The sequence below is a fragment of the Microtus oregoni genome, unplaced genomic scaffold (genome assembly GCF_018167655.1).
Source record: "Microtus oregoni isolate MIOR12 unplaced genomic scaffold, Mior012 000006F_ref0000085, whole genome shotgun sequence".
Lineage (NCBI taxonomy): Eukaryota > Metazoa > Chordata > Mammalia > Rodentia > Cricetidae > Microtus > Microtus oregoni.
In genome coordinates, this window is record NW_024543065.1 from 6712290 (window position 1) to 6855361 (window position 143072).

General features: G+C 41.4%; 1 protein-coding gene across 1 annotated transcript; it reads right to left on the minus strand.

Annotated features, from left to right (window-relative positions):
- Positions 1 to 31850: 31850 nt before the first annotated feature.
- On the minus strand, positions 31851 to 106157 carry Enpp3 (ectonucleotide pyrophosphatase/phosphodiesterase 3). The gene is made up of 25 exons (XM_041653899.1): positions 106034 to 106157; positions 101745 to 101820; positions 92931 to 93053; positions 91594 to 91719; positions 87423 to 87483; positions 82057 to 82154; positions 74587 to 74666; positions 72439 to 72558; positions 71869 to 71978; positions 69673 to 69738; positions 68092 to 68164; positions 60645 to 60753; positions 59481 to 59609; positions 59111 to 59142; positions 56241 to 56368; positions 53410 to 53476; positions 52297 to 52384; positions 47640 to 47818; positions 45731 to 45782; positions 44138 to 44292; positions 38509 to 38644; positions 37658 to 37735; positions 36507 to 36639; positions 33700 to 33856; positions 31851 to 32105 (listed from the first exon to the last, which is right to left on the minus strand). Exons 1-25 carry the CDS (start codon positions 106109 to 106111, stop codon positions 31935 to 31937), a joined length of 2625 nt encoding a protein of 874 aa, XP_041509833.1. The 5' UTR covers positions 106112 to 106157; the 3' UTR covers positions 31851 to 31934.
- Positions 106158 to 143072: the final 36915 nt, after the last annotated feature.

A 143072-nucleotide genomic window follows, 5' to 3' on the forward strand; every position in this document is an offset into this window, starting at 1 on the left:
TGCGGGCTGCTTTCCTGCCACCCAGCTTCTGGCCGCCTGGCTAGCTTATGCCTCAAAATAACGACACACAAACTGCATTCATATAAACACTGCTTGGCCCATGTCTATTAATGTGTGTAGCACTATGAGGTGCGCTTACCAGGAAGATTCTAGCCTACGTCCATTCTGGGTGGGAGCTTCATCGTGTCTGCCTCAGAGAGCAGAGCTATGGCGTCTGAGCTCACTTCCTCTTCCTCCCAACATTCTGTTCTGTTTACTCCACCCACCTATGTTCTAACCTATCAGGCCAAGCAGTTTCTTTATTAATTAACCAATAACCTTTCTCCATCAGTGGCCTCTATCACCAGCCTGGTTTTTATGCTTCTTTCCAACCATACACAAGACAGAGAGATAATAGAAGCCTCACATTAACAGACACTGGGAATGTTGCCTTGCAGTGACTCAAATAGAAAGAAGTCCCTGCACCATCGAGAGAGAAGAGGAAATGTGGGCAATAAGAAAACCAAAACACATCAAGTAACAAGTGAGAAATTATTTCAGAAATAGCCAGAGGATTCACTGTACACATCCAGATGATCTCCCCTATCTAGACCCTCTTCCCATTTAAGGAAACTTATTTCTTGGCTCCCCCTCTAGCAGTGACGTTAAGTTTTTACGAGTATTTTGTTATTTGTTCTCAGTTGCTATGGAGATAAAATAAGCTTATGAAGAAGTATTTGCCGTCGATTTTTCAGCCGGTTAATTCAAGGGCAGAAGAAGGGCATGGGAGGTTTTACAACTAGAGATAAGCATTTTTCTGACATGTCATTAAGAGTATCAGCATGAGAGAACAGGCCTGGGGACAAGAGGCTTCTGGAGATGGTTGAAGTGTTAGTCATGATAGTCGGAGGAGACTGAGAAGGTAAGGGAGGACCAATGGGGAAAGGTTACAGAAAGACACCCAGGGGACACACAACTGTAGGGAGGGAGCCAGCCTGGTCTTTCCAAGGGCTACACAAGTGACTGGTACATCTGGATAGTTAATAAGGAGTGTGGGTTGGAATGGCAGCAGTAGATAATAAGATCAAAGAGATATAGAAGGTGGCCTTGGAGTCCTGAGTGACAAGAGTAACAACCAAATCAGCCCCTTTCTCCTATTGAATCTCGAAAATACTTCTTCAGGACTCTGGTCTAAGAGGCCACTAGGACTTCCTGTCTTAACAACCAAGTTGCTACACATTCAAAACCAAACCTCACCATATTTTAAGTACAGTCAGACTCTGTATTAAGTGACACTCATTCTCAGCTGTAGGGTGCACATGCTTGCAAGAAGGAACCGTAGAATACTATGGATCACACATTGAACCTAGGAGACAGGCAGTAATAATTTATAAGCTCTGGCTTATAAACTTTCTTTACTTTCTTTATAATCACAAGAAGTTCATAAAATTTGCCCACACCAAGGGCTAGTGTGTAGAGTACTTTCTTCTGCTCCAGATGCTGTGTGAAGCATGCATTAACTCTTCATATGTGCTAACTTATTTAAACACCCTCTGAGGTACCATTGTGACACTTTCCAGATGAAAACAGTAATGTCTGGATGCTTAAGAAGTGTCCCCAGGGCTCCTAAGCTCTGTACCATATCTTTGCATACAGTTTAGAGCACACAATTTCACCTATTTTGTAAACACTAAGTAAACACAGGCAACCACTATGATGCATCAAGCATATGAATGTCATTTAAACTATTGATAGATCTTTATGGATTTCTCTGTTGGGTGAGGGATATGCTCTCCTCAGAGAGCCGGCCGTAACTGCAATGCTGTAGGAAACTCTGGCTTGTTTATAGGCTACCACTTGGCTTGAAAGCCTTGTAAAATTAGACACAGATGTATTATTTCAGTTTTTCCGTTGCTGAATCCAGTATCAACCAAGAAGTTCAGAAATTTGTACCTATGAAAGTAATCATGGAAATAAACTAAATGGACGGAGATACTCCCAAAAGCACAGCGGGAGTGTGCAGTGAGACTCCTCCACGGCGCGGCTTTCTCCCTCACTCAGGATGAGAAGGGTTCTCAGCTGTTCTTTCCTCAACTACAGTAGACATAGGAGACGTGATGGTGAGACTGCCGAAGCCCTTGGTGTGGGAGACACTTTCCGTCTGTGGCCTGCTTACTCAGGAGCACACAGAGGTTTCAGGCTGGACTGTCCAGAGGGACCACCATGTCTGCAGCTTCTCCATTTACAGACTCACCCAACCATGGGTTAAAATGACTCAGAAAAAGTGCTTAGTGCGGCCATTTATCCTTGCTTTATTGCCCAAACCGTAGTTTGCTTTGCATCCAGAAGGAGTTGCAGGTGACCTAGAGATGGTATTGCACCTGGAGGATGTTTACCATTTGTTTGCAAATATGACCCCCTTTTCCGTAAGGGCCTTGAACATCTTAGAATCCAAACTCGTGGAGATTTTGCCATAAGATCATCCACCCCCTTGCTCTGAAGATTTTCTTGCTCTTTTGTTTACTGAAATATACTTAAATTCATTACATTTACAGAAAACTGAATTTTCTATATATAGCTTTGTAGCTTTCTAGAACGTCCTGTATTACTTATTTGTGATTTTTATAAATTGAATAAATGTTTCTCCATTGGTATGCATTGCTATTTCAGAAACACCTATACTGAGGATACCTTATATATAATATATATATTTGTATATGTGTATATGCATGTAGCATACACATACTCTAACAACTTTTGTTCTTTTAATTTTTTTGATATTTCATGTTTCTTTTAATGTCCTTTCTTTAAAAAAATATATGCTTTTAAACCAGGCATGGTGGTGCACTCAGGAGGCAGAGTCAGGTGGATCTCCGAGTTTTAGGTCAGCCTGGTTTACAGAGTGAGTTCCCAGGTCAGCCAGGACTGTTACACAGAGAAGCCCTGTCTCAAAAAAGCAAAATAAATAAATAAATAAATATGTTTTTAATTGAAATAGAATTGTATCACTCCACCCCTTCCATTTCCTGTTTAGCCCTCTCCAACCTCCACCCGCCCCTGCCACATTCTCCACTGATTGTCTTTTTTCTCTGATCATTATTGTTACACACGTGTCTATGTGTGTCCTGTTGTATTTCATGAGGATTGCCTGCGTGAACATGGGCGGGCTGTTGTTTACTTACCCAGGGCAATGTACCTGTGGGCACAGCACTGAGGAATGACTCTCCTTCCAGGAGCACTGCCTGGAGCCACTCAGGGACAGCTGGGTCTTCATGAGCTCTCCAGTGTGTGACTTTATGTCTTTGTAGTTGATATTTAAGAAGAGTATAATTTCTGATAAAATTAATTTTCTGATTCTGAATTAAATTTGATGAACACTTCCGGTAAGATAACTTACTAATAAGTTATTGTCCCTCTGTTAATTAAGAAATTCTACCCTTATAATAAATATGTATGCCTTTAACAAAGAGTCATTGGGCAGTGGGCACGCGCTTCGAGCACCTGCCTCTTTCCGGGTATGATGCTGCATACTAGAAATATGTTGAATGAGCAGCGAAGTGGTTCCCTTACCTCATGGCGGTCCGATATTGTCACTTTGCCACATTCAGCTGCCATTCAGACCAGTAAAACTCATCAGCAGTATAGACTCTCCCAGCGATTAAGCGATCACAGTAGCACATATAAGCTAATAAAGGCTATTTGACAAATGATAGCGGGACGGCTGAGGTGGCTCACTGACAGCTAGGTGGATTCCCAGGACCCACATAAAGATAGAAGGAGAGAACCAGCTTCACAAAGCTGTCCTCTGACCTCCCTATGCTCACACACATCATGCCCATGCATGTGCACACATGCATACACGCACACTTTTTAAAAGGAATGATATCCAAATTTAACAGTAATTTTCTGTCTTTAGTTGGTCCAGACTTTACTCCATCAGTTGTCCGGGACAAAAACCTTGGTGTTGTCTTGACTTTTCTTGCTCCTTCATTCTTCTCACGAATTTCTGTGAATTCGGGGCATTTTCTTGGTGAAACATGCAGAGTGTGCCTTTCTTCTCTGGAGCCGACTGAGGTCTGGTGTTAAATCTGAGTGGCTTTGCCCCTTATGTCACCCACCTTTAATGTTCCCAGCGATGGCCGTCTGTTGTCAACACAACTGATGGACTGAACCTGCTGTAAGTTAAATCAGAGCGTCCCCTCTTCTCTCAAAAGTTCCACCTCTGGCCCCAGATTTAGTAGCCTGCACTGCAAGATGAGAGTCTCACTTCTCTGAGCTTATCTCCTGCTCCTCTGCTCCCGTTCTTTCTACACCACACTCTGCCTTCTCTGTTTACCTGGGAAGTGGCCAGGGACACACCGGCTTCAGTCTTTGCTCCGGCCATCTCCTGTGCGCGCAATGGCTGGAAATCAGCTTTACTCTTCTTTCACGCTGTTCCTCAAGTCTTCACTCAAAATAGTGAAGTCTTTATTTAGATTGAGTCTCTCCCTCTTCTGTTTCCACACTCACTGCCCAGTCCCTGGTTTCTGCCATGTTCCCATCTGCCCTCGTGGCACTTGGTACCCATCAATGCATATATTCTCGAATAAGATTATGTTTTGTGCTATGGTAGTAGCTCATTGGTTAGAATGCTTGCCTATCACATACAAAGCCATGGATTCTGTCTCTGTTACTACATAAAATGCGCACAGGTTGGTGCCTGCCTGTACACCCAGTACCTGGAATATGGAGGCAGGAGAATCAGAAGTTTAAGGTCATCACTGGCTACACAGAACAGTGCCAGGTGTATACTATGCAATCAAGTAAGTACTGGTTTTCAAATAGAATATAAACTTCTTTGGACTGAATAGTATAGTAGAAAACAGACTATGAGTTAGCAAACCTGAGTCCAACTACTGGCTCCGCCCTTTCCAATTGGATAAGCTGGGTACGTTGCTGCTTATTCTGAGGCTCTGATTTCCCCGACTGTGAGGAGATGAACAATGGCGCTACTCTGAGAACCACATGTGAAGCACCCAGTGCGATACATGTTTTGTAGTTGCAGATATTATACCTGCAGATATATATATAAACAAGATCTCATGATGACTCCTAGACCCTGCTAAACAAAAATGACCATCCCCCTGCCTTAGCCCTCTGAATGTTGAGATTGCAAGTGTGTTACATGCCTACTTGCAATAAAATATTTTTATGTGAGATGGTTTTGTAAAGCCTATATTGCTATACTCCTTTATCAGACAAGTTTCCACAACGCAATACAGTCTGAGTACGCAAAGTGACTCACACTCTGGCACGTTCAGCTGCCGTTCAGACCAGGAAAACCCAGCAACAGTACAGACTCTTCCGGAGCCTTCCAGATTTCCCAGAGAGCCTGGGAAACTACTTGAAAGCGACAACATCCTAAAGACACCACCGTCTGATCGTCGGGTTACTCAAGTCATGAACACCTGCGGCAGCAAACTGGTGTCGTTGACAGTGCCTGGAGTCTGAGTCACAGAGGAAAGAGGGCCATTTCTGGGAAGCAAGTTGTGGGATGTTGGCAGATAACAGAGAAAGTGGGGAGGGGGGAGTTTGTTCAGCTGTGCTTTTCACCTCTTTAATGCTCACATGGGCTTCTAAGCACAACCAGTCTTCGCAAAACTCATCACATCTACCGCAAGACACCCACTCTTCCCGTCAAGCAGTGGTTCTCAACCTGTGGCTCCAGGTCAGGTATCCTGCATATCACATATGTATACTATGATTCATACTAACAGCAAAAGGACAATTAGGAAGTAGCGACAAAATATTTTATGATTAGGGGTCACCACAGCTTGAGGAACTGTATTAATGGGTCGCAGCAATGGGCTTAAAGCATCCCTGTGTCCTGTGAATACCATCTCTTTCATGTAGCCAGACGCATCTCTGGACAACTGCTTTGCTCTTGGTTGATTCTCACTGTTTGTGGAAGTTGAGAGCCCTTCAGCCCCTGGGTTGGTGGGGGATGAGGCTGTGTGGGTAGAGTACCTGCCTAGCATTCATGAAGCTTTGGGATAGATCCCTAGTACAGCATAGAACAGGGCCTGGAGGTGCAAACCTTTCTTTGCAGCACTGGGGAGGTGGAGACAGGAAGATCAGGAGTTCAAGGTCAACCTTTGCTATGTAGGAGGAAGTTTGAGCCAGTCTTCAATACCTGTGAGACCCTGTCACAGAAGAGAGAAGAGAAGGAAAGAAACTGTCCCCAGAGGAAAGTAATCTACCCAATGGAGATGCAGAACCCACTTCCTGTGATCACAAGTTTCTTTATAAACTGAAGGACATCAGGGTTGGGAGCTCAGTGGTAGAGCACCTACCCTGCCCGGGGTTCAATCCCTAGCAGGCGAGCAACAGAATAAGGGAAGGCAAGGGAAAGAAGGGAAGGAGAAAGGAGGTACCAGGAGCAGAAAAGGGGAAAAGAATGGACACAGAGTGAAGCCTATAAATGTCACTTGTGGACCTGTGGTGGCCTGGCCTCATAAATCTATAAGACGATGCAACTCAAACTTCGCACACAATGTGAGAGCTGTTTGATGATTTGTTTTGTAAATGGGATACCAGAACATTCCCATCCCTATTGCACTTTGGAAACGAGAAATCTGCTATAACTGGATGAGAGAGTCAATCCGATTACAACAGTTCAATAAACGTGTTTGAATTGGGCCCCTGTCCCTTTAGAAAGCACGCTTCCCCTCAGATTCGTTTTGGTTTATAGAGGCCTCGGAAGGAGCGCTTGGGAAGAAAAGAATCCTTTCATACAGACCTTGCGAAATATATGAAAAGATTCTTTGAAAGCTACAGCATTGGAAACTGCCTTCCAATGAGCTGTTGCTGGCCGCAGTGATCAGTCTGAATGAATAGGATGGCTTAGCTTTATTTTTAGTTTTTTCATAGTTCACTTTTTCCTAGTATTATCAAATAAACCAAATATCCTAATCTTCCTGGTGTTCCCTTTACAAGGAAACTAATAGCGTAAGAAGCAGCGTTCTTTTTCTCTGGCCACCTTTCAAGCAGACTCCGCACGTCACAGAGTCTGTGGCTAAAGATAAGCAACCCATAGGCACTCATTTAAGGAAACAGACATCTAAACCATCACCTTTGTTAAATGGCAGTGCTGTTCAACTACTGAGCCTTGGGGGCAGGGAATGAGAAGGCCTCCTGTTTGCTAAAGAAGTAACTGCCTGGATGACTTTGTTTAGAACGAGGTGGAGGAAAGGAATGGCATTTTCCAACTGTCTGTGAGAATCTCAATAACAGAAGTGTGCGAAAAGGCACAGTAAAGAAACTGCCGGCATGATCGCTCCATGGTATAGTTAAAGGGAAGATTTATATTGTAGGTAAAAGAGAAAGAAACATTCAGAGGCTCCTGGAAGTAAGTGTTCAGAGCAGAGAGAAAAGAAAACTGACTGATATGGCCCGGGCTATCTGTGAGAGAAGGGAAAATAGCAGGGGCAGAGGGGGAAAGCCTTGCCCTATAAAAAGAGCAAATGGGTATCTGGGAGGACAAAGTGTACGGAGGTGAGAAGGGCCAAGAGATGGAGCAGGGTCTTTAAAATGTGTAGCAAATAATTGTGAGTAGGGACTGAGGGAGCCTGGTGACTGGAATGGGCTTTGATAAACAACCTCAGTAATACGTTGATGGTTCGTATGTCATTTCTGCCAAGGATAAAAGAAATGACTCCTATTGGCAGATGGGAACAGGTTTCACAAGTTCCTAAGGAATGCTGGATTTTGCCTAACTGCCAGAAATCCTTCCAGAGTTCAGTGTGAGCTTGTTCTGGATATTTGGGCTGCCTGAGACCCGACACCAACAAGGTGGAGTCTAGGCATAGATCATCTGACTCATCCTTCTGCAAGGTTTCTCACCAAACTCCCATCAGTTCCTCAGTTCTCCAAGGTTGCTCGTTGCTGATGTTGACTCCTGATAAATAGACATTATGCGAAGTACCTTACGTTCACACGAAAATCCAGCCCTCACAGCAACCTCCTGAAATGGGTACCATTTTCCCCTCATTTCTACAAGGGCAGAGACTGAGGTTAAAAGTTTTGCTTAGCTAATGATTGGCCAGTGATGATGCAAGCTGAGAGCCTGGCACTGTTATACCTGTCCAAGCAAAAATACAGCTCTCATTTCAAAGGGAATAAGAGATCATTAATTTTGGAGCCAAATACGAATGACTATGCCCAGAACCCAGACTCAGATTTTCCCAAATGTCATGTTTCAATACAGCAACTGTTTCATGAATTTTTATACTAGCAGAATAATAAAAGCCGTAAATTAAGGCATTTTTAAAAATTACATTGGTAAAAAAAATAAAAAAAAATTACATTGGTGGGAAGCCAGTGTGGCTCCATAGACTCGTATGTTGGTCCCCAGTTTGTGCAACTATTTGGGAAGGATTAAGAGGTTTGTATGAGGTGTGATACTAGGGCTAGGCTTTGGGGATTCAAAAGCTTGCAGCAATCCCAGCATCCTCTCTCATCGTCCTGTTTGCAGATCAAGATGTGAGCTCTCAGCTATTCCTGCCACCATGCCTTTCTCTGCCATCACGGACTCTTGGCCCCTGAAACAGTAAGCTTAATCAAATGCTTTCATTTGAAAGCTGCATTAGTCATGGGGCTTTGTCACAGCAATAAAAAAGTAACTAGAAGAATTGGGTAGGTGGATTACAAGCAAGCCAGGAAGTCTCTGCTGTGGGTTCCAGATGTTACCCTGATGGCATTCTTAACGTTTGCGTTGGGAGAAGCTAAGGGGTCTGTTTACATATCACGTTAGAATTTCCCTGAGAGGTACCAGGATGTTAAATCACAGCACACCAGCACCACAGGTGGTGGGCAATAAGTATGAAAGGCTCTAAAACCAGCCTAAGATAGAATATCCTAGAAGAGGGTGCAGAAAGAAGGCCAGAGCTAGACAGCAAGAAAGGGTGCTGTGAAACACTGTCTTCCCGGCATGACCTCTGTTCTGCACATGAGCTCAGCACCAATGGCTGCCCACATAGGATCTGCACAAAACTAGGCCCAGCCATATCTCAGGATGAATGGTGGAGGATCTTACAACGCCCCTCCCTTCTCTAGGGAGCCATGGACCGTAAACGATTGACCAAAAAGTGGGCGTTGAGTCCTCATTGATGTGGTCACTTGCTCAAGTAAATAACCTCCCACTCATGCCTATGCGGGCAACCCTTTACGTGACGGCTATAATAACAGCAACCAAAAGAAACCAAGATACAAAAAGGAAGTGGGTCAGTGGTAAGAGGGAAGGGATGAAGGGAAGATAACTGGGGCACACTCAAATACGTTTTATATACATACATATATATATATGAAATTGCTAAAAATAAATTTAAGATCAAGATAATTTGATTCTAAGCCTGCAACAGCTCTCCACCAGTACCGTTTTTATCAGACCTGCAGAATGCTTTGAGGGTTTGTTTGTTTGTTTTTGTTTGTTTTATCTGGAAACTTCAGCTCACACACCCACATGCTTCTCTCAGCTGAGGTTCCTCCGCCTAAGCCGGATCCTCGGGCTGGAAGTCAGTCTGTGGAATGTTGAGGAAAGAGAAAACCCCAGGTGGGAAATGTGTGACTGGAACCTGGGATGTCTAGCCGCTGGAAACGAAGGGAAACCATGTTGGAAATCTTACATAATAAGCCACAGATGTGACATCAGGTCTCCTGGATGATTCATTGGCAGCCACGGCTGGAAACTCAGCCCAGAAGAACTCAGGCTGCGTCGATATGCTGAAAAGAGGACAGCATCCTTCCTGTTCGCTTTCTCTTCTCAAGGGTTTGGAAATCTGCCAGAAATGCCCGAGACTAGCCTTAGGAGGCATATTGGCAGCACCCCTAGGAGCCCTTAGCCAAAAGCTCCAAACACTGGTGGGAATCACTGAGACTCATCTGTTGTGCCCTGCTCAGAGGTAGTCTTTCCACCGAGATAATTGGCTTAGCACAAAGAGGCTGTTGTGGGTTAAAGCTCGCGATTGATTACTAGGTTGCGATAAGTGTTGTTCGCTCCTTCTCCCCCCTCTAGAGTCCTCAGATAGTGGAGTACTTTTGACCTTGTGCCACCGATATCCTTTTTCCCAATGGGAATGATAAGGGGAGAAAGAAGGGAGGGAGGAACATGTGAGCGCCCATTGTTCCACTTTTCAGCAAGTGTTTTCACCCCTCACCTTCACACAAGCCAAGACTTCTGTCCTTGCCGCCAGAGAGCTGAGGACACTATGATGATCAAGGCTCCTAAACAGTGGAAACTCTGTCCCTCAAAGAGTCTGAGGACCAAAGTTAGCAACCAACAACATTCCTAGTCAAAGTGATTTCTCCTTGCTTGTTCTTATGTATCCATTGATAATTATTACAGGAGATATAGAAAATAACTATCATCAAAAATAGGAAATGTAAAATCAGAAACAATTTTCATCAGTAACTTTGTTTATCTCTAAAGCTTTTATGGTTTTTATTAAATTTATCATTTTAATTTCATATATATGTAGTATATTACATGTCTCTCCTTTTCCCACTCCCTCTCAAATTCATAGCCACTTTTTCTTTAATTTTCTATATTTGCACACATATATATGCATAGACATATAAATATATAAATCCAGCCTGCTGAGTCCTTATACGTTTCTAGGGCCAACAACTTGGTATTAGATATTCAGATGGTACTGAATAACCAACCAGGGCTTCATTCCTGGGGAAGACTAATTTCCCTTCTCTCGGCAATTGTTCAATACCTGGAGCTCTTCGTCTACTATTCAAACACAAACATTTAAATACATCTTTTTGGAAAAAATGCATCAAATTCTATATATGTCTTTTACTTAAAACCAACACACTGTGGGGGAGTTTCCATAGAAAAAGCTACACATTTTCTTGAACTGCCACTCTATGGACTGCAGAACCTGGGCACCATCCCTTACCATCAGCTTCCTTATTACTTTTAGGCACATCCCAACAACTTCCACGCACACAGCCTTGAGCATCTGCCAACTGTTTCCTCAAGATAAATTGCCAAAGCTCAAAATAAACACTAATTAAGGCTTTGGGGATACCTTTCCCGAGAAAGATGGCATTCACCAATGGTTTCCCTAGCAATGCTCTAAGTGCCATGAAGACCTCCCAAAAGAACAGAACAGACTGAAGAGTCCTCATTAACTCCTAAGAGAGCCAGTGACCGGGGATTTCCATGTCTCACCAAAACCTGACCCCACTGTACAGACACTGGAATGCTTAATAATTCCCATCAGATGATATAAACAATTACCCCTCTGTTGTCTTGGTCTCCAGGTTATGAGATGAGACAGTGGTGAAGACAGTTATTATCCCGGAGTGGTGGTGAGCTCAGGGCTGGTCTGAACAACTGCTGCCGTGTGGACCATAAGCAGAAAGCATAGGAAAAGCCAGCATGTGCTGTCAAAGCTGACACATTTGAGGCCCAGACTTATATATGCATCTAATACTCATAAGTCTTCTCAAACGCCAGCCCCCTCCGATTGCTTTATAGATCTCAAACATTCTTCATTCTCATAATAATCCCACAATAAGGAAGATACTGTTCTGATCTTACTTCTTCCAGAAAACGCTTTGCTAGAGTTAGCGAGTCTCTATGTTTACCCAGAAAGCAGCTTTGCCCACTAGATGTCCCCGATCACACTAAAATTATACTCCACAATGTCCACATCCAGGGATACTGAATATTCCATTCTCCAGTGAGCAGGAAGCACCATCCCACTGGGAGGGCCACCGAAAACATGAAGAAAACAGAACGTTGCCCACAGAAAGCCAATTCATACCCAAAATAACTAAAATAACTTTAGATAACAATGCGTCCCCTGTATCCGGCTCACTCACTCCTGGTTTCATTTGCCATTCACCAGCTTTAGTTATTCCATTTCCTGCAAAAATGCATTTTTCCTTCAATAAATAGAATCGGGCAATTTAGAAATCTTACAGCTTCCAAGGCACTTTGGTGTATGTCATGCCCGTTAGTTTGCAAAACAACCAGTTTGAAGGTCCTGGGGCTCAGTAAATAGGATTCAGGACCTGAGTGCACACCCCTTATATGTCATTTCCTCTCTACTTTCAACTCCATCCTTATTCACGTTGTAATACTTGCAGCTGGCACGGAAGTCACGCAGAAGTTTCCAGGCACATACAGATGTGTCAAACACATAGGTATGTGGGGAGATTGATGGGATGGATTTGATAGAAATAGACTCACATATAATCAGGGAGGGGTCGGGTAAGATTAAATAGGGTCAGGGAGAATAAGGGTATTCTAATAAATAAATAAATAAATACAAGGAAAGAAAGAAAAAAGAAAAAAAACATGATCATGGGTTAGGTAAGGTCAGGTTCCAGGAAACAGGGCAACTCTACTCTCTCAGCAAATAGGAATAAATAATGAGTTTCAGTTTCTTATCCTGAGTTAGCAGTCTGGTCAGTGGTCCATTTGTATTCTCTGGCATCCCCTGCTGCCCCCTGAACTTATATTGTTTGGTTGGCAAAAGATCCCAGGGACTCCTGTAAATCTGAATGAGTAACCCCTGTGTTCCCCAGAAATTTTAGAGGTTGGTCCACTATGGTGAAAATTACTATAGGCTCCTGGGAGCCTATTTGAAAAGAGCCTCAGCGGTAAAGACTAATAAAAATAAATATGAAATTGTCCAGTTGCTAGAGGCCATCTGGCTACCAACTGAACAGGACACCAAAAAGACAAAAGCCCCCATACTTGTTGGGTGGTGGTGGTGCATGCTTTTAATACCAGCACTTAAGAGGCAGAGACAGGTAGGTCTCTGAGTTTGAGGCCATCCTGGTCTACAGAGCTAGTGACAGGACTCATTCTTTATTGTTATTCCTGAATGTCCCTACCATTTACTGGGATGAAATCGCTTGAACAAGTTCCAGGCAACAATATTGCTCTCAAGAGACTCTTCTAGGTTGTAATTGGGAGGCTCGACTAAGGTTTTTAAGAATAACCTGCCCAATAAGAGGAATATCCGCTCCTCTAACATCCAACCCATTCCCTGGAAGGTGATAGAAAACGTTGCTGATCCAGGCAATTCCTACAGTTTAGGTAGAAGACAATCCTCCTGGCTTGGTGAAACATGTACTACCCATTATGGTGCAACTAATATCAGGGACAATGCTCATTGAATCAAGCAGTACTCCATCAGTTCAGAAGCCAGGGACGGGACTAAGATTCACATCAGGCACCTTCTTGAAGCAGACATACTTATTTCTTGCCAGTCACTCTGGAGTACCTCCTTGCTGGTGTCCAAAAGCCTGGAACTTAGGACTGTAGACCAGTACAAGACTTGAGAGAAGTGAACAAGAGGGTAGAATCCATTTACTCAATTGCTTCAAATCCCTACACTTTACTTAGTTTATTACCACCAGAGCACAAAGTATTGAACTTAAAAAATGCATTCCTCTCCAACCCTCTGTCAAATTAAGTCATCTTTTCATTTAAATGAATTGACCCCGAACTTGGGACATCAGGACAACTAACCTGGACCAAACTGCCTCAAGGGGTCCAAAACTCTTCCTTCATCTTCAATGAAACACTCAACCAGGGTTCAAGTCTCTTCTGTATCAAATATCCTGAGGTAACCTTGATGGGAGAGAGTCTTCTGTTTTGTGTTAATTTCACTGGTTAAATAAAGAGACTGCCTTGGCCCTTTGATAGGACAGAAACTTAGGTAGGCAGAGAAGACTGAACAGAATGCTGGGAGAAAGAAGCCGAGTCAGTCAGTCACCATGATTCTCCCACTCCAGACAGACGCAGGTTAAGATCTTTCCTGGTACGCCAGTTCGTGGTGCTACACAGAATATTCGAAATGGGTTAGATCAATATGTAAGAGCTAGCCAATAAGAGGTTAGAACTAATGGGCCAGGCAGTGTTTAAAAGAATACAGTTTCCGTGTAATTATTTCGGATGTAAAGCTAGCCGGTGTTTCAGCCTCTTATTGGCTAATTCTCACATCTTGATTTAACCCATATTTAGTAATCTGTGGTGGCTTACTGGGAAGATTTTAACCTGTGTCCATCTCGGAGAGGAGAGCTATGACGTCTGTATGACTTTGCTTTCTTTCTCCCACAGTTCTGTTCTATCTTCTCTGCCTACCTATGTTCTGACCTATCAGGCCAAGCAGTTTTTTTTTATTAACCAATGAAAGTAACACATAGACAGATGACCCTCCTACATCAAGAAGTTGGGAGGACCATATGGGACTCCCTGGCAGGTGTGGGTAGGGGAAAAGATAGGGGAAGATAGGGAAAGGGGTGGTGGAGGAAGAAGAAGACAGGCAGAGGTAAGGAAAAACTAGATGGTGGGGTATAGATAGGAGCAGACAGTGGGCAGAGTGAGGCCTTAGTGGGGACTGAGGTGGCAAAGGTGGAGGTTGCAGTGAGGAGGGGAAAAGAGGGTAAAGGTAGTTATATGGAGGGAGAAGGGATTCTTTCTCCTGTGAGACCTGAAGAATGGTCTTCAGAAGAAGCTCATTGGTCTCTGTTACAGGCTCTGTAAAGGTCCATCTGTTGACTATGAGTACTTGGCCACCTTGTCTGTTATGATCATATACACCTTCACCGAGGGGTTTGGATTGGAACTTTCTTCAGCCATAGGCAAGATTCATTCAATCTATTCTGGGTTGCTGGGCTTACCCAGGGCAACATTCACCATTGGCTAGGCTATCTGCAAAGAAGACCCTGGGAGGGCCAGTCAACCCTGAATATGGGCGATTCAGAGTCACAGAATGTTTGGTGGTGACTCTTGGTGATAGAATAATCATAATCCTTATCTATAGGGGAGTAAAATTAATCAAAAAATTTTAGAACACAGGTTAGAGGGTTGTTAGGCTTGCTAGTCTTATTACTCATACTGTCTGCCAGTTCAGTTGCCCCAAGTCCAAAATAAACCAATTAACACAGAAAATACAAAGAGGACAGTAAAAACAAAGCCAAAGACAAGACGAGACATACAAAGGCAAGACAAATGGGACATAAAATCAACCAAGAACTTCAGGTGGGTGGTGTCGCATCTCATTTTTGCCCTGAATGGGAGAATATTGGGGTCCCATAGAACCCCCTCCGTGTCCCAGATAGGGAGCCCAAAAAAAAAGAACCAGACTATGACTCAGAAAGAGGCCTCCCTAGATGCTTGCTGCTTTTCTCAGCATGAAAGTTCACCCCATAGTCCAGGAACTGAAGGCAGCCTCAGAGCCATGGAATGTCTCAAGGCACATACCTCCCAAGGAAGCTCTCCCCACCCCACTCCCCAGAGTTCTGGAAAGGTCTGGACTTAGAATTTGAGTGAGTAATCTGAATATCGCTGGGGGGGACTCTCTAGAAAATAATCTCAAGGACAAAAATAAGACCACTATCACAAATCTGATCCAATTTTGAAACAAGTTTGAACTTCTTAATTGGGTCAAGAGCTGGCCAGTGACTGCCTCCTAATTCAGGTTAAGGAGAGCAGCCCCAAACCCATCTTCTGGGCCCCTTTCAAAGAGTAAAGTCATGAGTTATACAGAAGAGAGAAAAATGGGGCAATAAGGAAATACAAAAAAAATCTTTTAAAAACATCTGTGGTCACCATGTGATTAGGAGGGGTCAGGGAAGGTCAAGGAGGGTAAGGGTATTCTTAAAAACAAATCAAAGTCATGGGTTAGGAAAGGTAAGGTTCCAAAAAGCAGAGAGGAACTCAGCTCTCATGTGTGGGAACCGGGCAGGACAGAAAGCTCAATCAACAGAATGGTGCCCAACGTGTGGACAACTGCACCCACAGAAAACCTGAGAGAGCTTGGGAAGTAATTCTAGTCACAAAATAACAGTGTTAAGCATGGCTTCTTGGTAGCATTTTCTTATGTGGGCTCTATTTGCTAGAGACAATTGCATCTCACTTAGGAGAGGCTTCCTGACTCGGCTTTAGCTGCAAAAACTTTGAAGACTTTTTAAGAGGCTCTACCACAAAACACTTAAATGTTGTTTATGAATAACCTACAGCACACTTCTTGGTGGCAGCATGGACCTTGAAACTCCATAGAGTTGTGGCAATAAACATGACTCCAGCCAGTACCTCTGCCACGAGGCTAGACTCTCAAAAACCTAAGGAATGGGCTGAATCCAGCTGTTAAAACCACGGCTTTAAGCCTAGCGATATTGCTTAGCAAATCAAAGACTCATGTCATCAGAAAAAGAGAGATATACAGATTCAGATAAAATAAACCTCTAAATGGTTTACAGTGCATTTAAAAATATATGTAGGCTTGGGAGAGAAAAGAAAAAGGGTAAAGTCCTTAAAACAAAAGAGAGTAATTGGGTGTGGTGGCACACACCTTTAATCTCAGCACTTGGGAGGCAGAGGCAGGCAGGCCTCTGTGAGTTAAAAGACAGTGTGATCTACAGAGTGAGTTCCAGGAGAGCCAAAGATACACAGAGAAACCCTGTCTCTAAAATCCAAAATTAAAAATAAAAATAAAAATAAAAGAAATAGAGCTTAAAATAAAGCCATGTAAAGATGAAAAATACACAGAGAATCTGGATACTGTATGTTATTGCATTGTCTTTAAATTGTTTGATGTCAGAGGAAGGAGCAATGACTGCTAAAAGATATTTGATTATAAATGCTGCTGGATTATCCAACATACATATTTTATAAATGCCTTAACTTCAAAATTTAAGTCAAAAGATGTATTACTTTGGAGAAGAGGTTTTGTTTTTGTTTCTACAGGAAATGAGAGGCTGTGGACTTATTCTGGGCTAAGAAAAATCAGGTTTGACCAAGGAAGACTCCATGAAGAATTTCCAATGGGAGCAGATGGTCCAGGTGATCAAACATTTCAGAGAACCTCTGTTGGAGTCTCCTCTAAGTTCTGCATCCACAACAGTTTCAAGACTGCTGGCTGAAATGATCAAGCCTCACATAATATTCCTCTCAGGATTTGACCATAATTCAATATTTTCTTTAGGTTCGCATAAGATTATCAGCACCCCCAATTATCAGGAAATAGCATGGAAAACTACACCAACATTCCCCTAAAATGGATTATGGATGTTTGCCTTTGCTTAGAATATTGGGTACAAATTGTTATGGATAATGGTCAGGAGAAAAGCTAACCAAAGGAGATTTGATTCAGAGTTCTTGTTTAAAAGAAAAGGGGGGAGTGCTGTGAAACAATGACCTGTACACTGTCAATTGTATTTTAATAAAACACTGATTGGCCAGTAGCCAAGCAGGAAGTCTAGGAAGGGCCAGGAGAACAGGAGGATCCTGGGAAGAGGACAGATTCAGTGTGCAGTTGTCACCCAAACACAGAGGAAGCCAGGAAACAGAGCAAGCAAGATGTGACTGCCTCGCCAAAAAAGGTACCAAGCCTTGGCTAACATAGACAAGAATTATGGGCTAATAAAAATTGTAAGAGTTAAGCTGGGCAGTGGTGGCACACACCTTTAGTCCCAGCACTGGGGAGGCTGAGGCAGGTGGATCTCTGTGAGTTCGAGACCAGCCTGGACTATAAGAGCTAGTTCCAGGACAGGCTCCAAAGCTACAGAGAAACCCTGTCTCGAAAAAAAAAAAGAGAGAGTTAATAAGAAGCCTGAGATACTAAGTCAATCAGTTTATACTTAATGTAGACCTCTGTGCGATTTCTGTGGGACTTAATGACTGCAGGAACCAGGCAGGACAGAAATCTCAGTCAACACTCATGGTAAATAGAAACTTACTTTTAAAAATACAGCATAAGAGCTCCTGCCTTCAAAATGGAGTTAGACAGGCTCCTCAAAGACCTTCATTTTTTTCTTAACTTTAGTCAGCTTCTTATCCCATGAGCAATAGAACGTATTCTTAAATTTCACCATAACCCAAGCTATCTGGCTTTTTGTCTTTCTACAGCTGATAAGAGAAAGTAAACCATTGGTATGTTATTCATTTATACGCCCACTCCCATAAGTGGCATAAGTGAGCCTGTACAGGCTTCTTCTACTCTGCTTATGAAAACAGCCTTGGGTTCTCTCAGCTTAAAAACACACACGTGTACATGCACGCGCGCGCACACACACACACACTCCGACCTCCCCCACACACCTGTGCACCTACGTACATAACTACCACCTACAATTCTACATTCCTCTGGACTCCAGATGACACAATATTGCCACTCCTTTTTAATTCTTTAAGCTAATCACGTGACTGTGTTTTTAGGATCTGAATGTTGAATCCTCCCAAATTCAGTTGTTAAAATCCTAATTTCCGAGGTGATATTCACAGGTGGGGCCGTTAACATGATTAGGTCAGGAGGTGGAGGCCTCACACATGTGCGGTTAGTCCTTTTTGTAGACCACTCGTACGTAGCTTCTCACACTGTGTCTCATGTGCCTGAAGAGTGAGAAGGCTGTTTAAGAGGGTGTGGCCCTCACAGGTATCAGAAGTCCGGGAGCTCTTTGATCATGGACTTTCCAGTCCCCAGGAATCTCTTCTGTGTCTGTTCCCAGTCTGTTGTATTTTGTCCAAAAGGTATATTCTTCATGCTTACCCCAGAGCCTCCTATACTAACTCAGCTCTAATAAGTTTTATCACTAACCTCTTCATCAAGGTATATATAAATATCACAGGGACTTTCATATGCCACCTCTTGACCCCTTTTCTTTCTCTCTCCACCAGAACTGATGTTAATATCACACATGACTTATACCTTCTATTAGTTATATATGTATTAATATTATTTTATCTTCCATACTCTTAAACATTTCTTTAAATAACATCATTGTTAAAACTTTCAACATTACTTCCAAGATTTAATTTTATGAGACAGGTAAGTTCATATGGCCCCACTGAAGTAAGATGTCCCTACAGGTTCATGAACATGTTCATGTCACATTTTGTTAATACAAGTGCCTTAATTCTCTCTATTCTATTTAATCTCTGTCTCTGTCTCTATTCATTTCTAGGCCTTCAACTTTCCTGCCTGAACCATCACAGAAGTCTCTCAAAACTCACTGTGTGGATCAGGCAGGCCTTGATCTAACTCACAAAGATCTGCCTGCCTCTGCCTCCTAAACGCTGGGATTAAAGATATGTGCCACCATGCCTGGCCTACAAATGCATCTTTGGTATTATCATCGAGCAAACAAAACAGCTTCCCCTTCTCAGTATGTTAGAAGTTTCCCCACTGACACAAGGTCAAATTTAAGTTCTTTGAGATGGCATACAAAGTCCTCTGGACCTGGTTAGTCTTCCTTTGCAGCCTTCCACAATTTGCTAGATTCTAGCTGCACAACTGCTCTTGGTCCTGGAGAGCTTGGAGCTCATTCTGCCTTGGACCTTGCTGTTCTCATCAAATCTGACCACTCTCCTGAATGCATGAATGGCTGGGCATTTATCTCTTCATTTTTCAGGATTAACTGACTGTCTTCCTCTGGTAGACCTACCCTATGTATTCTCTCTATAGGACCCCAGAATCTTCACCTTGTCCCTGTTTCTGTTCTTCATATCACTTGTGTAATTTCCATGCACTTTGCTTATTTGCATACCAGTTTATTATCTAACTTCCCACTAAAATGTATATTGTATGAGAGCAAGGCCTGTTTATCTACTTACTGCCTTAACAGTTCCTATTAGAGTTGGTTGTTTTAAAATATTAGAACAAAAGAAAAGAAATGAACAAATACTGGAGCAATTGAATACGCAGCACAATGAGCAGTTGAACCAGTAGGCATGAGTTAGCACTTTTGCTTCCACACCTTCTTAACTCGGCTACCACCACAAAACCACACAGACCGGGCAGTGTCAGCAGCAGAAATTTATTAAGCCCCAAATTCTGATGGTTTAAAGTCCTACTTCAAAGTGCCAGGATAATCACTTTCTGATGAGGGCTCTTTGTTCTCAATGCCAGGAATTTATGGATTCGTATAAAGCTATTGAATGCTATGCCAAAGGCTCGACTCTCAGAATTTCGTCCAATCCTAGCTACCTATGAAGAGACTATCGACAAATACCATCACCTGAGGGTTGGGGCTTTAATATAAATTGGAAAATTACAATTCAGTTATCTCTATTCCCTCTGTGGGCTCAAGAGTGGTCATTTGCGTAAGTGGTTTCTGATAAAGTACTCACTTCTTCCTTTGGTCCTTGTACATTCTGTGTGCTTATAATCTCTCGCAGCAATCTTCTTACATGACTGTATCGACAGTCAATACCCTGAAGTCCCTGAGGACTGTGATATTACTTTGTGGTGTTACATCTGGTACCATGTCTGGCAGACAGAAAGGATTCGATAACTATACATTCATTAAATAAAACAAAAATCCTTGAATGAGCTCCAGCACCTAAGAAGACACTAAAATATGACCTGGGCAGCTAATATTCATATTGTAAAGCATATAAGAGGAGATTCATTCTTGAACTGTCCCATAAAAAAATCTGTTTATAGCTCACTACCATACATTAAGTTACCATATGACTTCTAAGACAATTGATATTGGTTATTTAGAGCTATGATATTAAATCATCATGGACTGAATTACCTGTATAGTAGAATTTTATTTCCTCAGAGTTCTAGGAGGCACTTTGAGATAAGCTGTTGATAGCATTGGTGTTTCCTGAGGCTATAAAACAAGCAACTTTCAGATCTGTCTCCTCAGATTATACATGGCCATCTAATGCTTTGTTGTCTATCATTTCCCACCCCCATAACCATCTATGTCCAACTTCTCCCTAGAAGACGGTAGTTGTCCTGACCTGGGACCATCATAATACCTCATGGTCACTCCTTATGCCTGCAAAGACCTTATATCTCAATACAGTCACAGACTGGCGTCGTGTGAATTAAGACTTTACCATAGGAAATCAGATGGAGATAGTATTCAACCCATAGCACACTGCTTCTTGTGAAAACGAGACAAGTGAAGGACAACAGATATAAGGAGTCGCACAAAAGCGAGGGGAGACGAAACATGCAAAAACCAGAAGTCAAGGACAGAGCATACTTGCAGGAGTGAAATAAAAAAAAAAAATGCAGGAGTGAAATTTAAAAAAAAAATGCACAGGGGAGGGAAAGAACAACAAAGTAGAAGAAGGAGACTAAACAAAGGGCAGAACAAACTCATGTTAATGAACAGGGGCTTTGGTAAATGCTTGGGTATATTTAGAACAGCCAATTTAAAGGAGCAGGAAAGGCTATAATACATTTTATAGAGCAGTCCTTCAATTGTGGCCACATGGTTTTCAAGATTGCTTCTTAGAAGTGAAGCCTCTAGGCACATGATAAACTTTAGCTACTTAAGAAGACTCAGCTTCCACTGGTTCTGACGACTTGTATTGCAGCTTGAGCCACTTCCCATCCCAGCAGAAAATGAGGATAATACACTGGGAAGTACAAAAAATGAATAAAATAGCAGGAATTCTTCTCCATTCAATTTCTGTACTTCTCTCTTTCTCCTCTTTGCCTCCTATCTTCCAGGGTATCTACACTTGACTCTCCAGGGAGAGTGAATCACCCTGTTTAAGGACACCAGGGGAAGGGGATGGAGGTTGCTTAGTGGGAGAGTAAGAGGAAAGACTTCAAAGGTGACTCACACTTCACAGACTGTGGCCAGTAATGATTTACTTGGCAAAAACTCTCATCAGACTTCCTGAATATGCTGGATGCCTGCTAAGATTTAGCTTAAGTCAATCCATTTTAAAATGATGCAGCACATAGCTTGTTGAAGCTGTGAGATTTACATCCCGCAGTGCTACAGTGCTCTTGGGTGTTCTAGTGACAAAGCAGGAAGATTGTTGCTCTTGCTGTTGGCAGTTACCTGCTGTGCTTTTGTGATAATCTAAGTGCATGTTTCTTTTATAATAACAATTAAAACAAACAATGCTAGTTCTAGATTTTAAGATGATATTTTAAGGGCATCTCGGTTGTTTCCAGGTTCTGGCTATTACAAACAATGCTGCTATGAACATAGTTGAGCATATACTTTTGTTGTAGCCAGACCTGGAAACAACCAAGATGCCCTTCAATGGAAGAATGGATGAAGAAAGTATGGAATATATACATATTAGAGTACTACTCAGCAGTAAAAAACAATGACTTCTTGAATTTTGCATACAAATGGACAGTAATAGAAAACACTATCCTGAGTGAGGTAAGTCAGACCCAAAAAGAGGAACATGGGATGTACTCACTCATATTTGGTTTCTAACCATAAATAAAGGACATTGAGCCTATAATTCATGATCCTAGAGAAGCTAAATAAGAAAGTGAACCCAAAGAAAAACATATAGGCATCCTCCTGAATATTAATCTCCATCAGGCGATGAAAGGAGACAGAGACAGAGACCCACATTGGAGCACCGGACTGAAATCTCAAGGTCCAAAGCAGGAGCAGATGGAAAGAGAGCATGAGCAAGGGACTCAGGACCGCAAGGGGTGCACCCACACACTGAGACAATGGGGATGTTCTGTCAGGAACTCACCAAGGCCAGCTGGCCCGGGTCTGAAAAATCATGGGATAAAACCGGACTCGCTGAACATAGCAGACAATGAGGACTACTGAGAACTCAAGAACAATGGCAATGGGTTTTTGATCCTACTGCATGTACTGGTTTTGTGGGAGCCTAGGCAGTTTGGATGCTCACCTTACTAGACCTGGATGAAGGTGGGTGGTCCTTGGACTTCCCACAGGGCAGGGAACCCTGATTGCTCTTTGGGTTGACCAGGAAGGGGGACTTGATTGGGGAGGGGGAGGGAAATGGGAGGCGGTGGTGGGGAGGAGGCAGAAATCTTTAATAAAAAAAAAAGATGATATTTTAAATTCAATCTAGGTGTCTAAATTCACACCTTTTAACTTAATTAATTCTGATTTTTAATTCTGTCCTTTTAATTCTGATTTTCCCCTGTTAGTTGCATTATCCAACACCCTTATTTGTAATGTGTATTATTTCTTCAAAAAAATTAACCATGTTTGAATTTCTGTTAATGACATGCATTTTTTTTTAAAAAAAAAAAGGCATGTGTGAGAAAGAATAAATAGGAAAGTAATCACCTCTCCTTAGTTTTACTCCTAAAAATACAGAGATAAAGTATGACTGGCAGATAGCCAGATAATTACAAGGTCATTTTTTAATTAATAAGAATTGAAATGCTATCTTAACATCTAAGAAACTCAGATGTGCTTGAATTTCCTTGGTTGTGTCTCTTCTCACCATGTGCCCATCCTAAAGTCAAACTCAGCATCTGGTTACATCTTTAGAACAACTCTGCCATTCTATGCAAAATTCTGTACCTAACACCAAAAACTCCTAGAGTCCTAAAAGAGATGAGGAGAGGCAGACAAATCACATTACCCAGGGGAATTTAAGAAAAGTTAAGCTTCCTGGTCACCCCTCAACCCCCTGTCTCTCTTCTGCCCATCAACAAAGAAAGTCTTTCCTGCCATGAAAAAATTAGATCTATCACATTGACTAACTCAAGTCCAACTCAAATAACTTGAGCTCCTCGGCTACCAGAAAGAAAGCCAAACAGAGCCAATAGTATCCTTGACAAATAAGTCCCATCAAAACTGCACCCGACACAGGCAGCAACAACTGATTAATGACTGTTGTTTTTGTCAGTCAAGTCTGACCCTGGAGTCTATGCAAAAATGAATAGGAAAGGCAACAAGATGAAGTAAAAAAATGATTGCTATAAAAATACATGTGTTTATGAAGGTGAGTGCATGTGTGTTTTTTGTGTATATGTATATAGTATGTATATGTATGTGATGTGTATGTGTCTGTTTGTCTGTGTGTGTGGTGTAATGGTGGTGGTGGTGAAATTCTTAAGAGAAAATTATTTTCATCAGCTGGATACAGATGTTCATATGCCCATAAACACATGTGGAGACAAGCCTAGGAGAAACAGGACAAGCACCCTTTCAACATGACCGTAGGCTACCCTGGCCCTGAACTTTGGAGCTGTCAATTCTGGAGCTCCAGGTGATGAGACCAGGGCCTCTGGGTGGGAATATTCTGCTGTACAGCTTCTCAACATGCAAGAGTTTTGTAAAGAAGGGAGATTTTAGATGCTTCTGCCATGAAGGATGGTGACAGTGTTTTCTGGAATGTATATATATATATATATATATATATATATATATATATATATGATATTTGATATGTATATGCACATCCAAATATGCCACAGAACTTAAAGATACACAATACAGTATAGTATTTTTAAAAGTACATTGCAATCCTGTTTCTTAGAACTTTAAAAAACAGTTATTTTTAAAGAAAACCTAAAAAAAAAAGACCCCTATACTGCTGTAAACTCATTTAGCTGGTCCAGCTGAATTTTGGCTCAAAAGACAGAGACAGCATCCTCTCATCTTTGACCACTCCAGGCCTCAGCAGCATCTAAAGCTATGCAGAGCAGGAGGGTGAAAAGCTTTACCTTGATGGCTCTCATGAATCCAAATTCGAGCTTTTTTTCCCAGGTATTTACACCATCACTCAGCAACCGTTTAGTAATGGCCCAGTTGCTGTTTCCAGGCATGGGGGCTGAGGCTTGTAAAGTCAGGGTGGCAGAGGAGGAAAACCCAGCCTGCAAAGTTTCCATCCAATATGTCTGAACTGCAGACGGAGAGTGAGTCACTCTGACTCTGCTTGGTTATTGAAGTTATATGGAAACTTTCTTTCTCACCTTGGCGCTGCCACCGGCCCTGACAACTGCTTCCAGTCTTCGGGTACTCTGTGCTGCCTCCCCTAGCTGGTCCTTGAAACACAAGACAGCTATATTCTTCTACCTTTGCCCTTGCTATTTTGAAGTTTCAAGGTATATGGTTACAGATGACCAACTCTGTTGTCCTTATTTTAAAATAAAGACCTGCTTTAGATCTTGATACTTAATCTCATTATTAGCCATTGCTTCTCAAAACCAGTTCAGCTATGTGGTGTGAGTTGCCTGCTTGGCTGCTCCATTCTTGATAAATACAGCCACCCTGCCATGGGCCCTAAATAACCCTTTCCTGTTCCTCCCCCAAGTATAGCATCTCATCCTCACAGACTTCTCTGTGACCCTCTGGCAGCTATCATCCATTCTGACCTGGGGTATGGGAGCAAGAACTGACGAAAATTGTTTCTTAAGAATATATGCATTTTAAAAAGGCCATAAAGAATTAAAATTAATGTAGCAAACCTTCAATTGAAACAGTTAAGAGCCCAGAGGAAAAAGCTTTCAGGACCGTGGAATTAAGCTGCTCATTTAGACATCCCCATACTCAGAGGGGCTGCACACTGAGCCATGGTCCCCTGTTTTCTAAGCATCACTTTGGTCAACTGTATTGTCTCTCACGGCTGTGTAAAAGAACTAGACTGTGCAAATGTTCAACACTAAAGCCTTGAGTGTGCATATAACAACCAAGGGCATCTGAACAAGGGCCATGGAAGTTAACAGCACTGTGTCATTTCTTGGGCATCATATTTTACTGTAGGAACATAAGATGTGAACATTGGGAAAGCTAAGCAAAGGACCACCTGGGCTCTTCGAAATACGTTTTTTTGACTACTTGTCAGCCTACAACAATTTTAATAATACATTTTGAAAGTTCTAGAAGACATTTAACAATCTTCCCAGAAGTGTACATCACACTAAAGAAATAATACTAAAATTTAATTTGTGCCATTTCCAGTATATTTTTATGTCCCTAAGTACTATGCCTGTCATACATAAATAAATGTTTTCATATATGTATTCTGATACGGTTATCTCTCCCCCAACACCTCCCGGATTCTCCCTACCTTCCCACTTTGGCTGATTAGATTCCCTAGGGGCCAGAATGCAAAAGATTTAATAAACACTAAAAAAAGCAATAAATGCAATGAAATCTTGAATAGGCTAGACATGGCCAGAAGAACTGAATGAGGAAGGAGACTCCAGATAGGAAGGGGCAGTAAGGAAGACAGTGTAGAGTCTTTGGATGGATTTCTTTACATCTAATGAAGATTTGAGTCTACATTGTTGCTCTTGAGTTATGGCAATTCACTTTAAAAGCTGAGAAAGACTGAAGACAAATCCCAAAGGGGCAGCTGATAAAATTCTTGCCAAACAAACTTGTTTTCTGAGCAGTGACCCAGATCACCTGAAGCATTTACCTGAATTGACTGCTGCATCCAGTTTGTCTGCACCACTGTGCCCAGTCCAGTGTAAATTTTTTATTTTGTTTTTAATATGTTCAAGTAACAGGATTAGTTGTACCATGATATTTTCTATCTCCGAATGTGGTAGATTAAATTGTCCTTAAAATTTAAGGATATACCAGTGAATAGGGATTGTCATTGACACTGGCCAAAGTTAAAACTCAAGGCAACCACAAACAGGATGGAGGATACTTTTAATGGGACTGACTCATCCTGCAGGAAATAAGGGAGTCAAACTTCCCTATCAGAGGCAACAAGAAACAGGCATGGTCCACAGATCTGCGGACACTGTGCCTAACTCAAGAAGAATTTCCTGGTTACTTCTGGGAGCTTCATATGCCATCAAGAGTACATACCTTGTGGTACCCAGTCTGTATCTAGTAACTTATTCCCTGTGAAGCAGGCACTGAGCAACCACCTTTTGTGGAAAAGAAAAACCTCAGTTGTAAACTATAAAGAGTCTGCATGGTTCACACCAGCCAGGAGACAAAATTTAACCCCATCCTACTGTCTACAATGTAAGGATGAAATCTTAGCCTCTATGGGTTAAATCAAGTTAAGACCCTTTCACAGGGGTCATCTAAGACCAACAAAAACACAGAGATTTATATTACGATTCATAACCGTAGCAAAACTATTGTTATTAAATAGCAATGAAAATAATTTTATGGTTGGGGAGGGTCACCACAACATGAGGAACTATGTTATAGGGCTTCAGCATTAGGAAGGTTGGGAACCACTGCTCTAGACAACGCTGTCTTTCAGTACTCAGGTGAAGATGCTGTAGAGATAAGTCTTTAGGAATAGAGCAGGTGCCATGCTAAAGAGACTGAACAGGATTCTTTGCAATAGTCAATAGGCGAACTTCCTTAACTTTAAGAAAAATAAAGTAATTGCTCTATAGTCCTTCCTTGCCTCTACAAATTATTGTTATTTACAGTTCAGCAATGCACTAACTGGCCTCCCCAGACTTCTAAACCTACGAACCTTAACTTGCACATTAAGAAATAAAACAAAAATGCCAGGATAAAGGAGGTCCTTTAACTCCACATCCCGTGGGCATACTTTTCTAGCTGTTGTTCCAGCTACATTCATCCTGTGGGTTTGGGATGAGTCTAAATTGCCCCGATTCTCTGTCATTGAAGGGCTGAGGTTTGCTGCTGTCTGGATGTTTACCCAAATCCTAGTCCCCTGATTAAGGGAGTGATTGTGGTCCACCAGGGACACAGTGCAAAAAGGAAGTCATTTCCTCCAAGAGCCTTATTTGTGTTTTTGACAACTGTTTCAGTTTATAACCCATTTCCATTCCCATACCCTGCCCTCCAAAAGTAAACAGACAACAAGTCATGGCAATGTGGGGGTGTGGATGGGAGAGGAGGAAGGACGATTTCCCCGGAGCAAGAGGCATTTTTAGCGAACCAAAATTTAATTTGGAAAGAAACTTAAGTGCCCAAACCAGATGGAGTTGACATGCAGATCAACCCAGTTCCTAAGCATAAACAGAGCCTCCAGAAACTCCACTTGCTGGTACAAAATGGTCAGGCACAAATGGGTACTCTTGTGTTGGATTCCTGCAACATTAGCGGCTGATGGTGAACTTCATCCTGTGAGCAGGCACACCTCTTTAGCCTGCATGTCCTTGTCTGTCTACTCAACCAACACAGCAGGGAAGGTGGTCTCTACTACACCAGAAAATGACAGTTTGTTCTGATTCTTTGTGGAAGAAGAGACTCTCTTTTTCTTGAACTAGGACGCTGGAAACCCTTCCTGGAAGATTTTTGGTTTTGTTTTTTGTTTTTGATATTTGTTTTAGGATACAATTGCACTAAGAAAATACATTTTCAAAACTTGAACTAAGCTTAGAAAATAAACCAACTTTCTAAGAGTTTCTCTTTCTTCTAGCTCTATTCCCAAAACATTAGCTGGCCTCTTTGTGCTAGGAAATGCCCTCTCTACAATGACAATTCATTGTCATTCTTGATCCAGTAAAGGAGGAGTTCACAGAAACAGCCCTCTTTCATATGCCCATTAATCAAACTACATATGATCCAAAATACCAACCACACACGGTCTGCCCACTCCATTGCAGGTGTCTCAGCTGCATTAAATGCCCACCTGTATAACAAGACTCCCAACCATCTTTAACTTCAGTTCCAAGAGACCTGATGCCTTCTTCTGACCACCACAGCTGCCAGGCATGCACCTGGTGCTCTGATGCATGCACATCCAGGCAAAAATCTATCCAAATAAAAAATAAGACTTTCGAAATTTGTTTGATACATATTTTACTGGCAACAGAAAAATAGGGAAAGTTACATTGCCTGAGATGGCAGAATTCTGTTAAATAAAAGTAAAATATCAGATTATAAAGACCGATGGATAATCACCATGGATACTCAAATTATTCTTTCTCACCACTCCCATGCCATTGACCATGAACTCCACCACACAGCTCCTCAGTACCAGACTGCAAAGCACATATCATTTACTGAAATGTCACACAGCAGTTGCCTTGCTTGCTTCAGTAATTTCTATTTTCTGATAGAATGGGCTTCCTTTTATTTTTCCATGTCTTAAATGAGCATATATTAATTAAACAACATTCTTCATTATGAAATTTTGTGCCTGTTTCCAATGTATTTCAAGCATATTTGCTCCGTTACCTTTTCTCATTCCCACCCCTCTGACTGCTCTCTTCCTCATCCCAACCATGTCTTTTTTACTTTCATGTCTTTCTTTCCTTCTTTTTTAAGAAAGCGACTCCTAAATATTGAAAACACATCTTCCTAAAATATAGAAATTATCTGGGAAGAAAACATTTACATCTGAGCCATAGTAACATGAAAAGACTTTTTCCCAATCTCAAAAGAGAGTCATGCCAAGGGTCATGGATCAATAGGCTTTAAACATTGTAAACATTGATTGTGAAGATTGCATACAAGTTGAATATTTATACATGTAAATGTATAATGAATGCGTTATTTAATACATAATGTACTTGTATATATTATTCTGGTAGTCTTACAGTAAATAGATACTACTTTTAAAATGAAAATTTCCATGTTGGGTTGGGTTGGAAACCATGCTTCACTGAACTCAGAACTAAGAAAAGTCCTGCTAGTAAGATCTGTACCAATATTCTCTACGTTTCTTAAAGATGTAGACCTACATATTAACCATTTTACAGAACTCACAAAGAAGATATACTTCCCAAAGCATAAAGCTTCATATTTGCAATGTTATCCATTGCTGTCTCTTAGTAACTATGTGGGAACAACCTAACGTAATATGTATAGGATATCAATAGTTTCTACACATAATGGCATATATTATAAATACTGTGTATACAGATCTCTGTTTACAGGTCTGTAAGCACCAGCCAAACCAAATGAGCAGTGTGGTCTCAGTAACAACCACATAAATCAACACCATGGAAATATAAAGTACTGAGGGCAAATGCTACCCGTGTAATGTCATTGCCCAAAGTAGAGAGCAGGAGACTAATCATGAGGAAATGTCACACAAATCCTCATGAATAGGAGGCAAGGGTTCTTCAAAATCATTAATGCTGCCGGGCGGTGGTGGCGCATGCCTTTAATCCCAGCACTCGGGAGGCAGAGGCAGGCGGATCTCTGTGAGTTCGAGACCAGCCTGGTCTACAAGAGCTAGTTCCAGGAGAGGCTCCAAAACCACAGAGAAACCCTGTCTCGAAAAACAAACAAAAAAAAATCATTAATGCTGTTCATTAAAATCCGAGACATGAATGCACATCCTTTTATTTTTTCCCTCGAGACAGGTAACCTCAAACAGAAGAGAATGCATAAGGCAGTTAATGAATCTGCTTCAGATCCTGGACCAGAAAAGAAAATATTATACAGACTATTATTCAAATGTGAAATTTCTTAGGTCAGTAAAGTATAAAGTTTTTGTCAGTACAGTATTGACATTAAATTTCCTGGTTGATTGTGTTAGTGCTCTTGATCTTAGGAAATATACACTGAAGTATTGAGAATAAAAGGGTCATATGACTGCAATGCACTTTTACAAAGCTCTTTTAAAATATTATGTAGCATATAATATGTATACATATATGTAACATATACACACATCTATAGTGTAAATGTTCACAATTGGCAAAAGTCAAAGGAGGGTTATACAAGCGTTCTATATGCTATTTTTGCAACTTTCCATGTATTTGTTAGTCTCTCTAACTAATAGTTTTATTGAAGCTAACTTTAGTGTTTCTAATTTTAGACTTAAAAGGTAAAATCTTATTTTAGAATAAAGACAGAATACTGAAATGTTGTGTGAGGTTTTCTGTCCTGCCCAGTTCCTACAATTGTTAAGTCTTAAAGAAATCACACAGAGGTTTACATTAGTTACAAACTCATTGGCCCATTAGCTCAGGCTTCTTATTAACTCTTATAACTTATATAGTCCATTATTAACCCATTATTCTTACCTGTGTTAGCCATGTGGCTCAGTACCTTATTCAGTGAGGCAGTCACATCTTGCTTCTTCTGTGATTGGGTCAGGATTGCAAAGGGAATAGGCTTTCCTCTTCCCAGAATTCTGTTCTCCTTGACCCGCCTCTACTTCCTGTCTGGTTGTCCCACCTGTACTTCCTGCCTGGCTACTGGCCAATCAGCGTTTATTTAAAATATAATTGACAGAATATAGACATTTGTCCCACACCACTGAAAATTATAGTTGGACTAGCAATTCCCGTTAAGTCCACGGTCCTCTAAGTCACAGTACTCATTCTTCCAGAACAGTGCTTCTCATACATTTCTCTTTTCTGGTTTCCTCATCTTCTTTTCTCTTTCTGGCAGCATTGGAGACTGAACCCAGAGCCTTGCACAGCTAGGAAAGTATGCTCCCATAGTGGAGCTACAGCCCAGCTTTACATATTTCTCAGGTTTTTGCTCTGTTCACTCATGAGACAATCTCGCTATGTAACCTTGGCCAGCCTGGAACTCAGAATACAGACCAGGATAGCCACAAAGTCACAGTGATTCTCTTCATCCCAAGGGCAAATTAAAAGTATTTATCACCATACTGGCCTACATATTTCTTTATTATGAAAAATGAGGTACAGAAGGGAGATACAACTTTACATAATCGCTAGAAGAAACAGAAACTGGCCTTTTTACTTCTAGGTCAAGCACTCAACCAGTGTGCCATTACCAGAGACTCTTGTAGGCAAACTGGGTTTCCAGGGTTCAGGGTTGCAATCATCCAGCACTCGTCTACAAATAGAGAGGGAACTAAAGCCCAGAATTTGCCATCTATATTGAAGCCCTGTTGGAACAGAAGAACATGGAAGGGATTCTATGCACAAAATACCATAACGCTGCTGGACATATGGAGGAGTTTCCAGCTTGAGTCTTGTCTCTCTGTAATTTATAGAAGGGCTGGGAAGATGGCTTAGTGTTAAGAGCACTCACTGCTCTTGAAAAGGACTCAGGATCCTTTTCCCAGCAACCACACCACCACCTGTAACTTCAGCTCTAGGAGATCCAACGCCCTCTTCTGGCCTCCTTGGGTATCAGTACACACGCATGTGCACAGGTCAGGGGTGTGCTGGGGATAAATAAAATTATTTCCAAAAAGATTTTTCTAACAGCTGTTTATAGAAATCAAAAGGATAGATTATAATGAAAATATGCAGTAACACTTTGAGGATTAAGAAAAAATAGAGAATTTTATTTTATGATGTTTTTGGCAGAAAATTTCTTCATTTTCTCCAATTGCTTTATAAATTCATTCAAATAATAGTTTCAAATACAGGTAAATATGTCTTCAGTTGCAAAATTTCAGAGACAGGCTGTGCTTTTTCCTGATAAAAGTCAAGGCCAGTAAGAAGTTCCACATCACGGACCCGAGCAACGTGTGCATTAAACCTCTCTTCCACCCAAAGGTCTTCTGTTTTGTCTTCCTGAAAAATGAAACACAGAACTGTTTCATTAGCATAAAGGTATTTTATTAATCTATTTTATTTGTATTACCATGGCTCTTCATTGATATGACTAAATTTTGTTTAACCAAAATTACTACAAGAATTATTAGCCACCATAAACTCAGACCCATGGTGTACTTGTTGCAGTCACGAGTGTGTGTGCATACATGTTCATGTGTGTGTGTTGCACACATGCATGTGGAGAACAGACGTTGATACTGTGATTCTTCATCAGCTGTTCTCCCCGTTATTTTTCAGGTCACACATTGAACCTGGAACTCACTGATTTGGTTATTCTGGCCGGCCAGCAAGCTCCAGGGACTTCTTGCCTCCACCTTCCCAGAGCAGCACACTCTCTAGTATTTTATACAAGTAGTGAGGATCTGAACTCAGGTCCCCAAGCTTGGCTGGAAATACTTTATCAGCTAATTGAGCTCTTTCCCTAGCCCCTAGATACAAATATCCTTAAAGAAATATATTTTAGGTACTGCTGTTTTGTTCCTAGGTTCAGAGCTAACACTGCTAACTTACATGAGTCTTTATTACTCTGACCTGTTTTTAACTGTTACTACATATCAGTATATGGTACATAGCATCAGTTTGTGTTTTCAAACTAACATCAAGGGCACCACCATACGTGCCATCTTCGAGTAATTTTTCAATCTCGTCAAAATTCACAATCCTTCTACAATGATGAATCCAGTTTTAAAAGACAATGATGAATCCAGTTTTAAAAGAATCATTTGTTTTTGCCTAAATGTCTGCTATTTCTCCATCATAATTTAATGCAGCTTTTCAAAACTACCAGACTGATAGGAATGGGTTTTTTCAGTTTACAAATAATATTATGATGAATAACTTGAAATGTTCTCCTTACATTTAAGAAGATGTCTTGAGGGTATATAAATGAAATTGTTAGATTATTGAACATATAATTATAACTCTACAAAATATTAAGCATAACATTCCTTAAAATGTTTATGCCAATTATACTCTTGTAGGCAATGGAAGATGATCCCCACGTCACCTTATCTTTATCCAGTGGTGAACATGAAATAGCAGCTAACTTGTTCAAGTATTTTTAACCTACCACATTAGTATCTCATAATTATCATTATAAACATATCATCCATATTGCTATATCACAAATTCTAATTCCCTCTCCTTCCCACCCCGTGTGTGTGTGTGTGTGTGTGTGTGTGTGTGTGTGTGTGTTTAATACTTCATGCTTCAAGGTGCTGTAATTTTTATTTCTATATTCATTCATGGAAACATTAAATTAATGTAAACCTTAGTATAAAATGTTAATGCTTGTGGAGTAAAAATCTAGTTCTATTACACACACACAGACACACACGGCACACAAAGACCTTCAGCTATGAACACTTGTTTACATGTCAGATTCAGGCTTGATAATAATTCTATAGATCGCACATCTATAGAGTTTGGACAAGCCAAACTCTAGACACAAAGCACTAAACCATGTGTTAGATAGAACTGCTTTTATGGCAGCCCAGATGAGATAGACGTGAGTATAATTTCCTGGGCCCCCGGTTCTCCCAGGCACACTCACAGGACAGCTCTCCACGTTGGTGGGTCGGTGTGGAATGATGAAAGGCAGGACGTCCAGTGACCCAGAGCAGTTGTCGGGTGTGTAGGCTTTGTTTTTACAACTTGTCAGCACCACGAAGTAGTGTGTTGGGATAGGAACGTCAGTGTCGGCTACATACCTGAAAACATCATTGAAATGAATTGACATCACTATAAATGGCTAGATAGATAGATGATAGATAGATAGATAGATAGATAGATAGATAATAGATAGATAGATAGATAGATAGATAGATAGATAGATAGATAATAGATAGATAGATAGATAGATAGATAGATGATTGATAGATGATAGATAGATAGATAGATAGATAGATAGATAGATAGATAGATAGATGATAGATGATAGATAGATAGATGATAGATAGGTAGATAGATAGATAGATAGATAGATAGATAGATAGATAGATAGATAATTGATAGATAAATAGATAGATGATAGATAGATAGATAGATAGATAGATAGATAGATAGATAGATGATAGATAGTAGAAGATAGATAGATAGATAGATAGATAGATAGATAGATAGATAGATAGATAGATAGTAGAAGATAGATAGAGAGATAGATAGATAGATAATTGATAGATAAATAGATAGATGATAGATAGATAGATAGATAGATAGATAGCGTTAAGAAAATGCTGAGGTAGATAGATAGATGGTAGATAGATAGATAGATAGATAGATAGATAGATAGATAGATAGCGTTAAGAAAATGCTGAGGTAGATAGATAGATGATAAATAGATAGATAGATAGATAGATAGATAGATAGATAGATAGATAGCGTTAAGAAAATGCTGAGGTAGATAGATAGATGATAAATAGATAGATAGATGATAGATAGATAGATAGATAGATAGATAGATAGATAGATAGATAGATAGCGTTAAGAAAATGCTGAGGTAGATAGATAGATGATAGATAGATAGATAGATAGATAGATAGATAGATAGATAGATAGATGATAGATAGATAGTAGAAGATAGATAGATAGATAGATAGATAGATAGATGATAGATAGATAGATAGATAGATAGATAGATAGATAGATAGATAGATAGCGTTAAGAAAATGCTGAGGTAGATAGATAGATGATAGATAGATAGATAGATAGATAGATAGATAGATAGATAGATAGATAGCGTTAAGAAAATGCCGAGGTGAACGACCTGCCAAAAGGAATAAGTGGAGAGCATGGATTGTATGGAAAACATAGTTTTAGCATCTATGTCTCCCACTTTAGTGAGCCAGAAACTCCTAATCGAATTCTTAGAGTGGTCATTCTATCATTATAATAAAATATTAGAATACAAGGAATTCTGCCTTCTGTGTTTCCCAAGTCTGTTGGCCTCACACTTCATAGAGGTATCTTCTAAAGGAGCAGATGCCAAGAGCAAAAGACCCCCGGCCCTGCTGCTGTGCTCCTCCCCTGCACGTGTGGAGTCATCTGCTCCTCTGAGACTCATTTAATCAGCTTTAACATGGCGGGTTCACCTGCGGGGTAAATCCAGGTAACTGATGGCGTACAAATATGAATGCACGTTTTAAAGTTGGAGTGAAAAGTCAGGGTGCACCAGAGGAAAAGTGTGAACTCGTAGGGGCAGCAACATTCCTGCCTCAGAGTCAGGCTGTCTGGATTCCCACTCGGCTTTTCCAGATTGTTGGATAAGAATCTATTAGACAAATTACTTATTCTCTAAGCCTGGTTCCTCATTTCTGACTAGGGGCTAAGGGAACCTAACCTCAAGTTGTTTTGTAGATGAAGCAATACCTGTGCAAATGCTTTTAAATTACCTTATATGTAGTAAAGAACTCTCAAAATATTTTTTGGCCTATTTCTATGAGAATATTTGATGTTACCAAATGATGAGAAACAGAATCAGCTAAACCATGAAATGCAGGTCAGGTATGGTGGCAAATACCTACGGCCTCAGCACTTGGGAGACAGAAGTAGGAGGATCAAGAGCTCAAGAACATGTCAGTGATATGGTGAGTTCAAGGCCAGCCTGGGTAACCTCTGACCTGGCCTCCAAACCAGACAAATGAAAAACACTTAAATGAAAGATCAGCAAGCAGCGTAGGGGCTGGCGCCATGCTCAGTCTGGGCTTCACTTTGTCGGAAGGCATACGCAGAAGCCAAGCTTTGCGTATCTGGGCTGGGTGCTGCAGGGGTCCAGTTTTCTCCTTCTGACATTTTGGTAATAAAAGAAGGAATGGGTAAGGCTTCATCCTGCAATGGCCAAGAGCTAAGGCACACCAAGTACAGCAGTCGTTCCTAACAGTCTGCTATAGTCAGGGTTAGTATTGAGGTGTGTAGTTCGGTTCAGCTGGTTTTCTACTGAAATCTACTTACACCCTCTATTGAAAAATAGGATTGCCCACTGCATCTGTGAAATAGACTAAGGTAAACTTAGTCTTTACTTCATTTTTTTTCCCAATTATAGTTGGTTCGGATCTATCTTTATTGCTATTACATTGATTTTCTACATCCCTTTCAGAAAATCTCATCTTGTCTTGGCCCACAGTTTATAACTTTTTCAATAATTTTCTTATAAACCTTTGCCTGAAAACTCTTGTAGTATCTGCTAGTTTAAATTTTGGCTATATGATTTTTTTTGCTAAATATTCAGGGTTTTTAAATTGAAAATTGGCAGCTATTAAGTATATTACTACACAATATAGAGATTACACAATTACCTAATTAAAGCATTAGGAGTTTCCCTTTCAATACTCTATTGCTAAACCAAAAAGTCAAGTTACTTACTGTGTAATTTCGTCTGGAGAATCGAAATGGCCATCATAGTTATAGTCGAATATCGGCCCGCTGACCACATTCACCCCGTTTCTCTCCACAGCGTGTTTTATAAGGAGAACCTCATGGAAGTAGTCCCACATTTCTAAGACGTGAAAGAACGGGCATTTTAAAGCAACTGCTTCTTCCAAGCAGCTCGAAGTGTTTTTCTATGTTGGTGCATTTAAATAGAATCGCATTCCACCTCGGTAGCTGTCAGTGGTGACCGATGGGCTACACAGTAGTTCATGTGGCAAAAATAAGCATCCATGTGGATGATAACTCTTTATTGCTTTAGTTTCAGACTCAAAATTAGAGCGAAATGTGTCTCCAAATTCCTTCAACCATGAGACAATAGTCAGAACACACATGGTGTCTTGTTAATCATTCTGGGGTATATTTACCCTACTTATGTGAATGTTAGTCAAATTTAGCTTTATGAATAGCTCTTAACAGTTAAGAAATAAAAACAAAATTTTAAAAGCTATCAATTTCTAACAGCAAGTCAAAATTGTAATTAGTCGAAAAGAAACTGCATCAAGAGCTAGACTGTGGTGGCTCATGCCTTTAATCCCAGCACTCGGGAGACAGAGGCAGGCGGATCTCTGTGAGTTCAAAGCCAGCCTGGTCTACAAGAGCTAGTTCCAGGACAGGCACCAAAGCTTCAGAGAAACCCTGTCTCAAAAAAAAAAATGAAAAAAAAAACCCAACAAAGAAACTACATCAAAAGTTTTGCACCTGTATTTAAACTAACAGAATAAAAGGATCCAAAATCAATAACATATTAAAGCAACAAAACATAGGTTCAGTTTGGCAGTCTAAGGAGTCAATTTATCAGTTTAAGATTAATACATATATATCACCGGGTCTGTAATCCCAACTACCCTGTTGGATTAGGAAAAAAAGATAACAAGTTCAAAGCCTGCCTGGTCTACAGTGTGAGTTCAAGGTCAGTCTGGTCAATTTATCCAGACCCTGTTTCAAAGTAAAGATAATAACAGGTTGACCATAGAAGTTTGGGCACAAAGGCTAGGGCAGAGCCATGGGTCGGAACAGAGTTCAGGTCCAGCATAGTCCAACTAAGTCGAATGGCCAGTGTGGGACCGGGGAGGCTAGGCACTTACTTTTGAATTCTTCGTACATTGGAACCAGATTGCTCGTAATTAAAGCATCATACTGACTGTTGGAAGTTCTATTGATTGCTGTAAAACAAAAGTACATGTACTTTAATATAAGATTTCCATTGACTAGTTCTTTGCTTTCATAAGCCTCTTTTGTATCTATAACTCCAAATCCCTGAAGCATGAATCTATTAGTCAACTATTTTTGTTCATGACTTAAAAACCAGAGTCACATACCAGGAGTAAACCCATTCCCAGAAGCTGAAATTGTTGAAATTCTCATGAAAATATAAAAATGACATTCCCTGACAAACAGGAAAAAAAGGTTTGAGTTTAAAAAAAAAATGCCACTGGTTTTCATGTGACCTCAAAAGAGATCATTTCTTTAAAAAAAAAAATCAAAACACTTTGAAATTCATTTACTCCTTAATCTACAGTTCAAAGCTCTCAGATACAGAGCCAAGCTGACAGACCAGGCTCCAGATCCTGTTCTCTGCACCGAGACGCAGCTGCGTTCTCTGCAAGGACCTGAGCCCAGGCGGTATGCCAGAGATAATGTTGTCTTAGATGCTTGCGTCACTTTCCCAATATCCTTCAGTTGTAAAATTAAACTTAAACCTACTGAACTCTCTAAACATCTGGGCCTCATTACAGCTAACGTGTGGTTCCCACAGAAAAAAATTTATTAATCTTTAACGAAACCGTTATACCACCCCTGGCCAGCCCGTGACCATCGAAGCCTCTTAGGCAGCCCAAGCAGGTCATTTGGCTGGGGAGTATATGTTTAACGCGCACGCCACATCCAGCTGATTGAGGGCTTTCTAGCTGTTGCTCTAAAAAAGTGTTTCACTAACCAGGAGGATAGAGGAAGCCATGGGTGATATTCTTGTCCGCTAAATAGAAGGAACATTTTTGGCTTTCAGAAGGAGCAACCCTGACATCAGCCCGCAGACAGTCTGGGACAGTGGGAGGAAGAGGTGATGTGTCTCCCTGTTGAAAGAGAGAGAAGGGCAAAAAAAATTACACCCACAGTTGTGGCTCGCCCACTGCCTTATTTGGTTTTTGACTTCCCTAGACTGGTTTTCATTTACCCTCTTCCTATTTTCTTAGTGAATCAGATCTACGCTAGCAACAGGGATGGATGTGTTCGGTTATGTTTTCTGGTGTGGTTCCCTTCTGGTTAGGGGGCGTTGGGAGGACAAATCAAATATACCTTGGAAGAGAACATTTGCAGAATAAAACCTGAGTTTTAGAACTGAGAGTAAAGAAAGAATGGGAACTGTTGCCAAAAAACAAAATATTTTTCAGGATTGAACTTCTCTGTAAGGCTATGTTTGTGCATGGAATTAGAGGGAGGTGGAAAGCGCTGGGCAGGACGGGTGGTTTAGTGGTTAACAGCACTGGCTGCCCCTTGGTTGAGTTCCCAGCATCCACACAGCAGCTCACAACTGTCTGCAACTTCATTTCCAGGGAATCCGACACTCTCTTCTGGCTCTGTAGGCACCATCCAGACAGTTGGTATGTGTGTGTGTGTGTGTGTGTGTGTGTGTGTGTGTGTGTGTGTAGATAAGAATTAGCTACATTGTTTCTAAACTGGGCGAGAAATTCTAATAAGCATACAAATAGCTGTGGTTATCTAAACATATGAAATAGAAATATATTTTATACATTGTATATAATAGATGCATTTTAACACAAATATTAGATATACGAATATGACAAAGGGTCTCAGGCATACCAGACTGGCCTTGAACTTGCTATATAGCCAAGGACGACTTTTAATTCTTGATCCTTCAGACCTCCACTTTCCAAGGGATTGCAGGCATGTTCCACTAAGTCTTATTTATATGGTGCTGGAGAATAAACTCAGAGATAATGCCTTCTGGGCAAGCAATCTACCAACTGAACTACATCCCCAGTCTCCAAACATCCTTATTTTTGAAGTAGAATAAGTTTGTAAGATAAATTATAAAATAGATTTAAAAGATATAATTTCATTTTTAATCACACTTAAAGACTAATACTGAACCTCATCCACAGAATTATTCTGCAGATGTTGACAGGACTCCACATGCATGATGAAAATGCATTCTGTGGTCACCACATTTGAGAACACATACTCATAAATAGGTAAAAAAAAATACTACTTGCTTCCATTTTTCAGGGGCTTTGATATTTTTATTCTATACTTGATGGATATTTTCCTGAAGAAATAATCTTGAAATAATACATTTAAAATGAAAACTATGCTAAGCTTGTCCTGTTTCTTATTCACTGTGCTGGGCTTACAGCAAATGTTAGCTACGGTGTCTATCTAATCCGTGAGGCTGACAGTTGATGATAAGGGAACTAGGGAAGCCAGGTGGGGACTGGAAATGTGGGCACACTACAATGCTTCAGTAGGAGAGCACTTCTCAGGAGCTTAGTACAGTTTTCATCTTGATATTAAATATGTACTGTTGTCTTTGCTTTCTTCTAAAGCTTGTGAAGAAACATTAATAATGAAGACCCAGAAGAAATTACAAGAAGCACTCAGAAGTTAGTTTGAAAACAGTATGGAACTTCCTTTAAAAGAGAAACAACTGAAAACTAGATCTACCATGTATATGACTCTGTTCCTAGGTGTTTGTTAAAGGGCTCCGAGCCAACACACCACTGAGATAGTTAAAATCTTGTTTACTGCAGGGATGATTCAGTACAGCTTTGCAGAGGCACAGAGAAAGAAAACATACTACATATGCACGATGGAATTTATTCTGTCATATAGAAGAATAAAGTTACGTTGTTGCAAGAAAAGCAGATGCAACAAGAGATAAATATATTAAGCAAATTTAGGCAGTCTCTGAAAAACAATTATATGTTTTCTATTATGTGTGGTTGTGTTATTTATATAGATACATAAAATCATGTATGTACATATGACATGAAAGTAGAAGTCAGGCCATCTAGGGCAGCAGTTCTATGCCGGTGGGCTGGATTAGAAATGTCCTTTCTAAGCTGGGCAGTGGTGGCACATGTCTTTAAATCCAGCACTCAGGAGGCAGAGGCAGGTAGATCTCTGTGAGTTCAAGGCCAGCCTGGTCTACAGAGCTAGTTCCAGTATAGACTCCAAAGCTACAGAGAAACCCTGTCTAAAAAAACCAAAAAAGAAGTAGAAAAAGATAAAAGCCCAGAGGCAAAAGTAAATAAAATAATTCAAGAATAATAAAAAAAAACGGCTAGAAATAAGCCAAGCTAAGACCAGACATCTGTAAATAAGAAAAAGACTCCATGTGTGTGATTATTTGAAAACTGGGAGGTGGAGGGGGGCTCAAAGAGCCAAAGAGCAACACAAATAACCAACTACACTATAGTGTGTCCTGCAGTAAAGTCAACAACTGTGCATAACTTTATTATTTACCTGATGGTACAATTTAAAATGACTTGTAGTTAAAAAAAGATGTCTGTGATATGTATTGTCCCTAGCTATTTAAAAACTTACAAACATGATTAGTTCATAATTTTCAGAACCCAAGAGGGCTTTGCAGTAATTCCCACTTGGTTCAGCAGCAGGGACTTGCAGTAAGTGTGAAGCCCTGAGTTCTGATCCCCAGCCCTGCCCTGTAGCACACGTCTGCAATCCTGAGGCTCCTTCAGCACGATGCAGTGGAGGCAGGAGAGACTCTGGAAGCTTGAGGTCCAGCTATCCTTGCTTACTCAGCCATGGACAACAATGGCTTTGTCTCAAATAAAACTAAAGATGGGACCCAGTACTTAAGGTTGTCCTCTGACCTGGTAGCCACATGTGCGTCCACAAACATACACACACACACACACACACACACACACACACATACACACACACACAGAGTTTCCAATGATGTGGGAGATGTCACACACACACACACACACACACACACACACACACACAGAGTTTCCAATGATGTGGGAGATGTCACACACACACACACAGAGTTTCCAATGATGTGGGAGATGTGTACATACATTATGTAGTGTGTGTGTGTGTGTGTGTGTAGTGCATATATATATATGAATATATGTGTATATTATATTATAAAATGATAGATATTTTTCAATATTAACTTTTTAATCAAAAAAGTTTCAGTTTCATACCACATTAATGAAGTATCTTCATTAAATAACCACCATAATTCTTGCTTTATTTTCATTATTTTTTTTTATCTAGTTAGACAAGTAACTCAAATCTTCCTACTGAGTAGACCCAGAAGCAACACCAAAACAAACCCTGACCAGATTTAATGTTTCCAGAAGTTGTTGTGGGAGGACCATGATTTCAAGTCACAATTCCTCCCCCAGAACTCTTCTGTGATAACAACCAAAATGACAACACCCACCCAAACCACAGAAAAACACAGACGCTGTAAAACTTAAAGACAAACCAATTGCGCCCCTGCTCCAAAAGTGCTTATTTAAAGCTTGATTTCTCAGACGCAGGGCTGATCTATGACATTATACATGAAGCTCCAAACATCCTCCTATGTAATTTTCTTCAACCACAACACACAGAGAGAGTAATTTTTGAATTAGAAAGCAGAAAATTGCTAGAATTCCATCCTGTCACATGGAGGGCAACAATACACAAACACCTCTGTGGGATCAGAGAATGGACAGGGTCTTTTGGTAACACAGATGTTGGTTTTACAATACAACGAAGGCCTTTACTGATCACCTAGCCTGAACCCAGATACAATCTCTGCCTTTGGCATCCTCCACTGCCCTAGTAAACTCAAGAATGCCAGGCGGCAAAGGGAAAGCATCAAAAACAAGTATCCCCCTTAACTCCAAGCAATCCCTGTCCCCTGGACTTTTCATAATCACGGACTGGACAAGGAAACTGACCTTGAACTTGCTGTCCCTCTCAAAAGCAAACACAAACTGGAGATTATTTTAAGGGAAGCTGAAAAAACAGCATAAACACCTGAATAGTGTGCCCATTAAAAGAGTAACGGGGCTACCAGCCTACGTAGGAACTCAGGTAACTGTATAATATTTACCCATATTGGGAAACAAACATTGGCACCCTGTTAGCATTGGTCACAACTGAATCACTGTTGGCTGTGAAGCTGGCTTTCAGGACCCAGACAGCTTTAACGGAGAGTAGAAAAATATGCTTATTTTTCTGCAATTTTTTTTAAATTGGACTAAAAAGAGTAAGAGTAGATAAACTAAATGAATGTAGCCAGTTACTTCCTTTCTATAAATGAAGTGATCCCCTTAGCAAGAGCAAGAATAGCTAGAGTTTGTCTTGAGTTTTTGGCTGTTAAATACTATGATTTTTCTACACACATGCAGATACATGTGTCACACACACACACACACACACACACACACACGACTTCTTGGCTATTTCTTCACTCTTCTGCTTGGTGGTACAGCTTTGTCCTTACAGCACGGAGACTATTCACCAAATCCACACCGTTCAGTGAGCAGTTCCCTTCCTGTAGACTTGAAGGAAACCCTTCCCCCTACTCAAAAAGTCCAAGGATGGATTTCATCCACAGTTCCCTGATTGCTAATGAGACTGAATGACTTGAATCACTTTTACTGTGCATTTTCTAAGCTGCCTCCCATCCTCTTGTTTTTGTACAGGGGTTGGCTATCTGTCTTAGACCCTAATTGCTAGTCATGCTATTCGTCCCTCGTTTCTATAACCAACGCAAATTCACTGTCCCTTCTATGATTTTCATTTCTACATATAATAGCATGAATAATTAAATTCCCTTGTAATTTTGTTAGTATTATTCCCCAAAGCCCCAAGGTCATAAAAATATAAATGAAAAAAATACAGATTTGCCTATCGTATGTAGGCCTATAGGTCAGTCAGCAAGCTAACTCTGTATATAGGATGAGGCAGAGATCTAATATTTTCTTCAGATGGGTACCCAACCATCTCGACACCATTTAGAGAACTAGGAGCTTGCCAAAGAGTAAATAGGGAAGGAGATTTACCTAGGCAAGTTCTCAACTTCAGGCTAAAGAAACCTGTGACACAGAACACATGTACAATGTTCTAGAGTGCTAGGTCCTTCCAGGGAGGGCTAGATAGCACTTACCCTGTGCCTCTCACAGCTCATGGCACACAGGAAAATGCTTATTAGATAATCTGAGGGACAAGAAGTTTTATATAAGTCACCATCACCTCCACACCTATCACCTACTCCAGGGAGAGCAGGAAGATAGTCCTTTTGCCTCTGTTTGAGTCAATTTTTCCTCCCTCCTTACCACTCAGCAAACTGGCCTAAATTGTTATTTCTAATTTCTCCAGGTACAACACAACGTCTTCCTTCTCTGTACCCATATGCCACCTATGAGGGCCTTTATATCAGAACTGTAGCATTTCCTTGTAAGTGATAGGGGTCTGTGCTCACTTTGTGAACTCTTCAGTAAACCGGGACCCAACCCTTACAGAGTTTAGAGTTCAAATCTTTCCACTGCCCACTGGTCACCGGGCTCCAAGCTTACCGGGGTGGGAACCGTGTATGAGCTCCACATAGCCATCTTCATATGTTTGTCAAATCCACTGATGTATCCCCTGTGGTAAAGGAGACAGTGCTCTTTGTTCTGCTGTATCACCCTGGGCCTCCCAAATGGCAAATTTGCTTTCGTTGTTGCTGTGACTGAAACAAAAAGGACATAAAACATTTGTGACATCAGCAAAACGGTACACAGTGACTTCCACTCTCCGAATAGGGGTTATATGTCAGGGAGATGGATTAATAGTTTGCAGCAACCCTATGAGATGGGTTATCATCTTGTGGTGCCCATTGCAAAGGGGAAGTTCGAACAAGTAACTGGGCCAACCCAGGGTCTAAGCAGAGACCTGAAACCTGCCTTCTTTAGCTCCTTGTTGTTGAAGAGCTTACAAAATACAGCTTAAAAGCAGCTTAAAAGGAGGCTCAAAGCTAAACGTACATATTTTGGAAGGCAGATGATTCACCTCAATAACTGTTATAGCCACACTGACATCCTGTGCCTCAGGGGATGGTGTTTGGAGGTGAAACTTTTAGGTGATACAAGCTGTGACATGTAACCCTTGTAAGTGGGATTTGACTCTCAGAGCTGAGACCCTGGAGAGAGTGACTATCCATTTCTTCCATGGGAGGTTCTGATGAGGAAGCAGGAGCCTCCTGCTGGAATCTACTGGCACCTTGACTTTGAACTTCATTTGCAGAACTTCGTGAAGCAAATTGCTGTTGTCAAAGTCACCTTGTTTAGAATGTGTTAACATCCTGGAGAGCTGAAGAGAGTTTATTTGTTTCTGTGTTTGTGCTTGGAAGTTGTTATATTTCTCATCCAAAACATCTGAACAATATCTAGAAAATTACATTTCAACTGTACATGGGCAAGTTTTTTCTTATCATTCACCTTCAGACAATATACCAATAGCTATTCTCATAGCATTTATATTGCTATTGGTTATTTTAGGTAATTAAAAAATGGTATAAAGTTTCTGCATGGATATGCAGAAGTCACATGTACATACTACACCATTTTCTATAAGAGCTTCAGCATCCTCAGACTCAGGGCATCCGCAAGGGGTCCAAGAACAATCTCTATAGATATTAGAAATGACTGTATCCCTAGTTTACCAAAGATGCAGCTGAGGAACCCTGACTTTAATACTTAGAAAATAATACATGATGGTAACAGTGATGTAAGAGATGCTTCTGAATTCTTTCCACAGACTTTTAAAAAACTTTACAACTACATGAGGAAGGTACAACTACTGTAGATGAAGATACAACAAAATTAGATGTCCCTGAGGTGAGACAGTAGGAAAGCTACAGAGATCAAGTTCAAACTCAGCATTGTGATCTGTTCATATCTTTGAAAGGGAAAAGAAGACATGGATGAGGCACAACCATTTCAAGGATGTTCCTGGGAACACTGTAGCTTCAAGCTAGCTACCCTGTTATTACAATTCTATATGTGTTTGCCTGTTCCTCTTGTATAGCATCCTTAAAATCTACATTCAAAAGTTTTTATGAGTTTAGTTTGAAAACCCTTCAAAGGGCAATGTTGTGTATTGTTAGCTCACAGTTTTTGTTGACTTACTGTCTCCGTCGGTGAGATTTAGCATTTGATTAACTTGCTCGACTTGATCATTCTGCAAGGTGAGAGAGAGAAGGGAAGAAATAAGTCAGTGTTTTAAACAATGACCAAGAATATTTCTGCAGCAATGGCACAAAGTGCTTTACCACTGAACAAAGAAACAAGACTAATTTGTCATTAAATTCCAATTATGTCAACACTCAGAAACACAGAAGTATTTCTGTCACTGTGCGTGTGCGCGCGCACGTGTGTGTGTGTGTGTGTGTGTGTGTGTGTGTGTGTGTTTGCAAAGATATTGTTAATTGGGAAAAGCATTGTGATAACAACTGGGATTAAGTTGGAATGGCTGCATCCTGATGCTTCTCAAACTTTCCTGTGAATACAGATGCCTGAAGGACTTGCTAAAGTTCAGATTCTGGGACTGAGCGGTGTTGGCACACGCCTTTAATCCCAGCACTCGGAAGGCAGATGTAGACAAATCTCTGTGAGTTCGAGGCCAGCCTGATCTACAAGAGCGAGTTCCAGGACAGGCCCCAGAGCTACACAGAGAAACCCTGTTTTTTTTAAAAAAAAAAAAAAAAAATTCTGATTCAGCAAGCCTGGAGGATGGCCTGAGATTCTGCATGTCTTTCCAACCTAGAAGAGACATATAGGCCAGTTCTGGGGCCACATTTTAAACAGCAAGAGGCATTCTTTACAGAAAGGGCCTCTGGGGTTACAGTCAGATAGGCTTGCTAGATCTTGAATAATAGTATACCTCACTTCTCTTGGGTCCCCTTTATCTCTAAAATATGGAACACATTGCCCATGTTATGTTATTAATGATTTTTATGGCAGTTCCATTGAAGTTATCTGGAACAGGAAGTAGGAAATCACCATCTGAAGATATACACACAGAAAAGGACTCCGCACCCCTACTAGGACCTTTTCCAATGGAATTACCATTTTTTGAAAATTTTTATTGGAATTCGATCCTTTAAAGTCTTCACCCACAACAATGGAGAACAATTTTTACCTTTGTCATTTACATTTTAAGTTATTCTTCTGATTCCTTGTTTTAGCAGTGAAAATTTCCCTTATCAACAATGTCCTGGTGTCTGAAGCCTTACTTCTGGACCTAGCGCAGAGCTTGCTATATTAAAAAAGACCCTCGCAGTATGTACTGCCAGTTTTCCAGTGTTCTGCGTCCTGGTAGATTCTGCACCACTGTTCAAACAATGCCACCCAGCACACACACTGCTGAGTGTGTCTAACCCTTACTCCCTCTGTTCTATGTATCTGAAGAGAGCACCTGATTCTTAAACTGTAAAGAAATGGCTGGAGAGATGGCTCAGCAGTTAGGAGCACTGACTGCCTTTCCAGAGCAACCATCTCAGAGTGATTTGATGCCCTCTTCTGGCATAAAAGTATATATGCCGATAGTGCACTTGTATATGAAACCAATATTTTTTTATTTTTTTTATTATTTTTGGTTTTTCGAGACAGGGTTTCTCTGTGGTTTTGGAGCCTGTCCTGGAACTAGCTCTTGTAGACCAGGATGGTCTCAAACTCACAGAGATCCGCCTGCCTCTGACTCCCAAGTGCTGGGATTAAAGGCGTGCGCCACCACCGCCCAGCTTGAAACCAATATTTTTTTAAAAAGAAAATGGTTTGAATGGGAACTCAAAGAGAATGTCGAGATTACTATTTTGAATGTCTAAGGTGAGTTAACACACAGGAAAATTAACCCTTCTCACAATGCTGTAAGGTTCCCAGAGCACACTCACATACCAAACCATAGAGCCGTGCACTGTACGCTCTCACTTCTTGAGGGTCAGAGAAACAACAGACAGTTACTCAGCAAGCGTCCAAGCCAAAATGCAAACTCGATGGCCCCCTTACATCCTTGTAAAGACATGAAGCTGTTACTTACAGTCTGCAGCTCAGAGCATGAGCAGTTCAGTGTGTCTGTAGGCAGTGGAGTAGAAAAGCCACAAACAGAAGGTGTTGACAGTTCTCCTGCATGAGACGGCTCATAAAACGGTGCCTTCAGAAGATGGTTTAGGCTCCCATGTGTGCCGTTGTTTGGTGCTGGCTGGATGTGTAGGAGATCTGTTTTTTTTTTTTTTTAAAGTAACAGTAATAAGTTCAAATTAATTTGGACGGCGAAGGGAACAACTCTTTTGTGGGATATGGGGACCGGGGAAAGCCACCCAGAGTTTAACATCTGTTATAAAGTCTGCTGCAATGTAGTTACATTAGGACTTAGTTCACTGACCTCCATTCCCCGGAAGTCACCAGCCTCTTGTCTGTCTACATGGGGGCACTCTGTATGATGAACCACGGTAACCTCCATAAACTTATTTCTCTAGGGACAAACTGTGTTACTTAAACAATCATTTTGCCCCTTAAGCTCACTCTGAGTGGTAAGTATCAAGAGCTATAGTCTTTGTTGTTTGTTTGTTAGTGTTGTTGCTGTCGAGACAGAATCCTATTGTGTAGCCCTGGCTGACTTGGAACTGGCTGGCCTGAAACTCCAGAGATCCACCTCCCTAGGCCTGTGATTAGAGGTGTGTGCCAAAATAATGTTCTGGGGCTGGAGAGATGGCTCAGTGATGTCACAGACCCTAATTTCCAGCATCTCTATGGCAGCTCCCATTTCCCTGTGATTCCACTTCCAGGTGGTCTAACACCCTCTGCCCTCTGCAGGTATCTGTACATACATGGTGCACAAAAATTCACGAAGGCACACATACATACACATAAAGAAAATTAATAAACTTCTTTAAAAAACTATACTGTTAGTAAAAATACATTTCTGGAAAATTAATTTAAAATCTTCCAGTCTATTTGTGTAATTACAAAAATTCTTTAAGGATAAATATTTTTTAACCTAAATTAGAGGCCAGTGAGATGGCTCAGTAGATAAAGGCACTTGCTGACAACTCTTATGACTTGAGTTTCATCCCCAGGACCCACGTGATTCCCATAAATTGTCCCCATGCAAACACACACTTAGCATAATTTTTTAAAAAAAACAACAAGTTTTGTTCTTTATTTAGAGAACTTTTTCTATTTTTCCTATAAAAACAATCATATCAAATATTTTACAGGCATCGTCACTTTTAGAAGCTCCGGATGATAACGGGGTCATTTGAAATTCGGCCAACCTAACCCTTTTTGCTGGAGAGGGTCTTCTTCAGGTCTAGTAAACTAGCTTTGGTGAGACAGATAAAAGCAAGCCACTTTTCCCAAGCATTAATACTTTCAAAGCTGTTAAAATCTACTAAAAATCACTATTAATGTTGGTAATAAATTCTTCGGTTTTCTCTAAATGAGCAAAGACATTGGGGGAGGGGCAATACGGCTCCCCGGTGAGCAGCTATTGATTGTCTCTTGCTGTCCTTGCTGTGCTGAGGGAAAGGACACTGTCTGACAGCCAACATGAATGTTTTTCTAACACCAGCTTATCTCAAACACTCCACAGGTGCCTTCCTGCCCAAGACTGCATGATGGAGGAAGGTCATTGGTTAAAAAATAAAGAAACTGCTTGGCCCTCATAGGTTAAAACATAGGTGGGTGGAGTAAACAGAACAGAATGCTGGGAGTAAGAGGAAGTGAGGTAAGACACCTCAGACAGACACTATGCTTCCCCTCTCTGGGCCACACACGATGAAGGGTGGATGTAGGCTAGAATCTTCCCAGTAAGCACACCTTGAGGTGCTACACACATTATTAGAAATGGGCTAGTCCAGATGTGAGAGTTAGCCGAGAAGAGGCTAGATATAATGGGCCAAGCAGTGTTTAAAAGAATACAGTTTGTGTGTTGTTATTTTGAGTAAAGCTAGCCGGTGGCGGGAGCTGGGTGGCAGAATGCAACCCGCAGCTCCTACAACAACTGCGGCTGGCGTGCTCGGCTCCTGAAGGCAGAGCTAAGTTTCAAATACTTCCTAATGAACGCTGTATTGTTGGAACCCACTGCGAAATGTAGTTGATCCTGCAGTCATTCCCACCTGCGTCAGAGAGGAGCCACTTCCCCTGCATCTAACCGTGTCTGCAATTGGTAAAAGAAGTACAAGTCTCGAAAAACCGGTAATTGGTTCTGGGAGGTGTGATTGGTCCAGACAAATGACTGTGATTGGCCCAAACACGCTGCAGGTCACTCAGTGAGTGGGCTGGAAGGTGGTCTCCTGCACCGCCTCCTCCCATGATACTACAGTATCAGCACCCTCGCCCCCAGTAAGGCTTGTCTTGCATGAGTGGTCCTTCTGGTCTATTGTCAGTATTGCAGGCTGAGTTTGTAGCACAAAGAAAGCGGCCACAGAGCCCATGGGAAGACAGCAGAATACTAGAGGCAATAGAATAGCAGTGGCAGCCAGTGCCCAGCAGGCCGCAAACCAGGCTGTGAAAGCCTCAAGGCAGGGGATTGCTTGGCAGCTGAAGAAGGCGGTAACAGTGGTACCCCAACCTCCGGAGTGACTTGTCTAGGTGACCCAAACAGTCCTGGCGGGGAGGCAGCCACACTAAGTAGTCTGGCAGCAACCAAGCTGAGAAAGCAGCCTGGGCACAAATAAGGGTAGTGGAAAGAGAAAAAGATGCACGTGGTGAGAGAGTGGACAGTCAACACTGACGAAGGATAAACAGCAATTGGGAGCCAGAAAAGAGAACATGTGGATCTTGGCCACCAAGGGAGCTGCAGAGGGCTGTCAAGTCTCAACCTAGGGTCTCAAAATCCAGCCTGAGTGTTGTACACTCCTACTGCCAATGGCCGGATACACATGACCTGCATAAGGACTGAACACTAGAGGGCGCTACCTGCGGCTGCTTTGACTACAGCGTTTGATGCTGCTCAGCAAACTCTGGTAGAACTAGACAGAAATAGAAGCTGCTAGAAGCTAGCGCTTGCAGAGCTCCTCCCTGCCTACCCGCGACTCCTATCCGGGTAGAGCAAAGGACCCTCAGACAACTGACTCAGGGCGACAGCAGAAACAAAGTCAGCTAGGGGACTTTCACTAGAACAAAAACTACACGTTTCCTGGAATGAGTAAGATCACACCATGCACAGAGATTTCTGACCATCATCACTCCGGCCTGCCTCTCTCCCTTCCTAAAAGCTCTTTGTACCCTAAAGTCCCTGAGATTCATGCAGAGGTATGAGGGAAGTTTCCTTTGTCTTTTTCAGGGCCAGTTTGAATGAACACTCTCCCTTGACCTAACTTCTTCAACTTGCTTTTTCTGTAGCACATTTAGGGCTATGAATCTTTGATTCCCGAGACAGCCTACCACTGAAGACCTCCCCAAGCCCTATCAAATTTCTTCTGATCACCCCAACAAGGCCAGAATCCCTGATCTAAGCCCAGTTTCTGGGACTAAGAACTTACGTTGCTAAGACTGTAATAAATAGTTTTTAAAGTCTTATTACCCTTATGCATGTATTTGGATGCTGTCTATTTAACGTATTTACTGTGATGGGGAAGGGCACGTGTGTAGGGATCCGAGGACAACTTGTGGGAATCTGTTCTCTTCTTCTCCCATGTGTATTCCAGAACTGGACTCAGAAAGCACCTCTACCTGCTGAGCCACCTGGCCAACCCCCACCCTGTGTTCAAACAGAGACTTTTTTTCCCTCTAAGTCACATTCAGTTATGACGAGCCAAGAGCAAGATTAAGAAAAACAATCATGAATCTGTCCGTATCCAACCAACAGTGAAATTGCAGCTCCTTCCTGTTCGGGCGGTCTAAGTGAACAATCTGCTGGTGTCATAGACCAAGGCAAGAGTGTAGAAGGAAGTATGGTTCCTGGACCACTAATTCTTCACAGTTTTATAACACTTAGTGTAATAACAAGTGTTGAGCAAAATGAAACTATATTACCCCATTTAGTTTCAGAAGACTTCTCTTGTAATATAGGAAGGCACGTTTTAGTTGAGTTTGTATATATATATATATATATATATATGTGTGTGTGTGTGTGTGTGTGTGTGTGTGTGTGTGTGTATACATGCATGCATGTGTGTATGTGTATGGGTGCAAGTGCATGTGTATGTGTGTGCATATAGAGACCAGAACTGATGTCAGGTTTCTTCTTCAACCTCTCTCAGCTTCCTTCTTTGAGACCTGGTCTCTCAGTGAAGCTGAACCAGCTGTTTAGACTGGCTGGCCAGTGAGCCCCAGGGATCTGCCTGAGTCTGTTCCATCAATGACCACAGGAGTGCTGAGGGTCTGAACTCCGGTCCCCATGCTTGTGCAGCAAGCACTTTCCTGACTGACATATCTCCTAGGACTTAGTTATGTTTATCTTTTTAAAAATTAGAATTGTTATTTTATTTTTCTAATTTTTTCGAATTATCATTTAATCACTAAACTATTTTTCAAAATCTTGGCTTCCTAAGATACAAATTTATCATTATTAGTAAAGCAAAAGGAGTCACTTATGTAACTGAAAAATTCTGAATGAGAAATCTTCCTTGTCTTTCTGCTTCCCATCTTCTTAATGTAGGGCAGGCAGCCTTCAATTTATCCCTAATTTCAAGTTAGAAATATATTACAAACTCCGTGTCTTTTTCACGAGCTGACTTAAACGTACTCACCACACAGTAGATTATAGACTTCAATATTTTCAAATGGTTCAGTTTCAATGCTGTCTTTAAAGCTGGGTCCATGTGCCAAAAAGATTGCCTACGTGGTAAGAGTTATTACGTTATTACTAGATGACATCAAATTCACAAAGTGCAGAAAGAAACATACATTTATGTTACAGAATATTCATTTACACTGTGAAGATATGTCTTTGCCAAGGCACCTTCAGATTGGTTTAATAAAGAGCTAGATGACCAATAGCTAGGCAGGAGGAATTTGGACAGGACTTCTGGGGACAGAGTGGACTCTGGGAAGGAGAAAAAGAAGAAACAAGCCAGATGCCGGATGAGTCTAACACACAGAATAAGATAGAGATAAAGTCACATGGTAGAACATCGTTTAATAAAAATGTGGGTTAATTAAAGTTATAAAAGCTAGTTGGCAACAAGCCTCAGCTAAAGGCCAAACTTCCATAATTAATGACACGCCTTCGTCTTCTGGACAGAGAAATACTCATTACACATTTCCTTCTGGGACAACCCCTCTTTGCTCCTCAAGCCTCTGTAAGAATCTCTTCTAGGGAGGAGAAATGATGTTTAAAGCAGTTTCCACCTGTTATCTGCACCAATCCCTCTCAGCCGTGATGCAAGCCTTATCTCCAGCATGACTCTCAACTGCTATTCAACATCTCTCATTGCACAATGACTATGCCCTTCAGACCAGAATGCCCAGCTATTCTCTTGCTTCCTCCTTCCCAACCAGCAGCATCCAGTGTCAACAGCTTCCAGTAGTTTGCCAAGGCTCCTTGTCCCTAACAAATGATGAGTGCCCCAAACTAAGGCCTCTGCACTGGTTATTTCTTTTGCATGGGATACTCACCGTTCCCCTTAATTTTAGAAAAGGTGTTTTATCATGGAGTCTCTGCTCAAATGTTACCCAAGCATCATTAACTCTTTCCCACTAGTTAAATCATCCTCAGAGACACCTACCCCAAGCCTGCTCCTGCTCTATGATTTCTCTGTACCACAGCACTTCACTCTCTATGCCAAACCACATATTCCCTCTGTGTTAGGTATTTCTTTTCTCACTGGTGCCTTGTGTCTATTTAAAAGCTGCCGGCTTACCTCCATGCTCTTAAATTCGTTGTTGTAGCCATGATTACCTCCTCCACAGCTTGTACTCGATGGGCTCCTGTGAAGATGTGACATTATTATCCACTGCTCGGGGTACTGATAGAAGATGCTATTCTAAGTCAAACTTTAAGGGCTATTTATTTAGCTTCTGTTTTCAAAATCACTTTTTTTTTTGCCAACCAAATATGTATGTTTTCATGGTCAAATTCACAGCCTTTGATAAACCAAAGAGTAAGACAGAAAGAACGAGACTTCTAGCTTTTACAAAGAGAACCCAAAAGTTTGCTAGCTCTTGGACATCGACAAGGAGAGATACTAATAGGTATGGATTCAAAGACTTTACCTTCAAAGGGGGTGGAGATGGATCAGCAGATAAAGGCACGTACCATCAACCCTGACTAAAATCTGATCAGTCTCCAGGACTAACGTGGTGGGAAGTGACTACCAACTCCTGAAAATGGTCCTCTACCTCTGCACACACACTGTGAAACATGTGCCCACACACAAATACATGCGCTTGCTCACGTACATACACAAGCAAAATAAGGAATGCAAAACAAAATTTTATAAGATTTTATGGTCAGACTCACTTTTGTATATCAAATTCAGTTTGACTAGGAAGTCAGTGATTTAGGAATAGAGTTTTGAAACTTGGGGAAATACTGATTCGTGTTTTAAGGGGGCAATGTCTAGGAATAATATGAAGCCATAAACAAGGAATACTTTGGAGAAGTTGCTAATAACAGGGTAAGACGTCTATAAATTCTGCAACTTCGATGTTTATTTTTAACTTCCTGGAATTTCTTCCATAAGCTGTTACTTCATTTGCTAAATGACTTTTCAAATTTAATTAATTTGTCAACTTTTTCACATTTTAACATTTGAAATTAGTGTTAAATTCACCTCAAGTCTCCCGGTACTTACCAAGGACTTTCTACTTTCTCCAAGATCTTAAGAAAGCGAATTCTTAAAATACAATTTTTTCCAGGAATTTCCAGGAAATGGTTTATTTGATGAAGGGCTTGCCATACAAACATGAGGAACTGAGGTCAGATCTCCAGCGCCCACATAAAAGCCTGGCATAATTGTACACATATGTAACCTGTGTCTTGGTGCTGTGTTGGGGCTTGGGAAGACATGCAGATCTCCAGAACTTCCTGACCAGCCAGTCTGGCCAACTGGAGAACTCCAGGTCAGTGAGAGCCTCGATTTCAAACCATGTTAGAAAGCAACAGTAGAAGCTATCCTCCAGCCTCCACCGGAACCTGTGCGCCCACATGCACACAAATGCACTACACCACACACACACACACACACACACGTATATACACACATACACATATTCACACATGCACATATACACACACGTATTTACACACACATACATATACACACACACACACATACACATACACACATGTATATGCACACATACACATACACACACACACACACACACACACACACACACATACACACACAGTTGCCAATAAAATTTATTCCACAAAAGAAAAACGCTTGGTAGGTATAAGATTAGTTTTTTTGAGTCCCATTAAGTAGCCACGTGGGCAGCCAAGCCTTGAACACACAGGCTGATACCGTAGGTCAGACCTCACTGCTAGTTTTTGAAAAGGATACAGAGCTCATCATTTGGAACTGGGCTTTGGCACATTGTGTCTACAGGCATCATGGTGGCCGGACCCACTCTAGGTCATGATGTACCAATGGCCTCCTAACTTCTTTGATTTCATACCCCAAACACTAAATATTTGGCGACTGCCTCTCCATTTATCTGTATTAAATTACTAACATATTATATTTAATAGTAGTTTAGTTTGGCTCACATATTTTAAGGACACATTTTTCGAAACTGTGGGCTTGAACACAAAGGGCTAAGAAACCAATTCTCAAGGAGAGGCTATTGCCCTCTAGTGACAAAATGAGGAACCGCAGTCAAACTGCATTTTCTGGTTATTTTTACAGAATAAATTCAGTCAAGTCCCCAGTTTCTCTTCCTTCACACACATATTGAGATGGATGACCCTGTCCTCTTTCAACTTGTCTTTTTTTGTCTAACATGTATTTTAACCGCTGTCCTCCCTTCAGTCCCTTCCCCACCAGCGTTGTGCTGCACGGATACCCATGAGACCAGAAAATACAGAACGACACTGATCCTGTTTATATTCACTCATACATATAGAAAAAAATGCTAAATTGCTATTTTAAAACTCAGAATCAGGTTGGGTGTGGTGGCACACACTTTTAATCCCAGGACTCAGGAGGCAGAGGCAGGCTGCCTCTATATTGAGTTTCGGGCCAGCCAGAACTACGTAGGGAAAACCTGTCTCAAAAAAATAAAACAAAACAAAAATCAGAATTACTTCGTGACAAGAAGGTAGATCTGTATTTGTTCTCTGCCTTCTTTACTCAGAAATAAGTGTCACTACTAATTAGTGATCCTGGCCATTAAAAGACCATTTTATGGAAGTCAGGGAGACTATAGTCTTAAAGAGCCAGCTAACCATTCCGATGTAACTCAGCCTGGATGACTACAAAGCCTTTACTCTGTCAGGATAGACATGCGCTGTCACTCGCATCTCCAGAGCACCTGGAAGCAGTTTCAACCTCCCTCCATCTTTTGATCTGGTTTGAAAATTAAGACACGAACGGCAACCATGTCACAAAAGTATCGGCAAAGAGGAAGTGGCGGGTAGCATGAAAAGGCCAAGGCATTGTGGGTGGTCAGAGACGTTGCTCCTAACGGGAGGGGAGAGCTAAATAGGCATACAGACAAAGATGTTTGGCTCCGAGAAGACACAAACCTGGCAGCCAGCCACTGCCGATCCACCATGAGATGCACTTTGTCGATTCTGACATGATTGGCATAGTGCAGTCGTTTCGGCAAGTCGGGAGTCAAGTAGGGTTTGAAATGTTGATCGGGTTTCCGGCACTGGAAAGAAAGGATAAGCTTTAACTTTTAAAACTGGGCGCTGGTGTCAGTGCACACCTTTAATCCCAGCACTTGGGAGGCAGAGGCAGGCGGAACTCTGTGAGTTTGAGGTCAGCCTGGTCTAGAGGGCTGTTAAACCGAGAAACCCTATCCTAAACAAACAAAAAATGCCTTAAAGCAAAAGATTTTTAACAATTTTTAGAAGTAGATTTATTGCTGGACGAACGGCTCAGCAGTGAGGGCACTTGCTGTGCCTGCGAAAGACCTGTTTGTGTATGGTTCCCAGCTCCCACATGGTGGCTCCCAATCACCTATAGCTCCAGTGCCAGCAACCCCCATACCTTCTGACTTCCTCAGGATCTTGCAAGCACATGGGCACATAAAGCCATTCAGTCAAACATACATATAAAATTTTCTTAAAAAAATATTTTCTAAGTAGTTTCAAGATTAGCTAATAAGCTAAGAATATTGACCCTGTTATCCACAAGACCAAATATTATATTTATTTTATAATCATATTATAATCATAATTACCAATTTAAATTATAATTATAAAGTTATAATCATAATTATTGTCATATTATTTATAATCATATTGTATTTATCATTACTGCAATCTTTATGTTGCGATTTAAATTTTGATTGAATGTTTGATGTCTTTCTTAAATTTGTATGCTTGGGTATTATCTAATCTACCACAAATTTCTCCTCCCTTTCTTGACAGAAAATTAAGTAGATTTATATAACAACTTCAACTTTTGAGGTTAAATTATTTATGTTAACAGATATGGACACAAATATACAAGTCAGTTTAATTGTACCAAAAAAATCCCATCAAAATTGACTCCTCTGACCTTATAAATAACTATTTCCTTAGCTTTCAAGTCACTTTAATAACTTTTGAAACTAAAGATACTCTATTTGTGAAAAGCTCATGGGTTCATCACAAATTAGTAAAATTTTATTTGAAAACTTGGTTGATAATTACTATTTTAAAACTTTAAAAATGAAAACCACATTAGTGTCTACTCATGCAAAGTAAGAATGGAGAGATGAGAAACAGAATTACAAAGAAACTTTCATATCCTCGATGAGAAAGAAAATGGGAAAAGATCAATATATAAGTAAGAATATGAGGAAATGAAATTTCCTTCTTTATTCTCAGGTATCTCATCTTAGCTATCAAGCTTGAGTGTCTGCTGTCTCTTAGGCAGTTTACAGAAGAAAATGAGGAATTATGAGATATGACATAAAAGCAAAATGTGAAAGAGATACAGGCAGCGGGAGAGTTAGAGAAAATTATCAAACGAGAGAGGAAAGTGATGAGTTTTTTTTTTTTTTAACAGGTCCAAGCATTTCAAACACGGCACCGGTAGGTTTTGCCCTCTCCCTTGCTAAACCATTAGATTACATCCCTATTCCTAAAGCCAGCTCCCAGGGGTGATTCTCTCATTTTTTGCCACCAACTCAATCCTGAGACCTAACACCAAGGTCCAGCGGCCCAAATCGACTATTTGGCTCTACTGGCTGGCCCGTCCAATCAGCACTTACCATCTCACCCTAGCACAGAATATTCCTTTACTCCCTAAGAAACACCTGATGTCTTTGTCCAATGCAGATGCACCCCCATCCCCCGCTCGCCCCTCCAGGGTAATAAATCTCCTTGGAGCCAAGCATTTGGTATCTGGGTGTGTTCTGTATCAACTCCGAGGCTGCCTTAGAGAAAGGAAGTACTCATTGTAGACTTTTGCCAGTTTGTTGTTGTGGTGGTTCTGTTGTTTGTTTGCCTATTTCAGAATCTTTTCTAGACTTCTTCTACCTCAGTATTTTTGTATTTTTGTCGCTTTCTGGCAGGCACATGGCAATGCTAAATACAGCTCCCCACGAGAGAACAGAGCGTGCCTCTGAGATCAGCAGGTGATTGGACTGGCCACAGGTTTTCTCTGGATGTGCAGTTGAGATGAGTCTAGAGAAGACAGGTTGGTACTCCAGCTTCTGACAAAGCACCTGGTTAGTCTTTGTGTTTGAGAACTAGGTGCATAGATATCGGATTTAAGGTTAAAGCGTGTCTCTCATCATCCTTAGCACAGAGTGGAGGTTGAAGTTCAGGTCTGCTTGAGACCACCCTACTACGTTTTCCCAGGAGTAAGAAATCACTTGGAAAAGCACACCCCAGTTCTTCCAGCCCGTGTAGCTCCACACCCAGCCTGAGTGTGTGATGCCATGGGAAAGGACCTCAAAGCCTGCCTTCCTCAACCCTTTGCGCCTCTCACATATTAGAGATGTGCTCCTTTTCCCCAACAGAACTTCCGCAGCATACAGATCATTAAATGATGAAATACAAAGGAAGCAAGTATTTAGAGAGGCCAGAAGAAACATTGAGGCCCAAGGCCATCCAGTATGCGCACAGCATGTATCCCAATTCTCAAGAATTTCTATGCTAGCGTGGCTTTGAATTTGCAAGAGGTTCCAGATGATGTTAACCCCTGCGTATTCAGTGTCTCTTTATCCTCAATAGTTCATATTCCATTTTCCTGTTTTTGTTCTGACTGCTTGCCACGCATGTTTAAAACAATTTTGTGTCATCCATAACAGTAGTGAATTAACAAAACCCATACAATAGGAATATATCTGTTGGCTGTATTTTAACAGCAACAACTACAACAATGATAACAATGATAATAATACACATTAATATATTCTAAGCATAAAATATTCATAAAATTTCTAAAAGGGACTTACACTGAGGTTCCTGACAATTTCTTCAGAATTAACTGTTTCAAAACAAAAAGATAAGTCACATTACATGTAAATCATTGCCAAAATACACACAACTTCAGCAAACTTGGCACACATATTTATTTATCAATAACTGTGACAACAAAAAAAAACCTGTGAAAATTTCTTAAATCAAAGAACTACTTTAGAATTAAAGACTGGACCCAACAGTGTGAGTTGGATTGTGTAGACTAACTACACTTGGGGGTGCCTCATGTGCTTCTGTGGGCTTTTCCCAAAAAGCTAAAAAGGAGCTTATGGTTGCCACAGGCTCTCAGAACTTGGTAACTATAGTTACTCTTTCAACACTTCCCTTCGTTTCCTTCATACTTACAGGTAAAAAAGTCCTGAGGGATATTGCGCGACCTGATGCGAGGGGCAGGGCCTTGATACATATAGAAGTTTATTTGAGAAAAGTAGTCTGTCATGTATTCCACCTTGTCACAGTAGGTCTGGTCCATTCCTAAAACAAAATAAAAAACTCATTGGACGTATATCAATGGTAAAAAAAAAATATTGTCTGTCTTTGGTAATGTGAAATATACGTTTCAAACACAAGTGAAGTGAGTATTTGTAGAATCTATTCAATTATTATCCTGTGAATGGCAGAACTTGAAAACTGTGGCAGTGGGTGAGGTGACTCATCTCCATAAAGCGAGACTCAGTAGGAAAAGAATAAGTTGATCATTTGTTTAATAAAGATGAATTAAACGATTCCAAAGGATTTGCTTTTGAAGGTACATTTGAAGTCCATTGAAACATCATGTTCTCCAGAACCAGTTGTTAATGATGTTTTTTTTTAATGGGCAGATTCTTAAGACTGCATTTAAAATTTTTAATTTTAACATTTTTCTTTAATAAAATGTTCATGTAAACTTCTTCCAATACTTTCAAAACAGCACAAGGATATAGGAAACTATTTTAAAAGCTTTAAATGTGCATTAGAGTGGGAGTCAGGGGGGGGCAGGGAGAAGGCTTAACAATGCAGGCATCGGTGTGCCAGAAGGGGGATCCGCTTCCTTTCCTACTGAGCACAAACAAACTCCAGAGTTAACCTTGAGCTGGGAAACAAAAGGAGACAGGGCTTTTGTAGACAAGAAGGATGCTTAAGCACACACCTGCCATGTAATTTAAGAAACACAAGAGCTCAGTAAGACTTCAATGCAGCCAATGCTGCAAAGAAACCATGGCTAAAAGGCAGCCTGAAGCTCTTCGTAGACTGCGTAACAACTGCCCACATCCCTGGTAACCATTAGTAACTCTATTTGACTCTACTTCTCAGGAAATAAAGCTTATAGACAGAAAATATGCAGAACTATTAAATAATTAAGGTAGAACTCTTTCCATGGTCGACCACAAAATGCATTCTTTACTTTTTCAATAGCATCTACATCTGGAAATCCAGACTTGAAATATCACCATCATTTTTTATTAACTTTAGAAGGATAAAATATAGCCAATGATGTAATAGGGTTTAAAAACAAACAAACCACCATACCATGATCAGCCAGCAGGATTATATTGACACAGTTGTGCAAATTCCTCTGTTTCAAACCTTCCATCAGCATTCCGAAAGCTGTATCCACTAACTGCAAGGCTTTAATTACCTGAAAAATAATTCAGAGTTCAAGTTGCTCTTTTAAGCCATTTCAGTAACTAAATAGTTACCCAGTCAAGGGAAAAACTTAAGTGTATTTTTTTCTTCTCTAGAATTAGTGCAATTTTAAATGTGGCATCAGAGACAGCACCTTTGTCACCACAACTGCCAAATATAAATTTTCTCACTCTCTATAAATAACAAGAAAGTTGAAGCACGCTTTCTGTAAAGAAAGTCTGACTAAAGGCTTATACTATATGAAGGAATATTGAATATCAACAAACACCATTCGGCTACAGATGTTTTTATAAGAATGCTTGATGGAGCTGAGCGGTTGTGGCGTATGCCTTTAAACCCAGCACTCAGGAGGCAGAAGCAGGAGGATCTCTGTGGGTTCGAGGTCAGTCTGGTCTACAAGAGCTAGTTCCAAGACAGCTAGGACTGTCACACAGAGAAACCCTGTCTCGAAGAACCAAACAAACAAACAAACAAAAAAACAAAAAACAAAAAAACAAAAAAACCTTAAAAAGAATTCCTGATGGTAGAGGTATAAATCTGCGTCCCTTCTAAAAGAGCTAAAGGGTTGCACACATTCTGAAAAGGTAGTGTGACAATGGGGGACCAGACTACTAAAAAGTAATATTTTCTTCAACCAAATAATTCAATTTCTAGGCAAGTATTACATGCAAAGAAACCTGTCATATTATGTGGAATATTCCTTTACACTGTGATTGATTTAATAAAAGAGCTGAATAGCCTATAGCTAGGCATGATGAGGTTAGGCGGGAGAGCCAAACGGAGAAGATGCTGAAAGAAAGAAAGGCAGAGTGAGAAAGTTTAAGTTATAAGTGCTGGCTGAAAACAAGCCTAAGCTATCAGTCAGGCAATTGTAATTAATATTAAGTCTCTGTGTGGTTATTGGGGAAGTGAGTGGTGGGACAGAACTGATCAGTGGTCTAGACAGAAAAGTCCACCTACAATGCTGTTGACTTGTAATTTTAATTCTAGGAAAAATAAATTACACCCAAATATTAAGCTGCATAGGCTATAGTCCTTACAAATTGTGTGTGTGTGTGTGTGTGTGTGTGTGTGTGTGTGTGTGCACGTTTGTGTGTGTTTTGCTGGAGCTCAGGTTCACAGATACAAACATGCTAGGCAAGCTGAACTATTCTCCCTGCCCATGAAAGAATTTTAGAGAAAATAAAGGCATAGGAAAAGATTCACAACACTATATATTAAACATTAACAAAAGAAAATTAGATTATAAACTCCAACATTCATGTTTCATAACCCTGGTTTTGAATGTAAGTATCTCACCCTTTCTAAGTAAAAACATATGAACAGAAAACTAACAGAAATATACCAAGCCATATAAACAATGCTTGCCTCTAACTAGCAAATTTTAGGGTTCATTTTCATTTAACTGTTGGTAGTCTTTGTGTTTTACAATTTCTCTTTATTTTATCAATAAAGTGCATTGAACTGACTTAAAGTTTAATGAATTGTCAAAGCTATCCTTTTCCAGCCCTCTTTAGTGAAAAGGGAAGTATCATAGTAAAGGACCAGGGATATGGGTCTTGTTTTTCTTATTATTACAACTATTGTCTTTGTTTCTTCTTTAGAAACAGTATCTTACAAACCAGACAAAACTAAAGACATTAGCTAATTCTCACATAAAATCCTCCCGGAAAGCACTCATGGATGTGGAATGTCCTGTTGTGAAGGCTTAACCTACTCACAGCCAACGGTTGCTAAGAGACAAAAAGACTGGAACCAACCCTAGTCTATCACCAAACCCAAGATGCTCATCTGACTCTTAGTGTCAGGATATTTCAGTCTAATTTGTCTGTCACTGTCCCAGATGCCAATGTCCCTTTCCACATCACCGTCCTACCCACATTTCCCAAGCGTGCTCAGAGCCAGTTCTCACACTCTGTCCTCTCCCAGCTCTTGACACACTGCTGCCACTGCACTTCCCAGTCTTGAAATCACCAGTGTGTGTAGCCTTCCCACCCCAAGGGCAAAATGAGCTCTTGTAAGGCAAGAGCCCTATACCCTAACTCATCCCATGTCTGCTAACTCATAGGAAAGGAACATGAAGCCCTGGTATAACAGGTTAACTGGTAAGACCAGAGTGAGTAATTGTGCTTTGGATCTGCCATTTCTTCCCTGTGAAACTGAATTCAAAGCTGCAGAGGATCCAGCTGGCTGGAAGTCCTATACAGCAATGCCTTCCCAAAGGCCCACCATCCTCCAAGATGTAACCTCTCTCAGTATGTTCCTCTACAGGGGCACTTGCCAGCACTCTAAAATCCTGCCATGTGTGTGAACATTATCAACACTGAAGTTAATCTGTCTCTAATTTTCTCTTCGGAACAACTCGTTCCTCCCAACTTTTCATCCTACTAAAGATGTAAAGATTCTTTACTGAGTAATGAGTAACAGGTGACTTTTACCGACTTATGAAAACCAGTCTGTAAGTATTTCAGCTTCCATACAAAACAACCATGACCACGGCACAGCACTGAGGAGGCTGAGGCAAGAGGACTAAGAGTTCAATGACAGCCTGCGTTACATCATAGGACTCAATGGGAAAAGGGAAGAAGGAAGGAGAGGGGGAGATGGGGGAAGGGGGCAGGAGGAAGGGAAAGAGAAAGAGGGATGAGAAGGGAAAGGAAGAAGAGGAGGAGAAGATGAAAGAAGAAGAGGAAGGAGAAGAAAAGGAGGAGAAGGGAAGAGTGAGGGAGGAGAGTGGAGGGAGCGAGAGAAAAGGAAAGAGAATAGAAGGCTGGAGGGGAATGAGCAGAGGAGAGAGAGAGAGAGCAGGATCAGGGAAGGAGGGGAAGAAAGGGGAGAAGAGGGAAGAAAGAGAAAAGAAGTTTCTGTACTTCTATGGCTTCCTCAATACCAAAACCCCAGCACCCTCTAAATCACCATTTCATTAGGCCCTCTCAAGTGTAATCTTCCCATTACATTATCATTTAAACTATCAAGTTTTTAGTAATTTAAAATATCTTTAACAGCAAAGACAAAGGCTTTCTTTAACAGCAAAAAATTATATGGTATTAACTTGTTACTTTCTTTATCCTTTCGAGATGGCTTTGTATACTAGGGTATTACCTTATGCTTAAATGAGCTTTCAACTTAGTACATGGGCTGAAGCACACTTAAAAAAAACAAAACAACAACAACAACAACACAACCTTGTGCTTTTTGTAGGAGTCAGCCATGATAAGCTAAATATGAACCAGATCACCCAAAGGAAGTTGTTCACCATTATCACCTGCCAGAGTAGGACTCAGCCGTGGATGAATTTAAATGGAGGCCTGAGTCTCAGCAGTTTACCCTAAAGCAATATCTGGCTGCAGGAAGAAACATGAACTGAGATTACCCGAGCACCACCCAAGAACAGACCATCCAAAGGAAATGCCCAATGTTCCAACAGCTGTAGATAGGACTACCTGTCAACACACACTCACCAGGACATCCCTAGACAAATGTCAGCCAATCAGCGGTCCTGAACCTCAGAAACCCCTCACCCCCACCTTTACTACTATAAAAACCCCACTCTAACTGAGCTTGGGGCTCTCTGATTATACCAATACGTTGGACACACAGAGAGACCAAGTTTGAAAACTTGCATAAAATAAAGGCTCTTTGCTTTTACATACGGGACTCAGTCTCCTTGTTGGCTTTTGGGGGACCTTGCGAATTGGGGTATAACACTTTTAATTCACAGGATTTAGGAACTTTAAATTAAAATGTGATTACAGATAGCAATAATGATGATAATACTAAAATTGCAAAGCTATCAAACTTCCTCCATCTGTTTCCCCCCATTTGTTGTGATCTTACGTAGGTTTTGTCTTCATCTCCATTTTGGTTGCCACTCTTCTCTCCCTCCTTATGACATTTCCACTTCTGTGTGTAGCTGTATGCTACCAGTTCCCAGCTCCTTATCCGCTTTCATCTTTCAATACATATTCAATTGCCATTTGGAAACTTACATTCATTTGGACATCATAGTTACTTCAATTAGATAAGCAAACATCTCCCCGCAACCATCTCTCTGTGGTAGGCTTATAAATGCCAGTGGAACCCCCATCACTCACCTGTTTGCATGTGACACAAAGCAGAAACACATCATTTCTCACCCGTCTCCCACCAAAAGTCACCATCTATCCTCTAACTGAATCTCAACCATTCCTTCTTCCAGCCTTGATGTTGGCCTCTTCCCTGGTCCAAGTCCTCTTTCTTCTAGACTTTTGCAGAGACTAACATGTTTCTCCCTCCTTCTCTTGCATCCCTCTTGCCCAATAAAAATGATGTCTAAATATGTATGGAACTAGCCATTCCCCTCTCCTAATAACAGTGCCACAATGTTTCTCATTGAACACTTCTCTGGACTGCATGACTGGGTGTTTGCCTCCTTCTCTCGGCTTCTCTATGGCCTCCTCTGATTCCCGGTGTTCTAGTCAGGGATGTGAGGTTCTAGCCATGCTGCACTTCAGACAGGACTGATTGCAGAAAAGGACCATAACGGTACCTACTACCACCATTCTTCACCATTATGGTGCTGTCTATTTGTGGAAGGGGGGCAGTGGTCTGCATGGCCCTTCTGTGTGGTCCTGTAGTACATAGTCAGCTCCTTCTACCAGGCCATCTGCAAATTCCATTTCCTTTTTGTTACTCAGGGGGAGACTCACTAATATGGTTGATTTTAACATCAACTTGTCACAAATTAGAACTGTTAAATAGGAAGCCTCACCTGAGGAATTGGCCTGGCTGATATGGAAAGTGGGCATCACATTCTGGTAGCAATTCAGATTTTTTTTTTTTAATAAAAGGGCATTGCAGAAGGAAGATCATCTGACCATTTGCTCGGTTGGCTCTCCCTCTTACAAGCTGATTTGCCCTGTTGTTGCTTCTGACTTTCTGGGCTCTCGATGCCAAACTAAGAACACTGAGGCATCTCACCTGATGGACTGAGTAGCTGTCTGTTGTGACTCCCCACCAAGAGACAGACATTCTGGGACTATTCCTATTAGTGAGGCACCAGCTTCAAGGACAGAATGATTCCTGAGTTCTCTGTGTCTCGGGTGTGATTTGGCTGTCATTACCATTTTAAAGCTCACTTAATAAGTTATTTTTGGATGTGTGTGTGTGTGTGTGTGTGTGTGTGTGTGTGTGTGTCCATCACCTTAGTTCTGTTTCTCTAGAAAACCCTGACTGGCATACTCTTCCAGCAAAGCACAATCCTACCTGCAACTACTAGAACAGGGCCTCTTCCTAGACACCTCTGAGCACTCAAGTTTTCTTCATTTGCAGCACTTTTCATAATTATTCTTAAAACTTAAAGATAGATGCTTTTAAAACTAGAGCATAGGAAAGAAAAGAAAAACCTAATGGCACCTAATCTCAGTCAGATGCAGAGGTGGAAAATACAGGACAGTGCTCCTTCTGGAATGATTAATCTTATCAAACATGTAGCAGCACACATAGACAACAGCTAAACAGAGAATAAGCAGAAGAAGAATTTTGGAGTTAGTAAGTTATTCTTTCTGAGATACACGGGAATAAGTGTGAGATGCTGCATCAAGTTCACTCCGAGATACACCAGAACAAGTGTGAGATGCTGCATTATGTTCTGAATGGTACCGGAAGACTGAAGAGGCCCACGGGTGGTGAGAACTGAGCAGGGCCTTGCATTAGGAACAATTTTTGCTTAGCAGGAAGAAGAAAAAAGACTTTACTGCTAACTAGTAAAGGAAGATGGCCCAAACAAACATGTTTACTTTCCAGTGGATGCAATTGTTAAATGAGTTTCCATAGGACATCTTACCCCTGGGAGCTTTTAAAACTTCACATTTTAAACAAAACAATGGAGGTTCAGTAGGGTTTAGAAAAGACAATGGCTTTGTTTGCTGGAAATAGTATTTAAGTACAATAGCCACGTGAAAAAGTTGTTTGAGAATGGTCTAGCTGCTGAAGAAATTGGTATTAGCAGTCACTCCAGTGATAAGGAGAGAAGTCAGTCCCTGGGGTGCTTGTGATGAGCTCTGAGTGACAGAGGGTAGGGTAGAGAGTGGAGAACACCACAAGAGTCGGGCAGTGACTTCACTTGAAATGTCCACACTACAATACTGAGTGCTCAGGCAGTATCTGGCCTTGAGTTCTCAGTATGTGAATTAAGAGTTCCACATCAAAGTCCTCATCAGATTGCCAATCAGAAGACCTAAAATTTGTGGTTAAAAAATAACCCAATTAAAAAAATGGGGTACAGACCTAAATAGAGACCTCTCAACAGACGGATCTCAAATAACTTCAGTGTCTTTCAAGACACCTAAGGAAATGCTCAACATCCTTAGCCATCAGAAAAATGCAAATCAAAACAATTCTGAGACTCCATATTATACCTGTCAGAATGGCCAAGATCAAAAACCCTGATGAGAGCTTATGCAGGAGAGGATGTGGGCTAAGAGGATCACTCCTTCATTACTGGTGTGAGTGAAAACTTGTACAGCCACTTTGGATATCAGTATGGCAAATTCTCAGAAAATTAGGAAACAGTCTATCTCAAAACCCAGCAATAACACTTTGGGTTATATACCCAATGGAATCTCATTTATACCGTAAAGGCATGTGCTCAATTATGTTCATAGCAACATTATTCATAATAGCTAGAACCTGGAAACAAACTAGATGACCCTCAACTGAAGAATGGATAAAGAAAATGTGGTAATTTACACAATGGAGTACTACTCAGCAGTGAAAAATGATGACATCTTGAAATTTGTGGGCAAATGGATAATTGAGAAAACATCATATTGAGTGAGGTTACCCAGACCCCAGAACGACAAATAAAATATGTACTCATTCATAAGTGGCTTTTAGACATAAAGCAAAGAAAAATCAACCTACAATTCACAACCCCAGAGAACCTAGACAACAAAGAGGACCCTAAGAAAGACATACATGGATTTCAATAGAAAGGAGAAAAATGCAAGATCTCCAGAGTAAATTGGGAGCGTAGGGGTCAAGGGAGAGGAAAGAAGGGGAGAGGGGAGGAGGGGAATGGAGCAGAGAAAAATGCAGAGTACAATAAAAACAATAGAAAAAATTTATGGTTAATTAGGCAGTTATCCTTCCCAGAACTTTTAACAATTTCACAGTTAAACTATTAACCCAAAATGTTGATTTTAGACTTTTGGTTGCTTGATATCAAGTATGTCTTAAGTATGAGTATTTGGTAAAAAAATTTTAGGAATCTGATCTTATTTTGTAGGTTAGGGCTGGATAATTCTCCATTTGCTTGAAAACAAACAAGCAAACAACGAAAAGAACTTACCCCAGCACTGACTGGTCCATTGCTATGCCCTGCAGAATCGGGTTCTTCTACATATAAGGTATAAAAACTGGGTCTAGGCACAAAATTGAAACAAAAGAAGATATGATATTAACAATTTGGGGCAACCACACAGATGGATTTGAGGGTCTTAAGGGTCTTGAGCATATTTGGCTGTTCCTGCCTCTTTCTCTCTTTAAGGCCCCCGCCCAGGCCAGTGGATGTTCTTGGCTTGAGTGGAGTTTAGTCTCCTAATGGGAAGCAATTAATACTTTCCCAGAACGGGCACTATTGTGGCTCATTTGTGAAAGCATCCCTTTTGCTCTTGTGGTAAGACCTCTCTCAAATGCGCCCAGCCCTTTCTACTTCCTTGTGCCTGGCCTTTGGCTGACTCTCTGTTCTCTGCCTAGCTCCTTTCCCAGCAGCTGCCTTCTAATGTGCTGGATTCTGTTTACCTGATGCTGTCTTTCGGTAGCCTCTGATTCTGGTCTGTGGTTCTGGCTTTGCGACAGCCCTTCTAGCTCCTGGAGTCTAGCCAAGGAAACAAGTGCAAGAGCCTCTGCTATGTCTGCCTCAGTTCTATATTTTTGTGTTCTCTGCCTCTCCTCTTGGGGACTGATGTTACCTCAGTTGTTAATGTCAACAAACCCCCTCACCCTGGAGTATTTGTCCACAAAAATACTTCTTGAAAAGAGTTCATTAAAAAGCAAAGCAATGCCAATAGCTAGTGTAAGTGGCACAGGCCTGTGTCAAATCAAAACACATCTCTCACCTCAAAGAGGACAAGAGCGTTTATTAGGTAGCCAATATGAGTGACCATGACCCCAGCACAGACTTAGTTTACCCCAAATTATACAGTCCAACACAGAAGCAGTAACAGAATAGAGAAAGCCACAGATCAAGACACTTTCAAATGCATTGGTAAGGGTGTTAGAGAGGAGAGCTGCAGCAAAAATGGAGACAACTCTGCTATTAGCCCTAGAAGCTACTGATCACATTCTTAGCCCTTCACTGGTGGAAATTAGAGTCTTGTTAAGTCAGTCTATTCCAAGAGGTATTTTTTACATGTTAGTCACAGGATGTTAGATCTGACATAGAGATGGACAAGGAGTAGGGCTATATATGGCTTAAAATAAATTATAATGTGGTTCTAGACAGTTCCAAACTTTCATAACCATTGAAGTGCTAATCAGTTAACCAGCTTGGAAAAGGTTTCATTTGGAAAGGGTGTGATCTCAGCACTCAGCAGGGAGAGGCAGGAGTATGGCAAGAAGTTCAAGGAAGCCTGGTCTATACAGTGAGTTTCAGGCCAGCATATGACCAAACATCTCAAAATACCAAAAGGGGTTGTAAGGAGGAGGAGGCAGAAGGAGGAAGAGGGGAAAAAGACAGACAGACAAAGAAAGAAGGAAGAATAAAAAAAAACAAAGGAAGGAAGGAAGGAAGGAAGGAAGGACAGAAAAACAGAAGGACAGACAGGGAATTAATTCCAAAATTTTGAAAAACCACCAACAATGGTACAGAACATTCTGGTTTCTCCCATTATGTACACCACAATGGAGCACTCGTCAACAGACGGGTTACCTTTCAGCTTTGGGCAGATCCAGCCATTTTAACAGCGTAGAGATCCTGGTTTCATATGGGACAGAACTGGAACGAAAAGTTTTGAAATTTTAATCAAATATATTTCAATGTATTCTTCTTTGCGGGGGGGGGGGGGGAGTTAACACCTTCAGGCATCCATTCTGTAGTGCAGAATGAGAACACTAAAAGGGATGCGGCATACTCCCCCATTGTCAGCACTTCAAAAAGACTTAAAACAAACTCTTTCTAATCAAGACAATTCTTTCTTTCCTCCTTACTCATTTCTCCTTTAATTTCCCACAGCCAAAATGAAAACCATCCATTATCAACTATTCATTCTATTCACTTTTATTCATTTATATATTCACGCTTATTAGCAAACAGTATTTATGTATTTGAAATAGAATTTAATCAGCGAGTGAGGGGCCTCAAAGTCTTTCTCTCTGGCTGGCATAGTGTGATGTTTGTTTTCTATGTCAGCTTGCCGCTTAGAATCACTTGAATGGGATCTCAGTGAAGGAATTGTCTATATCAAGTTGGCCTATAGTTATATCTGTAGGACACGGTTTTGATTATGAATTGAGGGCCCAGATGCTGTCGGTGGTACAATCCCGAGGCAGATGAAAAAGAAAGTGAGCTAAGCAAGAGCCTGTGAGAACACAGCACACAGCATCCGGCCATTGTTTCTGCTTCAAAGATCTTATTTGAGTGCATGCCCTGACTTCAATGGTGGACTGTGACCTAGAAATGTAAACAAAATACACCTTTCCCTCCTGTAGGCTGTCTTTGGTCATAGTGTTGGCCACAGTAGCAGAAAAGAAACTAGAACACATAGGAATCCATCGAAACTGGCTTAAAACAATCTCTGCGGCTACCTCTCTTCGATATTGCTCTTACCAGATTTCCTAGAATAGAGTAGCTCATGAGAAAGAATAAGCAGAGTGTGCTTAGAAAGAAGGGTCTGACTAGTCGAAAAATCCAAATGTTCTTTCTACGCATGTCACATTACTACTGGCTTTCTGGCTACAACCCTTTCAGAGCTGCCCTTGTATGTTCCCTTAGAACTGCACACATTCAGAGAGCTGGATATTGTGAAAGCCATTAAAATCTTGGGTGCAAACCAGTGCCATCATTGGACTTGTACTTAAAAGAAACTCTTTTGACTGATGAACAAGAATAGATCAGTGGGGATAAGAAGCAGAGGGCTGTTGACAGAGGGGCTCCCGGGCTCCAGGCAAGGGGGTGGAAATACAAAAACAGAGGTAACACAAGATTCTCAGATTGCATCATCTGTGGAGTCAAAAGCAAGGACTGACAAACTGGACAAGGGATATGAGAACAGAAGCAACAACTCTAAGATCTTGGGCCTCAACAACTGAAAGAATAGAACTGTGATCAAAATTAGACAAAATGGGCCTTGAGTGGAGCTCGGCGGTAAAGTGTAGGCTTGGTGTGCATGTGACCCAGGGTTCAGCTCTTAACACTGAAAAGAAAGGAAAGGGGTCAGTGTGGTGGCCCAGAGGCTACGATCATTACTTTTAATTTTCAACCTAGAGCCACCAAGAAAGAGAATATTAATGAAGGATTGACTGCATTGGCTTGGCTTCTGGGTATGTCTTAATTAAATTAGTTGATGGAGAAACCCAGTCCAGTGTGGTTAGCACCAGTCCCTAGGCACGGGCTCCCGAACTTTGTAAGCATGGAGAATAACTGAGCTCAGCACAAGCAGGCAGGTGAGCATGTGTGCACCCATTCCCTCTCAAGTCTTGCCTATGGATATGATGCCACCAATTGTCTCATGTTCCAGCCTCTGTGGCATCCCTCAGTGACAGATTTTAACCTGACCATGTGAGCTGAAATAAATCCCTTCCTCCCATAAGTTGCTTTGTGTCAGGGTAAGCAACAAAAGAGCAACAAATAGAAGCTACAACAGATAAGGTGCCTGACACTGAGCTAGGTGACCTGGGTTCAATCTCAAACCCCTATGAGAAAAGAAGAGAACTGACTCTCGAAATGAGGCCTCTGACTTGTACATATACTCCATGGCACACTTGAGTGCAGTGTACACACACACACACACACACACACACACACACACACACACACCAAACAAGTGGGAAAAGTCTTTAAGGCAAATAAATAAACAAGAAAATCGATCCTATAGATCTCCCCCTAGAGAGAGTCTTAGCTCAGTACTTGCTGTAATTCCTGTATATGGTAGGGAAGGAGCCGTTGACAGCCACATCTGATCCTGGCCAGTAGTAGGCAGCAGCTTTTAAACCTTGATACATTGCCGTTAGCCAAATCTATAGAGAGTGAAAGTCAATAGGATAACTGTTAGGTGCAAACACTGTGGCTTACTGCTAACAGCTCTTGACTGACAATTTGCTCACGACCATTCATGGTTGTTTTTACAGTAACTTAAAATTTGTAATCAGTCAATCTGCCTCAAAAATAAAACATGTAGTAACGTAGGAGCGGTTCATTGTTTCTTTCGCACTGATAACATCGCATAGTTCTTTACCTTTGAAGAAATTGCAAAACAGTGTGTGGGGAAATAGTTATCTTTTTGAGAAAGCTGAGGGTTGGTACATTGATGATACAATACCCAAATTTCAACATAAATGACAATAACTGTTTTTTTTTTAATTTCAAATGATAATAATAAATAAAGTAAAATTTTCAGCCATTAGAAACTACATGGGTGATGAGGAACTCGGGGTAAAATGAGAAAGGATTGGAGGCCAGGAGCAGAATGGTACATACCGGCTGCCCACCCCACCAGGCAGGATTATTTTTCTCCACTGAAGAAAGAGAAAAATTCTTGTTGAAGTGCACATCATACATGTTATTGTCAACGATGCCATGAGATTCTGGATACAAGCCCTATAATTTTTGTTACAAAAATAAGAATACTTTAGTAAAATGCAGGCATGTCGCAGTAGCAACAGATCCGTACTCATACCTAGGAAGGACGCCATCCTTTTGTTTATTTTCGAGACAGGATGTAGTGGTATATTATTTGTACTTTGAAAATAAATCTTGCCTGAAGGCCAAAGGCAAAGCTAAAGCCACTAAAGGTCAGGCAATAGTGACACACATCTTTGATCCCAGGATTTGGGAGACAGAGTCAGGTGGATCTCTGAGAGTTCAAGGCCACCCTGGGCTTGATCAAGATCAATACAGAAACAAATCCAGGTGGTGGTGACTCACACCTTTAATCCCAGTCCTAGAGAGTCACAGGCCTTTAATCCCAGCACTGGAGGGAATATAAAATGGGAGGACAGAGAGGCTTAGTTTGCTTAGTCTGTGTTAACCCAGCCTTGGTAGAGATTAAGACTTCTCTAGTGGATTGGCTGTTTTGCTTTTCTGATTTTTGGGTTGAACCCCAATTTCTGTCACTGGGTTTTTATTATTCGTGCTACAACAGGATTTCTCTGTGTAACAGTCCTGATTTCCTGGAACTCACTTTCAGGTTGGCCTAGAACTCACCGAGATCTGCCTGCCTCTGCCTTCTAAGTGCTGGGACTAAAGGCGTGCACCACCACCACCCTGCCAAAGTCTGACTTGTCATATATTCATTTTTGCAGACTGGGAACTGAACCTGGGACCTCACACATGGTCGGCAAACACTATCCCACTGAGCTACATCTCCAACCCCATATCTCTCAATATAAAAGTCTAGCCACAAACCTAAGTATCAGGAAGACAGACGTGCAGGTCTCTACCCTACAAGCCCATTTCTTGGCTTCAGCGGCAAATGACTGGCATCAAGCAAATGGTTTACATCGATGTCCGTTGGTGTGTCACTGTTAAATGTCCCACAGGGGCTCAGTTGTTTTAACACTTGGTTCCTGTTTGGTAGTGCTATTCTGGAAGGCTGTGGAGCCTTAAAGAGGTAAAGTCTTGATGGAAGAAGTGGTCAGTGGCTCACTGGGTACAGGTGCGAGTTTATATATTTATTATCTGTGCATGGATGTGTGTGCATTGTGGGGGATATAAGCATGCCACAGTAAGCGTGAAGAGGTGAGAGAGCAATTTCCAAGACTTAAGTTCTCTCCTTTCTCTGGGTGGACCCTGAGCACAGAACTCAAGCTGTCAGGCTTGGTGACAAGCACCTTTACCCTCTGAGCCATCTCACCAGGCCTTGTAGCCCTGCCCTACTGCGCTCTCTCTGTCTCTGTCTCTCTCTCTCTCTCTCTCTCTCTCTCTCTCTCTCTCTCTCTCTCTCTTTCCCAACTAGTCATGACCATGACCAACCAACCTCCGGCTCCTGCCACCATGCCTTCTACCATTACAGAATGTAGCCCCTCAAACTGTGCTTCAGAATAAGCCTTTTCTTGCTTGCTTCAGTTGCCTCAGGTGTTTTAGCATTGCAAAGAACAAAGTAGCAAAGCCAACTCTGTGTGCCTAGGCACTCTTTGTTACCTATATATATTTTTTTATTTACTGGGGTGAATTCGTTGGCTTTGGTTGTCCAATCTTTTTAAAACGTCACCAGAATGAGTCCATTTATGAAACAAAATTCTATCAAGTAAAAATCATAAAAAAACTAGAAGAGACTAAAATTTTCCATATAGAAGTGTCTGTCCTTATACACTGCCTACCCAGCTGACCTTTAGTTAAGTAAAGGGCAATCAAAAAGTCCAGGAGAATGATATTTCTCACATGATGGAGGTGGCCATGGCCTCACAGTGGTGAGTTAGCCTAATGCTAGGGGCGTTTGTGGCTAATGAATGTCTCATGGCACTCTATTGGCCTCACACTGAACCATGCCTTTCTGACCTGAGTACCATTACACATGTAGTTAGGAAGTATGTGGCACAGGCTTGCCAGTTCTTGCTTGATATGTCTATGTAATATAGTCAATTTCTTGTCTATAGTGTCAGCTTTTCACCAGGGCCAAACACTTACCGTAACAATAGTATAGTGATTTGGGAAGGTTTTGGTAGGATACATTGCTCTCATGTATTTTGAGTGAATTCCACATGTTTCTGCAAGAAAATATAGTAAGAGTTTAGAGTCATATCTTTCTGAGGAATATTTTGGGTAAGCAAATACCAGCATGTTTCCTATAAAGCCAGAAAACTGAAAGGTCAGTTAAGATGGAAAGAGTTTGGAATTCTGACCCTTATACTTTGTCCATTACTTTAAAAAAAATAGTCCATTTTTAGAAATTGAGTGAGTACTTTTCTGGGAAGAGCCAAGAGGTTTTTCAGGGCCATATGGTTTCTGCTACAGCAGCTCAACTTCGTTTTTTGACACCACAGGTAATCCATACACGAGTGAGGCAGAGGTACAGTAAATGTTGTAAGTGGACATTAAATTTGAATCTCATATAATTTTATAGGTTGCAATCTTTTCTTCTTCTCTTCTGAATCATTTAAAAATTAAAACTTTCCATTCTTAGCATGTGTTAGATTAGATAAAATAAAGCTGGAGCCCTAGCTTGCTGCCCTTTCAGCTAAAAGTACCCTGAACTGCACACTGCTGCCATCCTTTTCGTTGGATTCCTCTCTTAAAGCATCTGGTCGTTACCGTGACAACTTCTGCACAGCATTTATCTCTCAGCTGGCAGTTTCCAGATTTTAAATGCTCAGAATAACAAAGCTCTTCAGACCTGCCTCCACACCCGTAAAGGCATTTGCAGTATACAGCTGCTGCACGAGCCCATGCCACCATGCAACATCTGTAAAATGAGTTCACTCTACGGCTTGTTATTTTGGGTTCAGTTTCCACTGATCTATGGCATTTCCTGCAAGCTGTTTTTCACAGAGTATGGCATTAGTTGCGCTCCCATTGTTCTTCCATTTCCAGTGTGAGCAGCAGCCCCATAGAAGGAGGTCAGCCCCACTGGAGCACATTGCTATTTCCTTGGCATCCGTGAAACCCATGCAGTGTTTCCATCCCGAGTGCCGTGACCTCTCCTTCGAAAAGCCAGCTTTCCCATTATAGATCCTATTTAAGCTAAAACACAAAGTGAAGTTGGTTGATGGCCAAAATGTCACATGCTCTGCAGCTGAAAAACAATGTTCTTCCAAACAGACACAAGCTTGGTCTACTTCCCAGCCTTTGTTTGGTGTTTTTTAAATAGGATCCAGAAGTTTCCCCATTCAGAATCTCCTGGGAACCCACCCATATCAAGCCCACAATGTAGGGACCCTAATGGGAAGAGGAGAGGTGGAAGGGCGTTATAAGTTGGATGCTCATGAAGTTCTATGACAAAATGAAATCTAATCTACTTTCATCATTAAAAGAATGACAAGAGAGGAAAAAAATTATACAATGACTAGATATGTAGAATCAGTTCCTGTTTTGATTTCCTTGAAACATGGGAGGGGCAACTCAAGTTTCTAAAGACTTATAGATACTGGCTATAAATGAACTGTAATTAAATAGCCACCACCCTGGTTATACTGTAGCAAACAGGACACATCTGTGACTACCTTCAGACTTGGGCTACTGTTTTCTGCCATGATTTAGAACCAGGACGCTAGAGGACAGGGTAGGAAGCACGGCCTCCCAGCAGAGCGTCTCCTGAATCTGAATTATGATCCAATAGAATGCTTTGGAAAGGACGCGATGGGTTGCTTCCATGGGGGAAAGAAAGGTCCTCAGAGCAAGACTCGGCTTTAACTATGTACTTTCTAATATTACTTAAAAATATTAATTGTTCACATAATTTATTTATAAAAAACACTTTCAGAGAAACAAAATTTTAGGGACAGGAGATGGTTCAGTTAGCTGCAGGAGCATGAGGAACCGAGTCTGGATCTCCAGCACCCACATAAAAAGCCAGGTATGGCCATGTGCACCATTAACCCCAAGTCTGGGAAGGCAGAGACGGGTAGATCCTTGGAAGTTTCAGGTCACCTAGCCTTGGCAAACTGACATGCTTCCAGTACAGCTAGAGACCCTCTCTCAGAAATAAAGAGGGAATTTGTTTGAAGAAGACACCTGATATCAACTTCTGGCTTCTACATACACAAGCACACATTATGCATGGGCATGTACAAACAAACACACAAGCACATACACCATGCACAAGAGAAGAAAGAAAACTCTAAATAAAAAACAACCCAAAAATGTGAACAGAATCCTTCCCTGTAACCAGGTTTACAGTCTTTAAGACTGCAAGGAAAACAGAAAACTAAATGAGGATAAGACCAAGTTAAGGAACATGCAGATTGGAGCTTTAAAGCAATCTTGATAAAATATGAATTATTTTTGTGCCATACACACACGCACACATACACACACATACACACACACTAATGACATACAAACAGCTCAGTGACATTCACAGATCAAGACATGTGTCTTCCATTTTTCATATATCTTATACCCTCTGGATAGACTAGTCAAATGGGCTAACCTAGGTCCCATCCAGAACCCAGTGGACTCTGTAAGCTCTGTAGGGTGTTGGTCTCCCAGTGTTTGCAAGTCTGTGTCTAAGCACACAGCACAGGGAGAAGGAAAGATTAAAGAGGGAGCGATGTTGGGAACTTTTTGAAAGGGTAGGAAGCCCTTCGTCACACCACAGGCACAGTCATTCAGTAGCAACTAAATCAATCCCCTGGGTGAGAACTCCAGAACCCTCTTCGGAGGTTCCTGAAGGTCAGGAGGACAATGGTGAGCATAGCCACTTGGCAACTTCTGGAACTCCTTGTTGCTCAGCACAGTATCATGTACCATAGGAGCCACTGGGGACCTCTAGGTCCCAGCTTCCCTCCAGGGAGGAAGAAAATTAGACTACACACAATGGACAAACCTCCTAGTTCAAACCCAAGTGTAAGTTTCTATCTCACCTGTCTTAAAGAACTGGGTTGACCCAGCCTATACTAATTCTTCAGGGACTGAAGAGAACAAGAAGAATTGAGCCAACATGGGCACATTCACCCCAGTTCCTCACTCTGCCTTAGCCCAGAATGAGTAAGCTGTGCACCCTAGTTCAGAGATTACCCCTGGATTATGTCTAATTGTATATCTCTTTCAGGGATTCCTCAAAAGAATGGCTTCTGCTTTGCCCAGTGTCTTGTTTTCTTCTCCTGACACTGAAATAAAATAACCAATAAGAGCAGCTTAAGGGAAAAGGGGGTTGCTCTTACTCACAGTCCTTTGTTTGGGGGGGAATTCAGAGCAGAGAGCTTGAGGTAGTTGGTCTCATTGTATTGAAAGTTAGGAAAGAGAACAGTGACTACTTGTGCTTGGCATGGTTTTTTTTTTTTTTGTTTGTTTTTTTTGTTTGTTTGTTTGTTTTGTCTCTTCATGCTGTAGTCCAGGATTCAACCTCAGAAAATGGTACAACCCCTTTTGTGTAGGTCTTCCCACCTCAGTTAACCTGATCAAGAGAATCCCCACAAGCACGCTCAAAGACCCATCTCCCAGATGGCTCTGAATCTCATCAAGATGACAACTGACATTAATCATCAAACCTTCCTTCGAGCACTAACAGGAACCAGTCTACTTTCCCAGAAGCCCAGTGAGATCAAAGATAATGACTGTACCTAGAACACTAATTAACAATCCACCTCTCCATTATCACAAGGAAAACAAATTTCCAGAAGTCGATCTTAATGAAGCTAACAGAGAGTTATAAACATATAGTGCAAAGATGCTCATTATTGATTCGTGTTCAAGAACAGAATTTCATAAAAGACATAGACAGATATGCAGATTTACCAAACAGAAATCGTAGAACCCAAGAATGCAATCACTTCACTGAGAATTTCACTAGAGAACTACAAATTCAGACTAGATCAAGAAGAAAAGGCCAGAAAAACTCGTTCACTGGAAATGATTCCTACAGAAGAACAAAATTTAAAAATAATGACATAAAGAAAATAAAGATGAAATGTCTTCCAATACAGCCTCAAGGGGACCAATATATACACCTTGGGATTTTCAGAAGAGAAGGAGAAAGGAATAAAGGCTGGAACACCCAGATCTGGGAAAGAGGAGATATATATATATATCCCCAGAACACCTACAGAAACCCAGAAGACAGGAGCCTAAAAGACATCACAATAAATTTATCAAAAGATAAACACATTGAAATCATCAGAGGAAAAGTGACTTAGCACTCCTGGGGAGCCTCTGTAAATGTATAAGTAAATATTTTTCAGAAGAAAATCAGAAGTGAGAGGAATAATGAATTCAAAATGATAAACTAGAAAAAGTAAAAAACCTATCAAACAAGAACAATTTATCCAAGTTCTCCATGAAAAGATAAAGAAAAGAGGAAGTGGGAGAAGGAAGAAAAGAAAAAAAGAGGGAAAGAAAGAGAGAGAGAGAGAGAGAGAGAGAGAAACAGGTTTCTAGACAAAACTGAGTTCATTAGCCCTCGTCTTGCCTTGAAAAGGATGCTGATATGAAATCACATGAGAAGACAAGAAAGCATGGGCAGAAGCAAACATACGGACCAATACAGAAATTCTTAATTATGCGTAAGTAGAAGGTAAATCACATCTAATGCCAATCTAAAAGATAAAAAACAAAATATTGAAATAACTGTAGGTAAATGATAAGCTGATGAATATATAATATACATAGGTATAAATTGTGGCATAAATTGTATGTTGAGGGAAAAGTGTGGCGTTTTGTGTACAAATTTCCTATTGTAAAGTAGGTGTTATAATATGATAAAAATGTATAAATTGCAATGGTAATTTATACAAAGAAAATATGCACAGAAATTATACAAAACAAAATAAAAAATCAAAGTATATTTTAAAAATTAAGCAGAAAAGACAATAAAAAGGGGAAAAAGGAACAGAAGACCTAATGTCAGTTAGAAAATCTTGTGTAAAATGGAAACAAGGAATCTATCCATATCAGTAATTATGTAAAATGCATGCACCCATAAAAGATGGGGAGTGGCTAACTATATAATTTTTTAAAGTGTATGTTAACTATGAAACTCAGTTTGATTCAAAAGCACAGACAGTATGGGAAAAGCTATCAAACTGTGAACCAGTATATATAAATCTGTTGTGTACAATGATGGCATTTTCGAGGCCCTCTGTAACCACTATGCTTACAGACAACACTGTCCCATACACTTACAGTAGTAGATTTAGAGTCAAGCGTTCTTATCAAAATACAGCAGAAGGCAGCAAGCCATGGCCTGGTGCAGAGACTGTAGAGGCCTACTGTCCGTAAATGCCAGCCTTGCCAACTTGAATCTCCAAAAACTCCAACAAAAGAAACCTGACGAATCTGCTAGTCTCCACTACATACTTGTAGTCTTACTTTAGCCTCAGCTTCTCACCTAACTTTCCAGAAGGCAGCTTCCTACCCAAGTCAGATCTATTCCATTCCATTGGAAAGGTTCCGGGTCTTGTCTCTAGCCACGCTATGTGTACAGTCTTTCACACTAATATGAAATAATGTCATAAGCCCATTATGATATGAGTCTGGGAGCCATATCCTCATCCACTTAGAAGTTACTGATACGACTCACTGCTGTGTGGTCTGAATCCATGCTCAGTTTTGACAAGCATTGTAGTTCAGCATCTCGATGGGATGCTGAAGCGTGGCACTTGGACTTCCTTAAGAGAGATGCCTACTTCACCACAAGGCTACCATGATGTTAACTTTATTTCCTAATACCTGCTCTTAATCCATAGATTAGTTAACTCTCTGTCCATGTGACCAAAACCTGGATGAACAACTAGAAAATCAGGATTCAGTCTGGCTTTTGTTTTCTGAGGATTCAGTGTTCAGTCCTTGGCTACTGGGTTCTGTGAGTTAAGCGGAACACACAAGAATGTAACTGAGGAAATTCTCTTTGTCCTGTTAGGCAGAAAGTGGCAAAGGAGAGGCAAGAAGAAGCCAGAAACAATACTCCAAGGACATGCTGACTGACTTCTTCCAGTTAGGCTCTAAACTTTTTGCAAAAGTTTCCAAACATCTTGCAATAAAGCCAACAGCTGAGACCTAAGTATTCAAAGCACAGCCTGTGGGGGAGGGGCATTTCAGATCCAAACAATTATACTCCAGTTCCCTAGAAACTGACTAGGAAGTAGTTGTGTTGGAAGTCTTGACACATTGGCCAACAAAATGAACTAAATACGTGACTAAATGTATTTAAAGCAGAAACCAGAAAGCTCTGGTTGAAATATTTGTTAATGTCATTTCCAATTATCAGTGGGATGAGAAAATCAACTAACTCCACTTGAAAACAGGTTCAGTTCAACCTTCCATCAAATTCCCCTTTGACAACAGGATTTCAGATCCACGTTACCAAGTAAATTTAGATAATGAGAGATATTGGTTAATTTTCCAGACCCAAGTAGTTCAGCAGAGAGTGGTGAGCTCTGCACTGAAAATTCTCAGTCCCTTTGCCAAAGATCTGTCTGAATGAGAGGGCAGCTGTGTTGCAGAGAGAAGCAGGCTGCCTCTCTGTGTCGTCTTGGCATGGGGTTAACCGAAGAAATCAGCTGTGGTCATTTCTTTTTACCAGTAAGGAAACTGAGACTTAGCAACTTCAATCTTACTCAGACTTACATAGTCACTTTCCAATAGCCTGGAGAAAAATCAAAATAAGAAATCAATAAAATGGTGACTGTATTCAAGAATTTTGGAGATAAAAGAAAGTCTGGGGGAAAAGAAATGAAAGACAGGAATTGCGGAGCAGTGGATGCTATGAGCCCGGGAGTCTGAACAGAGACTGTGACCTCAGGCTTTTATTTACTATTGTTGTGTTGATTTTCATGAGGGCCAAGTGCCCTAGCTCAGAAGCATAGCAGTGTGACAATAAGGACCGTATGGATCATAACTTAAAGCCCTGCAGTGAGCTGATGGCAGTCCTGCCTGCTAGGAAGCGACCATCTTCCAGACAAGCTAGCGCTGCGAGGGAAAGGAGAAACTGCCTGACAGACAGCTCCCAGCTGTGAATGGTGGACCGATCTGCTTTCTATGCAGTCTGATACCGGAAGTGGAGACGGAACTTGAACATCGGAGGCTTTAGTGGACTGTTGGTACATGTCAGGTTGATCCAACAACCCAGGCTCCTTCAAGCCCTTGTCTTCCTGACTCACAGCCACCTTGCCGAGATGCGGAACCCAGTTCTGACAAATACAACATTTGACTTGGTATACATAATGGAGCTCCATAGTTCAGAAGCTACCTTCAAACATGGGACATAGCGAAATAAACAAAACGATGAGCTTGCTACTTAAGAAAAAGGAAAGGAGAACCAATGTAGGAAAACCTTTCCCTAGTGAAAATAGAGCACAGGGGTCAATCATTGAGATCTGGAGAGGGCCCCGGGGAAGACAAAGCACGGACGCTGCTCGAGGGGAAGAGACAGGAGTGGGTGTCTTCAGCGGTGGCACTGGGTCGCCTGTCCGCCTGTCCGCCTGTCCGCCTGTCCGGACTTACTCAGTTTGTTGATGTTCGGCACCAGAGTGCTCCAGGTCTGCAAGTACTCAGCTCGGAAGCCGTCCATGGAAAACAAGATAACCGGTGGCAGGTCAAACCTGAACAAGGAAATCAGAAACTTCATCTGCGCTCTCTACATTAGAAAACACTTCGAAGACACACTCAGAAAAACGGTTCCAGGTCAAGCAACAGTCCCTGAATTTAAGCCACCTTTTGGATGTTCCCGGGACATAAATGTGGTAAAGGTTTCGTGATGTGTTTCGTTCTCTGACTCTATGCTCACATCTTGGTATGCTAACAAACATCCACAAATTTTAAAGCTCTTCTCGACCAGTTTTTAATATAAATTGTTCAGTAACAGTTTTGAACTTATAACCATGAACTCTATTTTTAAAGTTTGTTGTTTATCTTTACCTTTTGACTTTTGCTTACGTGATAGACACGTTCATATGTGATGGACACATACCTTCATAATTTTTTGACTTGCCAAACTCTAACATGCAGCCGTCACTGAGATCAAGAAACAGAACATGAACAATACCCCCAGAAGTTTTCCAGATTCCTTTCCCCATTACTCATCTTGGCAAACACCATCTCCAACCAGGATGAGCAGTAAGTAGCTTAACTTTTAGGAACTATTGCTCCTATCTTGATACTGAATTTATACATAAATTGAATCACATAGTATATATTATATGGGCTATGCTATCTTTTGTTTGACATTTATCATATCTGAAATTAATCTATCTTGAGGTTTAAAATTATACACCATTCCTTGTAACATTTGTTTAGTTTCCAAAGCAGGAATGAATCACAACTCATTCCCTCATTTCTTCCTCTGTTGACAGGCATTTGGGTGTTTTCCAGTTTGGCTTTCTCGCGAATAGCAACTATGAACACAGTAGATTTGTTTTTCATTATAGTGCCTGAAAAATGGATATGGTGCCATGCATGGTGGTACATGCCTTTAATCCCAGCACTTGGGAGACAGAAGCAGGGGGATCTCTGAGTTTGAAGCCAGCCCACAAAGTGAGTTTCCAGGACAGTCAAGGCTATAGAAGAGAAACTCTATCTCAAAAAAACAAACCAAGAAAAAAAGAGAGAGAGATGGGTATGGCAAAGCAATTTTCACCTCTGTGCTCAAGCAGTTATATATCCCACAGCTTCTTAACCAAAACATATTTTTTAAAGAAATTGGGTTAGAGTAAATCCTTGAAATTCTAATAAACTACCAAAAAATGACTGAAAGCAAATCTGAATGTTGGTGCTAGGTAAAATAACAAAATGGCTTCCACTTCCTCACTATGACCGAGTAACATTTAAAAAGTTACTAGTACTGCCATCACTTTGACGTTGTAGAAGAAACCATCAAGGGGAACCAGAAAACCAGTTTGTTTGGTTGCAGAGAAGATCTATTTATTGCAGAGTAATTAACAGAGTTTCAAGCAAGGCACTGTGCTAGACGCTGAGTCTAAAGGTGTAAAGGAGACACAGGAAATGAAATCGGAGAGGTAGCTGGCGAAGGCCAGGAGCTGGATCTCGGTACAGTGTCAAGCACACAGAAGGAAGCCAGATTTAGTCTCAATGAGGTGGGAACAGGCTTTCTAGGAGGTGTGACTGCCAAGTGACCAATAACAATCACATGACAAGAGAAAGGGACTAATGTCCAAATAGGGCAGTGTCCTGCACACATACCCAGAGAGAGCTGATAACAGTGCATGCTTGAGTCTCAAAAACATTGTGCTAAGCCAGAAGAGCCAAACATGAGAGGATATATGGTATGATTCCATCGATGGGAAAGTCTAAATCAGGGCTCAGTGGGAAAGGAGCTCAGAAAACTTTAGTGAGCAGAGGCTGGGGAGGGACACAGGGCATCTCATTGGGGAGGTGAAAATATTCTGTATCTTATGTGTTCTCACTTCTAGTTATTGAGGTTTGTGTCCAAGTTTTACTGTATCATATGCTGAATATAGGAAGATATAGGAAGTATATCTTGATTTATAAATAAAAATGAAAAACCTGGACCATTGGAACTACAATATGCAGAAAATATGTCAAAAAGCGGGGGGAGGTTGATGGTTCACACCTTGAATCCCAGAACTCGGGGGTAGAGGTAGGCAGATCTCTGAGTTTGAGGTCAGTCTGGTCTATAAAGTTAGTTCCAGGACAGCTAGGGCTACACAGAGAAACCCTATCTCAAAAAACAAACAAACCAACAAGCAAAAATAGGGGCTAGATAGATGGCTCAGCCGTTAAGAGTGCATTCTACTCTTCAGAGAGTCTGAATTCAGCTGCCAGCATCCACGTCAGACAACTCACAATTCCCACTGCAGGAAATCCAATGCTATCCTGGGGCTTTTGTAGCCACTGCAGTCAAGTGCATGGACCTGCATATGGACACTCACTCTTATACACATGATTGCAAATTAAAAATAAATATTTTTAAAAAATAAAGTGGCATGGTGTTGCTTATAATAGAAAATATATGGACAGATGTGGGTACTGGCCACCAAACCAGGGTGTTCTGAAAGGGCAGCAAGCACCATTGACTACCAATCCATCTCTCTAGCCCTGTGTCGCTAATATTCAGCTTCCTGGATAAAGCTCAGAAGTGCCTAGTGCAAACCTCCATGGGTAAAACCAGAACTCAAGCTTTGTTGTACAACCTTGCTGTTCTTCTAGAGGCTGCTGAAGAGGGCTGATGGGTTGAAAAATTGGCATAAGTCAAATAGCATGACAAAGAGCCAGGAACTTTATCTCTCAGTGAGGGTTTCCCTAAATTTAACCATGAGAAAGGAGAAGGGAGATTAACCAGTTACACAGCCAAAGGAAAAGGACGATCTATCCTTGTGAACTTAGGGGAAAGTGTTGTTTTGATATGGACATGCTGTGTCTATAAAATTGTCTTCTAAATTGCTACTGTTGTTTATAGAACAGCGCTGCAGTCAGTCTTGGTCAAAGAAACCATCTTTTTGCAGAGGTCAGCAGTTAATACAGAAACTCATAACTGGCCAAAGTGCTGAGAATTAATTTTTAAATGTTTAGTCACAAATGAGATGTCTTCGTCACCTACTCCAAGGCTCAGGAAACATTGTGGAAAAAGGGACAGATAAGATATAAAAGTCCGATGAGGACGTGCGTGCGTGCGTGCATGCATGTGTGTAATACTGACTTCCAGACATAGCTGTTGCAAACTTGAACTCATGCTGTCATGATTACCTTCACAAAATCTCCACATGACTGGACCTATCAGCAGCCTGGCACAGAAGGGGAGCTTCTCAGGGAGCCTCAGTCCTTCCCTGAGGATATATTCAGACAATGTTTGATGGGGAGGGAGAGACATTTTCTTGAGTGTTGTAGACATGGTGCAGCTCTTGTAACCCAACTCCCACCCACACCCTTAAGAAGGGCCCTAATCAAATGCATTGGTCACATACATACACACAAAAGATCAGAAAGTGGGTTAAAGGAAGCTAGCTGGAAGAACAAAGGGGTCAACAGGAGTGAAAGAGACAAGAAGGGGGTGAAGGGGTGAATACTAAGGGGACCCTGCAAGTGTCCAGGCAGGGAAGTAAGCCTCAAGAGGTGAGAATGAAAACTTCGTTCAGATTGATTTGGTCAGTCTGTCACGGATTTGGGGAGTCTGATGCCAGGAAGCTCATTGTCAGCATATTTGAAACACAGTACCATTTGGAAAAGGGTTTCCAGGCAACAAGCATTCCAATTCCTGGTACACAGTAAAGCTTAAGGTGTGAGCATTTACAAAGTCCCTCACAAAATACATGCCATCATGAGAGTGGGCTCTATAGAATCTAGGAGGTCATAAAGTACATGTGTGACATCTCCCCTAAGGGCTGTATTAACTGGGAACTAAGGAGAGATAGAGGCCCCTCTGTTTGAAATTCCTGGGATTGAAAACAGCTGACCCACGCTAGTGGGAGCTCCTGGACTCTGGACTGACAACTGGGGGATCTGCATAGGACTAAATTAGGCCCTCTGAATCCGAGTGACAGTTGTGTGGCTTGGGCAATTTTCGGGCCACTGGCAGTGGGATCAGGATTTCTGCCTAGTGCATGAACTGACTCTTTGGAGCCCATTCCCTAATGGAGGGATACCTTGCTCAATCTAGACAAGGGCCTTAGTCCTGCCTCAAAGTGATGTGACAGACATTGTTTACTCCTCATGCGGGGGGGGGGGGTGAGATGGGAAGAAGGTGGGAAGTGGAAGGAGGGAAGGGAGGGGGAACAGGGATTCATTGGTATGTAAAATAAAAAAGATTGTTTTTTTAAAAATAAAATAAAATAAAAAGTTGTGGGTTCTTATCAGAGAACCTGGTCTTTTCAGGCTAGTATCTATCAACTCAGACATTTTATTTCCAAGATCTCTGTTTCAAGAGCTGTGATTTAATACAATTTTTTGTTTGTTTTGTTTTTTCAAGACAGGGTTTCTCTATAGCTTTGGAGCTGTCCTGGAACTAGCCCAAACTTGTGGCCCAAGCTGGCCTCGAACTCACAGAGATCCACCTACCTCTGCCTCCCGAGTGCTGGGATTAAAGGCGTGTACCACCATCGCCCAACTGACATGTTCTTTTTTTTTAAAGAAAGACATCACCTCCCTTTGTTGCTCCAACTGGTTTCCAACTCCTTGGCCCAAGTGATCCTTATGCCTCAGTTTCTCAAGTAGCTGGGGTTCCTTATGCGGCATACCGCCATGTCAGGCTCCATACATATATTTTTTAAAAATAAAATGGCGCTATTTTAAAATGCTGATTCTTCATAAAGCCCAGTACTCCATTCATCTTTTGCCACCTCACTGTCATCCCTAACTGCTGGGACTAGAAAAGTAAGGGCAAAGGACAAAGGAGGAAAAGGAAGTTCACCCTGAGGGGGAAGTGGCAAGAGACATGGCTCTAGGCACCACCAAGGTCCCAGGAACAACAGTCATATATATGTGGGAGGAGAGGCATGGTGGGTGGACATGACTTGACAAAGGTCTTCCTGTCATTGTGAGCCTTTCTTTCCATAAATCCCTTCCCCTCCCTCAACTGGAAGATACTTCTATTGTGAGGATGTCAACTGACTGAAAACAGTCCCGGCAGGAGCAAATTTAGTCTGAATTCCAATCTTACCCATAAGACCCTGGGAATGTGGGTATATGCCAACAAATGTATTTAGTTACTGTGGGGCATGAACATAATAAAATAAAACACGAAAGCAAACAAATGTCTGTTGAGTGTGAACCCACTAGGAGCCCAAACTTCTGCGAATGATTATATTTGGAGAGGAGAGTGTGGAAATTCTACTTGGCCTCTTCCTAAAGCATCGTATGCCTAAAGGGAGCTGAAGTCCCGTGCCATTCCTGCTTACCCTTCTGGACACTGGGGCTCCTGGGATGTGGCGCAGGCTTCTGACACCCATGGGGCTTCTCCTGCAAAGCAGATTGCATTGTTTAGGACAGCTTTGTCACACACAAAAGAAAGAAGGGATTTGTTGGGTGTATCTTCTCTAACTGTTTAACTGGTATCACTGGATGACTAACACAATATGCCCGATGTCATATAGCGACAAGGGCAGTGGCCTCTAAAGACGAGAGACCAGCGATCTACACTGCTGAGTGCCAGGAAGGGAAGCCACTCCATCCAGAAAAACAAAGGAGAGTCCTTCAGTGGAAAGAATATTTCTTCATTAATGGGTCTGTTTTTCTTTCTTTTTTTTTTTTTTTTTGTTTTGTTTTTTTGTTTTTCGAGACAGGGTTTCTCTGTAGCTTTGGAGCCTGTCCTGGAACTCCCTTGGTAGACCAGGCTGGCCTCGAACTCACAGAGATCCGCCTGTCTCTGCCTCCCAAGTGCTGGGATTACAGGAGTGTGCCACCACCGCCCGGCTTGGTCAGTTTTTCTTACACCCCTCCTGAAAGATATTTTCACAATGGCTACAATAGAATAGCTTTAATAAATACTGACACAAAACCTAAAGAAGAGAAGAAACCATGAAGAAAAAGTAGCTAACTGAGATGGCTTTTATCAGATAGAAAATACTGAGAAATCTTTTTTTTTTGGGGGGGGGGGGAGGGCGGGTTTCGAGACAGGGTTTCTCCGTAGCTTTTGGTCCCTGTCCTGGAACTAGCTCTTGTAGTCCAGGCTGGCCTAGAACTCACAGAGATCCGCCCGCCTCTAATACTGAAAAATCTTAACAACAAAAGTTTACTGCGTGAATCTTTCCCTTTATAGAGCATTCCCACTAACAAAGTAGAAATGACAGAAGACCCATTTGACTCTGTGCAATTTCTCATGCCACCTCCCACAGAAGATACAGGCAGTCGTCATGTACACCATGATGGAAGCAACACCATTCCTTACAAAATATAGTTTACAATAAAACAATACATACCAGAGTTTCAACAGTACTCTGGCTCTAACTACTACATTTCTGGAATTTATGGAATGATAAATTATTCAAGTCACAAGGCATTCAATCAGCAAAACCTAGACTAGGAAACTCTCTAGAAGAAATGACCTCATTTCTCCAGCATATAAAATGTCAGAGGCACAAAGAGGGGAAGCATAGCTCGTTTGTTTGCTTTTACAAGACTTGAAATCTATCAGTCACTTGCAATAGCAAGCACCTATTTGGTTTTTGCTTACATCTTTTAAAAAACTATTATGAAACAAAGAGCAAATTTTGAGTACAGATTAGATATTTGATGAATAGAAGTAATTATATTTATAGGTAGCGTTATAATGTTAATAAATTTTTATCTTTCTTAGAGACATACTGAAAATATTCCAGAGAAGTGATGCTAATGCCATCTTGGTAATAATCTGAACTTTTGAGGGAGAAACCAAAACAGAGAGAGACAAAGCCAGAGAGAGAAAAAGAGACAGAGACAGAAGACGAGGAAGACAGTGATGTGTATACTTTTGTTTAAAAAAAAAAGTAAAATAAAGAAAATACAAGGCTAGAGAGATGGCACAGCAGTTAAGAGCACTAGCTGCTCTTGCAGAAGACCAGACTTCAATTTCCAGACCCACATGGAGGCTCACACCATCTTTAACTTCAGTCTCAGAAGATCTGACACCTTTTTTCTGGACTCTACAGAAAACAGGCACAGACATGGTATACAGACATACATGAGGTAAACACTCATATACGTAAAACTGTTTTAGAAAGCAAAAGAAAAGAAAATACAAGATTTGGAGATAGGCACATCATAGTCCTAGACTCCATGTTAGTCTCCCACTGGGAATTACCTAAAAGTCCACAGTCTATACAGCACTCAATTACCTAGTTGAATGTGAGTCTATCTGGTTACTCCTTTTACAACTCATGGTAACATATAACTAGTAGAGAACAAGTAAAAATATACAGTGATGAATTCTTGCATAATAACAAATAAATACCAAATTGCTGTGCAAGCAGATAAACAATTTCAACCCCCCAGGCTACAATTTCAGTGATTTTATTTCAGTGATCTTTCCATCCTTAACATGCTCTTCTCTCTGAAGCAAATTTACCATCCAGTGGCTTATCTTGCTGAGTCAGGAAACCTTTGCCTTGCTCACTCTGCCTTTATCTGCAAGTCACGCCACCTTTATAAAAATTATGCTTTGTCAGTATAAGATGGGATTGGCCCTGGCATGATAAGGGCTGAAGATAGGTGTGGACAGACATGAGGAACACATCAGATGGCTCTCTCGACCTCTGCACGTGAAAATTAATCACAGTGTTCAAAGTTTTCTAAATTTGCCAAGATATAAAAGCCACGAGCAAGTTCTTGCTCCCAAATGATTCTAATTATCTTCACACTACTCTCTGAAGCTGTTTGTTTAAATCTAAACAAGTAAATATGTCTTTAGAGTGAGAAAAATCTAAATTTAATTTGAAAATAAACAGGTGATTAGACCCACCAGACTAATGAATGTGTATAAGGCTAAACTCCCGCACTGTTTATAACAACCTCATCTCCTGTAAAAGTCAAGCAGGGAATTCAGAAGAAACTGTACGTGATCTCAGCACAAGCCTTCAGATAAGATATTAAAGTTGCAAAACTAGGACAAGAGAAGGGAGGACTGTAAGGACAAGTGAAATTAGAAAGCTAAGGCAACCAGAAACCATACTTGCCTTTCGAAATACTCAGAAAAAAAGTGTATGACTCAATATTCACTACTAAGCATTTGGAAATTGTTACCATTTTAGGCTATTTTCCAGTAAGTATGTTTTTTATTATTTTTAATTCTTTTTCATATAAGATGACTCATACATCAATACAAAATATCCTTTCTGCTCCTGACTATAGCGAGTTATATTTCTAAGACAGTTAGGAGTCACCCAAATGAAGAATAAAATGATAATGTGCTGGGAAGGGGTTCCCAAGGCTCACTCACACCTATTTTGTCACAGAAAAGTCATAAATAAGAAATTAATAAGGACCCGGGCATGCCCCCATCTCCTGTGTTAAAAACACAGCATTGCAAATGCATCCTACTCATGGAGAAGCAGACTATTTCTCTTGAAACCTGCCTTGCCCTAGTAGTCAATGCTGACCAATAAGCTCAGCCGTGGGCTAGTAGGGACTGGACACGCTACCAGTTGAAAGTCCTTATCTACACAAAAGGTCTAGAAGGGAACTCCTCCGGTAACCATGCTTTCTCTGTCTTGCAATTTGTCAGAACTATATGTCTTACCTAAGTTGAGGAGTTGTCTTAATTTAAAAAGCAAAGAAGCCTTGCCTAAAGTCTCTTGGTCTTGGCCTGTGTGTTAGTTTCTCTGTCTGTTGCTGTGGTCCAACATCATGACCATGACAACTTATAGAAGAAAGAGTTTATTTGAACTTAAAGTTCTAAAGGAATATGAATTTGTTGTGGCAGGGAAGCATAAACCCAATGGCATAGCAGCCAGAACAAAATCCTGAGAGCTCACATCCTTAACCAAAATACAAAGCAAAGAGAGCAAACTAGAAGTGGAAGGGGGACTTCAGCTCTGAAAAGTCATCCACAGTGATACATGTCCTCCAGCAAGGTCACAGAAACAGGGTCTTGAGTGTGAAGAAGTTTAATATCTGTGTAATGTATAATTTTTCATAGCTCATTGGATGTTCTGAAGCATTAAATGAGGTTCCAACTTTCTAATCTCTATGAAGCAAGCTGGCATGGCCAGGAGTCACATGCTTGCTTTGGGATCTTGCATTGGTAATAAATCCCTAAGAGCTCTTAGTCCTTAGATCACTCAGGACACAGATTGTTCAACATACGGTTGATAGCTATGTTATGTAACCATCGCCGCACACTTTATTCTTGGAATTTGTCATCTAGTATCTAGCATCTCAAACCATACGTGGTATGGTCACTGGACTGTAGACACCTTGCTGTTTCCATGATGACAAGGTTCCAGGCTCTTTAATCCCATCTGTAAGATATATTCTATCTTTTCTTCTATATGGAGTAATAGCTAAATATTCTCTCTCTGTCTCTCTGTCTCTCTCTGTGAGAAACTGAGTTCCAGTGAAGTCACCGAAGCCAACTCGCCAACACCCTCCGCTTACCGTGGCACACAGTCCTGTAGTCAGCACAGCAGTCCTTCCTCTCCAAGCAGTCATCTGCGCAGGAGCAGAGGCTCGACTCCAGTCTGCTCTCCCCACAGCGGAAAGAATTGCACGTCCATATTTGAGCTGGAAAAGCATGCAAGTCAGTCCTGAGCACTTACATGAACAAAACAAAGATTGCAAATGCCATTCATTCCCCCCTCTGTCATTACAATATAGTCAAACTCTTGGCTTAGCTGCTTCAATAAATGATAATACATCATACAAAACAAAAAGAAGCCATGACTCTACTTTCCTTGCTCGGGTAACAGAGAGAAATGAGGCTTCATAAGTTGAACCTGTGCTCTGAGTGTGCAGATGATCAGGACCCTGGTCCTATTCCCACTCAAGTGTAGGAATTCCATATGGTGAAGCATCAAGAGCACTGACTGACGCAATATGAATATATCTAAGAGAAGCCGTGCCCAGCCTTGTCTAAGGACAGCCAATAAAGAAAGGAAAATGGTGACAGAAGTAATAGGAGCATCCTAGAGATCAATAAAAACCCAGGTCGTTATGTAACATTTCACTTTCTGTACAGTTATACCTCATCTGCAGTCAAAGTGTTGGCCTCTGTGTTTTGCACTGAGAAGGGGGAAATTACGATAATTAACCTTGTGCAGACATCCAGGAAAGATGCTGAGGGTTGAATTGTGCAGTCTTAAGAGATAATGAAGGCCTAATCCCCCTTATATGTGAATACTTGCAAATACATACAAGTAATTGGCAAAGCATCAAGGAAAGTGAAGTCAGTATGGCAATCCTCATTGCAATGGCTGACTTTTTTCTGTCTCTTTTCCTCCTCTTCTCTCTCTGTTTTGGTGCTGTCTCCTTTTGATAAACCTTCACTATAGATCCCAGTTTGGCCTCATCTTCACAGAAACCCCTCTTGCTTGGCCTCCTGAGTATGGAGATTACAAGTATGGACCACCATGCCCTGATATGGTTTACTTATAAACAGGGGAAAGTTGGAAACAGGGGCCCACAGAGGAAGGCTATGTGAGGAGTCATAGATCACTTGACAGTGACAGCAGAGTTTGAAGCTTGGGTACTGCTAGTCAACGAATGTCAAAGCTTGCCAATGGCCAACCAGACTCCAGAGAAAAGGTGCAAAACTCTTCTCCCCCACAGGCAATGCTATTCACATCTAGATCTTTGATTTCTTGCCTCCAGACTCTACCTAGACTATAATACTTTGTTATGGTAGCCCTGGAAACAAACACATGGTGGAGGGTAGAGATGCCAGAATGATAGAAGCACAGCTAATAAGTTAGTGGACAGACTGCTAAAGCCCGTACTTGACTTCACACAGGTGTCTTCAAAGTCCCAGCAGCAGTCCCCTCGGCCTGTGCACTCTGAGTCACATCGGCAGCCCTCCAGTCCTCTATGTGAAGAGTCAAAGCATTTTTTCCTGCAACTGCCTGTCAAATGAAAGGCAAAGAACAGCAACATTTAGAAGTCGGCTGGGGTTTCATCCTTAGACGGTGAGAACATATAGACATACTTAGCCCAGACTGAGACTAGACTAGAGTTCAGTGTGATGACGCCGTGTTGAATAAGAAAAAAAAAAGGTATATACAAGTCATGCATGGGATTACACAGAGGGTAGGATCAAAGCTAGCAAGGGGCGGGATGACTCCACTCAGGCTGGGGGTGGGGCTTTTGTAAATTAGCAAAGCCAAGAAGGTCAATGAGTAGTTTGGAATGGCTAACAGAGTTCAAACACATAGACAGACTGGTGCAGGGAGAAGAAAGCTGCTTATGCCAGGCTAAGAAGCATGAGGCCAAACTGTGATGAGGGGAAATCGCTAAAGAGTAAGATCAACTCAGATTTGCATTTTAGAAAGCAAGTGACAGGATTTTGACCTAAACTAACAATCAGAAAGATGAGTCTCTAAAGGAAGGTAACAGCAATGTACAAAGAAGACACAAACGTAATCTAGAAAAAGGAAAGTGCATTAGAGAGAAGCTTTATATGTAGAATAAAAAAAAGAATACATTAAGGACTCCTGACAAGCAGGGCGAGAGTTTCAAACAACGTAAGCTCAGTGCTTCTGTGTATTTGAACTAATAGATAGGTACTAGGGAGTCTGAGAGATAAACTAACGATGCTAGTCTTGAAATCACCAGCATATTCATGGCTAAACAAGAAGGATGTAGGCTATTTTAATGTATTTTATTATTTACTTGAGAATTTCACACATGCATACGGTATATTTTGATCATATTAACCTCATGTCTTTTCCCTGACTACTTCCAGATTCAGATCCAACTCCTACTCCACCCCAAACTTTCTGTCCTTTTATTATTATTAATTTTATAGTCTACTGAATCCAATTCATGTTACACACACATGCACGCGCACACACACACACACACACACACACACACACACACACACACACTAGTATGGGGCCATGTACCGGATCATGGTCATCTTACCAGGGGTCAAAAGCTTAAAAAAAAAAAACTGATTCTTCTTCCCCAGCAACCATAACTTGCAAATAACTTCTCAAACAGGAGTGGGGAATCATATCTCCCTATGATCACCACCATCCATGCTGGCCTTTTGACAAGCATGATCTTGTTTAGATCTTGTATAGGCAACCACAGCCTCTGTGGGTTCCTGGTCACATCAGTCCTGTCGTGTCCAGAGACAGTTTTACAACAGTCCTCTCCAACCTCTGGTTCTTAGGACATTTCTGTCCATCTTCCTTGATGTTCCCTGAGCCAAGTATGTGCCTTGCTAAATGTTAGTTATCTTTACTATGAATTGAATAAGAACTAAATAAAAACATACTATGTACAATTTCCTTATGGCACTTGATTTCTGCTTTGTATTCCTAGAGAGTCACTTGAAGGCAAAGACTACTTGGTAGTATGTTTGGGAAAATTTAGTTCTGCAAGCATTATCTCCCTCCCTTGGAAACCAATACATACTTTTTAAGTTTATTTATTTATTTATTTGCCATTCAAAATTATATTTTTGAGACAAGGTGTCGTGTGGTCCAGACTGGTGACAAACTCTAAATAACCCAAGGTAACTTTGAACTCCTGGTCCTCTTGACTCATCTTCCTGACCTTTGGGATAAGAGACACATGCCACCACACTCACGGTACAAGGTGCTGAGGACTGAACACTATGTCCTTAAACATGGTAGGCAAGGAATCTACCTATTGCAGCCCCAGAACACAAAAGTGCTGTTTTAGCATTGTTATATTTCAAACCATGCCATGAGTATCAGAGTGAAAGGCTGGGGAAACAAAGACATGGACGCAGACACTTTGAATTAATAAAAGACTTTTCAAACAAATGTTAACAAAGTATTAGCGAGTTTCATTATTCTAAAACAACTGATCAATTGCAAGGGGCAAGGTGGAGTCTCCTGATATGCTTGCCTCATTTACAAAAATAGGTAACTGTAGAGGCCAAACAAACTATAAGTGTCTTGGAAGTCAAGAAGAGTATTCTAGACCACTCATTTCAAAATGTATCCAAAAAAAATGTTAGAAAAAGAACGGAGAGTAAGAAGGCAAGATGAAGACAGTGGGGAAAGGCATGGAAACGAATGTTTCTCAAAGTGGCAGACCTCTCAAACTCAGCCTACTCTATTTGACCCCAAAATGTATGAAACAGCAGTCAGATTATTTTCAAAGTACTATTACAAAAGGTTCATGAACATATGAAAAATATGGTGGAATGTTTGCAGTAATTCAGTCCATAGGCTATATTGCCATTGGTATAAAGAGGTAAAACAGCTGGAAAAGTCACATGACAGTGTGAAACAAAGGACTCAAGTGTTCATTTTAAAAAGGGGGGAGAAGGAAAGAAAAGAAAAGGAAAGAGGAGAAAGGGTGGCTGACTGTGAGAAAAATATAGCATTAGCATGTTATTATATAATTAATGTAATCATTTGGTTTGTAGATATCATTTATACATATTAAAATAATATATCTACATAAAATTCCTACAAGAATATAACTGTAATCATCTCAGAGGAGGAAACATTATCGCTGTGCAGGATGGCAGAATAAATCATTGTGAATAAATTATGGGATCTTATTATCCAGTCAAGTCAAAGCAATGACTTTTAAACCCTAAAACAGGGGACAGCTTTCTGTTTTACAATGTAATATCTAAAATTTCTGTATCTCTGACTCTCCTGAAACTCACTGTATAGACCAGGCTGACCTCGAACTCACAAAGATCCGCCTGACTCTGCCTCCCTAAGTACTGGAATTAAAGGTGTGTGCCACCACCACCTGGCTTCTTATATCTTTTAGAAATACACTCTGAAATATTTTTGAAAATAAAATAATGCCAGGCTTTTGTTTTAAGATAATTTTGAAGGGAAGCAGTAGATAAATATAAAAATAAAGCGAGATTGCTCATGAATTGTTAGTGGATGATATTACATAGACATTTTAAATTTGAATTTATACTTTTGCATATGCTTAAAATTTATATCATTTTTTATGCTTTCTTGCTTTAACTTCAGTGATTTCACTTCTTATTCTATTCCAGAGAAAGCTATGACTATAAAGATTCACAAAAGTTCTCCCAGGTATTGTCTGTAATTGCAAGAATTATTATTATTATTATTGAGATAGAATCTCTCTATGTGTCTTTGAGTGCCCTGGGACTCTCTATCTAGACTAGGCTGGCCTAAAACTCACAAAGACACCTGCTTCTACCATCCAAGTTCTGAAAGTAAAGGTGTCTACCACCATGCCCAGCTGCAAGAATCTTCTTAAAGTAAAATAATGTCAATATACATTAGAAGGTTCAAATTTGCATTCCCACCAACTTCTTTAACAACCTACCTCAAGACCCAGCAATACCACTTTTGGGTATATACTCAAAGGATGAGATGTGCTCAACTATGTTTATAACAGCATTATTTGTAATAGCCAGGACCTAGAAACAACCTAGATGCCCCTCAACCAAAGAATGGATAAAGAAAATGTGGTACATTTACACAATGGAGTACTACTCAGCAGTAAAAAAAAAATAATGACATCTTGAAATTTGCAGGCAAACGGATGGATCTAGAATACATCATATTGAGTGAGGTAACCCAGACCCAGAAAGACAAATATAATAAGTACTCACTTATAAGTGAGTTTTAGACATAAAGCAAAGAAAAACCAGCCTATAGTTCACAACCACAGAGAACTTAGGCAACAAAGTGGACCCTAAGAGAGACATACATGGGTCTACATAGGAAGGAGATAAAGATAAGATCTCCTGAGTAAATTGGAAACATGGGGGTCACAGAAGAGGGTAGAAGGGAATAAGGAGCAGAGAAAAATTCATGGTGCAATAAAAACAATAAAAATAGAAGGTTCAAGTTATTATGGATTTTTTTATATATCTCTATAAAAACATCCCAAGCACTTCTGGATACCAACAGTTCTTTTAATATTCTGTTATTTATGCCTTTAATGCACTGGTTCTCAACCTTCCTAATGCTGCAATCATTTAATACAGTTCCTCATGTTGTGATGACCCCCGACAATAAAATTATTTCTTTGCTACTTCTTAACTGTAATTGTGCTACAGTTCTGAATCATAATGTAAATACTGATATGTAACTCCAAAAGAATCGAGACCTACAGGCTGAGAATCATGGTTTTTTAACGAATTTGAGAAATACTTACACTATTATTCAAGAAGAGAAACATAAATCATACAGTTTTGTCATTTATATTTGACTTGCATTTCAATCTCAACTTCTCAACCCCCCCCCCACAAATTTTACAAAAATAGTGAGGATCACTTTTTCCAAACTCCAAAAAATGGAAGATAGAAGAAAGAGAAAAAAACAGAAAGAGAATTAACAGAAAGAAGGAATTACAATTGCACAAAATGGGAGGACATCTAGGAAAAGGCAAAGGTTTTGCCCTGGAACCCTAAAAACAGAGCTGTCAATGATGGAGGGTCAAGCATTATCAAGTGAGGGTAGGGTGGGAAGAACAAGGTTAAACATCAGAGAATGGGAAAAAAACAGGGACTCTCCACTCTACTGCCTACTCCAGACTCCAGGGCTCAGACTGAAGGAATTCAGGAGCAGTGACTATCCTGGAGGGCCAACACAGAAAATAGCTAACGGGGGAAAAGAAACAGCGGTAAACTACAATATGAACAAATGGTCACCAATCACTGGAGACATGGTGCCATGGGATGGGAGAAGCAAAGGCTAAGGCTGAAACGGAGGTGGAGAGAAAAGGAAAAACTTGGTTTGAAGGAAAACAGGAAGGCAAGCAGTATTAAGATACATATATGCATGCACACATACACCCTCTACTCACACAATGTTCTAGTTGTCCAGGACACAGGTATTTTCTCCCACAATCATGCCTGCTCCTCCCTAGACTTCTGGATTTTCCTACATCTCCCAATAGTTTACAGTTCGTTTACTCCAGTCACATGACCTGAAGACCCACATAGGATGCTTGATAACCAATTACCACAGTGTGTGTCCAGGCAAAACTTTCCCCCTCAGCTAATCTCACATATCAGCTTTCTTCTTGACTTCGCCTCTTGAACACCGAAATGACATTTCAATTTCAACATGTTCAAAATTGAGCAGCTGGGTCTTTTTATCTAAACTAATGCTGCTCATACCAAGTATGGAAGCTTTGCATTTCCAGATGTTCTTGCAAATAAATAAATAAATAAATAAATAAATAAATAAATAAATCCAACAAAAAAACATCATTAGGTCATTCTTAAGTCATCTCATTTTCTCTTTATACCCAATTTGTTAGGATTTGGGCTCTAACCCAAACAAATGTTTCCAGAACCCAAATATGTATTGCCTGCTTATGCAGATGCCTGTCCACGCCCCTTAACTATCCTCTCTACTCCTGTTCTCACTCTTCCATGTTTGAAACACAGTAAGTCTTAGCTCATGCAACAGTTGGAAACAAACCGGATTACTTCATTCCTCAGCTCAAACCCTCTAGTCGGTTTTTATTGTATTCATAATCCAAGACCGAACTTTGATATACCAACCCCTACGGGTTCTCTCCTCTACCTTACTGAACCCCATGTGGGATCGCCTCCCTCTGGTCCTATTACCTCTGGCTTGTGATCTCCCTGTTATCCCTTCGGTGGAGTACGCCAGGCATTCTCCTGGATTAGGCATTTGCATTTGCTGTTTCTAGTTACCTAGAATGTTCTGTTGGAATACATTGCTGGCTGGTTAGAGGTCACAGTCTGCCATACCCTGATAGCTTTCTCTAAGCTTGGCAATATGGAAAATCCCTCCGTCCCCAGCAAGGCTTCCTGCTCTCCACCTGCCCTTATCAGGAGAATGCCCCTGGGCCTGGAGGACTGACCTTATCTATAAGCTGTCTCTAAACCAGATGCCTGATTCATCTTTAGCTTGACCCTTCGCACAGATCCCTGCTAAGACTTGTGCTAGGGGTGCTGCTATAGGACTTCACTGCCACATACCCACACCTGTGATAAGAGCATGCCACTTACTGAAAATTGGGTTTTGTTCCCAGACTCCCGAGTCCTATATATCCCTTATGCTCTGAAATAAAGTTGAGCTGATTCACCAGTGTCTGTCTCCAGAGGCCTCTGTTTGTGGTCACAAACCATGTACAAAGCTTTCTGTCTGCCCTTCTGCCTCTCTCCTCTCTTGGACTGACAGCAGACAAACTGAGAGGGAAAGAGGACCCCAATACACATTCTTCCTTGGGAAGTATCCCCATGTCTTTACCTCCATGAGCTCATAATTCAAAAGTTCCTTCACACCCACATCCATTCCCACACACCAGCCTGACTTAATGTTTCATATTCTTGGCTTGGGTTTCACTCTTCATTCCCTGGAAACACCCACACACCCACACCCACATACACTCCTTCTCCATGCTACACTGCTGAAGATGACCTTCAACTTCTGATCTCCCTGCCTACTTTCCTCCCAGTGCTGGGACCATAGGTGTGCACCCCATGCAGTCTATGTAGTCCTGAGTACCAAACCCTGGTCTTCACATGTGCTGGGCAAGTACTAAACCAACTGTATTAACAGGGCTTCACCTTCAGTCTAGAAATGTACATTCTTGTGCCGGGCGATGGTGGCGCACGCCTTTAATCCCAGCACTCGGGAGGCAGAGGCAGGCGGATCTCTGTGAGTTCGAGACCAGCCTGGTCTACAAGAGTTAGTTCCAGGACAGGCTCCAAAGCCACAAAGAAACTCTGTCTCGAAAAACCAAAAAAAAAAAGAAAAAAAAAAAGAAATGTACATTCTTGACTTTAGTCTGTTGTCTTCACTATATCCTAATTAGAAAATCACAGAACACAAGACAACGTTCAATTTTTAGTGATGAAGTAAAAGATACATGCACACATGGCAATAAGTGTGTAAGAATACATACTCATTTTCAGAATCCACACAAGGAACAATTTACCTTGCAAATGAGGGTTACATGGAGTGGAGAATGGTTAAAAATTGTTCCACATTTGGGCTGAAGGGATTAGACATGAATGAATAAAGAATAACAGAGCTGACTGTGCTATATGCCAAGAAATATTGAAAAGGATGAACAAGGTGGAAGGGTCCCTGAGTGGGAGAGGAAGGAAAACTGAGACGCTGGTAGGAGGGCTCAGAACCTGAGAGGAAGAGAAGAGGAGAAAGGAGAACCATCTGGGAAGCCAGCCAGTAGGTATAGGAAGTAAGGAACAGGGGAAAGATCTGAGACAATAGAGGATTTTGTTCAGAGATTAGTATATGCCTTCTGCAGTCAACTTATGCAATTTGGAGGATAAAACAGTCAAGAAATGATGCCCATTTGTACGAAGAATACCGCTGACGCAGCTTGCTAAGAATCATTCCAGCCAGGGACAGCAGCACCCTCTTGAGACACAGCAGTCCAATGGCCACAAGATGGCGGGAATTTTCCAGCTAGTATTCACTTTAAAAAAAAAAATCTCTGCCGTGTTCCTATGTTGCATGGAAGAACTGTGTGAAAATTCTTAAATGACAGTATGGCTGGAGAACTGCCAGCTAGCTTCTCCCAAGAGCCTCCCTAATAAAGAGATGCTAAGATTTTTCTCAATGGAGCCAAATGGACATGGAAAGCGGTATCCGATGAGTTAAAAACAGCCTTATAGTTCACCTTAGTAAAAAACGCCAACACAATCTACTAAGAATTACAGAAGACCAGCCAATAAGATGACTCAGAAAGTTAAGGGAACTTCTTGTACAAGCCTGACAACCTGAGTTCAGTCTTGAGCACCCCAGAAAAAGTGAGAGAACAAACTCCCCAGATTCTTGTCTTCTGGTCTCTACACATGTGGTGTGCACTCACACACATACATACACACACACATACATACACACACACATACACACACACATACATACACACACACACCACATGCATAAATATCATGCACATTTGCATAATACTAAATAAAATTTTTTACAGAAAATGCTATTATTACTTATAAATGGTATATTTGATATTCACACAAGTAGGATAAAAACAAAGGGGATATGATTTTATAGTTAGAGGCATATATCTCCTATTTTTTTTTTTGCTTCTTATAAGGAAAAAATGAAGCTTTTATGATGTTTTACATTTTAAGAATTTGGTATGGATTAAGCACATAGCAGGAGGTGAAAGATGGGCAATATTAACACGGTCTCAAGGCACAGAGGAGGTAGGCAGAGCAGTGAAGACTTTGGGAGCTCAAGAGGCTGATACAGCGAAAGTCTAAAGGCTGGAAAAAGCAGAGGTCAAGGGATTGGACTTGGTGGCATTGAGAGGATGCCACAGCAGAGGTCCAGAGGCTGGACAGAGTCGTCAGGTCTTTCTAGTTACAGTGGGAACTGAGGCAGAATGCCGACAACTAGCTACCAGAGTTCTTTTTACTTGGCTTTGCATTTTGCACGTGAGGGTGAACAGTCCAGAAAGAACAAAGAGTAAAGTTGATTATGAGGCAAATAGGGTGGGGCGGAGGAGGGGCGAACAGACCTGGGGAAAAACAAGTTTGAATGAATTAAAGCCAGAAGAATAAAGAGACTGTTTATTTTGTTTGTTTGATTTTGATTTTTGATTTTTTTTTTTTTGGCAAAAAATGCCAGGGGTTATACCTTGCTGTTCAGGTTTCCTGAGCCCAAGTCCCAGGCCTAATCCAAGCGACACAATCACCAACAAAGCAAGAAGAACCTATTACAAAAAGAAGGAGAAGTCATCTCTTTGTTTTTTTTTTTTTAAAATATAGACAAAATGACAGAGAAGTATCTTTCCTTCATCGGTCAATACTAAGTACAAGCAGCTTACAAAATTTGCTATCTGATTACAAAAGATACCAGATGCAACAATGACCAAAGCATCTTATTTTATTCAATACCTGATCAAGAGAGATCTGGAAAAAAATTACTTATTTTTGTTTGTATCTGCTTTTGAAAGGAGTTCTTCTGTAGCCTAGGCTCATTGTGTAGCCAAGGATGACCTTAAACTGATCACCCTGCCACCCTACTTGTGGGACTTCAGGTTTGTGCCTCTATGCCTGCCTAACACAGTGTTGAAGATCAATCCCAGGACTCCGTGCATGCTAGACCAGGACTCTAGTGACGAAGATCCATCCTAATTCCATGAGAAAATGTTTTGTACACCATTTATTATACATGTCCAAAGTTCAAACACTTTAATAATTCAAATGTATGCTTAACTCCATATTGAATAAAAGCATTAAATAAAACCACGGGAGGTATTTACTGTCCTCTTTCCCAGGGTTGTTTTTTTTTTTTTTTTTTTCTTCACTAGGCTTTTCCTTGGAGAACAGTGGTAGGAAATGATTCTGGCATCCAGTAGAACTTTGAAATCCTAAGTGCCTCGTTGCTCATTAGCCATGTCTTTTGTTTTTGTGCCGTCCATCAGAGGACAAGGGAAATAATTAACGTCTGTTAACAAACAGCGTGCAAGTGATTCACTGGAAGGGCCTGCTTTGTATGATTTGGAAGCCTCTGGATCAAAAACCGTTTAGGTCATTGTGATAACTACCGCCGACAAAGCACTGCAGGAGAGGGGACTCCCTGCTTCCATCAGATTAAATGGTGATGGGATTAGATTCTGTTACCTAAACCAGGACTTCAGGTGATAAGAGTAGCGGCTGAGGGCTGGTCATGCTGGACGTGGCCACAAAGAACGGTAACAGGGTCCAGTGAGATGCCTCAGTGGGTAAAGGTGATGGCCTGAGTTTGATCCCTGGATCCCACAGAGCAGAAAGAGAAAACCCCACTTCTGCCTATGTGCTATCATATGTGTGTGCCCCCTCAATAACTGTAATTTAAAAAAAAAATTAAAACAGTGGTAAGAGACATAAGTTCAAATGACTTTTGAAAATAAAATAATTTGATTCTAATTTAAAAGGAAACAGTAGACCTTGCAAAAGAACAAATATAGTAGCTGGGCCGTGGTGGGCATGCCTTTAATCCCAGCAGTGGCAGAGGCAGGCGGATCTCTTTGAGTTCAAGGCCAGCCTGGTCTAGAAGAGCTAGTTCCAGGACAGGTTCCAAAGCAACAGAGAAACCCTGTCTTGAAAAATAACAAGGGAACAAATATAGTATCAAAACTGTTTACATAATAAAGAACAACACAAACTGTTGACTTCGAGGAGTTTGTGTTTTGAAAATCGACTAAAAAATTAACACATTAACTTTTACCACAAAAGTAAATACAGTGGCCAAAAAGACACATTAATATAATATTAAAACAATTTTCCCAGAGGTCTCCAATTGTACGGGAGTACCAGATTTGAATGTGCATCTGCTCAATGAGAGGCAGTGAGTGTAAATACTACTTAAGAACAATATTAGTGGGTGGCGATGGAGCACACCGTCGATCCCAGCACTCAGGATATAGGGACAGGCAGATCTCTGGTTTCACAACCAGGCTAGTCTACAAAGTGAGTTCCAGGACAGCCAGGGCTACACCTGGAAACCCTATCTGGAAACACACACACACAAAGGTAAAAAAGAAACATTGGTAAGTAGTTAACCCCTAGTCACAGTGCCTAGGAACCACAGTTGTCCCCTACAAGAATTATTAGAAAGCCTAAGGCCAACGTTGATCAACTATTCATGGTAAACCTAACACGCTGCAGATTTACAGATTAATATACTTTGTCCTCTTTGTCCTACATCTTTTCTCTTGTGTCTTCTCCACTTAAACTTTCTAAAAAAAAAAAAAAAACACACAAAGCAAAGCAAAACAAAAAAGCGTCTGGCTCTGCTTCCTATGCTTTAAAATTTTGCAATGCTAAAATTTACATTTTTCATGATTTTGTATTTATTCCACTCAAAGGTTTCCTTTCCTTTTCTTTCTTATTCTGTAAGTTCCTTGGCAGCCAAAAATTCATGCTCACTTTTAATGTGTAATTTATTTGATCCTCTGGACACTGGAGTACACGTGCATCTTAAGCTGCCTTATGCTGAGCACAAAGTAGGAAAAAGATTCTGGACTCCAAAGCTTACTGAGAACTCAACATTTGGCTTCAGTTTGGCTGAATAAAATATAAGAGGAATGTGTAGAAATCTTGAAATGTGTTATTTTTTTTTAGTTTACTTTTGTTGTTTTGTTTTTGAAATGGGGTCTCATGGAGATCAGACCAGCCAGCCTCAAACTTTGTATATAACTGAGGAAGACCTTGAACACCTGATTCTTCTGCCTCTACCATCTAAGGGTTATGATTATAGGCATATACCACCATACTCACTGAAACATTAAGAGAAAGAGAGAGAGAGAACCATTAGAATCTCATTTAAGGTATAATTTTAATATAATAAACTTCCTAATATATATAGGGAAAAAAAGAAATATGCCAGAAAGATTTAAAAAGAAATCTCCAGGTTAGAGAGATAAGTTAGTCAGTAGAGAGTGTACCTTATAAATAAATACACAAGGATCTAGAGTTCAGTATCCAGAACCCAAATCACAAAAGAGCTTGGCCTGGTGGCATGTTCTGTTGGGTAGAAGACACAGGAATGTCCCTGTGGCTCCAAGGCCAGCCCAGACTCTCCTAATCAGGAAGCCCTAGGTCTCAGAGAAACACCCCATCTCACAAAGAAAGAGAAGTGGAGGTCTTCTGTAAGGTGAAACCCAGGCTTGTGTGCCCGCCCATGGCGCCTCGGTAAGAAAAGAAGAGAAATACAGAGAGCACACAAGTTTTGTTCCCAAGGGATTCTGATTCCTTGAGATGAAAAGACGAAATAAAGCTAATAGCATAAAAGTTGCAACGAGCGCTTGGTAATTCCTGGAAAGATTAATACTGAGAATTGATTGAGGGTTTAGATTATCATTATCACTGTGCTCATTTCCCCTGCCTTCTCTCACTTACACTAGAGAAAGGAGTGGTGGCTTGTGCTAGCCTACAGGAGTCAAAGTTAAGTCACAGTTAAGACAGAGGTGGTGCTGGATAAGAGCAAGGTAAGGGAGCAAGACCTGGCAAGAAGTCAGAAATTGTGGCTTAGTCTTGGGTGGAGGGCAGGTGTGACTTAATATCACAAGAGAACACCGAGATTGCCAGAAGAAAGAAGAAAAAAAAAACGGATATGATGAGGGAAAACATTCAGTAAAGATAAAGGTAGATCAGCAAAAACAAAAAAAAAAAACAAAAAAAAATAAGCAAGTCTTAAAAGATGAGCATTTCAATATTGTCAAGGAGGCAAGGCGAGAGAATGTAAGCTTCAACAACATCCATGCATCCATGCATTGTTGTTAGGGCCAGGGCCATTCAAATTAGAAGTGGAGATGGTGCAGAGTTGGGGTCAGGGGAGACAGAGCAGACACTGGAATGAGCCGTGAGAAATTAGGGTGCTGGACAGAGTCCCCCACTTCTCCCAAAGTTCCATGATGAAGGGCAAAAACAGACTAATAAAACCAAAGAGTTTTCTAACGTTGTATTTTGGGACAGGGTAGATAGTAGATAGACAGTATAAAAAGATGAAAGTGAGCAAGAAAATAACAACAACAAAAACCTATCTCTACATGGAAGTTAAGTAGAAATAAGATACTGATAAAAATCAAGTTCCCCAAAACATATCTGGTAATGATTTCATTCACTAAATATTTGCTCTTTCAATATTCATACCGTTCAAAAATGGCTTGAACTCTAACTATAAACATGTGGGGGGAAAAAAAAACAGTGCAAAGTGTTCTAGTTTTCTGTCTTTTAGCAGAATACTCACGGATTATAATTCAAAGTTCTGACGGAATGTAATTAATAATGCTAACTTGCTTTGCAGTCAGGAAGGACAAAGCTGGACACGATTACTTAACATTTTAACCTAAATAGCAACACAAGCAAACACAAGCGGAGAGGCATGCACCTCGCATCTGCCACCAAGCTTGTAAGACTAAAATCAACAACTGTACTCACCACACAAAGGATTTTGTATTTCCTGAGACTGTCTTTCTTAACGGGCTCCTCTGTGGCTAAGGTTAGCCTGGAGTCCATTGTTTCCTGTGGCCCTGCAAACCTGTTTAGCAAGAAGACAATAATGCTCTTTCCTCTCTCCAGTCAGGGAAAAAAGAAACTGTCCTGAGGGCCACAGCTGTGACTGCCTTTTAAATACCAGAGAAGAGCAGAGCTCTGGAGTGATTGGGTAATCCGAGAGGGGAAAGCCGCGGTGGAAGAGGGTTGCCCACGGAGTAAAGTCCATTTCTCGGGCATTGTGGACAACTGCTCTTTAGCCTGAGATATTATAGTCTACAGTAGACAGGATATGTAGATAGCATGAATAATACATTAATCAATGTTTTTAAAAACTAATATTTGTTTTGGTTTTGTTTGTTTGCTTGTGACAGGAGCTCAAGTCCCCACTACCTCCCTAGTACTAGGATTATACAGCAAGGGCCACCACGCTCAATTTGCCAAGTGCTGGGAATTGAAGGCAGGATTTCATACCAGCTACCAAGTGAGCTTCACCCCCAGCTCCATTGCTTTTCTGCATTTTGATTTAGCTTTTCTTTTGAAGCAGGATCTTGCACAGTAGCCTGGTGTCCTTACGTTTTCCAAGCCCTCCTTTCTCGGTCTCTCAAGTGCTGACGTTAGAGACATGAGAAAGTGATCATTTGTTTTCCTTGAAAGTAACTTCAAACAAGAAGCCGTGTGACAGGAAGTTGGTATATTTATATAGACTTCAGGTTACGGTGGAAAATGAGTGCATTTAATAAAGCGTTTGGGATCTCAAGGTCCAAATCAGGAGCAGAAGGAGACGGAGCACGAGCAAGGAACTCAGGACCACGAGGGGTGCACCCACACACTAAGACAATGGGGATGTTCTATTGGGATCTCACCAAGGCCAGCTGGCCTAGGTCTGAAAAAGCATGGGATAAATCCAGACTAGCTGAACATAGCGGACAATGAGGAATACTGAGAACTCAAGAACAATTGCAGTGGGTTTTTGATCCTACTGCACGTACTGGCTTTGTGGGAGCCTAGGCAGTTTGAATGCTCACCTTAGGAGACCTGGATAGAGGTGGGCAGTCCTTGGGCTTCCCACAGGTCAGGGAACCCTGATTGCTCTTCGAGCAGATGAGGGGGGGGGGGACTTGATCGGGGGAGGGGGAGGGAAATGGGAAGCGGTTGTGGGGACGAGGCAGAAATTCTTAATAAATAAATAAATTAAAATAATAAAAAAAAAAAAAAATAAAGCGTTTGGGAGCTGGAGAGATGGTGTGCAGTTATGAGCACATTCTGCTCCTGCAGAGAAAGAATTTTAGTACCCAGTGGTCATATCAGGCTGCTCCCAAACACAGGCAATTCCAGCTCCAGAGGATCTGATGCCCTCCTCTGGCCCCAAGAGTATTAGCACACACACATGTGCACAGATGTAAACAACAGTGCTCCAAGAACACTATCATACACATACAGACAAATAAAATAACTACTAAAAAAAATATAGGGATTAAAGCGAGGATTCAGCAATTAAGAGTGTATATTGCGCTTGCAGAGGACCCATCCTGAATTTCCAGCATGAAATCCCTGCATCAGAAGGCTTACAGCTGCCTGTAACTCCAGCTTCTGGAGGGTTCTTAGCCTATGACCTCCAAGGGTACCTGTACTCATGAACACGTAACAACCCTCCCCATATATATAATTAAGTAAATAAATTGACTAAAATAAAATAGAAACATGTTTAGCTATAATGGAAACCTGAAACAACGATGAAGTCTGTTCATTCTGTGAAGATTGTGTCTTACATTTTATAATGTATTTTTATGTTTTCCAGAGAGCCAGGTATGAATTGGACAGAGATGCCTTTGGCCTCATGAGAAACACCTTTAAGTTCATATTTAAATGGCAACCAGAATAAATCTTAAATCTTTTTTTTCCCATTTTTTTTATTGAGAAAAGGAGAAAAAAAAAACAAGTTTCCACCTCCTCCCAGCCTCCCATTTCCCTCCCCCTCCTCCCACCCTTCTCCCCCTCCTCCCACCCTCTCCCCCTTCCCCCACTCCTCTCCCCCTCCCTCTCCAGTCCAAAGAGCAGTCAGGGTTCCCTGCCCTGTGGTAAGTCCTAGGTCCTCCCCTCTCCGTCCATTTCTAGGAAGGTGAACATCCAAACTGGCTAGGCTCCCACAAAGCCAGCACATTAAGTAGGTTCAAAACCCCGTGCCATTGTCCTTGGCTTCTCATCAGCCCTCATTGTTCGCCATGCTCAGAGAGTCCAGTTTTATATGGGATGTACTCACTCATAATTGGTTTCTAGCCATAAACAAGGGTCACGGAGTCTACAATTGGTGATCCCAAAGAAGCTAAGTAAGAAGGTGAACCAAAGGAAAAACATATAGTTGTCCTCTTGGCTATGGGAAGTAGACAAAATTGCCGGGGAGAAAATTGAGCTCTTGGGAGTGGGGTGGGATGGGGGTAAGGGGAGATGGGGAGAGAAAAGGGAGAAGGGGAGATTGGGAGGAACTTGGGGAAAAAGGAGGATTGGGATAAAGGAAAGTTGGATAGGGGAGCACGGAAGCACAATTCTTAGTTAAGGGAGCCACCTTAGAGTTGGCAAGAGACTTGAACCTAGAGTGGCTCCCAGATGCCCAAGCCGAGGTCCCCAGTTAGTTCCTTGGGCAGCTGAGGATAGGGAACCTGAAATGACCCTATCCTATAGCAATACTGATGAATATCTTGCATATCATCATAGAACCTTCATCTGGTGATGGATGGAGATAGAGACAGAGACCCACACTGGAGCACTGAACTGAGCTCCCAAGGTCCCAATGAGGAGCAGAAGGAGGGAGAACATGAGCAAAGAAGTCGGGACCACGAGGGGTGCACCCACCCACTGAGACAGTGGAGCTGATTTATTGGGAGTTCACCAAGGCCAGCTGGACTGTGACTGAATAAATCTTAAATCTTGAGCTTGTGACCCAAACAGTAAGTAGCCATTACTCTATCAGCTTATCAGAACTATATCATGGAAGGGAAAGAAATCAGAAACATTTTCCATATCTTAACCTGTATTTAATCTTAAGTCACTTTTTAGACCCTCTAAGCTTATGAACTTTTATATCCTCAGACCTTTATATTTCTTAAAACATCCTTTTTAATCAAGAGACCTAGTAGCCTTAGAAAAAATAAAGCTTGACTTCTATATATACATAAAATTAGCTAACAAGTTGACTATAGTCTTGTTGCCTGCTGCTGCTAAGCTAACAAAGTTATAGCTAGCCTAGCCATCAGTACTATCAGAGATCCCAAAAGGATGACTAAATTATATCTGCATACACACCAAGTAGTTTACAAATCTATTAAAAGCTGACAGGGACCAGAGTCCATATGCAGTTATCCATACCCAGGTTTCCACAGCATTAGAGACAGAAGTATCTAGAACAGCAGTCTTACAGTTTTAGCCAGGCCCATAAGGCAATTTTTCCCCCCTGTGCAAGAGGTACATGGAAAAGACTGACCCTATTTTGTCTAGACCAAAGTGGTGCAATCAATTACCCAATGTCCCGCTGTTTGCCCACAATTTGGACCAGGTACTGGCAACAGGTGTTGCACTGGGGCATCTCAGCCAGTGGTCAATGTCATCATAATCCAGGTGAAGACATCATAGTGTCCCATGATCTTATTTGGAGACCTTGGGTCACTGTTAGGATCTTGGAGTCTCTATCTAATACAATAAACTTTTTAATCATTATTTTAAATGCCATATTCTGCAGATCTCTGAATTATGAGGGCTGCCTAGGTATAGCTAATTAGACAAACTTTGTTTCTCATTACTTGTTTTAAGTTTGACTTAGAAAACAAATACAGGGACCTAAATAAGGCTTATCCCAGTAATTAATTATATCAGTACTTTAAGGATGACTGACTACTTTGTATTTCCTAACAGTCTATAATAAGTTAGCAGCTTTCATAAGCCTAAAACTTTATGTTCTGCCAGGTTTAGCCCTAAAAAATAATGATTTTAAATTGAAAATAATAAAGAAACTGAATTTGTCATTCCAAGGGTAAAAACAGAACAAGTTTGTATCCAGCTCTTACTGCTGTCTCCTGGGGAGGGAAGGAAAAGGTCACAGGTCAGAATGGGAACAGGAGGGAGCTGAAGGGCTAGCATTGCCCTTGACAAGTTCTAAGGCACTACAGCTGTGTTAGGAAAGTGCTAGGAGTTCCTTTTGCCAAAGATAAGGAGAGAGCACTGGAACAAACAGGATGTTTTGCTGGAGATGTTTAGTCAGAAACTGCAAGCTCGCCTCAATACAAGTCCTGGGAGGAGGGGTAGACCTGTGGTCTCTACGGGTCCCCCCTTTTTTTATAAATTACATGACTAGGCTTGTCTTAGGTGGCATTGGATGTCAGGCAACATACCTTATCCGTCATGGGAAAGCATCCAGGTCAAAACACATTTCCTGTCTTAGGTTAAGGCAGCCCCCTAAAAACCTTTTCCGCCATTGGCTCACTAGTCACCCATCACCATGTGTCAGCCAGATTTATGTTGAAAGATCCTCTGAGCAATAGCTAAGAGGACTCACCATGTGGCGACATTGACCTGAACTTGCCTCTGGCTCTGGCACCATGAAAACATGAAGATGACACTCCGGCACATATAAGCACTCCAAAGAGGCTGAGCCTGCTCAATCCTTAATCAGTCTGCACGAAAGTTGGAGCCCTAACCTAAAAGCAAGGTCTCAGCACTGGTAGGAGGACCCTGGTGTTGCTAACTAGAATAATCTTATGAGTCAGTTTGTAAATTGTGCACTCCAGGGTCCATGAATAGCAGCATTAAGCATTTTCACAGTAACTGCTAAGTTGTAACCTTACAGTGGTCTTGAACTAAAACCAATTGCAAATTCAACTGCAGTATTTATTTTGAGTGGCCAAGGCATTTGCAGCCTGCCCTTATAAGGTATCCATTGTACTAGCAGAATCAACTGACTGACTAATGGCAACTCCAGCAGCCATAGCCGCTATGGCAGCCACAGCAATGTCCACCATTATTGCTGCTGTAAAGCCAAAATTGTGTTTTCTTTCAATTTTTTGACTATGAAAGAGCTAAGTACAGAGAGACATTTTATTGTATGGGCTGCTAAGCTAAACCAGCATGTATATTATAAAGGTATCTTGATTCAGAATTTGGGTCTAATGACATGTTGCTTGGGAAAAGAGGTTCTTCTTTTGTTTTGACAGAAGATGAGAACCTGTGGATTGCTTCTAGACCAATATGGTATGATAGACCACACCCCCTGAAAGATTGTCGTGAACACCCTCAAAAAATTACTTCGCCCAACTGCTGACTGAGATGAACCTAGCACACAGGATACACAATGGAAAACCTGAGTAACAGAGCTCCCAGTCAGTAGGAAGCACTATGGACAGAACTGTGACCATATTCCCAAATAATGTCTATAAATGTTTATTTACATTTAAAGAGGGATACGATACAGATATGAATAATTTGCATTGGTATGGATCTTGGTTTATTGATACAAATTTAAGGTCAATCTTGTATGTATATTTCTGCTCTTGACTGAGATGTGCTTGTACAGTTCATTTAAAAATGTATAATTCAGAAGTAGAGGTTGTTAATGGATAATCATCTGTAATAGTCAAGCTTGTAGTCATGTTAATTAGATTTTCTAGATGTATAGAGATATATTTCAGTTAGATAGGTATTCTTCAAATCTTTCAGAGACCTTCAGAATATGGCATTTAAAATGTTTTAATAACTTAGGACTTTTCATGATAATGAGACACATCTGCTCCTGGTAGCACCAATTACTTCAAGAGGACTCACCTTTGCCCCTGCAAGCAGCAGTGCTGTGGTTCCCTAGCTGTAGTCTCTGCATTGCTGAGCAGGTGGGAAGAGTAAAGAGAGCTCAGGGCATGTAACCAAGAAATGACCCAGGTTACCGCTGAGATTGTGGCCATCCATGCACAGGCACTGTAGTCAGCTAAGTCTGACCCATGCTGTGCAGTGGAACAAAAAAGAAATGAGACAGAAAAGTTTAAAGGGCTATATTCCCCACAACCATAGTCATCAATGGAAATGCCTAGAGGCTATTTGGCCCATAAGCCAAGGAGCCTAAATGGATAAATCTATGGCGTTTAACAGAGGAGAGGAGTCAAGAATTTTCCTAACTTTGTGATTACAAGATTTAAAATACAAAAGCAAGGATAGTAATATACATAGACTGAATCATTAGAATACGTTTACTCTGTGTTGAGATGAAGGTTCAGACTGATGGAAAAGCTAAATTAGTAATAGTGGGGTCAAAAGTCATGACAAACTCTTCAAGTTTGGATGATGCTAAGCCAGTGATTCTCAAAGTGAGGTATTGTGGAATGTTAGTCCTGTAATCACAGCCTTGTCAAACAAACCATGAGAACTCCTTTCTTGTATAAAGGTTATTTAAAGCCCTTAAAGGTGGAGTAAACCCCATGGAAAACACTGCTTTAGGCTAACTTGTCTAACTATATGATATGGTGGAAGATAAATATGAAAAGAATGTGCTTTGCTATACAAATACTCAGAAACGTTAAGAATAGCTCCAAGAAGCACGTCAAGTTCCTTCTTGTCAAGTTATTAAAGCCACTCTCTCAAGTAAAGCATCTGCATCACAAAGCCAGTTTCTTGTGATGGCTTGGTAGGTTTTTCTAATTGTTTTCCATCATTTCCTCTTCTACTCAAACCTAATATAGGATCATTCACTGCAAAAACAAAAGAAATATTTTCAGATTAAGAAGATTCCATTGAGCCGGGCGGTGGTGGCGCACGCCTTTAATCCCAGCACTCAGGAGGCAGAGGCAGGCAGATCTCTGTGTGTTCGAGGCCAGCCTGGTTTACAAGAGCTAGTTCCAGGACAGGAACCAAAAGCTACGGAGAAACCCTGTCTCGAAAATTCAAAAAAAAAAAAATGCTAAGAGAGATAATTCTAATTCCATTGAGATAATCAAATCCAGGTTTTGCACACTTTTTAAATTATTAAATTCTGTTCCTTGAGAATTTTATACATACATATAATGCATTCAAGTTATTCTCTCCCAATACACCCTCTCTTAATTCCAGTTTTCTCCATTAGTCTCCCATTTCTCCACAAATTTCTTTTTTTCCCATATCCTTGACATTTTGTCTTGTTTTATATTCCAGAATTAACAAGGTCTTTCTGTGGGGCCATGGGTTTGAAACTACCCATTAGAGTCTGGTGGACTCATTGGTAAATATACAGCTACATACCATGCCTCCTTTTCTCCCAAAATGCACTAGTTGCTAATAGTTGATCAGTAACTGGTAGAGCCCGTGGCCCCTTTCCCCCTCAAGTCTGACTGTTTTCTGGCCCTGATTTGTGTAGACCTAGTGTCAATGAGCACACTTACCATGAGTTCATGATTGCCATAGCCATGTGATGCTTAGAAATGGCGCTTCACAAGCCTTTGTCTTCTGGTTCATACTTGCTACCTTTTCTGCAGAGTTCCCTGAGCCTTAAAGGGATGGCATAAACGGTATAAATGGGCAACCATGTGTCTCTACTTTCACCTCCTTCCACTCATTGTAGTCAGAAGCTTCTTTGACTAAGGCTGATAATACCTTTCCTTGCACGAACTAACGCAGATATTTATAAGAAAATTTGAAGCTGTGCCAACTTAACCAAGCACCGCTAGTTTATTTCATGCTGGAGCTTAAGACATGAGCTCTTTAGACATGAGTTCTTGACTGGGTTTACAGTCTGGGTATGGATTCCCTCTCACGGGGGAGGTTATAAACCCAATTGGGGAGCTGTTAATTACCCCCATAATACTTGTACCACTATTACACCAACGGGTACATTTGCCTGGCAGTTTGTTATTGCAGTTCAATGTTCAGAGCTGGGCCAGATAGTTTATGCCTTCTCCTCCCTAGCAGGTCACATGATACCATCTGACACTATGAATGCCATCTAACAGAAAGAAGTGTCTAGTTCAGTTAGACCTTGGCTTACTCATGTTTTGTATTCAAGATGTCTGGTATCTCTGGCAGTAGAATCGTCTCATCTGTTTCTGGTGGACAATCAAGCGACATTACAAAAGCCTACATTTGAGAGAAGGGCCTTTGGAGCCTCCCAGAGTAACAACTCCCATGCAGGGATCCCATACCTGGCATTGGAGTTTTCCTTTAGTGGTCTACTAAATATAAGATCAGCATTATTTAGCCATCTTGCCACCAAACTCTATTTTGAGTTTTTCAGTTGGTTAACCAGAGAGTAGATGCCCTATTTTGCTTTCTATCATTGTGATAAGCAACGCAATCAAAAACAACTTGTGGAAGAGGGTTAATTTCATCTTACAACTTACAATCAATTCAGAACAGGAACTCAGGGCAGGAACTGAAGCAGAGGCCGTGGAGGAGTATTGCTTACAGGCTTGCCCCTCATGGCTTGTTTATCCTGCTTCTTTAAACGTCCATGGTCACCTGCCCAGTTATAGCACTACTTACAGTGGGTTGGACCCTCCCACATCAATAATTAATCAGGAAAACGCTCCACAAACTTCTCTACAGGCCAAATCCTTGAGATTCTCTCTTCCCAGATATGTTTAGGTTGTGTCAAGTTGGGAAAAAAATGAGCACAGTAGGTTTGCATTTTGGTTTTTCACAGCCCCCTTCCTATTAACTTACACTCTTTCCACCCTGTGGTCCAGAGGGGGCCAAAACTGTATCTCAAGCTGGCAGAACTTAATAATGTATACGAGTCTCTCCCATATTACTGGGTTCAGTCACATCAGAGCTGTCGAGTTGAAAAGCAGCTGAGAGTGGTGGTGGCGGTTTGTGCCTTTTTTTCCAGCACTTGCTGGCAGATCTCTGAGTTCAAGGCCAGCCTGGGGTACAGAATGAGTTCAAGGAAAGCCAGGCCTACAAAGTGAAACCCTATCTCAAAAAAGAAAAACAAAAATAAACAAACCAAAAAGAGCAGCTGAGGCTGGGTGCTGTGAGAGACTGGGGAAGGTGCAGCTTCCGTGACAGCGGAGAGCCTGGGATTGAAGGAGTCATGGAAAGACGCTGACACTAGGAGACCTGTGTCAGAGTCAGAGTCCCTGAAGAGAAGATGGGAGGTCATTGGTGTGGGTGCAGCCTGTAGAGATTCCTGCATATAGGAGTTGTCAGGACTGTGGGGTGACCACCACGGAGAGCAGCATTTGTGGAGTAGCTAGCCTGAGCCTGTAAGATGAGCTGTATGTTCTGTAAATGACAGAGCCAGGGAAGAGAAGTTGTTCAGGCCTTTGGATTTCTGAAGACTGTGAGTAAGCCCCAGACACCAGACACTCAGTTATTTTCCTTGTTGGATTTTGGGTTTGCTTGAACCTGACTGTAGCTGTGCCCTGGCTCTTCCCTCTTGTAGTAAGAAAATATTTAACTTGATATTTATTTTACAGAACCCTACTGTTGAAAGACTTTGTACTTATAAAAAAAGACCTTCAACTTTTAAGTCATTGGAATTTTTAAAGGCTGTGGGACTTTTAAAAGTTGGATTGTGTTTTCTATTTTGATATTAAAATTAATGAGATCTTAAGGGCAAAACGAAAGGAAAGCTTATGGTTTGATGGTGATATATTTGCGTGTTAAGCTTGATAAGTAAAAATTAATAAGAAAAGGGCAGCTCCGCCGGCACAAGAATTCCAATTAGGTCAAGTCAAGCCAGATCAAAATGTCCATCATTTTATTAAGAATGATGCTCTTGGGCGGCCAAGCGCATAGTGGGGAGACAGGACAGCAGGGAGCCCATGAGTTTCTCCTCTGGGATCTAACTTAAATACCCTGTGGGAGTGGTCTTGATCCCAGGGCGGGGAGGGGGGGAGGGGAGTCAGGACCTGGCATGCTGGGATTTGGAGTCCAAACCAATACAACTCCCAGGCCAGGTTGGCTGGGACAGATGGCAGGAGCTGGGGGCTATGCTCCCAACTTAACAAAGCTGACAAGGAGTTAACTGTGTTGGTTAATTTTTCTCAACTTGACACAAGCTAGAGTTACCTGGGAAAGTGGAATCCCAATTGAGAAGATATTTCCATCAGATTGTCTGTAGACGAAACTTGGGGGCCTTTTCTTAATTAATGATTGATGTGGGAAAGCTCAACTCACTGTGGGAGGTGTCACTCATGGATGGACAGTCCTTGGTCATATGAGAAAGACCGAACAAACCATGAGGAACAAAGCAGTAAGCAGCATTGCTCAGTGGCTTCTGCTTCTGTTCCCTGCGTGCAGGTTCCTACACTGTTTGAGTTCCTGCCCTGATTTCTCTTCACGATAGACTACAATTGTCAGATAAAATAAACCCTTGGCTCCCCAAGTCGCTTTTCATCACATCAACAGAAACCTAACTAAGACAATATCCATTGATGTGTCATGGTTTGTTTTTAAGTTTTGTTATTGTTGCTATTGTTCTAAATTCTGAAATTTAGGTTTCTTAAGTAGAATCTTCTAGAGTTTTGCTAAGTCAGTAGTACTTTCTAATAGTCCTTCAGGGATTTTACATACAGCCAGTGCCAGCTAAAATGTTTTTTTTTTAAATTATGGATTCATTTTCAGATTCCCTGCAGCAAACACCCTATTTATGTAACCAAACTTGCAAATATTACAGATAAAGACAGAAAGGTTTGGTCACCTGAATAAGATCTCTTGGATAGTGATATCTCAGAAATGCGATACAATTTATAATTGTTGCATGGCACTGATTTTAGGAAAGATTGAGCCTGTATCAAAAGGTGTTTTAAAAATTGGGAGCCACTGAAATTAAAAAGCATTTGCCATATGTCTTGAACTCGTACAGGCTTCTGGGTTCTGAAAACCTCGGCTGCTTGTGACGTGCTTGAGTTTTCTACTTGCGTCTGTGATGGTTAATTTTAATTGTCAACTCAGAGAAACCCTAATGTTGTTAGTGATTCTAGGATGTTACTGTGGTGATATTTTGTAGATGTGGTAACAGCTATAATCCGTTGATTTTTTTTAATTACCTTCAGTAATAGAAGTAAAGGCTGCAGAGGTGGCTGAGTGGTGAAGAGTAGGGGCTGCTCTTCCAGAGGACCTGGGTTTGGTTCCCAGCACCCATGTGGCAACTGACAACCATCTCTGTAACTCTACCAGAGGATACAGTATCCTCGTCTGTCTTCTATGGGCTCCTGCACTCTCTTGGCACATGCTTGCACTCACAAATGCATTTATGCAAAAACAAACAAACATAAATTTTGAAATAGTGATGATGATGATGATGATGATGATGATGATGATGATGATGATGATAGGAATGTAAATGGTCTTATGGTCTTTCTTTAATCACTCAGAAGTGGTCAGAGTAAAACCTGGGGACTGAACAATACCTCACTTGATAGAGTACTTGCCTAGAATTTATAAAGCCCTGAGTTCTTCAGCACCACATGAAACCAGGCCTCATGACGACAAACACTTGTAATAGTAAACATGGGCAGTGGAATCCGGAGAATCAGACCATCCTCAGTTACACTGGGACTTCACAGCCAGCCTGGGCTACGTGAGATGCTCTCTCTCAAAACCAAAAAAAAAAAAAAAAAAGGTGGGGTAGGAATAAAAACAAAACTTCACTAGATAGGATATTTAATCTTGAGACAGCCGCTTTAGCCTGTTCTCCATCAGGTCCATCTGGTCAGTCCTGTGGGTTTTGGACATTACCACCTTGAGAGAGAGTGAGCCAACTCCTTGAGACCTGTATCTCCCGGCTTCCAATCACACTCATTGGAGAACCTTACCTCTGTTTACATTGGTTTTGTTTTTAATGTTTAAATGAAGCAATGTTGCCTCATTTAAAAACAAAACTCCCCTTTACTTAGAACACTAGGATCTTTGTTCTTGGTTTTTTAGCCACTACCTTGATTTCAATCCCAACCTTGATGGTTCAAAAAATTTGTATGTCTTTGACCCCAGATGTTTGCTGGTTCTGAGACTCCAGCTGCACCTTCAGAAACTGTTTTCCAGTTCTCCCCAAGATATAGCTTCATTTTGCATCAGTGTTATCTAGGAGACACCACTGATTCTATCCCCATGTTTTCACGATGCATTTAATTGTCTCATGTCTTACAGAACCTCTTTCCTCCTCTACGTTATCTCTCGGTTACAGTCACAGTGTATCTGAGATCACTTAAGGAAGAAGGGTTGATTTTGGCTTATGGTTTCAGAGCTTTCTGTCCATGTCAGTAGGCCTTGTAACGTAGGGTTTGTGGCACAATAGGATATTGGGGAAAAGATGCTTGGGTAGAAGCAGCCACCCAGCTCATGGCTACTGGGAAGGAGATAGAGAGAGGAGAACCCCATCCTTTTTATAAACTGGGGATATAAAAACAATAGTGAACAGGTAAGGGCAGGATTACAGAACTTTTGTTTACACTGTAAAGATGTGTCAGTCTCTGCCTAATGCGCCTTTTGATTGGCTTAATAAAGAGCTAAATGGCCAATAGCTAAGCAGGAAAGAATAAGCAGGATTTCCCAGGAGAGAGAGAGAAACTGGGAGCAGGAATCTAGGAGCATAATTTTGCCAGTAGACTCGGAGCAAGTCGGATGTGCTGTACGAAGAAGAGGTAACCAAGCCAAGTGGCAAAACGTTGGTTAAAAAATAAAATGGGTTAATTAAGCTGTAAGAGCTAGTGGGGAAGGCCTAAGCTAAGGCTGAGCTTTCATAATTAATAAAAAAAAATCTCTGGGTCATTATTTGTGGGCTGGAAGTCCAAAGATAGTACTATAAGAAAGCTTGCTACAGGGAGGTCTCTGCAGGTGTCAGACAGAGAAGCGAACCTGTGAAAAGATGAGAATGAAGACCCCGTTCAGACTGACTTCATCTCCCTGGATCAGACTCCAAGGAGTCTAAGGCAACAACATATTTAAAACACAGTACCATTTGGGAAGCGGTTTCCAGGCAACAGTTATTTCAATTTCAGATATACAATACAGCTTAAGGTGTGACTGCTTAGAAACTCCAAAGTCCATGTGATCATGAGGATGAGATCTATTTATAAGAGGCTTAGAATCTAGCATGGTCTTTGACAGATAGCATAGAGGTCGGCAGGCCATAAAGAAATGAAATAGCTTCCCTAAGGATGGTTAACGGACCAGGGAGGGAAGAGTCTGGGACAATTGTTCCGGGGGGGGGGGTTGGGTGAAGTCTGCCCCTATAGCAAAAGGTGGGTGAGGTCTACCATAGACAACAAAAAGGTCACCAACTTATTAATAAAATCCACTCCCAGCCTTCTGGGCAGGAAAACAGGTACTTTATCTCTTCCATTGTGTGTTTAGCATTACTGGTTTCCCTAGGAATCTGTGGGCACAAGAATCTTTGTGCCCCCAACATCTCCTCATTTCTAACTTTTTTAAAGAAAGAATAGTGGCCATAATAGCAGCCAGTGTTGAACGTATTACCTCTATAACTAGTCTAATTAATACAGGTAAGCATAAGATAATTCTAATAATATCTAATATCTAATAGACGATGGAGGAAAGAGAAAGGCCATCCTCAATTCATCCATCTGTTGATTAATTTCTGCTAATATTTTTGTTGTAAGCAAAATAGGTGTAATATGACCTATTCTACATAAACCTTTATAAACAGACTTCAGCATGGCAAAGCAATATTGTACTGTCTCCTATTTCAGGTGTGTCTTTTATCTCCCCTGATAAAAGGCATTTAGATTCTGTATTGACAAGAATTAATATTCATTACAATCATTAAACAGAACAGTATCAATTTTTGGTTAGTCATGGTTTTTTGTTTTGTTTTGTTTTCCCAAAGTCTCATCTTGATGAGTTAAAGTCCTGATGTCACCCCAAGTTATCAGCTTCCTCTCTCCCTTAGGATGTCACCTCTTGATGGATTTGTCATCTGCCTTCAGATGTTTCATTTGTCTAATGATTTCTGGATGTCCTGGTTGGAAGGATCAGATCAAGAGCCATCTGTGACTGTTCATTTTCAGGGAAGACCTAAGCATAAACTCGACTCAATGTTAGAACATGAGGCACTTTCTTTTAATTTAGCATTAACTTTAGGTTGTGTTTCCTCCAGGGCAAATGTCTTTGGGTGGCAGAAAATGTATTACCCTTTAAAATGAAATTGTTTTCAAAATTTAAAGTTAGTATGCTAAATAGTATATGAGTATTTGGGTGGGTGTAAATACCCTTCTTTATTTATTTTAATTTGTCAGTTAAGTATCTGATGGTGTCATTCCACAACAGTTTGACCCTATGGAAAATAAGAAGGATTTTAGTAACATGATTAATATTAATATTTTTCAAATCACTTGCTAGCATAAGCAGGACCATTATTAATTTTCAACTGTAATGGGGTCCTGGAAAGGAAGTATATGAAGAGCTATTTGACAAAGTTAAGTTTCATATAGGATGCAATGGTATTTCTCAGGCATTTCCTGGGCCCCTTGCTATTCCTGGGGCTGTGATCTGTAGCTGATTAGTTAGGGAGAGGCAGTGTCCAAGCCCGTAGTGCACACTGATCACAGACCTTTGCACATCTGACAGCAGAGAATGTCCGAGACACAGCCATGTTCCAGATGTTAAACTGATGTCCATTTATTACCAATTATGAATTAGAAATTTGGAATACTGGCCGGGTGGTGGTGGCACACACCTTTAATCCCAGCACTTGGGAGGCAGAGGCAGGCGGATCTCCATGAGTTCGAGGTCAGCCTGATCTACAAAAGCTAGTTCCAGGACAGTCACCAAAAACTACAAGGAAACCCTGTCTCAAAAATAAAAATAAATAAATAAATTTGAAACACTGTATAGAATTTGTCTTTATGCTATATAAAACAATGCCTTTAATAGAGGACAGGCTCTTGTGAGCCTCTTCTAAGTATTATCCTTGCCAGGGTCTGATCTTTATCAGACAAAAGGCAAGCAGACTAAATAGCAAGCAAAGCTTATTGAATTAGCAGTGGTCATTAACCGCTAAAGATTTAAACTTACGGCTTCTAACTTAAGGTTTAGAATCTTTAAATTTTAGGACAATTTTAAGTATGAGTATAAACAGACCTTCCTACTAGGTAACAGGATATTTAGAAGCACCTGAAAAATAATTATAGAAAATCCTGAAGTAGAAACCAATTGGACTTTCCCATGTAAGCATGAAAATTTATATCCAACTGATATTGTAAATGAAACAAACATTAAAGTTTTTGAAAACCTTTCTTGTTCATCTGAAATTTCAGAAGTAATTTATTTCTAAAAATGTCTCAGGTTTTCATAGACTCCCCTTGTCTTTGGTGTTTTTGTGAGGGAATCATGTATGACAAATTCTAGAAAAGTCCCCTAGAGAGATGGCCTAAAATCACTATGTTGACCGAGTGCTTCAGAATCCTGGAGAGCAGTCCCCTAGGGCAGCCCATGGGTTGGACTAAGTATCGACCACACCACTTCTTTGAAACATGGAATGAGCTGAGTTGTTCAACCCTAGAACTCCTTTCTGACATTGTCCACTCTTTGGTGACAGGGATGAAATAACTTCTGCTTTTTATTATGGAGACCTCTGTCAACTACAAGACATTCAAGGAAGATTCATCAAATAACTTATTTAATAGTTTCAACAACAACAACAACGCGGAGACCTAAGCCCAATACATAAATGTCTAGTAAACGAAACTGCAACACATTTTGGGTAGGTGGACTTTCTTTTTCCAGGCTGCTGGTCAGCTCTGTGCCATCAACTGCTCTCAAATAACCACACAGAGATTTAATATTCACCATAAATGCTCTGCTGATAACTTAGACTTGTTACTAATTAACTCTTATTGCCCAAACCAACGCATATTTCTTATCTAAATTCTACCACGCGACTCATTGTTTGTTGCCTCATTTGGTACATGTCCTGTTTTCTCTCTGCATCTGGCTGGTGACTCCTCTGACTCCACTTTTCTTCCCAGCACTCTCTCTGCCCCAAAAATCCTGTCTAGTTACAGTCAATAAACTTTTATCAGCAGTGAGAGTAACATATGCTCACCGTGTACAGAAGGATTATTCCACAGGATCCCCCACTTTTGTCTAATTAAAAAAGAAAAGCCTTAGCCTCTAGCCTACTAGAACTATAGACAGTAAGAACAATTGTCAGACAAGAATTACATTTACAATTTTAATTGAGCTTCATAATCACAATACCCCAAGCAAGAGTAGAACATGCATACAGTATAGAAAAATAAGTTTAAATTTGTACCAATAAACCAAAATCCATACCAATGTAAGTTATTTTGAGAAAAATAGTTCCTTTTAGGATTAAAGTGGATTTAATAATCTACCTGTTTTTCCTGTCATTCCTATATCATATTGCCCCCTTTCCTTTTAGAAACAGATCTTTGAATTTAACTCCTTTGGCTTGCTTTTTTTCCTGACTATAGCCAATAATAATTTGTAACCAGCCCCATTAAATGAAAACAAACATCCATAATTCACCTTTTGGGGATGTGGGCATTGTTTTTTCTTGTCTGCTTCCTGTTGTCTAGGGGCTCTGGCATCTTTGGGGGAACCTGAGAAAATTTATGATAATGCTTAAGTTTTGGCTTGAGTATTTTGTAAGGCTGGATCTTCTCAACCATCAGCCTTGAAGCTGTTCCGGATGCAGAACTCTGAAGAATGCAATAGATGCATTTTGAGATGCTGGATCACCTGGGCATTTCATCTTTATTGGTGTTTGTTCTCCTGCTCTGAAAATACACAAACTTTTATTGGTATCATCAATATTGACACTAATACAAGTATAAACTGTGCATTGTACACAAGTCAGCCCAAAACAAAATTCCTTTTTATTTTATGTTTGAGCAAGTAAAATATATCATCATGCATCTTGTAGCTTTTATAGACTTACTTCTTTATGTATGAAGTCAGGATTTTCAGAGGCGGGGTCTTCCTCAATCAAACCTGATCATCTTTAACCTTGAACGAATTCACAGCTTTTCACTTTCTATGGGAACAAAAGCAGAAGCTCTTCCCCCAAACAATATATTCTTTGAATTCCATTTTGAAGTCAAGATATTTTTGAATTATATAGTTTGGTTTAATCTAGCATCTTCCGTAATCCAATGTGTCTTAGCAACTAGCACTTGCTCCTCAGCAATCAAAAAATTTAAAGACAGCACAATAACATACAGGATCCAGACCCCCCCCCCATGTATTTTCCATCCTCATGTGGCTTATAATTTTTATTCCTTTATTTTTTTTAAGTACTTTATTATTTTTAAACTATGTCTTAATCTATGACTGTATATACCCTTGTTTCTTTCAATTTGATGCATATGTTTAAACATACTCTAATCTGCTTAGAGGTTTCTTCTGTTTGAGTCTGTCTTTATTGAGCATCTGTGTTGTTTTTTGACCACATGAGACCAATCTTGAGTTGTTATGCCGACTGCTGACGCTGCTCAGCTTTGCACACGGTGGTAGCACATGGCCACCGGCAGTTGGTTCCATCCCACAGGCAGCTGCCAGGAGACAAGTCTCTGTACTGCGGCCGACATGAGACTGTGAGACTAGGAAGCCACGCTTGACTCTATTTTTGTGTGTTTGGAACTCTTTTTTTTTAAAGCTTTCTCAGGTTTTATGTGGAGGTAGGTGTGCGAATGTTTGGGTGCCATTTGTCAGCATAAGTTTCTGTGTCTTGCCAATCAGCTCTGTCTCACCAGCCCACTCCCAAGTAACCATGCAGAGAATGAATATTAATTATAAATGCTTGATTGAAAGCTTAGGCTTGTTTTTAGCCAGCTCTTATAACTTAAATTATCTATGTGCTTCGCTGAGCCTCATTTACCTCATGTATGAACTTTCCGTGTTGTTTCTTCAGCATCTCATGGTATCTCCTCAAACTCTGTCCTTCTTCCCATTGTCCTCCTAGTCTGGCTCTCCCACCCAGTCTCTTCCTGACAAGCTGTAGGCCAGTCAGTTCTTTATTAACTGTTGGAGCCCACAGAAGTGGATCTGTTCCTCCTTGATGAAAGGTCATAGAGCACAGGCCTATTCTTGCTCCTCCGAAGTTGTGACAGGAGGTTTGACCCACAGAGTGGCTGCCTACAGGATGTGGGCCTAAGGTGTGGTCACTGCATATCCTGCTTAAACAACAGAATAGATAACTCAGGGTATAGTTACTTGATGTTTCAGGTATGGAAGCAGGTAATTATTGTTTATTTTTTGTATCATTGTATCATGGTAAAGCAGTCTTTTGCCTTCTTCCCCCCCCCATTTGGATTAGGGTATATAAGCATATGGGAAATAAACTTGGACAAATTCAGCATTCACTGGACTGCCCTCCTGACCCTATTCTGCGTCTCTGTCTTTTTTCTTTTGTATCTCTTCTTTTCTGTCTAACATTTCTAATACACATGCCCCTACCCTAGAAGGTACAAACCCCGTCGAAGCTAGACCCACAGATGTCACCCCAATGCGGGACTCTGACAATTAACCAATGAGAGCAATACATATTTGCAGTGCAAAAAGATTGTTCCACAGCAATTTTGAAAACCTTAGTAGGTATAACTTTGTTGGTGATCCAATCTTTTTCAATACCCAGAATTCTAGAACTAGCTATTACCTCAGAGGTAGCTATATCCAGGAAATGCAGGGACTTTGAAGGCTTTTATGTCATCTAGGGTAATGAATAGTAAATATGAACCACCAAGCCACAAACTTTGTGCTGGGACTTAGAAGGTGTAAGAATGTTGAGCTTCTGAATTTGTTTTCATGTAAAGAAACAAACAATGAAGGCCATAGTATAGTGTGGTGCATGCTGTTCAAGTGGTGTTGATGTACCAAGGGAACAAAGGAAGAAGTACATTTTTCTAAGGACAGGGTTCAGAGAAATATTTAAGTTCCTTTTCAGTCTGCAAAGATATAAAAACAGTATCTATCAATCCATCTGTCTGTTTATCCATCTGTGTGCATATATATATATATATATATATATATATATATATATATATATATATATGCAGGATGATAGAGACCCTGCACACACTGAAAGCTGAAAACACAGAATTCTTGCTCCACTTGGAAGCAGAGATTTGGCAGCCTTCAGAATCTTATTCACCTACATTACACTGAAAGTGTCTGTTCTGCAAACTCGGACCTGCCAAAGAAGAAAGCCTAGAATGCTCAACCTTGGGAATTTCCCAAGGTAGCATGACTCAAGCCACCCACAGGTTGGTGTTTAAAATCAGCCCAACCATCAGCTCAGAGTTTCCACCAGCTCTTTCTGTCTCTACTCTCAACCATGAACACAAAGGCAGCAGAAAAAAGGCAATAACAATCAAAATAAGGTAACAAAGAATACACAAAAAGTAGCTATAAACAAGGGTCACGGAGTCTACAATTGGTGATCCCAAAGAAGCTAAGTAAGAAGGTGAACCAAAGGAAAAACATATAGTTGTCCTCTTGGCTATGGGAAGTAGATAAAATGGCCGGGGAGAAAATTGAGATCTTGGGGATGGGGTGGGATGGGGGTAAGGGGAGATGAGGAGAGAAAAGGGAGAAGGGGAGAATGGGGGGAACTTGGGGAAAAAGGAGGATTGGGATAAAGGAAGGTTGGATAGGGGAGCACGGAAGCACAATTCTTAGTTAAGGGAGCCACCTTAGAGTTGGCAAGAGACTTGAACCTAGAGTGGCTCCCAGATGCCCAAGCCAAGGTCCCCAGTTAGTTCCTTGGGCAGCTGAGGATAGGGAACCTGAAATGACCCTATCCTATAGCAATACTGACGAATATCTTGCATATCATCATAGAACCTTCATCTGGTGATGGATGGAGATAGAGACAGAGACCCACACTGGAGCACTGGACTGAACTCCCAAGGTCCCAATGAGGAGCAGAAGGAGGGAGAACATGAGCAAAGAAGTCGGGACCACGAGGGGTGCACCCACCCACTGAGACAGTGGAGCTGATCTATTGGGAGCTCACCAAGACCAGCTGGACTGTGACTGAAAAAGCATGGGATAAAACTGGACTCTCTGAGCATGGCGAACAATGAGGGCTGATGAGAAGCCAAGGACAATGGCACGGGGTTTTGAACCTACGTAATGTGATGGCTTTGTGGGAGCCTAGCCAGTTTGGATGTTCACCTTCCTAGAAATGGACGGAGAGGGGAGGACCTAGGACTTACCACAGGGCAGGGAACCCTGACTGCTCTTTGGACTGGAGAGGGAGGGGGAGAGGAGTGGGGGGAGGGGAAGAAGGGTGGGAGGAGGGGGAGAAGGGTGGGAGGAGGGGGAGGGAAATGGGAGGCTGGGAGGAGGTGGAAACTTGTTTTTTTTTCTCCTTTTCTCAATAAAAAAATAAAAATAAAAAAAAGTGGAGGGACTTAAGAACTATCACTTAAGTGGTACATACCTTTAATGTCAGCATGATGGAAGATGAAACAGAAGGGTCCCAAGTTTGAGGCCAGCATGAGTTACAGAGTGAGATATACATTAGTTTAAAAAAAGGAGTCTAAAATTGCATTAATGGTTGCAGAATTCAGTAAACATATGAAGAATCAAGAAATTTTTGGCTGGGAATGTAATTTAGCTGATAGAGTGCTTGCCTAGCATGCACTTAGCCCTCAGTTCAATGCTCAATACCACATAAACAGGGTGTGGTACTTCACGCTGCAATCTATCACTAGGAATGTAAAGACAAAACAACCAAGGGTTAAAGCCGGTCTACAGCTACCTGCTGAATTTGAGGCCAGCTTTGGCTACATGATACCCTGTCAAGGAAGCAAGGAAGGAAGGAAAGAAGGGAGGAAGAAAGGAAGTACACTGGAAGGAATAAAAAGAAAGAGACTATAAAACAAGTACAAGGAGAAATTTTAGAGAAAAACAAATTAAACATATTTTAGATACTTGGTATACTAGTTTGCTGTTTTGTTGTTGGGTTAAAATACTGACCAGAAGCAATTTCATGAAGAAAGACTTTTTTCCCTGTTAGTTTATGATCTGTCATTGAGAGAAGTTAAGCCAGCAATTTAAGCAAGAGCTTACAACAGAAACAAGGGAGGGTCACTGCTTATTGGGTTGCTCTTTGCAGCTCACTCGGCATGCTTTCTCATGCAGCCAGACCCACATGCTCAGGGTTGGCACCGCTCACAGGGGGCTGGGCTCTCTTACATCAATCACTAATCCGGAAAATGCCCCCACTGACATGCACAGGGGAATCTAATGGAGGCAGCTCTTCAACTGAGGGTCGCTCTTCTTTGGTGGCTCAGTTTGTGTCCACTTGAGAAAAACTAACCAGCCCATATGGTAACAGATATTTAAATTTTAGAATAGAGAATTTAGCCTCTATTAAACAATAAAAGTTGAAATAAGACAGAAGTCAAAAGGGAAAAATCACCCACAAATTAGTTGAAGAAATTTTGCTAGACCCAAAGGAAATGTGTTTTATGACTTAAAGGGACACTGCAAGACCAGTTAATGAATATAATACAGATGTCTGCCAAAACTCTCAGCAGTAATGGTTGGATTTTCTAAGCTTCAGGCAAGAGAAAAGTAGGAACCTATAATCTCTCTAGAATCAAAAGAATTTAAGATTTTCCCAACAGCCATGATAAAAGAGAGAAGACCGTAGAACAACTCCTTCGAAGAAATTACCACCTTCAACCTATAATTCCACATACAGCCCACACTCTTTTTCAAGAGAAAAATACGAGAACATTTTAAGACATGAACTTTTTTTTTTTGACTCTACACCCTCGTTTATACCAAAACAAGATAGTGCACTATAGAATAAGGAGACACCGCTTACAGGAAGCTGGTGATCTGACCTTAGATCAAAGCAGAACAGCCCAGAAATTAAACAGAAGGGCAACAAAAGAAAATACAGCACAACAGATGTGCAGGGACAAAGGAAGAAACCAGTTCAGCTTATATTCTCCAGGGAGGTTTTGTTAGCAATAGTCACATAGTCCTTAGTTTATACCTCACTTGTTCCCTTGCTACCCACCTTTGGCTAAAGAAGACACAGTTTTTACTGGATGAAAACCTAAAGACAGTGAAGAGAGTGACCAACCTCTAAGTGTTGCCTCTGGGAGGAGGAAGGAGATGCTACTAAAACGTGAGACACTGCGGTGTTAGCAATGTTCCCGTCTCCATCCAGTGAGGGCACACTAGATATTTGTCCCGAAATATTTGGTTTATTATTACTGCTGCTATTATTACTTGGAGTTTTATTTGAAAAAGACAGGGTCTCATGTTACGCAGGCTAGCACCAAACTCCTTGTGCAGCTGAGGATGACGTTGAACTTTTGATCCTTCTATTTATACCTCTTGACACTGCCTCACAGAAGTGTACCAGCATGCACAGGTGCCACAGGGCTGGGGCACTGAACTCAGGACTTTGTGTATGCTAAACAAGCACTCTACCAGCTGAACCAAATCCCACACCTTCCACGAGGGGGTGGAACTACGCCTTAGATCTGGCTATTACTTTTAAGCTATGTATAAGTTTCACATTTCTTCCTTATGGATGACTGATTTCACTGGTGAAAATATAATAATCTTAAAAGATAATGTCCACACCTAAAGCTAAGACATAAAATAACAAATTTGAGTCCTTTAAAAACCTCCCTGGCTGAAGTGATACCCTGCCTTTAGCTGTATGAGTCAGATCTCACCGCCTTGTTTTTGAGTATTTGTTAAGATACTGACTGATTGTGTAGTCCCAGGTAGCCTTGATCTTGCCATCCTCCTGTTCCTCCCTCCTGAGGGCCAGAATTCTAGACCACATAAGAGGGAAGAAAGCAGTAAGCAAATGAGGATCCGTACATTTACTTTCTTTTTTGTTTGCTTGTTTCTATTTTTTTTAATTTTTGAACATATTTATTTATATTGTGTGTGGATGTGAGCATGCCATGGTGTCACACACATTTACTTTCAATGCCTGATTGTGATGCTTTAGGTTCCTATCTTCTCTTCCCTGTAATAATGGACTATAACCGGGAACTGTAAGCCGGAGAAACACTTTCTTCCCTAAGTTGCTTTTGGTCAGGGTATTTTTCACAGTGACAGAAATTAAGCCAGGATGGAAGAGGGTAGAAGGGGAGAGGGGAAGACGGGAAGGAAGAGAGAGAAATATATAGCTCAATTTAAAAAATAAAGAAATTAAGCTAAATCAGGACTTCATCACATAGACACCATTTAACAACTTTTGTAGTTCATCTCCGTTTTCAGTTTTCCAGAGGTTGAAGTGATACTTCATGGTTGAGACCATATTGTATTGTTAGATTCATAGTTAGACCACATCGGTGACCCATGCCCCTAGAGAAGCCAAATTACTTCCTCCAGACTTCACCTTCCAAGGGCATGATCTCCTAGAAGTCAAGGTGAAAGCCAGGTCTCTTTTTGGTTAGAATTGGATTCTTCACCAGGTCACTGGGTACTTCTGTGCCACCTCCCTTGCCTTGACCAGCACTGTTTGTCACAAACACAGACACTAAACTGGTTACATGCTGCTCCTCTACAAGGATAGGCAGAATGGCTCTCCAGTAATGTCTTTTGCAACTCCACAACTGTAGTTGTATGTTTGCACATGTACATTCAAGTGTGTGATTATATGTCCATGTGTTTATGTATGTGTGTGTACACATAGACCTGTATGCAAACAGTTTGCTCAGGTATTCAGTAAGCTTGACCCGGGTGAGTATGAGACTTTTGCAGATCTTTGTGTCATTTCAGTCCATTGGTCTCACCACCAGCTCTTACCTTGACGTCAATAAAGTTAGTTCCCTCCCGGTGGTGGTGGTGGTGCAGGCCTTTAATCCCAGCACGTGGGAGGCAGAGGCAGATGCAGGCTGATCTCTGTGAGTTCGAGGCCAGCCTGGTCTACAAGAGCTAGTTCCAGGACAGACTTAAAAGCCACAGAGAAACCCTGTCTCAAAAAACCAAACATATATATATATAAAGTTAGTTCCCTTTACTTTCCACGCCAAACCCCAGAAATAATTTGCTTCCAGCATTCTCTACTGCTAGTGAAGAAAAACCCCACATCCCCTACACCTGTGGGTTGCTCCCCAGTACTAGGTCCAAGTGTCTGTAGCACTTGATTTTATGACAATTTGAGTGAGTTAAGGAATGTTGAGAGAGCTGGTAAAATGTTATTTTTAGTTGTGTCTGGCAAACAGAATTTAGCCTTCGCGTTAATAGGCTGAGAAAAGAGACTTGTGTTTTTTTTTTTTAAACAAAATAGAAGAAAGGAAAACCTCATTTTCTTTGTTTGAGTTGGAGCGTCCACCTTCCTGAGAGTCAGAAAAGGGTGTAAATAGAGAAAAAAAAAAGGCCAAAAATCTGGGAAGTTTCTGAACTTGAAAGTGGAGGAAGGAAGCTATTAGCTAAAGAATGTGTGTGCCTTCCAGTAAAGCCAGAAAGGCCATAACACAAACTCTTTCTTACCAAGCTCAGAGAGGGCTCCAGGCATCTTGATAACCGGACACTGGACTTTTGCCTAGAGTGACTAATACTGGACTTATAATCAACAGAACTATAAAGTAATAAATTTGTGTTGGTTTAGATACATCCAAGGCAATTTGCAGCCTCAGCAGCAGAAAACTGGTTGTTTGTGTTGAGCTTAGACTATGCTGTGTGCTCAATTTCTTGACCTTCTATAAAACAATGGCTTTTCAGGCTATGCCTTGCCCTGAGGGACTCCATTTTACAGGTAACTTTGGACTCAATTTTGACTTCGAAGGATGGATGTCAGTTTGAGTGGGTTAAAGAATGTCCAGGTTAATCAACCAGGGTGGACAGAGAAACAACACAAAAGCACAATCAATTCAGAGCCACCCACTTGTCACAGACCGTTAAATGACTTGTTAGAAGTAGGAAGGATGCCACCCTATACATTTCTCATAATGAGTTGGGATTGTAGGAACATATGGGCATATTAAAATCATATCAGAGAAACCAGGCCTAATAACTTCCCTGACATGCTGGACCAAGGAAAGGGTGTAACTCCCCCATCTGGGCTCCATAAATTGATGAACGACTATCAAGGTGATTCCATGGTCCCACACCCATGTGCCATCTGATACGAGGTAGGTCTGTGTCAGGAAAAGAGAACTCAACTATCCTGAGGTTTCAGTTCAGCTCTGGCCCTCTTTTGACAGATTAGAAGTTCTGCTGGTTATCTGCTCACTCATTTGGACCCGAACCTGAAGGTTCTGTTCTGGACCCAGTTCTTCCCTATTGCTTCTGCAGAAGCAGCTTTTTCAAGCAGCTGCTTTGAGTTTATTATCTTATCAATACGGACAACGCATGAATTCCTCTTGAACTCTGCTGCAGTCTCTTTAACTGGAATTCATTGTACAACTCACATTAATTAATTGATATCTATCCATCTATCCATATTTACTGTGTGATATGAGAGCTAATATTACTAATTGAGATTAGCGTAAAAGAAACTGCATTGGCCTTGGCCAGATTATCAAAGTAGTTAGGATCATTTGTCAAAGTGCCGCCATTAAAACCACCGAACCTCGCGAACATACTGTTATTTAACACAGTCTGGCATTATTTAGTGTGCTGTGTGTTTGCGTAGAAGGCACAGCACACACGGAGTGATATGGGACACTTGGCAGGAGTCAGTTCTCTCTTTCTGCCACCTGGGTTCTGAGGGAGGAACTTGGGTGTCCGGGTTGGAGCTTAGTTGCCTTAATGGTTGCTTTTAGATTTTTCTCTTCCCCTTGCTCCCCCATCCTTTACCCTGCTCTTTCTCCCATAGGCCCTCCATCCCTTCTTCATCTCCTCACTCCTCCTTCCTTTATCTATAAAATAAAAGAAAATATTTGCTTAGCTATTCATCTTAATTTTACATAGATTCCCCCCCCCCCATTTTCTCCCTCTCTCCCTCTCCATCCCCACCCTCTGTGTATATTCAGCGCATATTATGCAGTGTGGCAGGTGTTCTGGCCATTACCTTATTTGAAACTGTCTTAGAATCCATTTGCACTTAAACCTCTATTGCCTTTTGTGATAAAAATTTATTTGAATGTTTCTATTTAATTTAGAATTGCACACTTCATGTTTCAGTGCTTTTACAGGCTGAGCTATTTTGCCTGCCTACACCATTGTCTACGAGGGACCTGCACATCTGTGGGTTTGGATATTCCCATAGTTGAAAGGGGGTGATTGCATTTGTCACGTGAGAAACTCGGGCAAGGACAGATTACGCATTCCTTTCGATAAAAACATTTTGGATGCTCGCCCTTTTCTATGGTCCTGACAGATTCGTTCCGTATGTCTTAGCTGCTTTCTCCCTGTTGGGATACAACTCCTTCACAAGCACCTGTGTTCCCTCCTCAACCCACACGTGGTTGATGGACAGAAGCAGCTCCTGTGCATTGTCCTCTGACTTACACACATGTGCCGCACATGTATACATAAGCGTAACAAAAATGTTAATAGCTGGACAAAAGAAACTTTAGGGATAAATGGTTTGTTTTGGCTCACAGTAACTGGCCATCATGGCAGGAAAGATACAGCTGTAGACTCAGAAGCCACCAGGAGTAGATGCAGGAAGCCCCCAGGTGTAGGAGCAGGAAGCCCCCAGCTGCAGGAGCAGGAAGCCCCCAGCTGCAGGAGCAGGAAGCCCCCCAGGTGTAGGAGCAGGAATTCACCAGGTGTAAGAGCAGGAAACCACCAGCTGCCGGAGCAGGAAGCCCCCTGCTGTAGATGCAGGAAGCCTCCAGTCACATTGTATCTACACTTGGGAACAAAGAGTGAGCAGGGAGTAAGACAGGCTGTGCTATAAAGTGTCAAGGCCATCACTAGGGACCCACTTTCTCCAGAGATGGGTAGGGCAGCATTCACACACAAAGGTATGTGGGGGGGGGGGGGCATTCCACATCCAAACCTCAACACCACCGTTCTGTTTTAACCGGTTCCCCCAAATTTCTGATAGAGCTAAGGCAGTGAGCTGCCAGCTTGTTCTTAGATTTTCCGCAGCTACTTAGTATGTACACGTTCTAAAAACAAAGGCACTTTTCTATATTGCCGCAGCTATGAAAAACAGGGCCTCTCATTGGTCTGCGTCTCCCATCTAATCGTAAGTTCTCTTTTAGATTTCATCAACTTTCCTTTAGTATAAGAAATGCTGCTGAGAGTCATGGGTTGTGTTAGCTGTCACTGAATAGGTCTCTCGTTCTCGAAGCCTTTCTCAGCCATTCCCTAACTCTCTTAACTCATGAGGAAATACACCAGTTAGCTTGTAGAGTACCCATCGATCTTAGCTTGATATTTCTCCATGAAGTATGCAGTTGCTTCAGAGAATGTCCGTAAGTATTCGTTCTACTCGTATTTCCTCATGAAGATTAACACTATGCAATGTTGGCAGAAAAGAAAAAAATGCACAATGTTCTCATGACATCCTATCAGGCAGCTGCATGATTCACATTTTCTCATTGATGATAATGTTTGATCAGCTGGTTAACGTGGTGTCTACTAGGTTTCTTTACTGTGATCTCAATCTCTTTCTTCTCTCTCTCTCTCTCTCTCTCTCTCTCTCTGCCTTCTCCTTTCCTTCTTTCTTCTTTTTTTTCTGTCTTTTCTAAAAGGGTTGGTGACTGATCCAGGACCTTGAGCATACTTGGCAAATGCTCAACCACTGAGTTGTATCCTTAGCCTTGAAGTTTCTTTTCGTCCTTCTGTATTTAGATGTACTGTTTTCATATTCTGCTTCCAGTATTGGCCAGGACAACATTTCTGGGTGGTTGAAACTCTGTTGTGTGGCCTAAAAACTGTCGTCAACATAAGAAAGACAGACACTTAGAAGAAATTTAAGGAGGCTGGATCAGAATGATTGTGCACAATTATCAGTGGTGGCATGTTGTAGGAGCATGGAGCCCCTTTGTTCCATCCTGCCTGGCTAGCTTACACACGAAATAATCACACAGAAACTGTATTAATTTAAACACTGCCTGGCTCATTAGTTCTAGCCTCTTATTGGCTAACTCTCACATCTTGATTCAACCCATTTCTAATAATCTGTGCATCACCACGAGGTCGTGGCTTTCCAGGAGAGATTCAGCATGTCTGACCATGGTTGCTCTCTCTCACTCTGCTTGCTTCCTCCCAGAATTCAGTTCTGTCTTTCTGTCTACCTAAGGGCTGCCCTATCACCAGACCCAAAGCAGTTTCTTTATTAGCCAATGAAAGGAACACAAACACAGAAGGACCTCCCACACCAGTGTCAGGGACGGAGACACCTCCATACTGTCGCCCTCAGAAACCCGAGAATTTCCCTTAATCTTTTAGGAACCTTGACTGAGCTAAAACTGGATCTTGGCTTTAACTTAGAAAATGTCTTCAGAAGAAACAAGCATAAAGAGGTGAGGTTTGTTTTAAAAGAGGACCAGCAAGATGGCTCAGCGGGTAAAGGCAAACCTTGGTGACCGGAGTTCAATCCCTGGAACCCACAAGTTGTCCTCCGACGTCCCCACCCACACCAGAGCACTTCCACATGAATCCATAAGTAAATGTATAATTTTATCTTTAATTTTTTATTTTTGAGAATTTCATATGTGTACACACTAAAATATATTCCCATTTGCCCTTCCAGTTTTCCGCATATTGTCTCAATATGTCCCCTTCCTACTTCGTGTCTTATTCATTTATAACCCACTAGATCAGTCAGGACTGTCACATGGGCATGGATGTAGTGCCTTCCCCTAGAGGATGGAAAGCCTACCAGTGGCCATATCTTCAAAATCAAAGGATTCTCCCTTCCCTCAAAACTATCTACTGCATATAGCTCTTCAGCAAGGGGTGGGGCCTGAAGATCATTTAACTTAGTTATGCCAGGATATTGGTTGGCTTGATGTTGATCTGGTGAAGGTATCCACAAGTGCCATGAATTCATTATGGTGATATCCATATCACTTCTAGAAGGTACATTTCCCAGCATTCTTCCCTGTCTGCTGGCTCTTCTCCTCTACAGCTCTGGTGACAGATGCTCTGATAGGACCAAGCTCTCACCTTCTTATTCTTAGCTCCTCAACCAGCTATGCATCTCTCCACTGACTGATGCCCACAGCAAAGAGACTCTTCTCTGACTAAGGCTGACAGCAGCACAGGGCTATAGATATACAGAAAGAGGCGGCAGCTTGACAAAGTTAGTTCAAGACCAGCCTAGGAGACATGAAACCTATCATTAGAATTAGAAGTGGGAGAGGAGGAAAGAAGGAGATGGAGAAGCAATGGCATCAGCAGTCATACAAAAGGAAGGCAATGAGAAAACTCAAGATGATGTCCATGAAGGAGAGAGGCCACAGAAGAAACCAGCCCTATTATTTTCTCGGGTGTGGGTGAGTCAGCCCTAAAGCAACGAGCAAGGGAGAGCTGGCCCCTCACCTATTTTTTTCTGTCGTGGCATGTAGCATGATTAATAAAAACCCAGAGACAGATATTGGGGTTCAACCTGAAGATCAGAAAAGCAAAGCAGCCAGCCACTGGCTCTTACTTCTACCTCAAAGCAAAAATGGCGATCCTGCCTCCACAAACCCTCAGAACGAGACTGGGCATGAGACCTGTCTCCTCCTGTCATATATTCCTCTCTAGTGCTGGGATTAAAGGTGTGCACCACCACTGCCCAGCCGCTGCTGGTAACTAGTGTGGCTGCTGGGATTAAAGGTGTGTGTAAACACTGTCCAGCCTGTATGGCTGAGTGGTGTGACTGCTTCTCACTAACCTTCAGGCAACTTTATTTATTAAAATACAAAGAGATATCACCACAGTGGCATAGGCTGGAGAGAATCCCCTCCTCACCTTCCCCTGCCTTCCATCAATGGCTGAGTCAGGTGTGAGAACTGGCCCTGAGGTCACAAGACGGGGAGAGCTGCCCCTGCTCCCCACCAGCTGCAGCACTTGGGAGAGCAGGCCCTGTCCCTCACCTGGGTAACACAATAGAGCCAATGTTGTTGGCAGAGGCGTGGGTAAGCCAGCTCCCACGTTGTAATCGTGGGAGAACTGCCCCAATGACTCAACCGTCATGCGGTAGGCAGTGTGGGAGTGGGAGAGATGCCTCCCTTTACCGCTTGCCCCTTACCTATTGCAACAGATGAGAGAGCTGACGACTCCCCCTCCCCACCCCCGCTTATCAGCTGCAGCATTCAGGTAAGTCAACCCTGTCCCTGGCCTAGGCAGCACAGCATAGCTGCCCAGTGGTCCCAGGTAAACGTGACCCAACCCTGATGCTGTGAGCAAGGGATAGCTCCCCATTATTCATCTGAGACATGGCGGGAGAGGAGAAATGCCCTCCTCTCCACTCCTTGCCCATCAATGCCTGACACAGATGGAGGAGCTGGCCCTGGAGTCCTAAGAGTGGGAGGGCTATCCCTGCCCCTTACCAGCTGCAGCACACTGCAGAGTTGTCCCTGTATCTTGCTTGGGCAACACAATAGAGCTGGTCCTGATGGTGTAGAGGGGGAGAACTGTCCCTGCAACTCCCCTGGGCAACACAGTAGAGCTGGCCCTGATGCTGTAAAGGTGGGAGAACCAGTCCTGAGGGCTTGAAGGCAGGAAAGCTGACCTCACCCTGCATTCATTGCTATAAGAGGCGAATTATCCAGGGCAATGCTGGAGAGCTCCCCCTGGTGGTGAGGACAGGAAAGAACTGTGGGCAGACCAGCCCTGAACCTGCGCAGACCCAACCAGGGTTACGACTTGACTGGCCCCAAAATCCACCGCGGCTATGATCTACCAGAAAATCTGAAAGAACCTAACCTGCAGACACAGAGCTGCAGGATCTCCACGACACAGGGCAACAACAGGGCATCCAAGAGGAGTTCCAGTGAGGGCCCAGCATTGAAAGTGTAGTAGAAACCAGAGGTCACGATCCAGACCAATGACTCTCGGTAATGAACACTTGCGAGTGAACGGACAAAGGGGTTTACTGCGGGTCTGCTTGTGTCACACTACAGCTTCCATGATGAGATTTATTTTTTCCTTTTTGTTTCCCTCTAAAATTTTGTTTTATTGGGGGTTGAGGGTTGCAGGGGTGAAGGGCAGATGCAGGGGCAGAGGACAGATGCAAAGGAATGGGGAAATGAATGGGATCAAGACACATGATGTAAAAGACACATGGAATAAATAAAAGAAAGGTTTTTTTTAAAAAAAAAAAAGAAAGAAAGAAAGAAAGAAAAGAAACCAGTCCTGACTGCACCTTCGTCTTAGACTTTTAGCCTCCAGAATTGCGATCACATAAATTTCTATTGTTTAAACTTCCCACTCTTTCTTATCACATTCCTAGCGAGCAACATAGTGGTTATAAGTCTTTAGGTTATTTTCCAACAGGAAAAGTGAATAGTTCATCTCAGTGTTTAGGAGCCATGGCACAGTAAACAATCATATACAGTGCTTGTATGTGTCCGTTACATTTGCTGGGAAACTAAACTTCTGCCTGGCTATACTGGGGATTCACCAGCTTCTTGCCTAGGAGCTCTCAGAGAGTAGCATGTGCTTAGCAGTCTGTACTATTCCATAGGACCTCCTACCACACACACACACACACACACACACACACACACAAAGACTAAAGGAACTTTAGCAGTCTATGACTCCAACGGGTGATTTTTCTCAAGAATTAAAAGTTGATCATCTAAAAGATATATGAGATGGAAAGGAAAGCATTTGACAAATTTCCACATCTATTAACAATAAATTCACAGTAATAAAGTCAGGCATGATGAAGCATGTCTGTAAGCTCAAGATTCAGAAGACTGAGGCAGGAGAATTACTTGGGCTACCATCACTTGAAGCAGAGGAGCTTCAGCTGCCAGTATGATGCAAACATGTCAGCTGGGGATGTGTTTCGGTTGGTAGACTACTTGTCCAGCATGCAGGAAGCCCCAGGCTCAATCCTTAGCACCACATGAACCAGGTATGGCAGCACAAACTTGTAATCTCAGCATTCAGGAGGTGGAGGCAATGTGGTAAGGTTCTTCTCATAATTAAGGGATAGCAATATGGCAAAAGTAATTTCTATGAGGGTGTTCGTGACTCTACCATGGCCCTGTAACATAGATCACCCAGTCTGAATGTATGTTACCATGTAAGGGAGACAAAGGGGGGACTAAAGGTGAAGGGGAACTAGAGTAGCTTATATAAGGCTACACCCCTCTGGGGTAGGGGCTCCACCGCCCGGTCAAGTCACTTTGTATCAGACCAAATCTGCCGCTGTGGAAGCTTTTGTTGCAAAACCGCAGGTACTTGAGTTTCTGCTAATTCAGGCAGTGGGGTTCCGCTCCAAACTTAGCCAAGGCAGGCAGGAAGGGGTTAATTGCTCTGGCAAGCAGACAGGGCAGAATGGGCCTGTGTGGCCGAGTGTGTCTCAGACTTGGCACTGGGGCCCCAGTCACGAACTAAAAAACAGCACCCAGGAGGGTGCTGTGTTAGCTAGCGGGCTACCCGCTTGAGTCGGGGGCAAAATAGCCCGACGTTGGATGCCAAAATGTAACGGCGTAAAGGAAAGCAGACAGATTGTAAAAATATATATACAGCTTTAATGGCGAAATAGACTTACAGAACCACGGTTCCCGCGGAGACCAGGAAAGCAGAAGGGACGGCTGGGAATTTATAGGCAAACATTAGCCCGAGGCGAACACGCCCCCAAGGGGCGGGACTTATCCCTACAGAATGTAAATTCTCTGAGCTAGTGCTGGCACAAATAAACAGAAAGCCTCAGTGGCATCCCATCTTCCTGCATGAAAATCCCACAATAAAAGAAAGATCAAATATTCAAGGTCATTATCTGCTATGTAGTGAGTCCATGGTCATCTTAGACTAAAAAATATCCTGTCTCAAAACTATCAAATAAAACAAAGACCCCACGGAAACTCAAGGCAGTCTTTACAAGATCCCCAGAGCTTTGTTTGCGACCTGCCCACCAGCACGGAGGCCTGATCTCTCGGCGCCAGGAGAGACAGCATTGGGGTGAGTTTCTGGCCCCGCGGCGCCAGCCTCGGAAGGGGAGCTCAGAGGTTCCTTGGCCCCATATCCTTCTTGGGCTCTCTGCAGGGCCACCACTCCCTGCATACCTCCTCTTTCTTCCTAGCCCACCCAGCTCCTATCGAGAACCCTCCCCACTTTGGCCCCACTGTCCTCTGTCTGCAAATAACATCACCCAGCTCAGCCCATCTGGGCACTGGGTCCGAATCCTCAGGGCACTCAAGCCGGCGGGACTCCCTTTGTTTCTATCGCCTGCCTGCACCAAGAAGGGTAGGCCCTTTGTTTGCGACCAGCCCACCAGCATGGAGGCCTTATCTCTCAGTGCCAGGAGAGACAGCGTTGGGGGTAGGCACTTTGTTTGCAAGCTGCCCAACCAGCACGGAGAACTGATCACTTGGCGCCAGGAGAGCCAACATTGGGGAGAGCCAGCGTTGGGTAGGCAAGGAGACCTGATCTGATAAAAGAAGATTCATAAGGGAGCATTTGGAAGAAGAGATGGGCAGACGCCAAGGCAAGAATTCTCCCAACAAGCTGAAAAGCAACATGAAGCCACCAGAAACCAGCGGCCTCACAACGGAAGGACATGAACACCTTAATCAAGAAGAAGTAGAAAAGATTGACTTCATGAAAGTGATTGATGCCCTTAAACAGCATGTAAAAAACGCCCTTATAGAAATGGATGAGAAATATAACAGAAAGTTTGAAGAATTGAATAAATCAGTGAATGATACCCTAGAAAACCAAGGAAAAAACAATCAAACAGATAATGGAAACAGTTCAAGACTTGAAAACTGAACTGGAGGCAAAGAAGAAAACACAAACAGAGGGCCGGCTGGACATGGAAAATTTAAGTAAACAAACAGAGTCTACAGAAACAAGCATAACCAACAGAATACAAGAGTTAGAAGAAAGAATCTCAGATTCTGAAGATACCATAGAGAAAATAAACACACTGATCAAAGAAAACAGCAAGTCCAACAAACTCTCATCACAAAATATTCAGGAAATATGGGACACAATAAAAAGACCAAACCTAAGAATAATAGGAGTAGAAGAAGGAGAAGAAGTGCAGCTCAATGGTCCAGAAAATATATTTAATAAAATTATAGAAGAAAACTTTCCCAACCTAAAGAAAGATATACCTATGAAGGTTCAAGAAGCATACAGAACACCGAATAGGCTGGATCAAAAAAAAACATCCCCTCGCCATATAATTATCAAAACACAAAGCATACAGAATAAGGAAAGAATATTAAGAGCTGCAAAGGAAAAAGGCCAAATTACTTATAAAGGTAAACCTATCAGACTTACATCTGACTTCTCCATGGAAACCATGAAAGCCAGAAGGTCCTGGATAGACGTACTGCAGAAACTAAGAGACCATGGATGCAAGCCCAGATTACTATACCCAGCCAAGCTTTCGTTCACTATAAATGGAGAAAATAAAATTTTCCACGATAAAAACAAATTTAAACAATACGCAGCCATAAATCCAGCCTTACAGAAAGTAATAGAAGGAAAATCACTAACCAAGGAGTCCAACAATGACCACAACAACTCAGATGTCTAGAGACCCTTCACAAACACAAATCAAAGAAGGGAAACACATAAACTCTACTTCTAAAAAAATGACCGGCATTAACAACCACTGGTCATTAATATCACTTAATGTCAATGGACTTAACTCACCTATTAAAAGGCACAGGCTAAGAGATTGGATACGAAAACAGGATCCAACATTCTGCTGTTTACAAGAAACACACCTCAACCACAAAGACAGGCACCTACTCAGAGTAAAGGGCTGGGAAAAGGCTTATCAAGCAAATGGACCTAAGAAACAAGCAGGTGTGGCCATACTAATCTCTAACAAAGTAGACTTCAAACTTAAATCAATCAGAAGAGATGGAGAGGGGCATTTTATACTCATAACAGGAACAATTCATCAGGATGAAGTCTCAATCCTGAACATCTATGCCCCTAATATAAAAGCACCCACGTACATAAAAGAAACATTGCTAAAACTCAAGGCAGCCATCAAACCGCACACACTAATAGTAGGAGACTTCAACACTCCTCTCTCACCAATGGACAGGTCAATCAGACAGAAACCTAACAGAGAAATAAGAGAATTAATGGAGGTAATGAATCAAATGGACTTAACAGACATCTATAGAACTTTCCACCCAAATAGGAAAGAATATACCTTCTTCTCTGCAGCTCATGGAACCTTCTCAAAAATCGACCACATAGTCGGTAACAAAGCAAACATCCACAGTTACAAAAAAATATTAGTAACCACCTGTGTCTTATCAGATCACCATGGATTAAAGTTAGAATTCAACAACAATGCTACCCCTAGAAAGCCTACAAACTCATGGAAACTGAACAGTCAACTACTGAACCATACCTGGATTAAGGAAGAAATTAAGAAAGAAATTAAAGTCTTCCTGGAATTCAATGAAAATAAAGAAACAACATACTTAAACTTATGGGACACTATGAAAGCAGTCCTAAGAGGAAAGTTCATAGCACTAAGTGCCCACTTAAAGAAAACAGAGAAAGCTCACATTGGAGACTTAACAGCCCACCTGAAAGCTCTAGAAAAAAAAGAAGCAGACTTACCTAGGAGGAGTAGAAGACTGGAAATAATCAAACTGAGGGCTGAAATCAACAAAATAGAAACACAGAAAACAATACAAAGAATCAATGAAACAAAAAGCTGGTTCCTGGAGAAAATCAACAAGATTGACAAACCCCTATCCAAACTAATCAAACGGCAGAGAGAGAATTTGAAAATTAATAAGATCAGAAATGAAAAGGGGGACATAACCACACAGAAGAAATTCAGAGAATCATTAGATCTTACTACAAAAGCCTATATGCCACAAAACTGGAAAATGTAAAAGAAATGGATACTTTTTTAGATAAATACCATATACCAGCCAGCTGGACTGTGACTGAAAAAGCATGGGATAAAACTGGACTCTCTGAGCATGGCGAACAATGAGGGCTGATGAGAAGCCAAGGACAATGGCACGGGGTTTTGAACCTACGTAATGTGCTGGCTTTGTGGGAGCCTAGCCAGTTTGGATATTCACCTTCCTAGAAATGGATGGAGAGGGGAGGACCTAGGACTTACCACAGGGCAGGGAACCCTGACTGCTCTTTGGATTGGAGAGGGATGGGGAGAGGAGTGGGGGGAGGGGGAGAAGGGTGGGAGGAGGGGGAGAAGGGTGGGAGGAGGGGGAGGGAAATGGGAGGCTGGGAGGAGGTGGAAACTTGTTTTTTTTTTCTCCTTTTCTCAATAAAAAAATGGAAAAAAAAAAGATCCCCAGAAACACCCTCTATTCCCCAACATTGTATTGAAAGTATGTAATTTATTGAGAGGGCACGCCCCAGTGGTATATATTTGTATAAGGTATCCATGCTTGGGGTAGGAGCTCCCAATAATAAGTCTGCCCAGGTCACAAAATGCTGCCCTTAGTAACTATAATAAACATTGGTTCACCAAGCTGGGATTGAATGGAATCCTTTCTTTATTCTGTCAATGCCCTCTTTCAGGGTTTGTAGACATTTATTTATATCTGCCCTAGGAAAAATTATGTGATAACTTATCACTAGCCAAGGAAGATAATTTAAAAAAAAATCAATGAGTTTAATATCAAAGCTAAAACTATAAAGTTTCTGGAAGAAAACATTGGCAAATAGCATCATGGCCTTAGAAAAAGATGAAAATTTCTTGATACCGGGAAAACAAGAACAAGAAAAACTTAAAAGTATTCATTGAAATTAATCTACAATGAAATAAACTTTTATAAAATAAGAAAACATCCCAGTATTCAGGTGGTTGAGGCAGGAAGATTGTGAGTTCAATGGCGACCTGAGCTATACAGTTGATCTCCAGGTTAGCCTAGACTATGCTAGACCCTGTCCTGAGAAGCAGAAGGAGAGGAGGAGAGAGGAGGAGGTGAGAGGAAAAACTCAAGGTTGTATAAATAAAGTGTGAGTGCTTCCTGGGTGTGGGGCA

Bases quoted from the DNA above. Each gene is read 5' to 3' on its own strand.
- Enpp3 (XM_041653899.1), bottom strand. From the start codon at position 106,111: ATGGACTCCAGGCTAACCTTAGCCACAGAGGAGCCCGTTAAGAAAGAC. The intron at 74,667-82,056 runs GTAAGTCCGGAC...ATTTTCTTGCAG, and splicing joins GCCGAACATCAACAAACTGA to AAACATGTGGAATTCACTCA. The intron at 38,645-44,137 runs GTAAGCTTGGAG...CTCTTTCAACAG, and splicing joins CATACACGGTTCCCACCCCG to GGAGACACATCACCTCTTCC.